Source organism: Polypterus senegalus, chromosome 17 (assembly GCF_016835505.1).
Source record: "Polypterus senegalus isolate Bchr_013 chromosome 17, ASM1683550v1, whole genome shotgun sequence".
Classification (NCBI taxonomy): Eukaryota; Metazoa; Chordata; class Cladistia; order Polypteriformes; family Polypteridae; genus Polypterus; species Polypterus senegalus.
In genome coordinates, this window is record NC_053170.1 from 1,946,365 (window position 1) to 2,058,857 (window position 112,493).

General features: G+C 43.2%; 2 protein-coding genes across 5 annotated transcripts; one reads left to right on the top strand and one right to left on the bottom strand.

Moving 5' to 3' along the window:
• Positions 1-7,217: 7,217 nt before the first annotated feature.
• psme3 (proteasome activator subunit 3) lies at positions 7,218-34,396 on the bottom strand. The gene is made up of 11 exons (XM_039739489.1): positions 34,226-34,396; positions 31,691-31,723; positions 23,396-23,458; positions 20,305-20,409; positions 19,825-19,876; positions 17,211-17,323; positions 14,390-14,458; positions 13,471-13,538; positions 12,155-12,209; positions 9,743-9,829; positions 7,218-9,597 (listed from the first exon to the last, which is right to left on the bottom strand). Exons 1-11 carry the CDS (start codon positions 34,265-34,267, stop codon positions 9,517-9,519), a joined length of 768 nt encoding a protein of 255 aa, XP_039595423.1. The 5' UTR covers positions 34,268-34,396; the 3' UTR covers positions 7,218-9,516.
• An 8,388-nt stretch (positions 34,397-42,784) lies between these two features.
• Positions 42,785-100,732, top strand: nbr1a (NBR1 autophagy cargo receptor a). Of its 4 annotated transcripts, none has more exons than XM_039740682.1 (22): positions 42,785-43,073; positions 54,112-54,174; positions 55,414-55,432; positions 56,117-56,139; positions 56,567-56,764; positions 58,312-58,386; positions 61,597-61,805; positions 61,916-62,077; positions 63,941-64,144; positions 68,133-68,292; positions 73,558-73,845; positions 74,587-74,736; positions 74,965-75,040; positions 77,418-77,528; positions 78,854-79,009; positions 81,458-81,580; positions 84,325-84,721; positions 87,679-87,785; positions 95,243-95,321; positions 96,065-96,097; positions 97,662-97,752; positions 97,975-100,732. In XM_039740682.1, the coding sequence occupies exons 1-22, from the start codon at positions 42,966-42,968 to the stop codon at positions 98,146-98,148; spliced, it is 3,006 nt and encodes a 1,001-aa protein (XP_039596616.1). In that variant the 5' UTR covers positions 42,785-42,965; the 3' UTR covers positions 98,149-100,732. The 4 variants fall into 4 exon arrangements, with proteins under 4 accessions (XP_039596616.1, XP_039596618.1, XP_039596615.1 ...); XM_039740681.1 differs by having other exon boundaries at positions 42,786-43,073; positions 97,972-100,732; XM_039740684.1 differs by lacking the exon at positions 74,587-74,736 and having other exon boundaries at positions 97,972-100,732.
• Positions 100,733-112,493: the final 11,761 nt, after the last annotated feature.

The following is a 112,493-nucleotide window of genomic DNA, read 5'->3' on the forward strand; positions in this document are numbered from 1 at the left end:
ATCAGCCAAATCTTAGTCACTTTGATGACACGTCTATGTGACAAACGAAGCAGCAGCTCCATTAGATTAACACTGAACCGCAATTGGGGGTAGCTGCTCAGGAGGAATCAGATGAAAGAAGCGCACTGGTGGTCCCATGATAGGGTCTCTTATTTGATGAGAGGCAGGTGAATAAATCGAGACGACCACCCAGAGTCCACCTCTCGGACTTTATATGGCGCCTTTCAGAGCCAACCGCACCACGACGCAACTCACAAGCCAATTCATCAGTTTGTAATACAATTTGGGGGCAGGACTGAGAATGAGGGTCTTCACTCCAAATTCTTAGTTGGGCAATCAGACCTCATTATTTATAAGGAATGGAGGAATATTTCGAATTACTTACTTAGCCAATCAGATTGCGTTTCTGTTTCCGTGACTCGTCCTTTACTTTATACAATACAATTTATTACGTGTCGCAATGGGCTTTAACAGACCCTGCCTCTTGACAGCCCCCCAGCCTTGACTCTCTAAGAAGACAAGGAAAACCCCCAAAAAACACAGTAGGGAAAAAAATGGAAGAAACCTCAAGAAAGGCAATTCAAAGAGAGACCCCCTACCAGGTAGGGTGGGCGTTCAGTGGGTGTCAAAAACAAGGGGCTCAATACAATACAATACACAGAACAAATCCTCAATACAGTATAAAAATAAAGATTGTACAAGTATGGAGCAGAATTTAACAGCAGATGATATCCCATAATAGGATGTGTTCAGAGTCCTGGAGACGTCGGCCATCAAGCTGCCTCCCCCAATCGGCCATTCAGCAGCTGAAACAGCCAATCCGATGAACGGAGCCCCTCAGCCTGACGATTCCTGCGATCCTCCATCAGAGATGACTTTACTTTGGGCAGGCAGGACAACTTGGCAGGTGGGCGGTGGCACAGAGTGGCACATTTGAGTACCGAGAAGAGAGCACTTTCTAATGTTAATGTTCATTTTGCATTTCTTAATGAGCTCGTTGTTTCTTTCTCTGGCTCCTTCTTTATGAGCTCATCTGACTTGTTTGTGTGACTCGCTTCACTTTCTGAATTACTTAACAAAATGCATTTATTGGGGCGGCTCAGGATTTAATTGGCTCAATAATTCATTATTTGTGTGACTTTTTATGAATAACGGATTTCTTGTCTACAAACAACGAGTTATTACTAAACCTTTTTTACAATAATTCTATTATAAATTCTTTCATAAGGGCGCCAGAACCCTGCACACAGTATATTAGTTTCTGTATTGACGCAGCTACATTCGATTTTAAAGAGAAGCTACAGCCAGTGTCATCTTTTTATTTTTTGTTTCGCTAGGGAAGACTACATTAGGGCGGCACGGTGGCGCAGTGGGTAGGAGACCCGAGTTCACTTCCCGGGTCCTCCGCGTGTCTGCGTGGGTTTCCTCCCACAGTCCAAAGACATGCAGGTGAGGTGCATTGGCCATCTTAAATTGTCCCTAATGTGCGCTTGGTGTGGGTGTGTGTGTGTGTGTCCTGCGGTGGGCTGGCGCCTCTGCCCGGGGTTTGTTTCCTAACTTGCGCCCTGTGCTGGCTGGGATTGGCTGCAGCAGATCCCCGTGACCCTGTAGTTAGGATATAGCGGGTTTAGTAATAATTTAACAGTAACTTGTCGTATTTAATTCCAGCCTATGACACTTCTGTTCACTAATATTCGACTGCACTCCGTCCTGACATTGCCTACTGCTTACCGCTTTACCATCGCAAGTTGTGAAAGATCATTTTCAAAATTGAAATTAATAAAGACTCCTGTGTCACGTGTCACAAGAGCGTCTGACCAACCAGACTTCAATCAGCACTGAAAAAGAATTCCTCACCGATGATGTACAAGACGAAGTAGTACAGCTGTTTTCGGAGAGGAGATCTAATTTGGGGAAACGACCTTAAACGGCTTACTTAATTTGAATAAAGCGTTGATTTCTTACTTAATTTGCCTTTCTTTATCGTGTTCATAAGCCTTCTTTACCATTCACTTTGACAGAACCTCACTTTACAATCAAGGAGTTTGTCCCCTGGACATCTTCTAGCCTCCGCTCGCCACTCTGTGTGTGTAAACACGATAACCTGAGTCCGCTTTCGCTTCGGTCAACCAAATTTTGCATACAAGTATTAGGCACAAAATGTAGACTTCGATCAACTTTTGGGCTAGTTCCGTTAACCGGAAGTGGTACTTTACCCTTTATTTCTATTCGTATTCCGCACCTTTTCCTTGCGCCTGCGTGGGTTACCTTGCCACGCCCCCAAGCACGCGCGCGTCGGGCTGATTCGCGGCCTCTGCGGCTGCTGCGTGTGCGTGAACGCGCTCGTGATGGACCGGCGCTCCTGTCGAAGCGGCCGCGATGCTCACCGGCTGCCCCTTCAGCAGATCGCGGGTTTGAGAAGTTTGTTTCTGTCGTCGTCACGTATAAAAGCCACCTGCTGAAATCAGAAGGTCTCCCTTTGTCCATTCATTTTCTTAAACGGCTTAACCAGGGTGGTGTCACACAGGCAGCTGGAGCCCGTCCCAGAAGTCACAATATCTGGACAGGGAAACAGCCCATAATATTCTCAAACCTGATTAAATCTAATTCAGGGTCGTGGAGTACTGGAGTCTCACACACACACACACACACACACACACACACACACACACACAGAGTGGAGCCAAAGCAGCGTCACTGATGGTCATCAGAGTGTTGGAGGGAGCCCACGGCGACACGGGGAGAACATACAAACTGCACACAGCGAACTCTCAGATCTCGAACCCGAGTCTCCTTACAATGAAGCAGCAGCACTAGCACTGTGCCACCGTGTGCCCCTGCCATACACACCGCTCTGAAGCCTGATAGGTGGAGTGGTCCTGATGTCTCCCGGCCCGTGGCCTATCTGCTTATGGATCTGGATAGACAGTCACAGTGGGGTCCCACAGCATCTGTTTAAATTCTTTAGCTCCCCCACCGGGGGGCCGCTCTTGCGCGTATACCAAGCTGCCAAGTGTCTGATGTTTTCCAGATGTTTTCAGGAAATGTCAGGCTCGGCTGCCTCTGGGAACACAAGCCAGTCGGAGTTACGTGCCGAGCTTGAGGGGGTCATGTATGGGGCAGGGGGCTGCGGGTGTGTGTCAGAGTCTCCTACGGGAAGAAGCGCAGGTTACGCCTTTGGTTACCATGTGAGCGTCCTTGGGAGTGCGGGACCACAGCATGGCTCCACCCCCCGGCCTAGGGTGGTCAGGGTGGTCTGTCACTATATATTTCAGGAAGTTTACAAAGACCTCGGCTACACACATCTGGAGTCTCTGGGATAATCGGAGTACACGGAATAAAGGAAGACGCGACACAGCGAGACGGCCGGGGTCCTGACCGAACACCAGGACCTGCAGATTCATTGGCGGGCTCATCGTAGCTGGATCAGTTACAAACCAGTGACCACCCTGAGCACTGATTTGGGGGCACGTGTGGGAGGAGAACATGTGACATGAAGGAGGTGCAAACTCCACACCGGCGACCGAGTGAAGGACGAACACTGCGCCACCGTGCTCCCCGCGGGCCGCTGCGGCGCCATCTGTGGAAAATGTTTTATTTATAGAGCGCCTTTCTGAATTCGTCACCTGTCCTGCTCCCTTTGTCACAGCATGTCTGGGTGGAACGGCAGTGTGCCAATCCTCACCTACGGGCAGCTCTGAATCACCAGTGGTGTCTGGGCGCGCAGAAACTGAAGAGAACAAACTGACTCCAGAATATCAAGGCCAACACTAACAATGAAAGGCACTATATAATAATAGATAGATAGAGTGAAAGGCACTATAAAATAATAATAAGGTAGATGGAGTGAAAGGCACTATAATGATACATATGAAAGGCACTACATAAAGATATACAGAAATAGATAGATAGATAGATAAGGCACTATATATAATAATAAAGACCGACTGAGTGAAAGGCACCACCTCTACCCTACCCCACAGACCCGAGACAAGACCCCTGACTGACTGCCCGCCTCGCCCAAACCGAAGCCAGTAAGGTGGTCCGTGCCAAGTGCAGGGCTCATAATTTAAAACGTGAACTTTGGAGGAACTCCAGGGAGGCCGAGATGAGAACACAACAACGATTTAGGACGGAACTGGGAATTCATTAGGCTTCGGTCTGAAGGCCCTCGGCCAACAAAAGGGAGTTTGCGGTGCCTGACTGGCGCGGGGTCAGACATGACACAACTCGACTTGGCGCTCGGTGGGGATTTGTGACCCTTCAGCCAGAAATGGGATGGACTGGGCCCTGGAGCCCCAGAAGGAGGAGATGGCGACACGCCTGCCTCAGCTGTGCGGTCACCAAAAGCCTTAATTGTGAAAAACAAAGCTGGAGTTGAACCTGGACGGGGCCACACTGTCACAATCGCCTGGTCAGTTGGACAGCTGCCACCCCCCTTGGCTGCGAACGAGAAGCCAAGCGATAAGCACCGTGATGGGAGAAAAGAAAAATACGCGCAGCGCCATCTGCTAAGGGTCAAGAAAATCGTAGAAGACAATTATGTGATGAAGAACAACATAACAGGAAGAAGAGCAGAGACATCAGCTGAGCGTCACGCACACTGTAGTGGCGGAGAGTGAGGATGAGTGAGGCGACGAGAAGCTGAATCGCATGGACCTAAAGCTGACCGTGGAGCAACGGAGGAGACAAGAGCGAGAACGACACGGCGACAGTCGAGAAGATCGACAAACAGCTGACACTTGCCACACTGTCACATCGCTGTGCCCCTGAAGACCATCACCCGGTACAGGACCACCAGTGATGTGTTCAACGTCAGCGTTGAGATCTGAAGGTGCAGCCACCTGTGTGAGACGATGAGCCACCACAGCCAAGAAAACCCAAAGCTGCTGAGAGAAGGCAGACGTGTCGACGGCTCCTTATCGTTCGTTTATTTGAGGTCGGCGTGTTTCGTTCTCATCCGAGTTATAATCGGTGCGTTTGTGCCCTCGTTCAGTTTGCTCTTTTGTGTTTAATGGAGGCCTGCGCGCTGGTTTTTTGGGCTTACAGTGACAGCTCACTTGAGCCATTACACACCACAGCACCCGTAATCGGAGCCGGTGGCGCCCTGGCGAGCGTGCCAAGCAGCGTCACTCACACGTCCGACATTCCTTGGACTGGGCTGGGAAACTGTAGCTGCGTTCACACGCTGTGAGCCAGACAGGAAATACGAGGGGAAAAAAAAACATAAAAAGTCACGTGAGGGTCTCTGGAAGTGGGAGCCGTCAGTGGGACAAGCTGGGAAAGAAATGCGACCCAAACGAGCCAAGTTATGACGCGACGCGACGCGCTCAGCTCATTTAGCGAGTTCAAAGGAATCCGCAAATCCAACAGGTGGTGCCATTTAGTGGTCAGGCTGTACTTGCACGTGGGAAAGGCGCTATATAACTAAAATGTGCCATTACTATTATTATTAGGAGCGATGATTCACCTCAGCATTCTTTGCTTACCAAAAAAAACAGCACTAAACAGCCAATCAACGACGACCTTGCATTTGGCGGCAAAAGCCAAGCAGAAATCTAGGAGTGTGAAGGCAAAACATCACAAAGCGAGGACTTGGGAAACTCCCTCATCGTTCATGGAGGTGGGCGCTCAGCTACGAGCACAAGTCAGCTGGAACCAAAGCTGCAGCCACAAGAAGGGGGTCCATGCTGCCGGATTGGGGGGGCATATGGCATTGGATGTCTGAATGTTGGCATTTAGTGGTCACACCAGCCTCTGACCTCCGCTTCCATCCAAAAAGTGCACAGACGTCCTGGAGCTGCAGCTCTGCAGATATTGGACACGGCTGCACTTGGGTTCAACTGCGGACGCCGTTTACCTTCAAACAGACAATCGAATGAATAAAGAAGAACATTTCTAGGAAATTGGTGTTGGACATACAGCCAGCAGACCCCGCCCCTTCCTGTGTCCCGCCCCATCCAATATGAGGAGAGGATTATTAAATATGGGAGGGTGTGAATATCAGACTCCACCCACATCACTCCCGGACCCTCCTTTCATCCCACACCAGACTCCACCCCTTCCAGTACTCACAAGAGGAGAATCACTGAATAAGAGGGTGTGGCCATCAGACTCCACCCACATCCCTCCTCACCACTTGATGCATCCCACACCAGACCCCACCCCTCATTTCTGGCAGGCCATAAGGGACCCCTCGGGACCCCTCGGGACCCCTCAGGCCTGATCATTGACATCCCTGTTTTGAAGGGTTAATGCCAGTCATCCTGCCATGCAGAGACCCACCCTGCCCAGATACGACTCCACTGAACGCTCTACACGCCTTGACAAACCCCAGTGAGGAGATGCTCACTTGAGATAAAAGTCTGCTCCACAAGGTGAGGGTCCCGATTTTTCGGATGCCGCGTTCACGTGGATCGGTCAGACAGGAGACCCGAGTTTCCCCACTCGAACTCCACGGTGAATGACCTTGGAAGTGGGAGCTCCGAGCTGGCCGATTTGTAGACGAAAACGCCACCTGAATTCTCCGATACCCTTCACTCGGTACCCCTGCTCGTGCAGGATCTGGACATTTTGTGGTGGACCCCCACGCTCTGTTAACATGTTTGGTTTGCACAGAACAGTCACGGCGTGTTGTTAGCAAATCAACAGCAACCTCGCACTTCTCCCAGGGCATTGTGGGAAGGTGAAAGGCCACATGTGGGAACTCCAAAAACTCAGAGGCCGCCCTTTGTGACTCGCACATTTGAGGTCCCACCCTGCTTCACACCAATGCCCACCCATTGACAAGGCATGACAAGGCACCATGACACCCAGTCACAGTCCTGGGGTGTCACCATTAAACAGAAGAGGTGCCAGCAGCAGTCATCCCAATGGCAACGCCCGCATAAACGATGCCCAGAAAGCTGCAGGAGAATACAGTCCAGAGATGCCAATTGATAGGAATGCATACACTAGAGGTGTCAGAAATGGAGCCAGGCAGGAGTAACACGGTGGGCACCCCATCAGGTAGTACTGAATTCACGGGCACGATGTCATGGCGCTATGAAAACAGACGGACACTTCGTCCCAAAGACCCGCCTTTAGACCCAAACACTCAGAAGGCGACCCTGACAGGGCGAGCTGTGCTGGTTTACACAGAGGTGCCCACCGAGTCTGCTTGACAAACCGACACGAGGAGGAGGAGGAATGACAAGAACTTGAGGCAGCTTACAAGGTACAGAGTTAGAATTGTTTTTTATTTTCATTGCCTTGAATTTTTATCGCATATAAAAAAAAGTTTCACACCCAACTTGTGTTTGAAGGCAGTGATGCGCAATTGAATCAGAATTGAACAGACGCCCAGGCACTGACTGACCTGGCAACAACTGGCTCACAGTTAATAGAACAAGAGAAATGTAAAGTTTGTGTTTCAGAAGAGAAGGGGGTCCGAGTACCCACACTGTGCCCTCCGCACCCACTGCCAGCTGTATACTATGTACACATAATTAAACTTCCATACAAAGGAGAACTGGGAAAGCCGAGAAGCACCTTCTCTAGCAGGCCTTACATGAAATGGTGCCAACGGTGCACAGGCCACGATTTACAGACGGACTGTGGAGAAACGTAAAGACGCCACTCTAGTTAGAGAACGGCAAACAGACGGAAGTGGAGATGAGCCAACGTGCTTTTTAGAGGGCAAAACCTCCAACATAAGATTACCCAAAAAACCAATCCAAATAAAAAGAAGACGCCTTTCCACAGCGGGAAGAGGGCTGCAGATCACAGATAAAAATAAGAATAAAATCCAATTGTGGCTTCCAAACTTACAAACAGAAGAATAAAATCACTCTGAAGGACAGCAAGGCACCAAGGAAGCGATCAGGAAATGCTCAGCAGCACCGTGTCTAGACTTTAATGGGCCTCCCGCTCATCAGCAAGCACTCTGAGGGTCCTGAAATGCCACTCGAAGATGTGCACTCCAATTATCTCGAGAGGAAGTCGTCTGTCAGAGAGAAGACTCGGCTCGGGCCGCTCATCTGCTACTCGGAAGTGGACAGCGAGAGGGCCATTTACAGGCCACCGGCGGGACACAAAACCGACGGCCACCCGGCTCTCTGCCAAACGGCACATCTGCTGCTTTTCTATCGGATGTTCTGGAATGTCTGTGGAGAAGCTTTAGGAAGAAAAAAAAAGAAAATGGCTGCTCCCTGACTAAACTCTCACGTGAAGTGGCAAGAACACGGCACCGATGGCGAGCCATCAACCCAAGCACAGCCGGCAAGTGACCGTCCATAGCAGGTGGAGGCGAGTCAGTCCCGAGCTCTAATGGAGACCCCGTCTCTCCAAATGCTTTCCCAGCACCACCAGAACACGCAAATGGAAAACAGCTAATGGGGGGACACGTGAGACGTGGAGGGCAGGCCTGAAGAGGACAGCGAGTGACACCTCGTCTGAAGTGCTGTCCCTCCAGGAGGAAGTCTTCAGTTTGTGCTCGAAGCTGAACTGTCGGGCCTTTCACTAACAGGAGCCGCACCAGTCTGGGGCTCACTGGTTTACAACTTAATGGTGGGCAGCAATGGAAGGCAGGAGGAGACCTTCCTGCTGATAGGCCGTTAGAGCCCGCGGCGCGACAAGACAGCAGCACAACAAACGCAAGACGTGTAACAGGAGGTTGGAGCGAAGTGCCAAGCACGATTCCGCTCCGTTCAGTCGTTTCATTTCACCTTCATAGAAAGTCTGAACTCCGAACCAAAGTGGACTTGTGACGGTCTGACTGGTGACGGTGACTGTCGAGTGTCCTTTTAGAGACGTTAAAAAAAGACACAAAAGTGTAACAGGAGGAAAGAAAAACAACAAACCGGCACAAAAAAAAATTTAAAAAAAAAGGCAAACCAAAAAGCCTCTCCTTAAAACACAAACCCAAACGAGAAGGACTTTAAGGTCAAACGCGAGAGCGCGCACTGCAAAGCCAATTCTGACGACTCAAGTCGTGGACGATGAAGCTTCGTTTTTACATTTTTTCGGTTTGGAGCTGCAGCCCCCTTAATACTGTGAGCATACATTCGACACGAGACGCCAGCCTTCTGTACAAAATTCGAATCTCGTGCGCCGTGAGTGTACATCAAGCGCTGCTGCTGCTGCCGAAAAGAATCACTCGGCTAAATTACAACAAAACTGGACAAGCTGCAGACGAAAAAAAAAATGAAATAAAAAAATGAAAAGGTCGGGTTTTGCTTCCCCAGTGCAACATGGTAAATTATTCAGAAACCGAACATTTACCGTAATGAAATAAATGGTCTCAGGATAAACCTCCTGAGGTTTAAAACTTTTAATACACCATCAAAAAAAAAATATATCTATTTTTTCAATTTTTTTTGGACTTTATCATAAAACTTGACACAGGGCATGTGCTTCACAGTTCCAGCCAGGCAACTTCATCTTGGTGAGTCACTTGCTCAAAAATGAACCAAGGCAATCACGGTCTTTAGTTCTGCTTACAGTACTGCTGCTGTTTTACACAGACTGGCCTCTCCTTTAGTAAAGGGTCTCCGCGTTGCTGCTTCGGGGCCTCTTGATTTTTTCAATGTTTTTCAGAATCATGTCATGCAGTGTAACCTGCAAAAAAAAAAAAAAACCAAACACAAAGCATAAGATGGCACTTCAATTAAATCTGACAAGAAACAGGAGCGACACTGCAAAGCTCATTACTAGGAATAACAGCGACAGGCCGCCATTACTGCAAGACCATCTCTCAACTTACATACTGGTTCCTTAGCTCGGAGACAATAATCTTCAGGCTGATGTATTCCTTCTCATCGATTTCCGTCACAGTTCGACGATAGTCCTCCTGGTGAGGGGAATGGAAGGGCAGGCGTCGTTACCAAAAAGCATCACGGACTTGTCCAGCAGTCTAACTCACATACAGTGAAAAAGGAAGAGAAGCCCCCCTTCGAAATATTCCCATTTTTTTTGTGAAAGAAATCACAGCTACAGTTGAGAAGAATTTTAAAAAGTTAGAATACAGCGGGTTGGAGAATAACGGACTAAAAAACAAGAAATCCTGAGATTAATAAAAGATCAGCCCCCTCCTAAACTCACTCAGGTGTCCATGCCCACCATTCCCATTGCGGTTACTGGTTTCCTCCCACCTGTGCTCATTGTAATGAGTGTGATTAGTGAAGCTGTTCCTGGTCCATTCATTCCCCTGACAGCAAACAACTGACTACGGGCGGCAGGCCACCTTCAAAAGATCTCAGGGACAGAGTTGTGGACGGACAGAAGGCAGGAGATCTCAAAGGCTTTATCAGTCCCAAGGAGCTCAGTAAAGTCCATCATAAACAAGAGTTTGGTAAATAATAATAATAATAATAATAATACATTTTATTCAAAAAACTCAAGGTCACTGTACAATCAGATAAAAATTAAACATTCAATAACTTAAAAATTTAAAATCCAAATAAAACACCACCAGTAACAATTACAGTGAAGAAGCCATTTTGAACAGATGAGTTGTAAGATTAGCCTGAAATTGGTGAACGGTAGTCGTGTTCCTAAGGTAGGCAGGTAATGAGCTCCATAAGCAGGGTGCCGATCTGCTAAACACGGGATATCCCATCGTGACAAGACGTGCTGCTGGACTATTTGAGTTGATGGAAGAAGAGGATCTGAGCATACAAGAGGGTTTAGTGACTTGTAGGAGCTGTGAGAGATATGCAGGGGCAAGATTACGAATAGCCTGATACTGTATGTAAGGACTAAAATGTTATAGTAGACCCTAAACGTTACTGGCAGCCAATGAAGCCTCTGAATAACAGGTGTAACGTGATCAGAGTCGGGTGTTTTAGTAATTATACGAGCAGCCGAATTCTGAACAAGTTGAAGTTTATGTAGTCACTTTTGGGGCAGACCAAAGAGAAGTGAGTTGCAATAGTCCAGGCAGGAGGTGACAAACTGTTGGCTAAAATAGCAGTAGAGTGATTTGACAAAGATGGACGCAGGCGATTATTGTTACGCAGGTGAAAGTAAGCTGCTCAGGTAACAGTACTAATGGTACTACTAGGACCCTCCAAAATGGATGGAAGATCAAGGAGGACACTGGTAAGAGAGGCCACAGAGAGGCCAATGGCCACTTTGAAGGAGTTACAGGATTTGATAGCACAGAGTGGTCATTATTGGTGTGCAGGTGACAACAATTTTTTCTCAAGCGCTCCACCACTGTGGCTTGTTCAGGAGGGTCACACTTCTCAAGAAAGGCCACATGAAGGCTCATTTGAGCTTTCTCAGAATGCACCTTGAAGATTCGGATGCCAAGTGGAAAAAGGTCTTCTGGTCAGATGAGACCAAAATCAAACTCTTTGGCCTCAACAGCAAACGGTACACCAATGCAGCTCACCACCCACAACACACCATACCTACAGTACAGCATGGAGGGGGCAGCATCCTGTTGTGGGGGGCCTGGGGCTCTCGTTAGGGTAGAAGGAAAAATGGAATGGGGCAAAATACCATCAAATTCTAGAGGAAAACCTGCTACCCTCTGCCAGAAAGGTGAAGATGGGCAGAAAGTTTACCGTTCAACACGACGACGACCCGAAGCACACCGCAAAACTGATCATACGGTGACTGAAGGAGAAAAAAGTGAATCCCCCTGGTGTGGCCTGGCAGAGCCCAGACCTAAATCTGTGGAAAGATCTGAAGATAGCAGACCACCAACGCTCACCGTCCAACGTGACCGAACTTGAACAGTTAAAGTGTAATTGGGCAGATATTACACAATCTAGGTGTGCAAAGCTGAGAGAGAAGAACCAACAGAGTCAAGGCTGTCATTAAAGCAAAATGGGGACAACAAAATGACATGGGGGGGGCTGATCCTTTATTAATCTCAGTAGGTCTTGGTTTGATTTTTTATAGAATTTTTCTGAACTGTAGCTGTGATGTCTTTCACTTGGATGTTAGAGGTGGCACTGAGAAAGTCAAGGCTGGGAAGAAATATTAAGTTTCTGTGTTGTAAAGCAAAAAAAAAAAAAAAAAAGGGAATATTTCTGCCAATTAAAGAACATGAAATCGGTATCGGCCTTAAAAAACCATCCCTAGTAAGTGACCCAGTACTGTGTAGGTCGCTTAGCCTGGCTTTCCAAGACCCGCTTACCAAGTTTCACTAATTATTAGTGCTTACCACATGAGGGTATTTTGCGATTTTAGACACGAGCTTGGCTCTCGTAATGTAGTATCTGCAAAAAAGTAAAATAATGGCTGGTTACTTGGGGAGAAAAACAAATTACATTGAAGGAGAACAAACAAAACGAATTGACCCCCAAAAAATAACAGTATTAAATAATCCAAATCATCACAGAAGTAAAGCAATGAAGTAAATCTAGAACTGAAAGGCTGATTCAAAGCAGAGCAGAGGTAACGAAGCAGTTGCATATTTTAAAGCACACAAATTGTTTTTTTTTTTTTTAAATGTTGATCACTCTGATAGCGTCGAGTTTAAACTTCATTTCTCAAATTGACAGATTAAACAATCAAGTCACCATGAAAAGGTTCCTCCATACCTTGCGGTTTTTACATTTTGTAAACCAATTAATAAAACAGACATTTCATACATTTGTGTGCAACTGAAAAGTAAGAATTAAAAAAAAAGAATGTCCTCTACTCTCTTAGACTTAAACTGTGCACCACATCTCTTGTAGATCATCACACACAGGCGGTGCATTTATCCTGACGCACTCTACCTAATGGCGCTTAACAAATGGCAGACATCCATCCATTATCCACCCCGCTATATCCTAACTACAGGGTCAAGGGGGTCTGCTGGAGCCAATCCCAGCCAGCACAGGGCGCACAGCAGAGATACTCGTGACTATTATCATCCAATCAGATTTTTAGGAGTCAAGATTACCAGAAGAGTCCACGTTCTGCTGCTGTCTTGTCAAGATACAGAAACTGTTCGTAATTAAATTAGATAAACTTTATTAATCCCATGCAGAAGTTCAGATGCATGCAGCAGCAGCAGGATATTTCTTTAACTCCAATGAACATTTTGTGCATAGTCTCTGCTGTCTAATAAACTGGAGTTTGTCCCATAATGCACACAAAATAGGAGAAACTACCAAATAAACATTTTTGTTATAAATGCATGGAAGCAAAAAGAATCAAATATCTGAATCGTCAAATGTGGGATGTAAGTCGTTACTTGGTGTTTTTGTGCAGACCTTACTGATGAAACACCACATTTTTTTGAAAGCAATGCCTAAATTTTAAAATGTGACGCTGGTATTGCTGATGCATTTCAGGTGCTGACAATACACTTACTAAAGGTCCATGGTGTGTATTTGTGAAATAAGAAGCTTATGCGCTACCCAGATGTTTTACTATTCTACTCAGTGTAATCAGTCCATGATTTGCTTTAACATGCGACTTACTAGTGCAATCACATGCGTCCCTCGGCCAAAAAGTGAAAGATCTGAGAGCTAACAGTTTGGCACACACCTTGAAATTTGGTCCAGGTAAGAAGCTGCTTCCCCTTCTACTGTTCGAAGTTCTGCCACTGTTTCCTCCTGTTAATTTCAGAGTATCAAGTTATTCATGAGATTCTTTTGTATCAGTGTATCAAATCTCTGTCACTCACTGACAAAAGACTCGCCCATCAAAACAGCTGCCCACATTTATGTCTTTCACACTCCACTTCTAAAAGCAACTCCTTAGTGCACAAAAACCATCCATGCATTTTCTGAACCTGTTTTTAAGTAAAAGAATCTTGAAGCAAAATGTATGGCATTAGAGAAAACTCACACAGACACCAAATTAAGTTGCCTATTAGCTAATGTGTACAGTCTGCTATTGGCATGTGGGAAGACAATGGAGCGTCAGAAGAAAGTCCACACAAACGGTGAGTGGGACCAGCCTGGAAATCAAACCCAGAATGCCTCCTTTCATGGAAACATCTGCATATGAGGAGTACATCTAAACAACAGCACATGTCACAGAGAGCACTGTCGCCAGGTATTTTCACAAAATGATATATCAAGATTACAAATGTACCAGTTGCCAACTGTAAAGAATTTCCAAAAGGAAAGAATCTAAATATACTCTCTGAAACCTCCAATAGAAAGGAAAACCGTATACCATCTACGTTAAGTTCAGTTCAAAGCTCCAGAAAATGTTCTTACTTCATGAATTAAAAAACATGGCTCTACTGTCCTACCACTGTGTTGTATGCTTTAAAACTATTAGGGTCTTTATTAGTACGTGGCATTAAACTCTGCAGGGTCACATCTCTCTGTAGAGCTTCACAATAAGCACCTTACATGCTGTTATAATGTGTGCACATGCTGTGCTCCCTTCGAAGGAATCAACCAAACCACAAAGCTGACCTGATTGGGTTTACTGGACTGGAAGGATCGCTTACCTGAATAGACACCCCAAAGTTGTTTCCATCTTCTATTCTGGGAATCAACAGCTGAACCCACATTTTAACCTGTTTTAAAAGAAAAAGTTGGAAGCCACTGCACATGAAATGTATTTGACGCTGACTGAATGACAATTCAAGAAATGTCATCATCTGCATGGTATGACAAAACAGAGACAACTCGTTTCAGATATCATGCTCAGGATTGAGGAGGATGTAAAATTCAACAGGATGTTCATTTCTGAAATTCTTTGAGTTCAAGAGTTACAGTTCTAACTCTTGAGGTAATTGGCTGTTATCACTTTATTTCAAAGCATGGATAAAATATTTAGCTATTATTACTTTATTTATCTTATATATAAAGCAGACTGTAACAATCTTGCAGTCTTGTAAGTATGTTATCATCCAGTTGACACTTGGAACGCTTACTAAAGAACTGTCAGCCGATTAGAAACTATTGAAATGATTGCAAACACCTGGAAGCAAGTTAAAGAAAGGACACTAGTGACAAATACAGAATCTCATTACAATAACATTTGTGTTACAATGAAATACTTTTTAGGTCCCTGGGAGTTTGTTGTAACAGAATTTTACTTGTAATCAGTATTGAGCAGTGACAGGCATTCAAATCAGCAAAATAACAAGAGGACCCACATTTTTGCACAGCCAGTTTTTCACATTTGATTTAATTTCAAATACCTAAATACTGTGTCACTAAAAATCTTTGTTCGGAAAACACCGCAGTACTGCCAGGAAATGAAAGACATGCCACTGTTATCTTTTTTTTTTTTGTTGAAAGGAGAGTCAATTATTATGCAGGCTGAGAGGAGGTCCCGAACTTATATACACATACTGTACATTACACACACACACACATATATACACACATATAAACACACACACATATTTATATAAAACACACATACATACATACACATATATACTGTATACACACACATATAAACACACACACACACACATACACATACAGTGGGGTACAGAAAGTATTCAGACCCCCTTCAATTTTTCACTCTTTGTTATATTGCAGCCATTTGCTAAAATCATTTAAATTCATTTTTTTCCTCATTAATGTACACACAGCACCCCATATTGACAGACAAAAAAAAAAGAAATTTTTGAAATTGTTGCAGATTTATTAAAAAAGAAACACTGAAATATCACCTGGTCCTAAGTATTCAGACCCTTTGAACCCTCAGTATTTAGTAGAAGCCCCCTTTTGAGTTCATACAGCCAGGAGTCTTCTTGGGAAAGATGCAACAAGTTTTTCACACCTGGATTTGGGGGTCCTCTGCCATTCCTCCTTGCAGATCCTCTCCAGTTCTGTCAGGTTGGATGGTAAACGTTGGTGGACGGCCATTTTGAGGTCTCTCCAGAGATGCTCCATTGGGGGGCTCTGGCTGGGCCATTCAAGAACAGTCACAGAGTTGTTGTGAAGCCACTCCTTCGTTCTTTTAGCTGTGTGCTTAGGGTCATCGTCTTGTTGGAAGGTCCCAGTCTGAGGTCCTTAGCACTCTGGAGAAGGTTTTTGTTGCATCTTTCCCAAGACGACTCCTGGCTGTATTACCTCAAAAGAGGGCTTCTACTAAATACTGAGGGTTCAAAGGGTCTGAATACTTAGGACCATGGGATATTTCAGTTTTTTTTTTTTAATAAATCTGCAACAATTTCAAAAATTCTTTTTTTTTGTCAATATGGGGTGCTGTGTACATTAATGAGGAAAAAAATTAATTTAAATGATTTGAGCAAATGGCTGCAATATAACAAAGAGTGACAAACTGAAGGGGGTCTGAATACTTTCCGTACCCACTGTGTGTGTATACAGTATATATATATATATATATAAATAAATAACCCTGAAAATGCAATGATTTTGTGTGACTTATTTTAAAACCTACATACAGTGTATACGTTTGGAGTCATTCTTGATGGTGGGCACACCTTAGACTAATGGACGTTAGCAGCGGAGAAGCATTTGTGAAGTGCTTGCGATTTGGACGGGGTGTCTTTCCAAGCCCCCTCTTTCACATTGTGCAGTGGCTGTTTTCCCGGCCAGGTGCCACCCCCAATTATTCCGCAACACAGCGCTGCTTTTCTCCAACGTCTACCCACTTCATAATCTGCATTTTAGTTTCTAAAGATACTTTGTGTTGCTTTTCATTTTAATACTGGGTAAATTATATTTGTTAGTTTACAAATATTTACACTTACTTATTTGGCTGATGCCTTTATTCAAGGTGACTTACTACATTTATGATACAATTGGTTCCATTTCTTTAGGTTTTCAAACTGGAGCACAGGCAGGTCACGTGACTTGCTCAGGGTCACACAGTGTCAGTAATGGGAGTTGAACACACAACCTCAGGGACTGAAGTCCAAAGCCTTAACCAGTACACCACACTGCCTGTGCAGTTTATAAAAATAATAACTACAGTACACATGAAATATCTGACTACTCAAAAATAATAACTCTGCATTCTACAGCACATACAATAACAATGACAAATGACAACTACTGTATGTAAGGAGGTGACACAATGACCGATCTCCAGCAGACTGGTACCTGAATTTGCACCTTCCATCACAGCTCTTGTTACATGGACTTTGGCATAAAGCAGCAGAGTTTTCAGAAGATTCATTAGAGAAGGGCATTCGTGTAGAATAGGAAGACTATGCAGTACCTTTCATTAATTTCTCTTTTAAGCTCTTTTTGCTGATATACTGCCTAGGGCTCCCATTACCCCTTTCCAATAAGCTGAAAATTTAAAACCACAATTTATTAACAACAACAAAAATAACTCACTGTGTTGCACTTTTCTATGAGGGTTCTGATCTCAGGCTTCACTTTCTCAATGAGTTCCACCAACTTGTTGTTACTCTTCATCATCCCACCAGGCATCACAAAGACTTTAGTACCTGAAGCAGTAAAAGACACCACTGCCTTACTTAAATGAATGTAAATGAGCAGCAATAAAAGCAAAAAGAGGAGAGTTAAGGCTGCTGTGCACCTCAAACAGCAGATAACGTGAGCAGGAAGAAAACCTGGAGAGAAACCATTTACAAAAGCTAAAAAGGAGTAACACATGAAGACAACCTCATTATTGGGGAACGTGTTTTAGTTGTGACCTTCATTCGGAATAGCAGGGTTTCCAAACTTTTTTTTTTTTATTTATTTTTAGTGCAACTAATTTCTTTACTGGAAGAAAACTACTGCGATTAAAAGTCAATTTAAATTATGTCACATCTATACAAACCCTCTTCAATAATTGTTGTGCCTTTTAACAGAGGAAATTAGATAATATGAAAATTTTCTACAACATAAAAAACATCTCAAAATACTGCAATCACATTTGGGGGGGTTTGGGTGCAGTATCGGGCACAAGGGAGGAAAGCAGTTCAGGACGGTGCGCCAGCCTATCACTGGTTCTTTTACGCACACACCCACCCTGAGTCAGGTAACTTAATGTGCATTTCTAAAATAAGCCTTAAAGTTTGCTTAGAAGAAAAAAAGGCTCTGGCACTTAATTCAAACAAAAAAACAACTAAACCAAAAAAAATTTGAGGATCTACGGAGGGACTATGTTCAGGATATCTTGCTATTTCACACAATTGTCTGCATTTAAATTAAATTATGTACAATTAAAAATGTAAATCCTTAAGAAAAGAAGATGACCAAGATAAAAAATATGTATGAAAAGCACAAGCAGATCTCTGAATACTAATAGGAGTCATAGTGGACTCTAAGCTATCAACTTCCCATCAGTGTGCAGAAGCCATTAAGAAGGCTAACAGAGTGTCAGGTTATATAGCGCCTTGATGTGTGGAGTACAAGTCACAGGAGGTGACACTCAGGCTTTATATCACACTGGTGAGGCCTCATCTGGAGTACTGAGTGCAGCTTTGGTCTCCAGGCTACAAAAAGAACAAATCAGCACAAGAGAAGGTCCAGAGAAGAGCGACAAGGCTGATTCAGGACTACAGGGGTTGAGTGATGAGGAAAGATTAAAAGAGCTGAGCCTTCACAGTTTAAGCAAAAGAAGATTAAGAGGTGACATGACTGAAGTGTTTAAAATGATGAAGGGAATTAGTCCAGTGGATCGAGACTTGAATTTTAAAATGAGCTCATCAAGAACACGGGGACACAGTTGGAAACTTGTGAAGGGGAAATTTCGCACAAACATTAGGAAGTTTTTCTTTACACAAAGAACGACAGACACTTGGAATAAGCGACCAAGTAGTGTGGTAGACAGTAAGACGTTAGGGACTTTCAAAACTCGACTTGATGTTTTCTTGGAAGAAATAAGTGGAGAGGACTGGCGAGCTTTGTTGAGCTGAATGGCCTGCTGTCGTCCAGAGTGTTCTGATGTTCTAATACTACCATTTTGGTTTGTTTTTTTTTTTGTTTTTTTTTTTTTAAAACGTCAAACTAAACCAAAATTACTTTACGCCAGCAGGGACAGGTTAAGCAAATGACACAAGCTTAAGGAGTCAATGACTGGAACAAGAAACCAGCAACCAGTGTGCCAAAGCCTAAGGAACAATAGCTTTTTTAAAAAAAACACAAGGATCTGAACGTCAGAAAGCTCTCCTGTTAAAACAAATAATGGTAACAAACTGCAACAGTCCAGATCAGGGGACACCAGCTTCAGTCCTGGAGGACCACCGTGGCTGCAGGTTTTCATTCTAACCCTTTTCTGAATGAGTGACCCGTTTTTGCTGCCAATTAACTTTTTTTGAACTAATTGTAATTGATTTGCTCTTGAAGACTCAGAACCTTTTAATTGTTTTTTCCTTAATTAGCAGCCAAAAAAATAATGAGATATCATATAATATCTGAACATAAAGAAAGGTGAAGGTCTCAGGAATGTGGATCTGCTCAGGACCCCAAAACATTTTAACAGAGCTCTTACAAAGAGAAAATTAACAATTTCCGAAATGTCTGCTATTGCACAATGAGAGCAGCAACAAGCCATGGAACTAAAGAACAGGTTTAATTAATAAGAAGACTCGGCGCCTCATTAAGCAGCTGGTTGGAGTTTGCAGCCCTGACTTAGTTGATCTTCGGTTGGCTCACTCCTTGTTTCATTTGTGTTTGGGTGCCATTTAAAGAAAGCAATGAAACAATTCAGAGGAACAATGAAGAAATTCAGGAGAACAAATCTTAAAAAAGCAATTTAATTAAAATGAATTCACAAGAAGTTAATTAGCAGCACAAGCAGGGCACTCATTAAATAAAGGGTTAGAATGAAAATCTGCAGCCACAGTGGTCCTCCGGGACTGGACTTGGCAACCCCTGGTCTAGATGGCACTGCAAGAATAATTTGACAAATCTTTACAGGAAAGCATCTGAGCTGGCAGACCAGTTTTACACGGGCGCCGTAAGGAAATCTACTCTGAGGCGTTCAGCTTATACTTGCCTTGGCAGTTTTCTTCAATATCTTCCTGCTTCCTCTTTTTTGCATTCTGTGGCTATTAAAGACAGACAGACACACAAAGAAAAATGCATTGAAATAAGGAGGCACATAAAGAACACAATAAAGCAAAGCTGAATACGCTTCACACAGCATACTAATAAAACTGATTTTTAATGCTTTCATAAATAAGCTTATACAGAATCATTTTCAAATATGTCTTAAAATTAGTATGCTCATTAAACATCCTACTTCCTCAGGAAGGTAAAACAAAATCTACTTCACTATTCTTCTCTCTTGCTGTATTTAAAGTATAACCTCCTTAACCTGACAGACTAAAACTCAAGAGTACGTCGCCCTTTGCTCTTACAGTGAAATGTGATTTGGGGACCTGGCTGTCCTCTGTAAATATAACTGTCAGTTTTAAGAACTCTTAAATTTAAAAAATAGAAATAACAACAAAAAAAGTATGTAGATTCCACTTACGCCTTCTAGTCCATCATGGCTGTTTGTGAGCAAAATTGGGTCAGGCACACTCAGATTAATTTCTGAATGGATTTCATTCAAATCGAGAACATTTATCAGAGGATCCTTGAAAGAAAAAAAAGTACACAATTAAATTCAAGCCAATAAACATAACAGAAATATAAAATTCAACGTCTGTCGGTCTGCTTTTCACGAAAGAACTATTTAACGGATTTAGATCTTTTTTTTATCTACAGGTGCTGGTCATAAAACTAGAATATCGTGACAAAGTTGATTTATTTCAATAATTCCATTCAAAAAGTGAAACTTGTATTTTAGATTCATTCATTACACACAGACTGATGTATTTCAAATGTTTATTTCTTTTAATTTTGATGATTATAACTGACAACTAATGAAAGTCCCAAATTCAGTATCTCAGAAAATTAGAATATAAATTAAGACCAATGCAAAAAAAAGGATTTTTAGAAATGTCGGCCAACTGAAAGGTATGAACATGACAAGTATGAGCGGGTACAGCACTCAGTATTTAGTTGGCCTGGATTACTGCAGCAATGCGGCGTGGCATGGAGTCGATAAGTCTGTGGCACTGCTCAGGTGTTATGAGAGCCCATGTTGCTCTGATTGTGGCCTTCAGCTCTTCTGAATTGTTGGCTCTGGCGTATTGCATCTTCCTCTTCACAATACCCCATAGATTTTTTATGGGGTTAAGGTCAGGCGAATTTGCTGGCCAATCAAGAACAGGGATACCATGGTCCTTAAACCAGGTACTGTTAGTTTTAGCACTGTGTGCAGGTGCCAGGTCCTGTTGGAAAATGAAATCTGCATCTCCATAAAGTTCATCAGAAGCAGGAAGCATGAAGTGCTCTAAAACTTCCTGGTAGACGGCTGCGTTGACCTTGGACCTCAGAAAACACAATGGACCAACACCAGCAGATGACATGGCACCCCAAACCATCACTGACTGTGGAAACTTTACACTGGACCTCAAGCAACGTGGATTCTGTGCCTCTTCCTCTCTTCCTCCAGACTCTGGGACCTTGATTTCCAAAGGTTTCATCAGAGAACATAACTTTGGACCACTCAGCAGCAGTCCAGTCGAGACGTTTCTGACGCGGTCTCTTGTTCAAGAGTGGCTGACACAAGGAATACGGCAGCTGAAGCCCATGTCTTGCATACGTCTGTGCCTGGTGGTTCTTGAAGCACTGACTCCAGCTGCAGGCCACTCTTTGTGAATCTCCCCCACAGTTTTGTTTCACAATCCTCTCCAGGGTACAAGCGGTTATCCCTATTGCTTGTCCACTTTTTTCTACCACATCTTGTCCTTCCCTTCGCCTCTCTATTAATGTGCTTGGACACAGAGTTCTGTGAACAGCCAGCCTCTTTAGCGATGACCTTTTGTGTCTTGCCATCCTTGTGCGAGGTGTCAATGGTCGTCTTTTGGACAACTGTCAAGTCAGCAGTCTTCCTCATGATTGTGTAGCCTACAGAACTCGACTGAGAGACCATTTAAAGGCTTTGGAGTTAATTAGCTGATGAGAGTGAGTGCGGCACCAGGTGTCTTCAATATTGAACCTTTCACAATATTTGAATTTTCCGAGATACTGAATTTGGGACTTTCATTAGTTGTCCGTTGTAATCATCAAAATTAAAAGAAATAAACATTTGAAATACATCAGTTTGTGTGTAATGAATGAATCTAATGTACAAGTTTCAACTTTGTCATGATATTCTAATTTTATGACCGGCACCTGTATAATTTTCTTCAACATTCCAGTTGATTCTGTGACTTCTCTCATAACGCTAAGTAACATAGTTCGCTTGCGGTACCAATTTATTTGTGCGAATCCGAGAGAGACGCATCGGGCCAAGGGGAGGGAGGTGGGGCCCTCCTCACTCACGTGCCAGCCCTCAGGGTGTGTACCTTACCTCTGCTTAGCTAGCAAACGAGAGAACGACTTAACAGATTTTGATCAGGTTTTTTTCCTGGAATTTGCTTGACCATTCTGGTTGATTTTGCGACTTCGCTCATCACTCCAAGAATCATAGTTTGCTTGCAGGAGCGATATATTTGCGTTAATCCGAGACAGAGGCTGCAGGCCGAGGGGAGGGGGAAGCGGGACGTCAGGAGTTGGGAGCTAGGCAGGGCCCTGTCACCACGTGTTGAAGTGTACCTTACCTCCACTTAGCTGTTTGTTTATTGATATTTAAAGTTTCTCCTGCTTCACTACTACACAGGTGAAGCCATAGGTGATGGCTAGTAATAGATAAAAAATAGTTTTCTTGATTGATATATTGGGAATTAGAACATAAAATGCAAAAAAAAAAAAAAAAGGTTATGTTGAAAAAACCAAACTTTGAGTGTCTCAAGAGGAATGGATACATAGGGAGAACATAATAAAAAGCTGCACAACAGCAGGTCGCTGCTCCCAGCATTGCTTGTCAATTTGTATTATTGGAATGTTTTCAAAATAACATCCAAGTGGCATGTAGAGACCTTCAAAGTACTACTGTGTGCCATACTACTTAGTAACTTATTCCATTCACTTCTGGCCCTCTGTGTAAAGTATAACCTTATCAAGTTGGCTAGCGGTAAATATTTACACCAAGTCCCTTGTTCCTGTCCAAGAGCTACTGTACATTTTAAAGTAACACCCGCCATCTACACCATTAACTGCCTGCAGACAGATTAACACTCGGTTATGTGACCCCTTAATCTGCTTTGGCTTAAACTGTAAAGATTCAGCCACCTCAGTCTTTCCCCAGTGCACAGTCTCGACAGTTTTGGACTACGTCTCGTTATGCCCAGTTACTCTCTCCTGGGTTGTTTAATTTTCTAACTGCTGATAGGCGTTTTTTTGTAATGCAGTAAGTGGTCTGGTTCACTATAAAAGGGCCGGAGTTAGGCAAGTGATTCAAAGAAACCTTAACGTTAGGCGTCATTGTCATATTGAGACCATCACACTTATCACAAACAATTCTATTTTTCAAAAAAAAAAAAAAAGACACAGTAAGTCAGTCTGCGACATGTTGGGAACAGTGGAAGACAGACAGACCTGCACATCACCATAAAGCATCACAGTATACTAACCTTGAGAAAATGGTCAAGCTCCAGTAACTTTTTGGGAAAGAAGTTTGCAACTAAGTCTTCTGCCTAAGGAAAAATAAGAATATAAATACCAGAGCTTAAAAAAAATAAATAAATAATTTTCCATTTGATCACCAAAACATGTTGGCTACATTGTACTTCAGGAAGATCATCACAAGAAAAGTGAAACACGTTAAAGGGCATGGAGTATAACTTACTGCTTTCCTATCGATTGCATTCACCTTTCACAAGTTTCCAGACTTTAAAATTAAATGAAACGTCAGTACTTACAATTCAGGCAAAGTGGAAACGTTCACGTTCAACGTCCCTACAGATTTTATTTTATTTTTTTCTCCAGCTGTCTGGAGTTTATTTTGTTTTTTCTGTCCCCCCTGGCCATTGAACCTTACTCTTATTCGATGTTAATGTTGATTTATTTTGTTTTATAATTGTGTCTTTCATTTTTCTATTCTTTAATATGTAAAGCACTTTGAGCTACTGTTTGTATGAAAATGTGCGACAGAAATAAATGTTGTTGTTGTTGTTGGAATTCAGGAATTGTCATGACAACCCATGGCTGCAGGGACTTTTATTCAAACTAAATTTTTTAATCTACATCAAGGGAGTAAAACTCCCTCCGGTCCTGGTGGGCCGCAGTGGCTGCAGGTTTTCATTCTAACCATCTTCTTAATCAGTGAGCCGTTTTTGCTGCTGATTCACTTGTTTGGCCTTCATTTTAACTGACGTGACTCGGACCCCTTTAGTTGTTTCTTTTTACTTAATGAGAAGCCAAACAATAATGAGACACGAAATAAGATGCCACCTGATCAGCTAACCTGAAAATAAAGAAAGGTGAAGGTCTTGGTCACATTGGTCTGCTCAGGTCACCTAAACATCTTGATGGGGGTCTTAGAAAAAAACAGGAAATCAACAGAGTGCTGTGGCAGAACGAAAGCAGCGACAAGTCCTGATATTCAATGACGGCTTTAATTACAGTAGCAGCAAGAATCGGCTTCTCGTTAACAGACTGGTTGGAGTGAAACTGGCTGGAGTTTGACGTTCCAGTTTAGCTGGTCATCTGTCGGCTCGTTTCGCGTATGAAAATGAAGGGGTAAGGAGTGAAATAGCAGTGAAAACTGATTAGGAAAAGGGTCAGAATGAAAACCTGCAGCCACTGCGGCCCACCAGACCCGGAGCTGGACACCCCGAATCAAAATACAGTGGTACCTTGGTATACGTTCGCTTTGGAATAAGTCCAACTTGGTATACGTCCTATTTGGATGTGAAAAATTTTGCTTGGTATATGACCTTTGTTTGGAATACGACTCGCGTGCTACCCTTGTTTACCTCTCTCGAGACGAAGCCACGACTGCCCACGAGCGTCAGTACGCACTATAACTCTCTGTGAATTTTCACATGATTGTTGAAAAGTATGAAGATGGCATGCATATCTGGGACTTGGCTACTGCATACTGTATGCCAAGAATGACAGTATCTACGATTGTGAAAAACAAAGATGTTATTAAAAAGTAAGGTGAGGTTAAATGTATTTATTTCATCTAATTGCTTTTGTATTTATGTATTTTAGTATTAAGCAGGGTTTATTTTATACAACCCCATCAATGTATATGCCAATAACAATAGGATTTTTTTTCATGGGAATGGATTAATCATTTTCCCTTTATTTATTATGGGAAAAATTCGTTTGGTATACATCAAAGGATCTGGCACAGATTAAGGACGTATACCGAGGTACCACTGTAGTTCCTCAGGACCATTTTAAATGCAACATGACCTGTTAAATTAAACACAAGACAGTATTCCCCGTTGTTCAAGACAACATCTTCCACTCTCATCAGACCACTAGATTTTCTGCCACATCTTTGCAGGATCTTCCAATTTTGTTCCTTACAGACAAGGACATTTTTTTTTCAGCCACAGCTTCTTCCTTCAAGGCACTTTAAAGTGCAATGCCTTGAAAATTGTTGAGCTGTGAACATCCTCACTAATTACAGTCACTGACTTCTCCAACTCAGTCACAGAGGTCTCTCTGACAAATACCATTCTTGTTCTGCAAAGACGTTTAGAGGGGTCACCTGGCTGTCATTTCATAATTCTTCCACTGATCTGAGCACTGAGGTCTGTTCACTGCCTTAGTGGTGGTCTTGTACCCTACGCCAGAAATGTGCTTCTCAGAATCTTATAACTAGGGGGCTTACCCCCTGCTTGCTTCACTCACCAACACCCCCAGCCTGCGCTACGCGTCAGCCACTTGGCTTCTCTGCCACTCGTGTTATGAAGAGGGGGGCTGAACGCACCCCAAGGAGTCACAGTTGCTCCTCCGAAACCCCCTCTTAAACGGTGATACAATGGGAAACCAATGCAGGATTTTTTTTTTTTTCTCTTCTTTGCCCGATCAGCTGCTGGCTTGCTGCTGCTGCCGTGCGGCGTGATCTTCATCTCGTGCAGCGCTTCAAACTTTTAAAAGCCTGTACAGCAGTTGTCCTACTCTTTGTCTTATTTCCAGCCCCAGGCATAGTTGAATCTTTTGGCACAAAGTTTCCCCTTGCAGGACGCGAGTTCTTGATATTTTTTAGTTTATAATTTAAAAATGGAATAAGAATCTGAAAACCTCACAACACATTAAAGTTGATACATTCTGAAAAGAATGATGCCAAACATACACAGTGGGTATGCAAAGTATTCAGACCCCCTTCAATTCTTCACTCTGTTATATTGCAGCCATTTGCTAAAATCATTTAAATTATTTTTTCCCCTCATTAATGTACACACAGCACCCCATATTGACAGACAAAAAAAAGAATTTTTGAAATTGTTGCAGATTTATTAAAAAAGAAAAACTGAAATCTCACCTGGTCCCAAGTATTCAGACCCTTTGCTCAGTATTTAGTAGAAGCCCCCTTTTGAGTTCATACAGCCAGGAGTCTTCTTGGGAAAGATGCAACAAGTTTTTCACACCTGGATTTGGGGGTCCTCTGCCATTCCTCCTTGCAGATCCTCTCCAGTTCTGTCAGGTTGGATGGTAAACGTTGGTGGACGGCCATTTTTAGGTCTCTCCAGAGATGCTCAATTGGGTTTAAGTCAGGGCTCTGGCTGGGCCATTCAAGAACAGTCAGAGTTGTTGTGAAGCCACTCCTTCGTTAGTTTAGCTGTGTGCTTAGGGTCATCGTCTTGTTGGAAGGTCCCAGTCTGAGGTCCTTAGCACTCTGGAGAAGGTTTTTGTCCAGGATATCCCTGTACTTGGCCGCATTCATCTTTCCCTCGATTGCAACCAGTCGTCCTGTCCCTGGAGCTGAAAAACACCCCCACAGCATGATGCTGCCACCGCCATGCTTCACTGTGGGGACTGTATTGGACAAGTGATGAGCAGTGCCTGGTTGTCTCCACACACTGAGGAGAGGCAAGACACATGACAGCCCGCATGGAGTTTGCTAAAAGACACCTGAAGGACTCTGAGATGGTGAGAAATAAGATTCTCTGGTCTGATGAGAACAAGATAGAACTTTTTGGCCTTAATTCTAAGCGGTATGTGTGGAGACAACCAGGCACCTAAAAATGGCTGTCCACCAACGTTTACCATCCAACCTGACAGAACTGGAGAGGATCTGCAAGGAGGAATGGCAGAGGATCCCCAAATCCGGGCGTGAAAAACTTGTTGCATCTTTCATAAGAAGACTCCTGGCTGTATGAACTCAAAAGGGGGCTTCTACTAAATACGGAGCAAAGGGTCTGAATACTTAGGACCATGGGATATTTCAGTGTTTCTTTTTTAATAAATCTGCAACAATTTCAAAATTTCTTTTTTTTTGTCTGTCAATATGGGGTGCTGTGTGTACATTAATGAGGAAAAAAATTAATTTAAATGATTTTAGCAAATGGCTGCAATATAACAAAGAGTGAAAAACTGAAGGGGGTTTGAATACTTTCCGTACCCACTGTATACGTAGGTTTTAAAATAAGCCCGATTTAAAAGCGTGACAAAAAAGTGACATAAAAATGTCACATAAAATCGTTGCACTGTCATGCTTAGAGAGAGAGATAGATGTAAGGCACTAGATGGAGAGATATTTGCACGAGTGCTCTTTTGCTTTCATTTTGGTGTACTTTTGGAAACTCTCTACCATTCTGTTGGACCTCACTGGAGAGAGAACTTTTATCCTCACTGATTAACTGCAAACAGACAATCCTCTCATTCCCTACACTGGTGAAGACCACCAATACATTGGATGAGTTGGTAATGTAGCACACTGCACCCAAGCAAAAGTAGCCTCAAGTTAACAAAGGGTATGAAAACTCTACATTAAATTTATACATTTTTGATAGATTTTCAGTTTGTTTCTTTGACTTGGTGAGATGTACAGAGTTGTGTAGATAAAATATATTACAGTAAGGCTTTTTTAAGGTTAAGTTCAGAGAGTCTCAGAAAGTAAAATCTAAAAACAGCTGAACACTTTTTCACGACACTGGAAATTCTCAGATGTGGAAGCACATGGGCACACAGTGTGTGAATAGTAAACAGTGAGTCTCTTTATTTAAACAGGTCAATGCACTGCTCATTTCAACAAGAATAACACAGCAAATACATGGTTTTCTTTAATTTTAGGCAGTACTGCCAACAAATGTGTGGGGTGGGAGGTCACTCTTTACTTTGTTTGTCACCCACCTCTGCTCCAACAGCAGGACCACGAATTTTATGGATTTGGAATTTAGTCTGGAAATAAACCATCAGCTAAGTAAATGTATATGTAACCCTATTTCTTTACTTAATGTTTAAGTCATTTCTTTGCTCATGACTGAAACCATCTTCTTTCAAGACCCCCTAAGGGTTCTCTAAAATAAACATTTCAGCCTCTGAAAAACACAAGCAAAACTCTGCCAAAGCTAAAATGCTGCATCTGGAAGGAAACTAGAGACCTCTAGTGGTGATTATACGCCACTGCTGTGTGCTCAATGGAAAACACTCAGATAGGGATCGAAATGACAAAAATGACTGAAACTGGAGTTGTTAACTTAAGTTCAAATTAGAATCATTTTATTCTGATGGAAAAGGAAGGCAAAAGTGAATTTGTGAAAACTAATTACATCTGCATGAAAACTGCATAGTAATTCTTTCTAATACTGAAAATTTCCCTGTATGTAATTTGTATTTTCACTTCATGTAACAAGGAATTTATACTAAAAAAAAAAAAATAATCCAGTGTCATCCACATGGACCGTAATTATCAAAATGTAACCTTTACTTAATATAGCCACCTCACATTTTTGCAACTACACAGATCTACCTACAACCACACGCTCATTCAGGAAGTGGTCCCCTGAGGCAGAGCAGGCTCTGAGAGACTGGAACTACGGACTGGGATATCCTGCTGGGGTCACATAGTGAGAACATTGAGGAGGTTGTTGACTGCACTACTGATTACATCAACTTCTGGATGGACATTGTAGTTCCAGTAAGAACAGTACGCTGCTATGCTAGCAACACGTCATGGATTACAAGTGACATCAAGGGCCTTTTGAAGCAGAGGAAAAGGGGCTTTTAAAGGCGGTCATCAGCATGAGCTCAAACGCATGCAGAAGGAACTCCGAGTCCAGCTCAGCAGTATAGGAGAAAGCTGGAGCAAAAGTTGCAGAATAACAGCATGAAGGAAGTGTGGGATGGGATGAAGATCATCACTGGCTGCAGCTTGAAGCGGGGTGCCACCATCGAGAAAGACGTGGAGAGAGCAAACTTGATGAACAACTTCTTTAACGGGTTTGACCACCCTAACCCACTCTCACCTCAGGGTCCTCCACCCATCCTTTTGCTGACACCAGCATAGGTGAGACATCTCCACCCACAATTACAGCAGCCTATGTGAGCAGAGAGCTGAGGAGACTTCGTGCCAGCAAAGCAGCAGGTCCAGATGGAGTATCACCACGACTGCTGAAGGCCTGTGTGCTGGAGCTGGGGAGTCCTCTACAGCACATCTTCAACCTGAGCCTGGAACAGGGGAAGAGTCCCGAGGCTTTGGAAAGCATCTTGCATCACTCCAGTCCCAAAGGTATCAGTGAGTATCTAGTGAGCTGAATGACTTCCGGCCTGTCGCTCGGACGTCACATCTGATGAAGACCATGGAGTGGCTGCTGCTTCACCACCTGAGGTCACAGGTCCACCATGCCCTCGACCCTCTGCAGTTCGCATACTAGGAGAAGGTTGCAGCGGAGGATGCCATCATCTACATGCTACACCGATCCCTCTCCCACTTGGACAGAGGCAGTGGTGCTGTAAGAATTATGTTTCTGGACTTCTCTAGCGCCTTCAACACCATCCAACCTCTGCTCCTTAGGGACAAGCTGACAGAGATGGGAGTAGATTCATACCTGGTGCCATGGATCGTGGACTATCTTACAGACGGACCTCAGTATGTGCATCTCGGGAACTGCAGGTCTGACATTGTGGTCAGCAGCACAGGAGCGCCGCAGTGGACTGGACTTTCTCTGGTCCTGTTCAGCCAACATACATCAGACTTCTAATACAACTCAGAGTCCTGTCACGTGCAAAGTTTCACTGACGACACTGCTATTGTGGGCTGCATCAGGAGTGGGCAGGAGTAGTACAGGAACCTAATCAAGGACTTTGTTAAATGGTGCGACTCAAACCACTTACACCTGAACACCAGCAAACTAAGGAGCTGGTGGTGGACTTTAGGAGGCTCAGGCCCCTCATGGACCTCGTGATCATCAGAGGTGACAGTGCAGAGGGTGCAGACCTATAAATACCTGGGAGTGCAGCTGAATGATAAACTGGACTGGACTGCCAATACTGATGCTCTCTGTAAGAGAGGACAGAGCCGACTATACTTCATTAGAAGGCTGGCGTCCTTCAACATCTGCAATAAGATGCTGCAGATGTTCTACCAGATGGTTGTGGCGAGCGCCCTCTTCTACGCGGTGGTGTGCTGGGGAGGCAGCATAAAGAAGAGGGACAAACTGGTGAGGAAGGCAGGCTTTATTGTAGGCACGGAGCTGGACAGTTTGACATCCGTGGCAGAGCGACGGGCGCTGGGCAGACTCCTGTCAATCATGAAGAATCCACTGAACAGGATCATCTCCAGACAGAGGAGCAGCTTCAGAGAGAGACTGCTGTCACCATCCTGCTGCACTGACAGACTGAGGAGACCCCACACTATGCGACTCGGGGGGGTAAACGTTAACATTACATAAAGTTATTGTCTGTCTGTTAGACCTGCCTGGCACTCTCCACCTTGCACTGCATTTTTATCACTCTTTAATTAATATTGTTTTTATAGTTTTTATCAGTATGCTGCTGCTGGAGTATGTAAATTTCCCCTTGGGGATTAATAAAGTATCTATCTGTTACAATGGAGTACTACTAGGTAATGTGAACACAGTGCCTTCAAATCAGATGGTACACTCTCTCTCTGTATACGGGTCTTCATCGAAGGAGTGACATAACGAGTCACCAACCAGACACAACTGAAAGTACACTTGCTTGAAATTTATATCTGAGGTTTCACTCCTCAGGACCTACCTCTATTATATATATATATATACACATATATATATATATAAAATGCAACAAGAGAACGGATTTAGATCTGGATTTCTTCTATAATTTGCTTGAACATTCCGGTTGATTCTCTCAGCATGCGAAGTATCACAGTCTGCTTGTGATTTCCAATTTATTTGCGTGAATCCAAGAGACATGCAGCGGGCCGAGGTTTTTGGGCCTCCTCACTCACACGCCAGCCTCAGGGCGTACCTTACCTATGCTTAGCTAGTGAGCGAGAGAACTACTTAACGGATTAAGATCGTTTTTTTTTTTTTTAGAACTTTCTTGAACATTCTGGTTGATTTTGCGACTTCTCTCATTGCGAATCGTAGTTTGCTTTGCAGGAGCGCTATATTCACGCTAATCCAAGACACAGGCTGTGGGCCAGGGGGTGGTTAACGCGTGATGTCAGAAGTGGGGAGCCAAGGGGGGACCTCCTCACTGTCGTTTTTCACTAACACACCGGCGGAGCCGCGGGGGACGGCTAGTAATAATAATAATTTAAAAACTCTTAATCAGAAATATCATTTTAACCTGATTTATCTTGGCTGCCTTATAACAAAAAACAGGTTATGCCTTCTTCTAATTTTCCTTAAAATGCTCCTAAGGAAAAATTCTTTTTAAAAATATGAAAACTTAATATTCACATTTGTAAAAGTACATAAAATAAGAACAGTTAAATAGATAATTAGCATAGCAAATAGAGAATGAACAAGTTTACTTACTTCACTGAAGATCCGTTCTCTGAATGCAGAAACCTGGAGGGTGGTAGTTAGAATAAAACAAACAAAACAAAAGAAGTTAAAGACTCTCTCATATGATGCAACACTGTATATACTCAAAATGCAATTGGCATTTATTTCTGCTCTGTAAACCCGGACTACTCAGAATGGAGAAGGACCTCACAAAGTGATTGAGTCTGAAATCTGACAAAGCTTCATGCAGGTTACCAAACATGCAGTTACAGTTTTTGAGGCAAACTTCGATGATCTGGAAAGTGTGTGTCACAGGGTGACGTTAAAGAAACTGTAAATACTCATCTCAGCTGATGACACACACACACACACAGGACTTAACTTCAGTGAATCGGGGAGGATGGTTGCTTTAAATACCCACACATATTACCCTAGAAATCCCTTTCTTCCCAGTGCCATGTGTCTTTTTAATAAGATAATACATTTCAAGAAGCTTAAGAGTTATTCCTATGAATAATGTAACCATTTTACATAAAATGCACTTCTAAAACTGCAAGGAGTCCTTAGGAAAGAATCCATTTTCAAATGATGGAAATACTTTAGATGTACGTCTGTGTACATGCTGGCCTGCCTTGTCTCTTATCGGATGGTTTCATTTTATTTCTGTCTGAGAAGGCAAGTTACTTGTGTAAACACGACTAAATAGAAACCTTGACGATATGGCTGCCGATTCTCTATTGTACAATGTAGGGGAAACCTGCCGGGATCCCCTCACTGGACTACACTGCACTGCTAATTCATTCTTCTATTTTAAGAACACCATCCATCCATCCATCCATCCTCTTCCACTTATCCGAGGTCGGGTCGCGGGGGCAGCAGCTTAAGCAGAGAGGCCCAGACTTCCCTCTCCCCGGCCACTTCTTCCAGCTCTTCCGGGAGAATCCCAAGGCGTTCCCAGGCCAGCCGGGAGACATAGTCCCTCCAGCGTGTCCTGGGTCTTCCCCGGGGCCTCCTCCCGGTTGGACGTGCCCGGAACACCTCACCAGGGAGGCGTCCTGATCAGATGCCCGAGCCACCTCATCTGACTCGTCTCGATGCGGAGGAGCAGCGGCTCTACTCTGAGCCCCTCCCGGATGACTGAGCTTCTCACCCTATTTTAAGAACACGTTGCAACAAACAGGGGGCTCTTCCAATTATAGGTCTATGAATGATCAAAAACTCTTTGACTTCTGAATAAAATAAACCACAAACATTTTGGAAAAGATACACAGCGACCATACCGTAATGAGACTTGGTTCATAACTGCTGGAAAGCACAATTTCAACATAACATTCTAAAATCACGAGTTCCGTTGGGTTTCAAAACCCATCTCAGTAAATCTGGTGCAAGGCAGGAGCCAACCCTGAATTTCACAAGCTGCACTCACACTGAGCTCCTTTGAACTTCATACCTTTGTGACAAGACACCACACTGCCGTGGTGACACAACACAAAAGCTACAGACACAAACTCAGCACGGGATTCAAGATGCTGGACCCCAGTTATAATACAGGGCGAGTCGAAATTCTGTTAACATTTGAATGGTGGAAACAATTTATTCACAAAACATACTTCATATGTGCAAGATGATTTACAGGAACGTCTCAACCTGTTCGCCATCATATGTGGCACGTAAATTGTCCACAAAAATTACATATAAGTATACACATAGCAGTACCATTAGTGTTAACATAATTTTGACTCGCCCTGTATATACTTTAATACTTAAATGAATAAGCATACCGTTTTCTGGCTATGAGACAATATAAATAAATGATAACAGTGAGCAATGTTACAATTAATAAAAAGCTATATAATTACATAATTGAGGATTCCTGGTGAGGTGTACAGCTCACTGAAATAAAGTACCAGTGCTGGGACCCAGATGAGCAGAAGGGTGACATTGGGGACAAGTTTACAGTACATTGCTGCTGTCCACTCCCGTTATGTTTATTACTGATGGACACACTCAGCTTGACCCCACTAAGCACCTGCTAAACTCTACACGCTTCACCACTGGTGCCAAGCTGTTAAACGGGCACTCTGTAGATTGCTTTGCTACCAGGGGGTCCAGACGTCCAGTTTTCAGGCGGCCAAAACTCAAAGGGGGACAAGGACTTCGGTTCATTGTGTGTTTTTATAAGGCGCCCGGTACTCCATGGGGGTCCTTCTAAAATACAGTGTCCTCAGTGTCTGAAAACACCGCCGGCGTTAATTCGCTTAGTGGTAAGATGGGCACACTTGATGTCCACCTAAACACAAGCTGCCTGTACCCGAGTGTGTATGCTCAGCGAGACAACGGCGTCCTTACGAGAGGCTAACACTCAATGGAACAAGCAAAGAGACAAAGCAGTCACAGCACCCCAAGTGTTCACTTCAAAGCCCGACACAGTGAATACCAAGAACGCCGCGAGTGAGACGCGGCCCTCAATGGACGGCATAATACAAGAATAGCCGGCTCAACTGGGCCTCGGAACATCGACGGCTACCAGTCTACCCTCCCGTGTGGTCGCGGCTCTTTGTTTACCTTGGATTTCATTTCATTGTCCACTTTGAGAAGAGAAGCCATCCTACCACTGGATAACTGTGGTCAAGTCACAGCGCGGAGCGGAACGCTGACAGTAGAAGAGCCCGAAAGCGCGAAGAGGCCACAAGGAGCCAATGTGGGAACAAGAGATGACGCGTAAAGACTGCGCCGGACACGTGCACCAGAGCTGCGCGCGCGCGCCCCAGTTGGATGGAGTGGCTAGAAGTACGCGCGCGCGGGAACTTCCGTTCAACTTGTGCTCTGTCATCCTGAAAACTGCCAGCGAAACTTCGGAACAAACATCGATACGTCCTGACATGTAATCTGCAATAAATGAGGCGCTTAGCTCAAAACATCGAGAATTCGAACAAAGAATAAGACATATCAAAGAAATCAGACGAGGTGGAAAGAGCAGAGTTAACAGGCTAGCAGTCCAGTAATGATGACAGAACGTTATTTGTCACCAGGGGGATATTTGGCATAGCCAGAAGCTAGGATCCTAAAGCCTGTATGTCATAATGTAACCCGAGAGTTGCATGGCAGTGCTTTTTCCATATATTTAAATGAGGATTTAGGAATTTGAGAAAAACTGAAATCGGTGATGGAACCAGCAGAGGAGTCCCACTTGAATAGGGACCCCCTGTTCCCCTCCCAGTTAGCCAATAAAAGGTGTCATTTTACATGACTGGTCGCTGCCTCCCAGTTCAAAACTCTTGCTCTATGTTTAAGATGTTTACATTTTTAAATGTATAATTTGTCCAGAAACGTCAAAACATTTACTAGAAAGTTACCCTTTTTTTTTTGGTCACCCTTCATGTAGCACCGGAAATCAGAATAATGTCGACAGCTTGCCAGGGTCACTTTGTCAAGTCCAACAGTGTGTACTGTGAGTTGGAAACATCTGACTAAAAATACATTAAGAGGACATTTTGGGGCAGAATCTCAAAGTACAGCCGAGGGTCAAAGAGCCAGGAGAGCATAAAATAAAAGCAAATATCAGAGCCCAATACATAATTGAAAATGAAAGTCAAAGAGGAAGGTTTCAGAAGTCTTAATACTCTGGAGGTCTTTTGGGGGGCTCACACGCTTGATTGTTTTAGACTTTATGTAGAAATTTGGATGACAATGTTTTAGAGTGGCGAGTCTGTGACATCACAAATCAACACTTCAGTAGCCAGCAATGATACCCCCGTGGCCATCTGAACAAAGTGCAAATTGTGGGTGACTATTAGAAAACACCCAAGACAACATGGCAGCACGGTTTATAGAACATAAGAACTCCAAAATGGAACACTTAAAAAATGGCAGCATGGTGTTTAAGAAATAAGACACACCATGATTAGCATTATTTTAGCTCTTAGTAAAAATGCAAAGACACAGAAATGGATCTGTGTGGTAAAATGTATTTCTTTATCAAGAAGACTGACTGTGCTTTGATAGTAATTCCTTAGATGTACAGTCGTAGCCAAAAGTCTGCAGAATGACACAAGTGTTGGTTTTCACAAAGTCTGCTGCTTCACTGTTTTTAGATCTTTGTGTGAGATGTTTCTCTGGTGTACTGAAGTAGAATTACAAGCCGTTCTGAAGCAGGCTCTTCTTATTTTTTCCAAGACCTCTGCAATTCACCCTGGCAGCCTGGCAATCAACGTCTGGGCCCAATCCTGACTGTTGGCTGCCACCCATTCTTGCATTAGAACATTAGAACAATCAAGACGGGAGCAGGCCGTTTGGCCCAACAGAGCTCGCCAGTCCTGTCCACTTATTTCTTCCAAAAAAAACATCAAGTCGAGTTCTGAAAGTCCCTAAAGTCCTCCTGTCCACCACACTACTTGGTCGCTTATTCCAAGTGTCTGTCATTCTTTGTGTAAAGAAAAACTTCCTGATGTTTGTGTGAAATTTCCCCTTCACAAGTTTCCAGCTGTGTCCCCGTGATCTTGATGAACTCATTTTAAAGTCACCGTCTGATCCATTGCACTGATTCTCTTCATCATTTTAAACACTTCAGTCAGGTCTCCTCTTCATATCCTGTGAAGGCTCAGCTCTTTTAATCTTTCCTCATCACTCATCCCCTGTAGCCCCCCATAATCAGCCCAGTCGCTCTTCTCTGAACTTTTTCTTGTGCTGTTATGTCCTTATGGAGACCCAAACTGCACACAGGACTCCAGATGAGGCCTCACCAGTGTGTTATAAAGCTTGAGCAGAACCTCCTGTGACTTGTACTCCACACATCAAGGCGCTATATAACCTGACAGTCTGTTAGCCTCCTTAATGGCTTCTGAACACTGTCTGGAAGGTGATAGCTTAGAGTCCACTATGGCTCCTAAATCCTTTTCATAAGGTGGTCCCTCGATTTTCTGACTGCCCATTGTGCTTTCAAAATCAATATCAGTGCTTGGAGTTGGTTGGAATTTGGGGGTTTTTTGTTTGTCCACACGCCCCTTTGAGGATTGACCGTAATTGACCTCTGGGGAGTTTCCTGGCCATGGACCGAAAATTTCGATGTTTTGTTCCCCAAGCCATTCAGTTCTCACTTTTGCTTTATGGCCCAGTGATCTGTTAGCAGAGCAGACTGGTTATGTACTCCATGAAATAAGCGGGACACTGGCATTGAAAATGAATTTAAATCTATGACGCCATTCATACCTCAGATCATTTGGTGCAGACTGCTACGATACACGTCACGAGGAATGTGGCAGCGGCGACTTGATCCCCTTCATCAGCGTCTTTGGTAAGGAAGTCCCCAGATAGACACTGACTGGTCCGTCAACGATGTCATTTCCGTTTATGTCTGATGGCCTCCTCAAGTAGAAATACCACTGCATTTAACCTGTTAAAGCCCATTGCAGCACTCCTGGTGGGATTTTAGGCCACACAAGGACTAAATAACAGGAAAGGAAAAAAGAAAAGTATTCCCCATTTTGCCGACACTGAATCATTTGGATCTTTGGCAGTCGATGTCTGTGTTATGGGCACATGGGTGTTCATGGATTGTTGTGAGCAAAAAGAGTCTTGGGTTTCAACTATAAAAACTCAGATGTGGAAATATTCATACATTCAAAATAAATCCTATTTATAAAGCCTGGCATACACACCTTTCAATGCAATTCACTTTTATAAATCACAACAATCTTGGAAATGTGCGTTTGTGAAGGCGCCTCAATCCCAGCCCGATGGCCGCCCTGAGACTACCATATATGGGCTATGCTAATCGACCTCATGCATATGCAGTCACGGCGTGGCAGCCCTTCACTGGCTAGCTGAGCAGCCTCCCACCTGCCACATCGAGACACCACCACCGGCATTTGAGGAGTTGTGTGGTGCGCTCCACGCTCTGAATTCTGAGGATCTGGGAAAGGTGTAAGGTGTCAGCACTGGAACAGGTAGCCACCGTCCTCTGCCACATAGAATGACATGATTGGACCAGGCTCTATGAAACACTGAGGGCTATGCCAGTTACCTCACCAACAAGGCAGCAACATCATATCTGCTACAGCTACTCAAAGCAAATGAGTCACGGGCTGACCCAGGCCACCAATACATGATGTTTGTCAGTGTCATCTTGGCATCACAGGTGACTTGTGCCTCAATGGAATGCAACGTCTACATTTAACGAAAGCAGCGTCGCTCTCACTGGGTGCTCTTATTTCAAAACTAGCTGTGTAAGGCCGTGCTGTAAGAAGCTCGGGGTCCTAGAAACTATTGAAATCGCCAGGATAAAAAAATTGAAATGTCGAGATGTCAGGTAATTGAAAGGAACGACTCTGGCTGTCTCTCTGCTAGGAGGTTTTGTTTTGCCAACGTGCTGGCATTGCTTGTGTATTAGCAGCTGAGAGAGTTTCTGTTTCCTCTTAGGTGAAGCGTTTACCCCGACTCTGGGCTGGACAGACAGACACACACACACTTCCACGCGTAGATGTTTATATATAAGGTGAGAGCAGTCGGTTACATTAGGAAAACCAAACAATGCTGCAAATTGTCTCTCTATGTTGGCATCTATGGAAAGTTGATGTAGCGCCAAGTCATTCGATTTACGGCTTCCAGTGCAGCTGGCATGATGGAGATGAAGCTTGGCTGAGGTACTCCTGACCAGTCGGCCAGGTGCCTGTGCCCAGAATGCTAACCGCTGTTAAGCGATGCACTTGTCGCCGGTGCTACGATGGTGTCAGAAGTGAGGTGAGAGTAAGACCCACCATGTAGTCTGCAGTGTGCCGACCACAAAGGACCTGCATGGCTCTTCTGAGGAGTAGCTGGGGAGTCTCAAGGCTGAGATCTCAGATCTCAGCACTGTTGACGGCTGAGAGACTGCTACCTCTGCAGCTTCACCATCTCCATACGCCCATTGGCCTGGATGTGCAGAAGCTGACAGGACTGGAAGAGCAATTTGAGAGATTGTGATCCCCAGGCGAGGCGAGTGAAGAAGAGCCGGTGGTAGAAGTGTGTAGTCAAAGGATGAGGCACATCACAGAGGCAGCAATGGAGGGAGAGAATCGAAGCCGATGTCCATACCTGGAATGAGTGTGCAGCATCAGTTCAGAGAATGAAAACAAGCCAAGAGACTGGCACATCTGCAGCTCCACACAAGGGGGGTCGAGTGCTCACTTCCAGCTGACAGACCACCACACGGACGAGCAGAGTTTAACACACAGACCGCTCAACATCCCTGCTGTGCCACCTGACAGCAAAGGAGATGATTATGGAATTTGGGCAGACTGGCACTCTCCCTCCTCTCCCCCCTTTACGTCAACGGAGAAGTGGCTGAAATTGAAATACCTGGGGGTGCATATTACAAATGACATCTCCCGGGGCTACAACGGGGCCAGTCTGGTAAAGAAAGCCCACCAACGCCTCTGCTTCTTCAGGAGGCTGAAGCGGGCTGATCTGCGCCCCTCCATTCTGACCTCCTTCTACAAGTGTGTGGCAGAGAGCATCCTCACCCCCGCCCCGTATAATGGGGTGGTATAGCAGCTGCTCGGCCACAGACAACAGAGCACTGCAGCGGGTGGATCATCGGCAGCAGCCCACCCACCATCGAGGACATTTACACCGGCAGGGGCAAAAGTAAGGCCTCCTCCATTCTGGAAGATGTCACTCATCCTGCACGTGGAGTTGTGTCCCCCCTTTCAAGTCAGGCAGGAGATTGTGCAGCTTACCGGTTGGCACTGCCAGGTTGAGGAGCGGCTTCTTCTTGGATGCCATCACACTAATGAATACGAAATCACTAAATCTGACTGGGACCTCGACTGCACTTTGCATTTTGTTTCAGTAGCCTCATGAACTCAACTATCTGCTGCTGCCTTTTTTTACTTGCTGCGAATTATGGCACATGCTGCAATGGTATTTCTTTTAGCCACGGTTATCTTACTTTACTTATGTGTCAATGGGATTTTGTTGTATTCTATTGTGTTGATCTGTGACACCTTTATCATGAAGCATTGGGTACTTATGGGGTACTTTTTATTATGGAGTCGTGGGCACTGTTGAATTACCGGGACTTGAGTACTGTATTGCATTTCTGCATATGGATGTTGGGATGACGATAAAAGATCCTTCATCCTTGATCCTTGAATGGAGTGAAGACGAAGACCACCCTGCCATTTCAAAGAGTCGTGTGCCGTTTTAAAAACACATTAAAGGGAGGGCTTTGCAATGACGTTGACAAGTGGCATCAGCCAGGGAGGAGTCACCCACAGTATGAGCTGCCATTCCATAATCTAAACCAGCAGCTTCAGAGCCAGCAGCAGGGGTGCCTCTGGAAAAGGCAAGCTTGCAATGTCGCAAACAGAATTCCATCTAGTGTGGCAACGGCGCCCAGTATTTATAAGGATAGCAAGTCATATGAAAAGAATCCACACTGGCCCTCGGTGCTACAATATAACGGTTAACCTCTCACTATTGAAAAGATCCACGATGAAATGGTGATTGAGAACTGCGCAAGAATACCGCATACAGTCCACACAGACCGGATGTTGGATTCTGACCCCATCTCGTCAAGTTGTGAGGCACAGACACTCATCACTTAACCATTTCTCTTCGACTCCAGGAGAGAGAGAGAGAGAGAGAGGGGTTAGGAGCCCACCCTGACACATCACATTGCCGCACCAACACGGGATCCCAGATTAGGACCAAAGTGCAGCCATGTAATGGGTGACACCTCAGCACCACACTAGTTCAGATGGAGTGGAACAGTGTGAGGTTTTTTTATGGTGGCTGGAATGCCAATTGTGTCACCAACACCCAGGTTTTTCCCTGCAGGTTGGACGGCCTACATGCAGGGCTGGATGCAGATTAATGTCATGCCCAAGACGGAACTCCAACTGCTAGAAATCAGTTATCAATTTTAATAATACTTAAAAGATCTATTTGAATCAAGTCAAGTTGGGGAACGTTGCACTGGTACATTGCGTTGCTGCACCCACTACATGTCAAAACAGCTCAGGATCCCGGTTGGCAACCCAGCAGGCAGACACGCGGTCCAGTCCCATCCTCTGGAAATGACCCTCCATCTGCCACAGCCAGGTGTTACGTGGGCGACCCCTTGGCCTGGTCCAGCCACTCGGGTCCAATGAGGATCTTATGAGCCGGATCACCCTCGGGGAAACGTGCCACATGGCCGTAGTGCCTTAACGGACGCTCCCTCACAATGCAGGTAATGTGCCTCATTCAGGACTCCATGAGCAACACAAAGTCACACCAACGGTACCCAAGGATTAGAGACACAGTACCAAAGGAGTCCAGTCTTCGTCTCAGGTCACTGGATAGCGTCCATGTCTCACAACCATATAGCAAGACAGGAAGCACCAGGACTCTAAAGACTTGGACCGGAGATAAAGGGAGCGTCACACACCCCTTTCCAGCGACCTCATGACCGCCATGCTCTTCCCATCCATCTACTGACTTCACAGGAAAAGTCACCAGAGACATGAATGTCACTAACGAGGTCAGTAAACCTCTCAACAAGGTCGACACTCTCTCCACAGACAGACACCCTGCTGATGGCTGTGCCCAAGAGGTCATTAAAGGCCTGGATCTATGGTTTTTATCAGGACACTCGCAAGCCCAGATACTTAGACTCCTCACTCAGTGTCTTGAGCGCCCTCGATCAGAGCCTCCATTGACTCCAAGAAGATCGCAGCATCGTCAGCGAAGTTAAGATCCGTGAATCTTTCTTCACCAACGGATGCCCCACAGCCGCTGGACTCCACAACTTTGCCCAACACCCAGTCCATGTCAGCATTGAACAGAGTACGAGCAGAACACAACCCTGATGAACCCCACAATCAACTGGGAAAAAACACACAGGTCCTGCCTCCACTCTGCACAGCACTCACAGTGCTAGTGTACAGGCCAGCCATGATATCCAGCAACCTTGAGGGGATCCCGTGAACCCTCAGGATGTCCCAAAAGGGGGCTCGATCAACTGAGTCAAACGTGTTGCGAAAATCGACAAAGGCTGCAAAAAAACTCTGCCAATATTCGTGTTTGCGCTCTATGAGAACCCTCAGTGCCAGGATGCGGCTGATGGTAGACCTCTTAGGCGTAAAACCAGACTGTTCCTGCCACTGGAAGGTGAGCAAGTGATCACGGATCCTATTGAGGATGACCCTGGCAAGGACCTTACCCGGCACCGAGAGTAGAGGTATCCCCCTGTAGTTGTGCAATCCAGGCGATCAGCCCTCCCTTTCCAGATAGGGACGATAAGTCCCGTTTTCCAGTCAGTTGGGATGATGCCAGTCTCCAAAATGGAAGCAAAGATTGCTGGCAATGCCAGGGGGACAGCCTTACCACCAACCTGGAGAAGTCTACCCCGGATACCACAGATCCCTGCAGCCACCCCCAACCAGCTGGTTCACCACCTGTGCCATCTCAGTGAGATTGGGGGGTTCACAGCTAATTGGAGGATCAGCCTCAAGAACCGCGGACCAGAGATATCCAACGTCCTAGCCGGAGGATCAACTTTGAACAGCTGCTCAAAGTAGCCAGCCCAGCGGGTCACAACTGCAGTGTCATCCGTAAGGACCGTCCCATTAGCTGCCCTGACTGCGACTCTCCGAGGAACAGATTCAGATGTGCGTAATGCTTCGATTCCTCTGTAAGCAGGACGTGGGTCGCTAGACCACAGATGGCGAGTCACCTGCTCACAGATTCCTCATCAGTTCCCGGTACAGACCAGAGTTGCCATTGAGCCGTGCACTGCGACTCCTTTCGATGATATCCAGGGTGCCCTGCGAGATGAAACACCGGTAACACCAACACAACCCTCAGCAACCTTCAGGGTCTTGTCACGGAAGGTCTCCCACATCACATTAGGATCGGCAATCGATCTGTTTGAATGCACCATTTATATTTTTGTGATACGTCTAGATAAATAATTAAGCAGCTATGTAATCGATGTATAAACAGCTGATTATTTACGTATTTAATAGGAGATTCGCGTCTGCGGGTTTTAAGGCACATGAAGTTTCTGTAACTTTGTTTCTTGTTTACGTATGAATAAAGTTCATTTAAAGATTCCACCGCGCTCGGACACGCACGTCCGGAGATACTGCGGCTGCGCACTGCGGGTCCGGTCACGTGGGCTGGTGTTTACAGCTGATGTCACAGCATAGACGACGTTTCGCTCGGTAGAGGAAAAAAAAAATAAACAAACAACAAACGCCATCAAGGAAACGGCGTTAGTGGCATCGGAAGGCATAGACTTGTCCAAAAAGTCTGAATGGTGCTCTCTCTCGTCGTGTAAACCATGGCGAGCACGGTGTTCCCGGTGAAACTGAAGGTGAATTTTAAAGGAGAGACGGCGACTTTACTCCTGGGCGATGCGGAAAAGAGTTGGAAAGACATCGAGGCCATGGTGAGCACTACGCGGAGGGCCGAGTTGGAGAGACCTGGCGTCCCCTGGGGTTTCTTTTTGAAGATCCTGACATGGTTAGACTTTTCGGTGACACCCGACGAAAGTGCTTGGCGAGCCGAAGCGGGGGTCACTTACATAAGTCGGGGCGGAGCTCCTCACCTCGGAATCGAGCGGAGACCAAACGGCCAACTTGGGAGACTTTAACAATCCCGAGAGCTCCGTGTTAGGCCGAGAATGTTGTCTTCGGTGCCAGGTCGTTAACGTGCGACACCGTCTGGGCTGTGAATTTACTGTTTGCGTCTGAAGTCAGAAGTGAACACCAGAATGTGCGCTGTTCCGGTTTGTGTGTTTTCATATGAACTCGTGTCCATGGTGGTATTTTTTTCCAGGTACCATTGACTGTAAGACGATCGTTTGGCGTGAGGGGACCTTTAGAGTGACAGGCACCTTGAAAAAGCCACGTCGATTTACTTTTTTTTCGTTGTGTCCTAAAAAAGGGTCGTGCTGCGTCAACTCTCTCATTTTCTTATTCCTATCGGACGCGTTGTTGTTGCCGGAAAATGTAATATTTTGATTAATTATGATGTAGTAATCAATAGTCTTTGAGAAGAATCGCGCAGTCTCTTGTAACTTTAGTATATCACGTCATGGCGCAACGCAGGTAAACATAAGAGAAATAAGGGACAAAAAAAGACATACAAAGGTCACGGGCGTGCTGTCGTGAAAGTGCACGTTAATAAAAACCCGACCGGAATCTGCACAGGCCCAGATGCGATGATCCGGGAATCGTGGCTGAACTATCGGAGGTCGAGCCGACTACACACCTTCACCATCTCGAGGGGCGCTTGTTAGGGGCATAGAAAAGCCTCTAGGATGAGGACTGGCTTAACAGTGAGTCGGCAATAAAGTGACGGAACAAGAAGTAATTTTAATAAAAAATAACAACAGCAGACCAAGGAAGCGAAGTTCTCAAGTGTTGAAGAGCAGAGCGAAAGGTGCAGGTGGAGGCTTACGAAGAGAAAAAATGGGTGGCTCTGAAAACTGCTCATAAATGAACAATTTAGGAGTTCCTGAAGACAGGATCGGGAGTCGTCCATCTTTTGTTTGCAGATGTCAGAAAAGAAAGGAACATGCAATTCTACACTGTACTGTATACTCTTTGGTTTAAGCAATGTGTGACACAATTGCAATTTAAGAGTCACAGCAATAACACCAAACGGCAAGACATTCCCCGCTCTTTTTTGGTAGTTTAAGCCAGATGAACCGATTATTGGCCAGGTTTTATTCATATTATTTTGCCAGCACTCACATTTGAACTCTGCTTATATTTTTGACATATTGTGTTGAGTGTTCATAAGAATTACATCTGAACACTTTGGAATCACTTTATGTCCAGAACCTCCTGACTCCCTGGTATGAAACCCCCCATATGTGATATACAGCAGCTCCGGTCATGAAGGGCCCCAGTGGCTGCAGGTTTTCATTCTAACCCTTTTCTTAATTAGTGACCTATTTTTCCTTCTAATTAACTTCTTTTGAATTCATTTTATTTGACTCGCTCTTGAAGACTCTGACCCACTTATTGTTTCTTTTTCCTTAATTAGCAGCCAAACAATACGGAGATACAAAAGGAACCAAAACACGACCAGCCAGCTGTGACCATCATACAATATCTGAAAATACAAAGGCTGGCGGTCTCAGGAATGTTGGTTTCCTCAGGTCCCCAAAACATTGGAACAGAGCTCTTCGAAAAGTAAAGAAAAAAATCAACAATTTTGAAAATATTTTGCTGCTAATTAACTTCTTTTGAATTAATTTTAATTGACATTGAGATTTGTTCCCCTGAATTGCTTCATTGTTCCTCTGAATTGTTTCCTTAAATGGCACAGAAACAGAAATGATATGTGAAGTGAGGGAGCCAACAGGAGACCACCTAATTCAGGGACACAAACTCCAATCAATTTCTTAATGAGGCGCTGATTCTTGTTGTTAATTAAACCCGTTTCTTTTTTAACTCCATGGTTTATCGATGCTCTCGTTATGCAATAGCAGACATTGTGGATTTTCTCTTTTCTAAGAGCAATGGGGACCTGAGCAGATCAGCATTCCTGAGACCTTCTCCTTTCTTTATTTTCAGGTATTGTGTGATCAGCAATGTTGGTCATGTTTTGGTTCATTTAATCTCTCATTATTGTTTGGCCGCTAATTAAGGAAAAAGAAACAATTAAGGGGTCCAAGTCTTCAAGAGCAAGTCGATTATAATTAATTTAAAAAAAAATAATTAGTAGCAAAAACGGGACACTAATTAAGAAAAGGGTTAGAATGAAAATCTGCAGCTACTGGGGCTCTCCAGGACTGGAGTTGGGGAATCCTGCTATACAGTTTGACTCGTCTTGATGTTAAGTTATGCAAGACATGAAGCTTTTGCCCCCCAATCTGTGGCCCTATAGACCCAAGAAAATCCTCATTTTGTAGGCCACATCTTGTGCAGAAAATGATACCCTTGTGATACAGAGTAAACCAGAAGGTGTCTTCAGCAAAAGTGATGAGTAGGTCTCAAACGTTGTGCAGACCACATTAACGGACCTAAGGGGCTCACCGCCTAATTGGGTATGAGGGGTCAAAGGTATTCCTTTTCACAAAACATTGACAGAATGGCCATCTGTAATATTGGCAAATACTCTTTCAAGTTTGCTGATCAAAAAAATTATATTTTTAACATTTTGTTTGTTTACTGGTGGTCTCTGCCCTCGAAAGAGCCACTCATAGAAGGCCGAAAATGAGAGATTTTAAACATATGCATGTTGGGTATCGTCATAGACCAGTGCTCCCCAGACTCGGTCCTCAGGGGCCCACCGTGCTGCAGACTTTTATTCCAACCAGATTCATAATCAGTGACAACACCTGATAGCCCTCATCTCGTTTGATTAGCTGGGATGTTTTTCCCTCTTATTCTACATTCAAAAAAGCAACATTGTGATTTTTTTTCCATTTTTAAGACATTAACAAATATTTCTGCTTTTGCTATAGATTTAAATGCTTAATTCTGTTTTGTTGATTTCATTCTATTTTGCCCTTTCTCTGTGCAGTTTTTTCCCTTTGTTGTATCTTATTAATGACAATTAAAAACGAGCAGAGCAAACAACACGGAATAATCAAAGGCTGCAAGTACTTTAGTGTCTGACCCACAAATTAGGATTAATTAAACAATTAGAACACCTAGAAAAGTAGAATGAAAATCAAGATGAAAATATTGTTAAAACGAAAAAAAATTTGGTACATTTTAATATATATATATATATATATATATATATATATACACAGTGGGTATGGAAAGTATTCAGACCCCCTTCAATTTGTCACTCTTTGTTATATTGCAACCATTTGCTAAAATCATTTAAATTAATTTTTCCCTCATTAATGTACACATAGCACCCCAAATTGACAGACAAAAAAAAGAATTGTTGCAGATTTATTAAAAAAGAAAAACTGAAATCTCACCTGGTCCTAAGTATTCAGCCCCTTTGCTGTGACACTCGTGATATATTTAACTCGGTGCTTTCCATTTCTTCTGCTCATCCTTGAGCTCACCTTCATTTGAGTCCAGCTGTGTTTGATTCTACTGACTGGACTGATTAGGAAAGCCACCCACCTGTCTGTCTATATAAGACCTCACAGCTCACAATGCACGTCAGAGCAAATGAGAATCAGGAGGTCAAAGGAACTGCCTGAAGAGCTCAGAGACAGAATTGTGGCAAGGCACAGATCTGGCCAAGTTACAAAAAAATTTCTCCTGCGCTTAAGGTTCCCAAGAGCACAGTGGCCTCCATAATCCTTAAATGGAAGACGTTTGGGACAACCAGAACCCTTCCTAGAGCTGGCTGTCCGGCCAAGCTGAGCTACCGGGGGAGAAGAGCCTTGGTGGAGAGGTAAAGAAGAACCCAAAGATCACTTTGGCTGAGCTCCAGAGATGCAGTCAGGAGATGGGAGAAAGTTGTAGAAAGTCAACCATCACTGCAGCCCTCCACCAGTCAGGGCTTTATGGCAGAGTGGCCTGTCGGAAGCCTCTCCTCAGTGCCGGACACAAGACAGCCAGCATGGAGTTTGCTAAAAGACACCTGAAGGACTCGGAGATGGTGAGAAATAAGATTCTCTGGTCTGATGAGACCAACATAGAACTTTTTGGCCTTAATTCTAAGCGGTATGTGTGGAGACAACCAGGCACTGCTCATCACTTGTCCAATACAGTCCCCACAGTGAAGCATGGCGGTGGCAGCATCATGCTGTGGGGGTGTTTTTCAGCTGCAGGGACAGGATGACTAATTGCAATCGAGGGGAAGATGAATGCGGCCGGCCAAGTACAGGGATATCCTGGACAGAAACCTTCTCCAGAGTGCTAAGGACCTCAGACTGGGACCTTCCAACAAGACAATGACCCTAAGCACACAGCTAAAAGAACGAAGGAGTGGCTTCACAACAACTCTGTGACTGTTCTTGAATGGCCCAGCCAGAGCCCTGACTTAAACCCAATGGAGAATCTCCGGAGAGACCTAAAAATGGCTGTCCACCAACGTTTACCATCCAACCTGACAGAACTGGAGAGGATCTGCAAGGAGGAATGGCAGAGGACCCCCAAATCCAGGTGTGAAAAACTTGTTGCATCTTTCATAAGAAGACTCCTGGCTGTATGAGCTCAAAAGGGGGCTTCTACTAAATACTGAGGGTTCAAAGGGTCTGAATACTTAGGACCAGGTGAGATTTCAGTTTTTCTTTTTTAATAAATCTGCAACAATTTCAATAATTCTTTTTTTTGTCTGTCAATATGGGGTGCTGTGTGTACATTAATGAGGAAAAAAATGAATTTAAATGATTTTAGCAAATGGCTGCAATATAACAGAGTGAAAAATTGAAGGGGGTCTGAGAGAGAGAGAGAGACATATAGATGGATATAGAGAGAGATAGATAGATAGATACCAGGGAGTCAGGAGGTTCTGGACATAAAGTGATTCCAAAGTGTTCAGATGTAATTCTTATGAACACTCAACACAATATGTCAAAAATATAAGCAGAGTTTAAATGTGAGTGCTGGCAAAATAATATGAATAAAACCTGGCCAATAATCGGTTCATCTGGCTTAAACTACCAAAAAAGAGCGGGGAATGTCTTGCCGTTTGGTGTTATTGCTGTGACTCTTAAATTGCAATTGTGTCACACATTGCTTAAACCAAAGAGTATACAGTACAGTGTAGAATTGCATTTTCCTTTCTTTTCTGACATCTGCAAACAAAAGATGGACGACTCCTGATCCTGTCTTCAGGAACTCCTAAATTGTTCATTTATGAGCAGTTTTCAGAGCCGCCTTGGGCAATAACAGTTCACTGAATGAGCCCAGGAGTTCAATTAAAAACAGAAGCTGTTGGAACAAAACCAGCAGCCACAGGGGGTCCCCAGGACCGAGTTTGGGAAGCCCTGTTTTAGGCTGTTTCAAGGTCTGTGATTACACACATGATATTTTTGGCCCTATATGGACCTCTCTCAGAGGGTGACAAATGACACATTTCTATTACATTTGAGAAGATGTAGACCTTAAAGCTTACATTTTAATATCTCCAATATTTGACAGAACTATTCTGGTTTATTATGTACTTCTACATCACTGAACACCCTGAATTCGAGTGTCTTACACTAATTTAGACTTTTTGTTTTCAAGGTCACTTGCCACTTGTGAGAGATATTATCGGTGCCATTTCTTTTGTTTTTCCAATTGCAGCACAAGCAGGTGAAGGGACTTGCTGAGGGTCACACAGTGTTAGTAGTGGGATTTGAACCCACACCCTTAATGTTTGAAGACCAAATGCTTGCCCACTGTGCCACGCTGCCTGCTTGCCAATATGCCACACTGCCTGCCAGCTTTTCACAATTCATAGTACTTAAGGATACAAACTGCCTCCAGATCTGCTGGTCTGAGATGTCTGCCAGCTTGTCGAGGTGACCATAGTTTGTGCCTGCAATGTGTGGATTCCCCTATTAATGTGCAGACAATACTCCAGTAATGTCTATTGTGCATCTGGACAGCAAACCCAGTGTCACGTTACAGAACTTCTAGTCGTTGTGTATGTCAGACTTGTCGACTCCAATTGCTGATCTCATCATTGGACAATGTCAATGGCTAAAAGTAATTTGACCGGCACAATTACATGACTGTGATGATTTTTCAGCACTGTTACGCTGCTGCGGTGCCTGATGGAGCCAGTGGTGTACAAAGGGTAAACCGTTACTGTGAGTTCATCCATAATCTCGGCCCCTTTTTCTTTTTTTGCTGTGGTATGTAAAACATCAGACAGTTGAGCTTCTTTTCTCTTGATGTGGTTCAAAACACCTGCATTTCTTATTTCTGTTTGCTCCATCATATGCATTGAACTTCCAGAAGAGCATTCATTGGTTGTAAGCTGTCACGCACTGAGAGCCCACCTCATGCGACTAAAGACAACGTTAAACGTGTTGGAGGGGTGAGTCACTGAGTGTGTCAGACTAGACGACTGGCCTTCTGCTGGTGATCACCAAGTTTATATCAATGAAGGCTATGACATCAAATGTGACACGGCCTAAAGTCAGATTGTGTTACGCTTTTCTGAGACATGGACCCTTTAGGTGGCCTTTCATATCTTGTGCGTGGACAGAGCTCTTGTTTTGTTTAAAGCCAGGACAAAACAGCTGTTCTTCAGTCGGGTGATGGCCTTTTGGGCACCTGGGAATCGAGTACCTGGACGTTTTTGGTTCCATTCTCTCCCCGCAATCCTCATGAGCGTTTGTTTCTCCTTCCCGAGGACCTGCTGAATCTCTTGGGAAGCTTCTGATGGGTCGTGATTTCACTCGCCATATTGCTTAACCTATTTAAAATTCTCTTTGCCTCCAGAATTCATTCATACATACATACATGCATGCATTTCTTGTACTGTATATGTGTGATATTTCTTATCCCATAATAGAAAAACCTAGGACTCCTAATGGACTCTCTGTCCAGTTGAAGGAATGTGTGTGGCGTGTAAGTGAAGAGAGCTTATACTCTTAACACCCTGGTGAGGCCTCATCTTGAGCACCGTGTACAGTTTTGGTACAGAGGAGCAGCACTAGAGAAAGTCCAGACAAGAGCGACGTGGCTAATGCTATGTGGGAATTAGCTGTGAGGGAACACTGAGGAGATTAACATTTTCAGCTTTCTGGACATAATTTCTTTCCCCTGGCTATGGGACAACGAAACAGACTCCTGCTTCCAAATTCAATTCAGACTACACTGAATCACTCCACGGCCTCTGTTAGTGCGCATGGCTTCTGATTAACAACTACTGACTGCCTTTGACGGTTTAAACATCTCGTGATACACAAACTGCATGTTTGGCACTCGCCCATCTTCTGTTTCCTCATGTCCAGCGTACTTGAGGCTTCACAAATGTCCCGGCAAAGTGAAGTGTATGTTACACTGGTCTATGAACTGCACTGTGAAAGCTCCTTCTGTGTCTGTCTTGCACATATTTCTCTCTCTCATCCTCCTTGTAGGTAAACGGTATCCAGGTAGAACTTGCTTTATGTTGCTCCATGGGCCTGGGGAACGACACTTTGTGTCACCGTACTGCTCGTGTATGGACGATATGACAGTAAAGTCCACTTGAACTTTAAAATTAGTGGCAAATAATAAAAATGAAAATATGAAGGGAACAATATGTATTTCTGAAGCACATTTTCATACACAGGATGTGCTACAAGTGCTTTTACAGCATGCTAAAGAAAAACAAATGAAATAATAGATAAACATAGTAATGAATAAGTGTTATACAGAAGATAATAAATAATACACACTGTTTACCAAGAGATGCAGAGCCCTTCAATGTTGAATTGTGTTAGTAGAGTGGATCCTGAAAGGAGTTACTCAGCAAAGGCACAGAGACACAGTTGAACGCTTAAGAGTACAAATGACACACACGTTAGGAAGAATTACAGATGCGTGGAACAAGTTACTAAGTAGGTAATGTGAAAGGGTATTATGATACGGGTGGGGCATAAAGATCTCCCACATTTTGAAAGGGTACAACAAAATGAACGAAGCCATCTAAAAAAGAAAATTGCACACAATTCTGAAAAGTACATAAACAGTTTTGTTTTAAAAATCGTCCATCGTTGGCAATGCATTGCTGAAGACATTCCCAGAAGTTCTCCATCACTCTCTGGGTCATCTCAGGTGGAATGGCGTTGGTCCAGAATGCTGCCACTCGCTTCTTTACACTGGCTGCGGCCTGTCAGTTTTCAAATTGATTTTAAAATCTTGTTGCTAGTTTTTAAATCTTTACATGGACTCCATCCATCCATCCATTTTCTAACCCGCTGAATCCGAATACAGGGTCACGGGGGTCCGCTGGAGCCAATCCCAGCCAACACAGGGCACAAGGCAGGAACCAATCCTGGGCAGGGTGCCAACCCACCGCAGGACACACACAAACACACCCACACACCAAGCACACACTAGGGCCAATTTAGAATCGCCAATCCACCTAACCTGCATGTCTTTGGATTGTGGGAGGAAACCCACGCAGACACGGGGAGAACATGCAAACTCCACGCAGGGAGGACCGGAAGCGAACCGGGTCTCCTAACTGCGAGGCAGCAGCGCTACCACTGTGCCACCATTACATGGACTCGCTTCTGCCTATTTATCTGAATTATGTGTTTTACACCAGCCATCCAGAGTGCTTAGATCTTCTGGTCAGTTGTCTCCTTTTGAAAGGGTACAACAAAATGAACGAAGCCATCTAAAAAAGAAAATTGCACACAATTCTGAAAAGTACATAAACAGTTTTGTTTTAAAAATCGTCCGTCGTTGGCAATGCATTGCTGAAGACATTCCCAAAAGTTTTCCATCACTCTCTGGGTCATCTCAGGTGGAATGGCGTTGATTTCCTGTCTGATCCTTTCCTTCAAATCCTCAAGAGCTCGAGGACAATGTTTGAAAGCCTTTAGGTAAAGGAAAAGAAAGTCACATGGGCTTAAATCTGGCGACACGGCTGACCACCCCACGTCTCTCCTTAAAGAGATCAAATGCCCAGGGAACGTTTCCCTCAACACTCCGAGCAAACGCCGTGCTGTTGAAGCCACACATGTTCTGTCCTCGCTCTGCCGGGTGATTTTCTTTGCAGTCCCCCAAAGGTTAGAAATCCATAGCAAAATCCTTTTCTGATCTGGTACAGATACATTAGCGTGTACGGAATGCTCTCTGCGTCGCTATCTCAGAACGGTTGTACTCATAATGCACTTGAACAACAAACAAAGCCCTGATGCTCAGCGGTCCAACTCATGATGGGCACTAGAAACCTACCGAATGAGACCTACCCCCACTACAGCCCCCACAGTTCTCCCTCGAAATGTGGTTTGAACTTTATATCCCACCCAGTAGAAGGAATTCTCTGGGGTACTCTGGTATCACCCTGTTGTCCCGAGGCCTACAGTCAGGGCAGTGGGGGTCTCTAAATTGGTGCCTGGTATGAGTGAGTGTGTCCTGCCCTCTCATATGGGGTTACCTTCAAAAACTGACAGTTGGGGCTCCATTGTTGGTTCAGAAAATCATGGCGGGCATAGCAAGACGCTGATTGAACGAGAAGAAGCTGCTATAGAACCGCTTAGTAAGAACAATGAAACGCCAGCACAGTCACTGGAGACGATGGCAAAGGTCATAACTTATGTGTTCTTTTACTGTCCCCTCTGTGCATATGGACAGTTCAGAACAAGCAGTAGCGCCATTGAATATACTTGGGGGAAATGCTAGCAATTTAAAAAGTGCATTTTAAACTGTGACATTTTAAACCATCAGGTACTGCTGTTGGGCTTCAAGGGGCTGCTCTTAACTGGTTCAGGTCACATCTAACTGGTAGACACTTTTCAGTGACTTTAAATTCCTCTTTTTCGTCTACTGCACCTCTTAAATGTGGTGGTCCTCAGGGATCCATTTTGGGTCCTGTTTTATTCTCTACATACCTTCATTTCTTTCCACTGCTATGCTGATGACACTCAGGTTTATATTCCCGTCTGCAACTCTGCAATGAATCAACTCCACGACTGTCTTTCTGAACTAAGATCCTGGATGGCTAATAATTTTCTTGATCTGAATCAACATAAAATGGAGGTGCTTATCGTGGGTCCATCAGCTGAAGCCCACATTGGTCTTGGACTTCTCGGCTCTTTCTCAGTCTATTGCAAACCTCAAGTCCGCAATCTTGGTGTTATCTTTGACAGTAACCTCTCTTTTGAGAAACAAGTCAGTTCTCTAGTCAACTGTTGCTTTTTCCAGCTTTGTCTGTTAGGTAAGATCAAACCTTATTTTTTTAGAAAGCAACTCCTGCTTTTATCTTCTCTCGCCTTGATTACTGCAACTCGCTGTATTCTGGGATTAGCAAATCTCTGATACGCAGGTCACAGTTGGTCCAGAATGCTGCCACTCGCTTCCTGGTTGGGGCAAGAAAGTCCGATTCTGCTTCTCCAGTATGAGCTTCTTTACACTGGCTGCGGCCTGTCAGTTTTCAAATTGATTTTAAAATCTTGTTGCTAGTTTTTAAATCTTTACATGGACTCTATTTATCTGAATTGTGTGCTTTACACCAGCCGTCCAGAGTGCCTAGATCTTCTGGTCAGTTGTCTCTTGTTGTCCCTCGTACTGAGTGTCACACTAAGAGGGACAGCTGCTGTGCCTCGCCTGTGGAACTCTTTACCTCGTCACATAAAGGAGTCGCCTACAACTCAAAACGAGATTAAAGACTCATTTTTATTCACTTGCATTCTGTGACCTTCAGTAATACTGATGGGTTCCTCATTGTGATTATGTAACATTACTTCTATTTATTATTTATTTTATTTATGTTCATATATTTTATTTCTATGTATGTTTTCTTTTATTCTGTTATTGTAAAGCACTTTGGTCACAGCATCCCTATGTTGTTTTAAATGTGCTATATAAATAAATTGACACGTGACATTTATGTCTCTCGTTTCATAGGTGAAGAAGTCTTTTAATTTAAGAAGTGTGCAAGTGAAATACATTGATGAAGACAATGAGGAGGTAAGAAAATCAGTTAGTAGTTGATAACATTTACTGTTGACATTTGCTGTCTTGTTTGCTCAGTGAGGTTGATTTTTTTTTTGTTTTTTCAAATCCTAAGACGTCATATTAATTTTGGTCAGCGGTTTTCAGGTTCAGCAATGGAGGAAGCCCTTGACTGCAGGTTTTTATTCCAACCAGTTTCACAATCAGTGTGTCATTCTTACTTTTAACTGATCTCATTCTTTAGTTATCTGGCTTAGCAAGAAATTCAGAAATATTTGCATTCTTTTTCCTAGCTTTAAATGCATACATTTCTCTTTTAAATGGACCCATTTCTGTAGAATGCACTCCTTTAGTTGTATCCAAACGCTGATGATAACCATTGTGGAGTTGGGTGCAAACATCATTGAATGCTAAAGGGAAGCAAACGACTTCAGTGCCATTTCCACTTGTCAGCTCATCAAGAAGCATTTCATAGAAATGAGCAGACCAGCCAATATGGCACTCGAATTATTGTTTTCCTTTAGAAGTCTGTGTTGTCAGCTTTAGGTCCAGTTAAGGGGAAAAAAAAAGGTATAGATAAATACTCAAGAAAAATGGCAAATATATATGTATGTTTCATAATTTATTAGTAATAAGCAAACTGAAAAAGGATTGCAAACTAAACAGTGAGGTCAGTTCAGTAATGCACTAATTGTGACAACTCGATAGCCTCAGAATTAAACACGTTGACATCTCACTTGGGCCAAAAGAAGCAGCAAATGATTGTGGTCAGAACTTCCATCCGTCCATTATCCAACCTGTTATATCCTGACTACAGGGTCACGGGGGGGCAGCTGGAGCCAATCTCAGCCAACACAGGGCACAAGGCAGGAAACAAAACTCCGGGCAGGGCGCCAGCCCACCGCAGGGCACAAACACGCACACACCAAGCACACAGTAGGGACAATTTAGGATCGCAAATGCACCTTAACTGCATGTCTTTGGACTGTGGGAGGAAACCCACGCAGACACGGGGAGAACATACAAACTCCACACACGGAGGACCCGTGAGGCAAACCCAGGTCTCCTAACTGCGAGGCAGCAGCACAAACCACTGCGTCACTGTGCTGCATGGTCAGAACATATTTGTCGTTAATGAGATTTTAAATGAGTTAAATTTCAGTTTGAAATCAAATATGTTCTGTCCTGTTTATGTCCTTTGGCGAATTGTTAAATGAGGTTAACATTCTCATTTTTTTTTGTTTCTTTTTTTAGGTGTCAGTTAATACAGAAGGTATGTGATTTGGTTATTCTCTTTAATTAGATTTCTTTACGTATTGGAGTAGCACAGCCACGTCACAGCCCACAGTCCTCTGGTTCATTTCTTTGCTTGGGTGCCTTTTCTATGCAGTTGACATGATCTGCTCGTGTTAATTTGCTTCTCCTTCCCCATCCAAATGACTGATTGATGTCCTTATTGTGTCTGAATACGTCAGCTTATGTAGTGTTTCCTGTAGAAAACTTTTATTAGTAGTTGACATTGTCTCTTGATGGGGGGATGCAAGGGGGATACCCCTCTTAAAAGGTGGGGTGCCGATACATAATAGTGGCATTAAATAATGCAAAGAATGTCTTTTTCAAATAGTGAACCACCAACTGGCACAAAGCCACCTCATGGTATGTTACCAGAAAAAGATATGTACCCCCCAGCACAAAAAAACTGCAAGTGCAAATGAATACTTCTGGTAGTAAAGCACATTTCCTGCACTACCAAGAGGCAGCCCCCCAATGTTGTGTCTGCACGGGACCCTCCAAAAAACAAAGGTCCCGGAACATTCTCTGGAGTCGGCCTTTTCTATTACTCTTTGTGTGTTTTGAGGCTAACTCATATTCAACTAACTCTACAATATTTGGAAGTAAATAACAATGTCATGTTAAGTTGTGGGGCTAATGGTATGTTCTTGTCCTTTTGTTGTAGAAGAATACAAGGAGGGCCTGAAGGTAAGTTTTACTTCATTTCATTCTTCTTTGCAGAATGACCCTTTACTCATTGCAGTGTTAATGACGTTTGGAGAATGTTCTTCTCGTTTTGTAATTTCAAGCTTACTTTATTCAGAGTTTCTACTTATATTGTGTCTTTTTTTTTTTAAAAATTATTATCGAACTATGTTGTTTTGTGTATACTCATTGCCAGAATCATCTAAGAATATACTGTCAGATTAGATGGGTGCCATGTCATGTGTTTTAATATTTATACAGTGCCACACTACTGTAATTCAGTGGTTCTCAAACTGCAGCCACATTGGGGTCCCCAGGACCTCCTCGAGAGCTGCTGTTATGTTTCGTTTGTGTATTCTCTAAGGCTGCCATAGCACTACCCTTCTGAACAACGGACTCAATATTCAATATCTCCTTCTGGCCTTTTTAGTGTGCTGCTAAACAAGGAAGTCAACTCAGTCTCAATGTTTATGCGCTCGAAGAATCAGAACCCGGCACATCATTCCAGAGTGGACCAGTAAAACCCACGTGCAAAGCAAAGGAGGATGGGAAGAATCCAGTCCAGCATTATACCAAATTGGCTAAGATGGTTGGCCAGGAGATGTTGAGTAGAAAAGCTCAAGAGGAGGTAAGACAGGGCTAATGTTTGTTGTGAATACTTTTGATTATTCACTTGTACAGCATTAGCTGGAGGCTTTCTCTTTGAAATTCTCGTTTCCTTTCTCAAGGTCCTCGGGCCTTGTTTGCAGAGGTACAACTTGATTCAGACTTTTTTCACATATCTGACACGTATCAGATTTTGGTGTATGTAAATACTAAACAACAACAACATTTATTTCTATAGCACATTTTCATACAAATGATGTAGATGCTTTACAGGATGAAGAAAGAGAAAAACAACCAAATATAAAAAATAAAATGAGGCAATACTAATTGACATAGAATAAAAGTAAGGTCAGATGGCCAGGGAGGACAGAAAAAAAAAAAAAAAAAACCCAGACAGCTGGAGGAAAAAAAACAAAAAAACAAAATCTGCAGAGGTTCCGAGGCCACGAGACCACCCGGCCCCCTCTAGGCATTCAACCTGACATAAATGACCTTAATCAGTCCTCATGGTATTCAGGCATCACATGGAAGAACTTGATGATGATGGTCATGTGGACTTCTGGCCTTCAGTCCATCAATGTAGGGACATCACGGTGCTTTCTTTGATCAGGTTGTGGTGGTGGCACAGATCGCCATCACAGAAAACCGGAAAAAGAACAGCAGAGAAAGTAGGGGGTTAGTACGGATTTTGCAGCCGCCATGAATTATAATGATAATGATAATTAAATGCATATACAGAGTATCAGGATTACACTAAAAAGAAGCTAAGAGAAAGCCATGATACAATAATGTGTTTTTAGAAGTTTTTTGAAGTGCTCCACCATATTAGCCTGGCGATTTTCTATTGGTAAGCTATTATTAAAGACCCACATGCTATTCAGTTACCTGAGACTAGCTGTGCTATTCATCTTAAAATCTAAATAATCAATGTAGACCTCAGCGGTAACATTGGCAGTGCACCGGTAAATTCATACGTCTCTGCTATATGCCATTTTGTGTTGGATTTGTAATAGCAGTGTCAATGCGCCATCTATTGGAAAGAGAGCTGCAATGCATTTTATTACTAAAAGTTCTTGGGACTCGGCCATGGTTTGGACTGACAGAGACATAGCAACCAGACAGACAGACACACAGACAGACCCTTATCCTTTTATTAGACAGACCCTTATCCTTTTATTAGGGTGCTGCTTTCTTATTGGTACTTAATTCTGTTTTAGTCTGGTAGTGTAGACATGACCTTAGAGTTCAGTGTTTTAGGTTTTACAGTTTGTAACCAGTGGTTAGGCTGAAATGTAAATTTTCTTGTTTGAACATATCTAATGTCAATATTTGCCCCTTTTTAGTGATAATTTTAAAATTTCAATCTATTTTATATAATACAGTCATTTTTAATTTGATACAGTTATAATGTAAGACAAAAGGTAAAAGGTAAAAGTAGATACACAGATATTTATTTGATATATTACAACATATGACTGAATTTAATATCATATATCAGGTATTTGAGAGTAAGTAGATACATCCAGTACAATATGTTTAACATCAAAAGAATATATTCTCTTTTTATAGAAAATTAAGAATGAAGTTATCAAAAAAGATGCAGATCAGACGCCTCCTCAATGGTTTCTTACATACATGGAGCAGGTATGTATGCAGTCTTTGCTCTCTGTCTATCCCAGGAGCTTAACACATCTTGCTTGTTCATGCCTTCATTCAGTTGTTGCACATGTGTTTGCTTTTCTTTACTAAACAAAAATCTGTTGAGTAGGTATTTGTCTTGGCTTGATGAGCGAATTGCAGATCAAGCGAGCTAATCGAGAAAAGAGGAGTTAAAAATTTTTTTATTTGTTTCCCATTGTGTCACCATTTAAGAGGGGTTTCGGAGAGTCGGTTGTTGGCAGGGTGGGAAAGGAGTGGGTGAGTGAAGCGAGGAGGGGCAAAGCCCCCAGTAATTAATAATAATATAATTATTAATTGTACCCAAATGCTGGTAATTAGCAATGAGCATTGCATGCCAAAGAGGTGCAGTGACTTCAGCATCCTTATCAGCTGTCACTTAGAAGCGTGTCTTCCAAATGATCAGCCCAGTTGATGTGGCACTCGGTCATTGCTCTTTAGATTTCGGTGTTCTCAGAATTTGGATGCATTATGCAAATTCTATTGAAAAGTGTCAATTGAACAAGTTATGAAATATTTGGGCGGCATGGTGGCACAGTGGGTAGCGCTGCTGCCTCACAGTTAGGAGACCCTTCTGGGTTCGCTTCCCGGGTCCTCCCTGCGTGGCATTTGCTTGTTCTCCCCGTGTCTGCGTCGGTTTCCTCCCACAGTCCACAGACATGCAGGTTATGTGCATTCGCGAACCTAAATTGTCCCTAGTGTGTGTGTGTGCACCCTGCGGTGGGCTGGCGCCCTGCCTGGGGTTTGTTTCCTGCCTTGCGCCCTGTGTTAGCTGAGATTGGCTCCAGCAGACCCCCGTGATCCTGTAGTTAGGATATAGCGGGCTGGATGAATGAAATATTTGTATTTTTGTCCTAACTTGAAATGCTGAAATTTCCTTTGCCGTTTTCCGTTAATCCTCCTTTTTAGATAGATAGATAGATACTTTATTAATCCCAAGGGGAAATTCACAGTTTACTCCTTTAGTTGTATCCAAATGTTAAAAACACAGAGAGCTGCAGGTAGCAGTGACTTGAATGCCATATTCACTGGTCTCCTCCGTTCACTACTCATCAAGAAACATCTCAGTAAAGTCCTTGCATCTCCTTTAGCTTTCCGTGCTGCCTGCTCTGCTCATTACTATTTATCTGTATTTGGATACAACTAAGATAGCAAAGTTTACAGGAAATGGTAAATTTAAAATGACAACCGCATAGGAAGTTTAAGCATTTATATTTTTGACAAAAAGATATTTTTTGCAATAAGCAAATTAAAAATGACAGCTTACTAAACACTGAGATTAGTCTGACCTGAGGTTATGTGGAAAGAATATTTCCCTTAAGGATTAATAAATTATTTCAAATCAAATTAAAAGTCAGAATGATGCAGTCATTATGAAACTAGCTTGTGTAAAATCCTGCAGTCACAGGCACCGAAGACAGAGCCGTCTTTAACATGGACGAAGAGGTGGTTGCCCTGAGCACCATGCTGGCCTAGTCACCCTGCCACCGCTCTTCTCATTGCCGTTATGTCATTTTTGTTGTCAATTTACTGCCACCATGGACCCTGAAACCAACCAGCCATCCTGCTCTTATGCCTGTCTCGCCCGTCGTCTCTGTTAGTCTAAACAACTACCATAGAAACCAGTCTGGCAAGGGCTTTGCTGTAGGCAAATGGCTTAATTTGGGAACCACTCTTCTAACACGCTGTAACTGTAAAAGGTGCTGCCTGTGCTGACCTCTGCTATATTAGATGGTAGCCATTTTGATCACTTTAATCTTTTGAAGCTTCAAGTCTTTTTAAGTCAGCTATGCATTTTTATTGGATTCATTTCTGACGTCACGTTAATTATGAAAAGTGTAATAGAAATGCCTGCCTATGGTAAAGTCATCCCTGATGGAAGATCGCAGGAATCATGGGAAAGAGGGCTGCTTCCATTGGATTGGCTGGCCCAGCACTGTTTTAGCCGTGGAATGGCCAAATGGGGGAGGCAGCTTGATGGATGAGGTCTCCAGGACTCTAAAAATATCCAAATCTTATTATGTGATATCATCTACTGTTAAATTCTGCTCCGTACTTCTAAAATTTTTATTTTTATGCTGTATTGAGGATTTGTTCTGTTCTGTGTAGATAGATAGATAGATAGATAGATACTTTATTAATCCCAAGGGGAAAATTTACAAGTTTACATTTCCCAGGATCACAGAAGGCACCGACGGTTTATAACGCCATTTTCTCTCAAGTTGTCTCGATTTAATCTTATCTTTTATCTTTGCGCCGGCTTGGCTGCCCCGATTATCGTCTTCTTACCTCCTCAGGTAAATAAGGAACCACATCGGCATATGCATTTCTTTCTAATTAAATAGGCGATTCTCGGAGTGTAAAAATTAAAATTCCATGTCAAATAGTAAAATAGTAAAAAGTGTCCAGGGAGCAATTCCACATAAAAGAAAGTGGTAGAAGTGATCAGTGAAATAGAGAAAAATAGAGGTAAAAAGATAAAGTCATATACGGAGCTGCTGGAAAGGCTGCCACTCGGATGCGGCGCCGGAAATGTAATGTATTGTATTGTATTGACCCCCTTTTCTTTTGACACCCACTGCACTCCCAAACCTACCTGGAAAGGGGTCTGTCTTTGAATTGCCTTTCCTGAGGTTTCTTCCATTTTTCCCTACAAGGTTTTTTTTGGGAGTTTTTCCCTTGTCTTCTCAGAGAGTCAAGACTGGGGGGCTATCAAGAGGCAGGGCCTGTTAAAGCCCATTGCAGCACTTCCTGTGTGATTTTGGCTATACAAAAATAAACTGTATTGTAAATGAAGTTGCTCTGTTTGTGTGCTGTGTACAGAGAATGTCTAAATCCGTGAGAATGGACACTCGCTCTATTTGTTGCTGTTGAAGTTTTCAAACGCCTTGGAAAATTCATATTGCAATGCTTCACGGCCCACATGAAACAGAAAAGCGTAAAGAGTAAATCTTCTTACAAGCCTCGGGAGCCCACACTATTAAAGAGCTCAGCCAGAAAGGGTTTCTTTGGGAAAGTTGAATGTTTCAAGTGGTGTGTTTTCTTTTTTTAATATCTTTTGCGTGCTTCACTTTGAGATTGCGCTCTGAAATAGAAATGTGGGAGTTATTTTGGGCGCAGCTTTGCTGCATTCCTCACATGTTCACTTTTGCCATGAATCATCTAATCTTGTTGTAGTTCAAGCATCAATTTGTCGAAGAAGCAGTGGAAACGATTTCCCAGCAGCTCTGTGAAAAGCTCAACATTCTGCTTCCACGGTCGAGTATGTCTCCTGGGGTGGGAGTTCAAGTACCAGAAATAAGTTCCACTTCAGGAAACCTGGGTGACGAGCTGACAGTCTGCAGTGCCTGCCATGGCAGAATTACAGGAATGTGCTACCAGTGCAGGTCAGCATTCTCCCTTAATTACAGCGCCTTTGACTTTATCCTTGATTGTGCTCAGTTTGAAAAAGGCACTAAACGTGTCGTACTAAAACCGTTTGTTCATCTCTTTTCAGTGTCTGCTCCTCGTTTGTTCTCTGCGAGTCCTGTGAGTTATGGAGTTTTGACCATGATTCCAGCCACACTTTCATAAAAGTTAAAAAGCCTGTCATTTTTGGGACGACTGGACATGCTCATGCAGCTGAAAATAAAGTCATGGGTTTTGGTGAACTGGCAAGGTAGAATAAAATGATTTTAAAATTCATGCACTATGACTGTATGACTATTTATAATCTCTTAAATCAGTGGCTCCCAAACTCGGTCCTGAGGACCCACTGTGGTCCAACCAGATTCACAATCGGTGATATTAATTGATGATAACTGATCTCATTTAATTAGCTGGTCTTTTTACTCATCTCTTATACTGCGTTCAGAAAAACACAGCAATGTTTTTTTACATTCATAAGACATTTAGAAATATTTGTTTTTCTCTAAAGCTATAAATAATTAACACTCTTTTTTTTTTTTTTTATTATTTTCTCCTTTTCCTGTGTAGTTTTCTCCCTACCTTTAATCCTAATAGTGACAATTAACAACCAGCACAGCAGATACCCAGGATGATGAAAGCAGCAACGACTTCAGTCTCAGACTCGCTAACTATTAAATAATCAATTAAATAACCAGAACACCTGGAAAAGCAGAATGAAAATCCGGTTGAAAATACTGCTAACAACTTAAAAAAATACATATTCCCATATAACTGCTTATTACATTTTATTAAAAATCAACAAAACTTAGTCCATAATTTTGGCATTGACTCCAAAACCCAGAAACTGGGAAATAATGACTCACTTAATTAGGCTTAAAGTCCAATGAGAAACGGAAGTTGGTTGGAACAAAAACCTGCAGCCACATTGTGTCCTCAGGACCGAGTTTGGGAATCACTGTCTTAAATAGTCAGTTGAGTAAAATATTCCAAACTATTTGAAGGCTTATGCACATTTAACATATCTTATGTACTGACTAAAGTGGGAACTATCTCACTGTGCTTATAGTATATTTATTACGTTTTTCTCATCCTTGTGCTACTAATTTTCAAAGTTGGTTTATACAGGGCTATTTAAAATGGCAGAGCAGATTTCAGACCAACTTGTATAAGACAGAAACTCATTCCTCACTCACTGGATAGAGGAAAGTTCACAGTTTAAAAGCCCACCTAAAAGTCCCAGTGAATGCCACCGAGCGCGGCTTCTCGTTTATAGTATAGCAACATTTCCAATTGGAGGTCCGGCGTTACTTGAATGACACCATTCCAGGACGATGGATTGGAAGAGGTGGACAACAAGATCTTGTTCATCTATTCACTTTATACCCCCTGTGATTTTTGTCTGTGGGGGCACGTTAAAGAAAGAGTGTGTGTTCCACCTATGCCTGATAATCTTCAAGATTTGTGACATGGAATTGAGGAAGCTCATTGAGTTGAATTGACTTGTGTGTGGCAAGAAATGGCCTACCGTTTTGATGTTTGCCACCCTACACATGGTGCTCATGTTGAGTGCATGCAACCTCAAGGACCACAGGACCAAACTCTGAACTTTCCTCTATCCAGATGTGCAGAATGTCTTATACAGTTGGTTTGAAATAACATTTTGTAATCTGCTCTTTCATTTTGAATAGCCCTGTATAATCTACACATACAGATTAAAAATGTCTAAACATTTTAATTTCTCTAATATTTCTGTTTGAAATGTATTGCTTATTTTAAAGAATATGCTGAGCTCTTTGATTCCATTTAGAATGTATATACATTACAGTGATGCTAATCCTAGTGTTGGCTAACCATCCTACTTTGGTATTCTTTTTTTAATAATAATAAGTTTTATTTATGTAGCGCCTTTCATACACTTAAGGAAACTTTACAGTTCAATAAACACATTAACAAAACAATAGAAATCACATACAAGATTAAAAGGAGTTTGAAATTTATAATAGAATTTATTTTAGATTTTTATTTTAAGTTCACTAATTTCAAATAGAATTTACTTCATAAACTGCAATACTCTTCCAATTTTGAGATTTCCAATTATTTATTTCACTTGCAGGCCTCAAGCCCGTGTAGACAGAATTTTTAGGAAAGCCGAAAAGCAGAGACTGAAAGCAGAGAAACGTCAGTTAAAGGCCGAAGTGAAGGAGATCAAGAAGCAGCTGAAACTGGAGAGAAGAGGCCTTCATTTGAGCACAGCAGCTGGTGTGGCCTGTGAGCCGCCAATCCTCAAGTCAAGGGGAGCACCTGCTACCTCGCCAGTGTGAGTGACAATTGTACTGTGTCAGTAATAACTGCTTGTTATTGAGGTCATGTGGAACCTCTGCAGCAATCACTGATAGTCTGTAGCATTACTGAGTTTTCTCACCTCTAAGAACAACAAACAGAGTCAATCCTTGCTAAATTCCAGAAGTAAACTACACCAGTAAATTCTGTTAGGGGACATTTTGCAAGGTGGCACTCAGATGCTGGCTCACCTGTCTTTTAAGTTTATATTTCCAACCTGTATGTTGCCGTCAGAATGTCCAACCGATCACCCACAGCTGTGACTGCACTCTGTTTTCATCCAAGTTAACTCTGGTATCAACCACCAAATTTATTTCGGCTAGCCTTTCTGGGCAGAGTGGTGGTTCCAAGGCTAGGGATCTGCACGATTGCCAGTTTAAATCCTGTAAATGCCAGAAGTGACTCTATTCCATTGGGCCCTTGAGCGAGGCCCTTAACCTGCAATTGCTCTGTTAATCTGCATCCAGCCCTGCATGTAGGCACGCCAACCTGCAGGGAAAAACCTTGGGGGTTAGTGGCAGAATTGGCAAGCCAGCCACCTGTAAAAAACCTTGCACTGCTCCACTCCATCTGAACTAGTGTGGTGCTGAGGGGTCACCCGTCGCATGGCTGCACTCGGGTCCTAATCTAGGATTCTGAGTTGGTTTGTCACGTGCGGCAATGCGCTGTATCAGCGTGGGCTCCTAAACTCTCTCCTCTAGCCTCTCTGACTTTTCAAAATGTATTTCCTTCTTTATAGCTATTGTCACTCAGGTATGCACTGGAGACTTTACACATAATTACCTGCTTCAAATATATATGTCTTCACCAGCCTATGCATTGGTGTTTTTGGCATGAAAATTCTGGAGGGGCCATACTAGAAGGTGGTCCCAAAGGTAATTGCTACAGCAATTCTTATATACAATGTACTCTTTCATGAGGGCTGTATGGAACAATCGGAACAACCTTTAACCCTCCAACTACAAGCGTACTAAAGCCCTTTACTTTAGTAGCTGTATTCCGTCCACCTTTTATTTTGGTCATGATTTGCTGTAAATGGTTAACACAAGTGCACACATTCGTATTATATCAATTTTAGAGGTAGGAAAAATTTGCAAGCAGAATATTGCAGTTGTAAACGTATTTATCATTGTGGTAGGAAAGTGAAATACCAGGAGACAGAAAGGGTAGCATTCATTAAAGGTGTAAAAATCTGTCTGATACGGGTAAGTAAAAAGGCTGAAAGCTTCAGGCAATTCAGGACTCCGCACAGGTAATCAGTCAAATCCCATTACAATGTACAGTGGTACTGCTTAAAGCTTTGCTTGTTTAAGAGAGTTGAGGCAGACAGAGTGATAGGGTGCCGGATGAATGGTCGTTCAAAGTGCTTCAAAGTACATCCACCAGTTATGGCTTCAAACACCATTAGGGATTTACTTTTCAATCAATCAATCAACATTTATTTATATAGCACATATTTATACAAAAAATGTAGCTCAAAGTGCTTTACAAAATGAATAGAAAAATAGAAGACACAATAAAAAATAAACATAAGTCAACATTAATTAACATAGAATAAGAGTAAGGTCCGATGGCCAGGGTGGACAGAAAAAAAAAAAACTCCAAAAACTGGAGAAAAAAAATAAAATCTGTGGGGGTTCCAGACCACGAGACCGCCCAGTCCCCTCTGGGCAATCTACCTAACATAAGTCAAACAGTCCTCTTTGTATTCAGGGTTTTCATGGAAGGACCTGATGATGATGGTCACGTAGACTTCTGGCTTTCAGTCCATCAATGTTGGTGCATCAGGATGCTTTGAGTAGGTGGTGGTGGCGCAGGCCGCCACCACAAAGAAACCGGAAAACGAAACAGAAGAGAGAGTTGGGGTCAGTACGGATTTTAGAGCCACTATGAATAGTTATTGTGATGAGTTTTGTGTAAGTAACATTTTAAAAACAAATGGCTGAAATGCCTCTCAAGTTCAGGCTTAGGAATACAGCATACTGAGGTGAACTTCAGAAGGTCTGGTCTAAGTCAGACTCCACATCACCAAATGAAAACCTGACATAAGTAATGCGCTCAGAATACCAACAACAACAACATTTATTTATATAGCACATTTTCATACAAACAGTAGCTCAAAGTGCTACGGGACATGTCTTCTGGTACGGTATGCAAAGATGAATGGCAGCCATTTGCTATATTCTCACTTTTTTTGTTTATCTTGTCACAAACAACAGCCAGTGTGGTGTAGTGGTTAAAGCCAATGCAGCTACTGACACTGTGTGACCCTGAGCAAGTCACTTGACCTGCCTGTGGTCCAACTGGAAAACCAAAAGAAATGGAACCAATTGTATCATAAATGTTGTAAGTTGCCTTGGATAATAATTAATAATAATAATAATAATTTATTACATTTATATAGCGCTTTTCAAGGCACTCAAAGCGCTTTACATACAAGGGGGGGATCTCCTCAACCACCACCAGTGTGCAGCATCCACCTGGATGATGCGACGGCAGCCATAGTGCGCCAGAACGCCCACCACACACCAGCTTACTGGTGGAGAGGAGACAGAGTGATGAAGCCAATCAGTGTATGGGGATGATTAGGAGGCCATGACGGTCAGAGGCCAATGGGCAAATCTGGCCAGGATGCCGGGGTAACACCCCTACTCTTTCCGAAAGACATCCTGGGATTTTTAATGACCACAGAGAGTCAGGACCTCGGTTTAACGTCTCATCCGAAAGACGGTGCTTTTTTACAGTATAGCGTCCCCATCACTATACTGGGGCATTAGGACCCACACAGACCACAGGGTGAGCACCCCCTGCTGGCCTCACTAACACCTCTTCCAGCAGCAACCTAGTTTTTCCCAGAAGGTCTCCCATTCAGGTACTGACCAGGCTCAACCCTGCTTAGCTTCCGTGGGCAACCAGTCTAGGGCTACAGGAAACGGCCAAATAAGAACATGTGATGTAATGACATGAGATGTATGAGGTGGATTTGTGGAGTTTCACAGAGGGAGACACAAATGAGTTCAGAGTTGAGAAGAACAATTTGTATGGAGTCAAGGTGTTTTTGGGTACAGTATGTAGAGCAAAAGAATGATTGGGACAAAAAGCTTTATAACCAAGCTTTATAATGGACTGTTGAGGCCTCATCTGGAGCACTGTGTGCAGTTTTGGTCTCCAGGCTAAAAGCAAAAGTCCAGAGAAGAGCGAATCGGCTGATTCAGGGCTACACAGGATGAGTGATGAGGAAAAATTACAAGAGCTGAGCCTTTACAGTTTAAGTAAAAGAAGATTAAGAGGTGACCTGACTGAAGTGTTTAAAATGATGAAGGGAATCAGTCCAGTGGATCGAGACGGTGACTTTAAAATTAGTTCATTAAGAACATGGGGACACAGTTGGAAACTGTAAGTTTTTCTTTACACAAAGAAAGGCAGACACTTGGAACAAGAGACCAAGTAGTGTGGTAGACAAGTAACACTGTAGGGAGGTCTTCAAAACTTGATGATTTTTTTTTTGGAAGAAATAAGTGGACAGGACTGGTGAGCTTTGTTGGGCTGAATGGCATGTTCTCGTCCAGAGTGTTCTAATGTTCTACTATGTGTTCAAATGATGCTGAAGAAGAACGTCTAATTAGAAGTTTAATTATGTGGCATAAGTGAGAGCAAAAGAAAAATTAGGCTTGATAATCCTAGTGAGTCTCTGTATAAAAGATCAGTTTGAAAACCTCACAGACCAAAGTCTGCTTTTCAAGATGTAGAACTGAATAAGCAGATTTCAAAATGGTTGGATGAACAAAAACATTTCAGCACATTTATTTTACCAAAGTTTGCTTTTCTTTTCCAGTGGTTCTGTATTACACAAAACAAATTTGTCACAGAAAATTAATGAGTTTAGCAATTTATTTTTTATGTATAATTAAGAGACACGCTAAAGGAACATTGATTGATAAGGTCCTTGTCCTGCTTCTTGCTAGGAACTCCCAGCTGGCTTGCAGTCCTGTTAGGTCCAACTTTTCTGCTGTGTTTCTGGATGAAAATTTGCCTGATGGGACTCACCTCCAGCCTGGCACAAAATTTATCAAACACTGGAGAATGAATAACACGGGCAATGTGAGCTGGACATCAGACACAAAGGTACGCAAGTGTAACATTTTATTTAAAAGATTTACTGTAGACCAGGGCTTCTCAAACTCTCAAACTGTGGCTGCGGGTTTTTGTTCCAAGCAGCTTCTGTTTTTAATTGGACTCCTGGGCTGATTACGTGGACTGTTATTTCCCAGGTTATGTGTTTTTGGGAACAGTATAGAAATTAGAAAACTAAGTTTGGTAAAAAATAAATAAATAAAGCAATATCGCAGCGGAGAAGTACTGTGTTAAAGAAGTTATGAAAAAGAAAAGGAAACATTTTAAAAATAACGTAACATGATTGTCAATGTAATTGTTTTGTCACTGTTATGAGTGTTGCTGTCATATTTATATACATACACACACTCACATAAACATATACAGTATACATATCTACATATACACATCTACACATACACATCTATGTATATATATATATATATATATATATATATATATATATATATATATATATATATATATATATATATATATATATATACACACATACATATATATCAACATATATATATATACATACATACACACACACATATACATACAGATAAATATACATATATATACACACACATAAAGGATTATTAGGAACACCTGTTCAATTTCTCATTAATGCAATTATCTAATCCACCAATCACATGGCAGTTGCTTCAGTGCATTTAGGGCTGTGGTCCTGGTGAAGACAATCTCCTGAACTCCAAACTGAATGTCAGAATGGCAAAGAAAGGTGATTTAAGCAATTTTGAACGTGTCATGGTTGTTGGTGCCACACGGGCCGGTCTGAGTATTTCACAATCTGCTCAGTTACTGGGATTTTCATGCACAACCATTTCTAGGGCTTACAAAGAATGGAGTGAAAAGGGAAAAACATCCAGTATGCGGCAGTCCTGTGGGCGAAAATGCCTTGTTGATGCTAGAGGTCAGAGGAGAATGAATGGGCCGACTGATTCAAGCTGATAGAAGAGCAACTTTGACTGAAATAACCACTCGTTACAACCGAGGTATGCAGCAAAGCATTTGTGAAGCCACAACACGCACAACCTTGAGGCGGAGGGGCTACAACAGCAGAAGACCCCACCGGGTACCACTCATCTCCACTACAAATAGGAAAAAGAGGCTACAATTTGCACGAGCTCACCAAAATTTGACAGTTGAAGACTGGAAAAAATGTTGCCTGGTCTGATGAGTCTCGATTTCTGTTGAGACATTCAAATGGTAGAGTCAGAATTTGGCGCAAACAGAATGAGAACATGGATCCATCATGCCTTGTTACCATTGTGCAGGCTGGTGGTGGGGGTGTAATGGTGTGGGGGATGTTTTCTTGGCACACTTTAGGCCCCTTAGTGCCAATTGGCCATGGTTTAAATGCCACGGGCTACCTGAGCATTGTTTCTGACCATGTCCATCCCTTCATGACCACCATGTACCCAACCTCTGATGGCTACTTCCAGCAGGATAATCACAAAGCTCGAATCATTTCAAATTGGTTTCTTGAACATGACAATGAGTTCACTGTACTAAAATGGCCCCCACAGTCACCAGATCTCAACCCAATAGAGCATCTTTGGGATGTGGTGGAACGGAGCTTCGTGCCCTGGATGTGCATCCCACAAATGTCCATCAACTGCAAGATGCTATCCTATCAATACGGGCCAACATTTCTAAAGAATGCTTTCAGCACCTTGTTGAGTCAATGCCACGTAGAATTAAGGCAGTTCTGAAGGCGAAAGGGGGTCAAACACCGTATTAGTATGGTGATCCTAATAATCCTTTAGGTGAGTGTATATCTACATATATATATACTGAACAATATATAACAAAGCTCGCCAGTCCTATCCACTTGCTTCCTCCAAGAAAACATCAAGTCGAGTTTTGAAAGAACTGCTTTTAAATTTTTATTAAGAAGAAAAGAAAACCTTTTTAAACTGATGAGGAAAATATCGATCCAATAACTATTTGTTAAGGATCTCTTTGTATATCTTTCCTCATAATTCAACCCCGTTGTCAGTTCAGCACTCTGGTTGTAACATGACCAAGCTGTGCACTGAGATTACTTTTGAGAATGCGCATGACGTCTTTTAAATTTTTATTAGTTTTGAAAATATACCAATAACAGGAGGAAAGCAATGTTGCCTCAAATCAATGGCAACCTTTTGTAGTGTCTGTCCCTGAGACTTATTAATTGTCATCGCGAAGCAGAGCCTTACTGGAAATTGGAGGCATTTGAATTGAAATGGGAGATCAGAGGGTATAACGGGCGAGGAATACATTCAGAGTGTGGCGCTCTGCTGTTTTTTTGTGTAGCTGCCTTCACACAGCTTCTCCGCTGCTTTATAAACAAATGCCATATAAGGCCGTCGTTTCTCCTTGCTTTGCGGTTCTGTACTGTTTTATTGCTCATTTATTACGATTCTTATAGTTATTAAGTAGCTATTCGAGACTTACTTTACTGTTCAGGTACCCATTTCCTTTATTTAATCCGCGGCTTGTACGCTATTTTTTGTTTGTTTATTACGATTATAGATATTTATTGATTCCCTTCTTTAGCTAACTGCCTGCTCATATAAGGCGCTCTGCTGTTTTTTTGTGAAGCAGCCTTTACACGGCTTCTCCGCTGTTTTATAAATGAACGACATATAAAGCCATCCTTTTTCCTTGCTTTGCCAAGAAAGCTGCCTTTTTATTTAATCCACGGGTTCTCCGCTGTTTTATTGTTCATTTATTATGATTATTAAAGTTCTCTTTATATATCACGTTGTCAGTTCAGCACTCCGGTTGTAATATGACCAAGCTGTGCGCTGAGCTCACTCTTGAGAATGCGACGTATAGTTTTGTCCAGGAGAAAAGCAATCTTCCCTGAAATCAATGGCATCCTTTTGTAGGGTCTGTCCCTGAGACTTTTTAATTGTCATCGCGCAGCAGAGCCTTACTGGAAATTGGAGGCATCTGAATTGAAATGGGAGATCAGAGGGTATAAAGGGATGCGAGGAATACATTGAGTGTGGAGAAACTCTAGAGACAGCGTGTGTATTAACTTGTGGATTTTTCTGTGAGTATTTGGTGGCAGCGTGACGAAGTTGCTTCTGCAAGACCGCGTTAGCTGTGGAGCTCAGCTCGGAGCATATTCTTTTCCCACCTTGTCAATTGTGTAATGCGTTTTTTGAACAGGTTTGATGCATGGAAGTGATCACTCGTACTGCGGTCAGTCAGTTCACGTGAGCTGCTCTCTTGTGTGATGTTGCAATGTCCACGGCTTTATTTAATGTTAGCTTAGACCCGGCTCTTAAAAGTTTCTCGCTACAGCAATTTTAACTCCGTTACAAAGTCTCGTTTATACCTCGTGTCTTCTCATTAAACTTGTATCTCGTGAATAAAGTATTCGGCGTTTTTCTTCAGCGATTTTTGGGAGCTCTTCCTTCTTTTCTACATACTGCGGTCACAGTCAGTTCACGTGATTACGTGGAAGGCGTGATGATGTCACACGCAGCTCCGCCCCCCCACGGCCGTCGAGCTAACGTCCATTACAGTATATGGAGAAAAATAGCTTCCATTTATGACCATTACGTGTAGAATTTCGAAATGAAACATGCCCAACTTTTGTAAGTAAGCTGTAAGGAATGAGCTGCCAAATTTCAGCCTTCTACCCACACGGGAAGTTGGACAATTAGTGATGAGTCAGTGAGTCAGTCAGTGAGGGCTTTGCCTTTTATTAGTATAGATTTTTTTTTTCTTTTTAACAATATTTTCATTTTAATTTTCCAGCCGTTCTAATTGTTTAATCCATTAATTACTAATTCATGGGTCAGACGCTAAAGTAGTTGCAGCCTTTCATGATTTCGCGTTGTTTGCCTGGGTGTCTGCTCTGCTTGTTTTTTAATTATCATCATTAAGATACATTGAAGGGAGAAAACATCACAGGGAAAGAGTAAAATAGAATGAAATCAACAAAAGAGAGTTAAGCATTTAAATCTGCAGCAAAAATAGGAATACTGTATTACTAAATGTCTTATAAATGTAAAAACCATGCTGCTGTGCTTTTCTGAATGTAAAATAAGAGAAGAGAGAAAAAATTGCAACTAATTAGATGAGATGAGTGCTGCCAGTTGTGAATCTGGCTGGAGCAAAAACCTGAAGCCACAATGGACCCCCAGGACCGACTTTGAGACCCCCTGCTGTTGACTGTTATGTTCACTAGTCTAAGAGAATTGGCCGATAACATAAAACAGAATCCTTGCAGATGACTTGGATAGAGTATTGAGTTAGGCAATTATGGGGCACATGATTACCCAAACATAGCGATTAACATATAGGAAATAAAAACATAGATATTATTACCCCTTATAGGGTGTGAATATACAGGACTTTGGTGTCATTGCAAGCTCTCCCTTCACTTTCAACATCCATGCAGCTTACAGAAGTGATTAAGAAGGCTAATAGGTTGCTGGCATACCCAGCACACACCACAAATTAGGGAAGAATTTTTTTTAACTATATTGCGAACTAATGTAGCCTCATATAACAAATTGTGCAACTTTGGCCTCCATATTACAAAAAGGTATTTGTTTTAGAGCAACTCAAGAGACAAATGGCTGGTCAGAAATGTGAGGTGTTAACTGTGATGAAGGATTGAAGGAGCTGAGCCTTTTTAGTTTGATCAATAGGAGACGTGACCGATATGTTTAAGATTATGAAGAAAATGTACAGAAAGATGTCGGCTGTTACCTTAAAATAAAGACAGGAGGGCATAGGTGAAAGATGGCTAAGGGGGCACTTTGCTCCAAAATAGCTTCACACAGAAAACAGCAGGTACACAGAATATGTTCCCAAAGCGGTTTTGTACTGTCATGTGTAGATTGTTGGGTGCGTTCAAATCGTGACATTGACATTTGTTCTGAAAGAGTAAGGTGACTAGAGACTGACAAACTGGTTTTGGAATGGCCTTTTCTTGTCAAATTGTTTTTACAAATGTTGGCATCAATTACTCTGAATGTATCTTTATAGTTCCCAGTACCTGCTTTATTCATTTTTCAGTTTTTTTAAGCATGGATGGTGAAAAATATGTATATTAAGGTAGTGATATTTTTAAGAAGGAAAGAATTCTCTTTTAATAAACTATGTAGGCAAATTAGTCAGTAAGGCTCTTTGTTAACTTCATGATACTCATGGTCTTTTCTATTGTGTAACAAATGTTTGAAAAAACTGTTATTTATCCCCAAATGTATTGTTTCATTAATTCATGTGTTTGCCGTTTTGCAGCTGAAATTTATGTGGGGCAATTTGTCTTTGGCCTCAATGGACAAAAAGGAAGTCTCTGTGCCGTTCCTTCAGCCTGGGCAAGTGGGCGTTGTGTCGGTGGTGTTTGTGGCTCCAAATGTGGAAGGCACCTACACTTCTCACTGGCGCCTTGCTCACAAAGGGGAGCAGTTTGGGCCCAGAGTCTGGTGCAGTATTGTTGTGGATCCTCAGCCATCCGGACACAGTCCTGAGTTAAGTGAGAGTGCCCTCTTCAGTAGCCCCGGTCTGACGGGCCCTTCCACCAGTAAGGTGTGTATAAAGCTAGAATTGAAGTGAAGCCAACAACACTTGCAAATAAGCTACACTGTGAGTGTCTACATAAATAATAAATGTGTATCTTTTACAAAGTAGGAAGATGTTTAGTGAATTCGTATTACTTTGTATGTTTGGATTTTACAAGCAGATGGGCGGATGAGGTGCATTGGGTTTGGAGGAAGTTGCACATTCAGTTGTGGAGAGTTTGCAGAGAGATGGCTTAACCAATTCCTCTACCTGAATCTGAATAGATAACTATGTACTGTATGTGCTCCTGGTTTGGAACAAGCCGTTTCAGATAGTAGTAATAAAAGTGATTAATCTATAACTATATGTAAATATGTGAAGTGAGACAGAAATGTGTTTGCATATCCTGAAATGACTTTTATCAGTAGCAAATGTCTCTTACTGTAACCTGGTGGCTGACCGTATGAAGCAGATTAATGATAGACACAAACTTGACGTGTATTACTTTTCAATTAATAACTGGCTGCACAAACAGTGTAGACATCAAAATTTTTGCCAGTCTATTTACATTTGTCGCCACAGCTTTTTTTTTTTTTAAGAAGCTGACCTTAATAATGTTTTTGTGCTGTGTGAGAGTACCTGCCATGAAAGATATCAAATAAATAAGGCAGCGTTTGAATGTTGTAGACATTGTGACACTCCTTTCAAGTAAATGACCACTTGCCAAGCATAAAACCAGATTTGAGGCTTCTTCATTTATCCTTTCAGGTAAGCAACTCTTCAGTAGAGGCAGAAAAATTAGGTCACTGTGGTAGTGAAGAAATCCCATGCTCCCCTGCTCCTACTACAAAAAAGAATAAGTCAGTGGATTGTGAGAGAGAGTATTATATTCCATCAGTGGATCTGCTGACAGCACAGGTAACAGCAAAAGGCAAATCTCAGCTTTCAGTGAATCCAATTGTATGCTGGCTTGTTTGGGGCTCTGTGCCTCGCTCACCTTTAGCTTTGAAATTTAAGATTCCAGATCTTAGTGAAAACCCCTTTAGTATTTTTTCTTTTCTAATGTACTTCTGAAGCAAGTTTTTTACATTTGGCTCCTCACGTTCCATTGAAAACCTAAATAACAAGCGGTGCTTTATGTTTTAGGACCTGCTTTCATTTGAACTCCTGGACATCAACATCGTCCAAGAGCTGGAGAGAGTACCACACAATACCCCTGTTGGTGAGTCCATTTTGGGAAAGTGCATAGTAGGAACGTACGAAGTTCATAGTTACACTGTTGTTCCAAACACTGATGAAAATGAAAAGTCTAACAAAACCAAAGGTGGTTGTTAGCTGATAAGATCAGGAGAGAAAAGAACAGGAGTGGAGACTCTGGGGGTCCCCAAACTGCTTTATTCTCCGTCTCTGTTAGAAATTCCTTGTTCAAGTTAAACATGGTTCATTTTCTTCAAGTTGTTCTTTTTAGTCTCGATAATTTTTAAATATCATTTTAAATTGCTTTATGTAGGAAAGGAATTCTCCTTAACAAAGCTTTGGTTAGAAATTAAACACGTTTGTCTTTGTAAAATGAAATCCCATTCAAGCAATGTACATAGATAGAATCCTTCCAAATTTTACTATTGAAATGACTAGAGCCCAAGGTTTTTAAGGGTTAAATTTGTGAAATCTGTTCTTTCTTTCTGTCCGTCTTAAAGAGTTCCTATAATTGTTTTTGAATTACATTTGCTTGTACAGTATTAAAGCAAATTAAAATTGCTTCCCACCATCTCCTGGCTCCTTAAAACCTCAACATAGTACTGAGGGAGTCGTAGTTGAAATTAGTTCATTCCATTTGAGTGTAGTGAGAAGTCAAGGAAATTGACACCTTTTCTTCTTCTTCTTTCGACTGCTCCCGTTAGGGGTTGCCATAGAAGATCATCTTTTTCCATCTCTTCCTGTCCTCGTCATCTTGTTCTGTCACACCCATCACCTGCATGTCCTCTCTCACCACACCCATAAACCTCCTCATAGGCCTTTCCCTTTTCCTCTTACATGGCAGCTCTGTCCTTAACATCCTTGTCCAGGTATACCCAGCAACTCTCCTCTGCACATGTCCAAACTAATGCAATCTCGCCTCTGACTTTGAGCTGACCCTCTAATGTCCTCATTTCTAATCCTGTCCATCCTTGTCACACCCAGTTCAAATCTTAGCATCTTTAGTTCTGCCACCTCCAGCTCTGTCTCATGCTTTCTGGTCAGTGCCACCGTCTCCAACCCATATAACACAGCTGGTCTCACTAATGTCCTGTAGATCTTCCCTTTCACTCTTGCTGAGAACTGTCTGTCACAAATCACTCCTGACACTTCTCCACCCATTCCACTCTGCCCGCACTTTCTTTTTCTCTTCTCTTGCACATTCTCCATTACTCTGTACTGTTGATCCCAAGCATTTAAAACTCATCCACCTTAGCCAACTGTACTCCCTCAATATCACCATTCCACTGACCTTCCTCTCATTCACACACATGTTTCTGTTGTGGTGGTCCTACTGACCTTCATTCCTATCCTCTCCAGGGTCTCCTCAAGCTGCTCCCTACTCTCGCTACAGATCACAATGTCATCAGCAAACATCATAGTCCACGGGGACTCCTGTCTAATCTCATCTGTCAACCTGTTCCTCACCAATTCCAATAAGAAAGGGCTGACAGCTGATCCCTGGTGTAATCCCACCTTCGTCACTCCTACCTCAGTCCTCACCACTGTTGCATTCCCCTCATTAATATCCTGTACCACTCTTATGTACTTCTCTACCATCCCAACTTTCTCGTACAATACCACAGCTCCTCTCTTGTCACCCTGTCATTTGCTTTCTCCAAGTCCACAAAGACGCAGTGCAACTCCTTCTGGCCTTCGCTTTACTTCTCCATCAACACCCTCAGAGCAAACATGGCGTCTGTGGTGCTCTTTCTTGGCATGAGACGGTCCTGCTGCTCACTAATCATCACCTTCCTTCTTAGCTGAGCTTCCACTACTCTTTCCTGTAACTTCATGCCGTGGCTTTCCAAGATTACATTAAACAATCTGTTTAAAAAACTCCACTGCCATCTCTCCTTAACACTTCCATACTTCCACAGGTATGTCAGCTGGACCAACGGCCTTTCCATTTTTTGGGCTAACTAAAATGATTACAATATGCAAATTTTTGAGGCAACTCAGACCCCTTCTTCAGGCAAGATGTTATCTTTTTGTTAGCCAATAAAAGGTGTCATTTTTGCTTGACTTCTCCCTACATTCATAATGCCTAACATAGTACAACACCCCATTTGAGTTAATTTATTGGTGTGTCTTGTTACTGCTGTACTGGCTGCATATCCAATTTTTTGTATTTTAATTTTAAAATAACGACTAATGGAGTGTGTCTGTGTTTGCAAGCATTTTTTCAATTGTGGTGTGACCATCATGAGGGCACAGTTTCCTGCTAGGTGGTGTTGAGATTGTTGCCGTCGACTTGCTGGACTTGTGCTGCATTTTTTAACAGTTGAGCATTTCATACTTTAAAATGAGATACATTTTCCAATAGCTTGAATGATAACCAGACATCTTTTATTTTGCTCCAGACATGACCCCATGCATGTCTCCACTGCCTCTTGATGGTTCCCTTGTAGAGAAACCAGGGCTGGGACAGATCGAGGAGGAGACGGAGGGAGTTGGATTCAAGGCTATACTTGGTAAAAGCAAAGCTGATGTGACGATGATAATCTGAAACTGTTTGCTGCTGTTTCACAGTGAAATACCATACTGTACAAAGTAACATCAAACGAGTTTCACTGTTTCTAAGTTAAATGTCTGCTACTGCACGCGAACCCTCAAAATCTGACCCGAATGAAATGCTTAATCCAGATGGGATCATAATATGAAAATGTGATCAAGATCAGAATATTCATTCTAACAAGGTGACACAAATTCACATTCCATCTCAGATGGTAGGGCAGACCCATCCCTAAATTGTGCTCCAGTATGCCCAGCAGATTCCCAGAGCCTCCCCGTTTTCACATCATGTCATCATAACGTGAGTGTGCAGAAATTCTTATAGCCTCTGGCACTGTCAAGTTGTGCTAATTAGTTTGTGCTGCTTATGTGTTTAGTCTTTTTTTTTTTTTAGATAGATTGTATGAAAGGCACTATATAATAGATAGATAGATACTTTATTAATCCCAAGGGGAAATTCACATACTCCAGCAATTAAATTAAAGAGTGATACCAATGCAGGTATAACAGACAATAACTTTGCATAATGTTAACGTTTACCCCCCAGGGTGGAATTGAAGAATCGCATAGTGTGGGGTCTCCTCAGTCTGTCAGTGGAGCAGGATGGTGACAGCAGTCTGTCGCTGAAGCTGCTCCTCTGTCTGGAGATGATCCTGTTTAAAGTAGGATTATCTCTACACTATGAGAAAGTACTGCCCAGATGTACTGTACTGTACCCCTAGCTGTCCTTTATTTGAACGGAGTCAAAAGTGTTTTTTTTTTTTCTTTCTTTCACTAGTTCCCTTGGGGGGAAAAAAAATTCTCTTATCTACCATTTGAGTTATGGAGTATCTGGTCAATGTAATCTAAGATTACAGACTAGATAAAAATGAATGAAAATATACAAAGTACATAAAATGGAAGCCATGTTTCTCAAAGTGCCGAGGTTTAACAGCACTGCTTTGTGTCCCGAGAGCTCATTCACAGGTCATTGCAGCCTGTCTGAGCACAAACTTGAAAACGGAGGTCAGTTGCCGCTTGCTTTTAATTTAATGCCTGCAGTCCAAAATGATTTGTTTTCCTCTCCATAACAGACATGCACTCTTCTCCAGGTTGACGTTCACGTCCTATTTGTGTGTATGTGACGGAAATTTATAAACCGTCAACAAAATATTGTCAGCGTTGTATGATTTATTCAGATTGAATGATGAATGATGCAGCCATTTTGAGAACGTTTTGGGACTTGAGGAGCTCAATGCTTTGATTCCTCTTTCTCTAACTTTACGTTGTGCAAACTTTAACGTAGAAAATAGTGGCAGTCACAACACTTCTGCTATGGAAGATGGAGAAGACGACATCAGCAGCACTCAGTTTGTTTGTGAAACCGTGATACGCTCGCTCACTTTGGAGGAGGCACCTGACCACAAGCCACCACGGATAGGCAAGCCAAGCTCTGTAAAGTGTAAGTGTGGCAATCATTCAGCTTTTATATATCATCTGACTTAAGCAGGACTGTTATTATAGAAACAAGGTTATTCAAAAAGAACATCACGATTTTATAGGATTTTAATGCTGGTAGTTCTCAACTTCCTAATACAGTACAGTGGGGGAAATGATTATTTGATCCCCTGCTAAGTTTGAAAGTTTGCTCACTTACAATGAAATGAATAGTCTCAAATGTTTATGGTAATTTCATTTTAATGGAGAGAGACAGAATATCAACCAAAAATCCAGAAAAAACACATTACATAAAAGTTATAAATTGATTTGCATGTCATTGAGTGAAATAAGGATTTGATCCCCTACAACCCAGTCAGAATTCAGATTGGCACACAGATTACAATGAATCAATCAATCCCAGATACTCCTGATCTGAACTCGTAATGTGTATGAAGCCCACCTGTCCACAGAATCAATTTCTTCCATTCCAACCTCTCCACCACCATGGGCAACACCAGAGAGATGGCGGAGGATGTCAGGGACAAGGATGGAAAGGGCTATGAGACCACCAGCAAGAAGCTTGGTGAGAAGGTGACAATTGTTGGTGCACTTTATTCGGAAATGGAAGAAATATAAAATGACCATCAGTCGCACTCAGTCTGAAGCTCCATGCAAGATCTTGCCTCAAAGGGTGAGGATAGTCGTGAGAAAGGTGAGGGATCAGCCCAAAACTACATGGGCAGTTAGGAACACAGTCCCCAAAGAACACCATTGATAACACACTGCGGTGTAATGGATTGAAACCTGGCAGTGCCCGCAAAGTCCCCCTGCTCAAGAAGGCACACATACAGGCCTGTGATGATTCAGAGGTTTACTGGCAAACTTAAGACGGGCCTGTACATTTGCCTTCTTGAGTAGGGGGACCTTGCGGGCGCTGCCAGGTTTCAGTCCATTGGTGACTGTGGTCCCAACTACATTCAGGTCATTAACAAGCTTCTCCTGTGTAGTTTTGGGCTAATCTCTCACCTTTCTCATGACCATCCTCACCCCGTGAGGCAAGGTCTTGCATGGAGCTCCAGACCGAGGGCGATTGATGGTCACCAAGCTTCTTGCTGGTGGTCTTGTAGCCCATTCTAGCTTTGTGAAGGTCTTGTCCCTGACATCCTTTGACATCTCTTTGGCCTTCACCATAATGGTGGAGAGGTTGGAATGGAAGAAATTGATTCTGTGGACAGGTGGGCTTCATACACATCACCAGTTGAGATCAGGAGTATCTGGAATTGATTGATTGATTGTAATCTGTGTGCCAATCTGTGGAAGCTAGAATTCTGACTGGGTTGTAGGGGATCAAATCCTTATTTCACTCAATGACATGCAAATCAATTTATAACTTTTATGTAATGTGTTTTTTTTTCCTGGATTTTTGGTTGATATTCTGTCTCTGTCAATTACAATGAAACTAGCATAAAAATTAGAGACTGTTCATTGTATTGTAAGTGAGCAAACGTACAAATTCAGCACAGGATGAAATAATTATTTCCTCCACTGTATTTGGTTTACACCCACTGATGGGAATATTGTCCAAGTGTAATATCCAGCATTAGAAGCCCGCAATGTGTGCCCCTTGTTCATCCATCTCTTAAAATCAGCCAGAGTGAAGATGCATCATCTTCCATTTGCCTTTGCATTTCTGTGCACAAGTCAGACCTTTTTACCTTGTCCTCCGAGTCTGCAGCAGCTGCGTCATGCGGGTAAGAATACTCTGTGCATGTGGCAGTAGTGACCCTGTAAGCTATCTTGTATCCTTTCATTCTCACTTGCGTTTATAAAATGCTGTGGAAGTTTCCCAGCTTAGCAGGTCATTATTGTCCCATATACAGCGTACAGTGAAATTCTTAGATGAATGCACCAATCTGCATGCCACGGGGCTCCCGTAGAAAGCCAGTCTAATTCTCTGCTCCTTCTCTTTGGACACTCGTGGTCGTGCGGAACTTTTCCCTCTATAGAGGCACCGGTAAATGCTTTTATAACATGGAAGATCACTATTGGAATTTCTTTGAAACTCACATTGCACTGTGATTTACTGGACATGACTTCTTGAACTCCAGGACACCAGATGCCTTCTGCTGTGCCTTTGTCATTTTGGTCACAGCATTGTTTGGTAGCAGTAAAGAAAAACATGTTTCCATCCGCATAAAAGGTCAAACTCTGGCAGCTTTACTTTCCTTTGGAGTAAGAAATATTCCTGAAAACTACCGGAATGAAAGTAAATTAAATTCTGGCCATTCCCTTTGAATAACCCTGTGTTAAATAAAATTGCTCAGCTTGAATTTTTGCCCTGCATGCGGTTTTCTTATGATGGTGCCATGTAAATCCACTTGCAGTCTCAAATGAGGCAAAGACAGTTTGAAAATGAATGCACAAACAATAGACTGGCATTCTGATACATTTTTTGATGTTTTTTTATTAGCTTGTCTTTTAGGGCAAGATCAGCTTTGCTCCAGAGATAAGAAGTGTGATGAAACCATTGAAGTGGCTGAAGTCCTATCAACTGAAATGGAAGAAGTTAATGCCAGTGAAATGACATGGCCAGGTATGACAGCAGTCTTGTTCTCAACCTGAGTTATAATTTTTTTTCCTTAAGTAGGTCTGTTACTTACAGACTTTAATTTGTTCTACTGGTTTTCATTTTTTTAGTAACATTTTGGAGTATATTGTTTTGTGTGTGTGTGTGTCTGTGTGTATACTGTATAATATATATATAATATAACTAACTGTCCTATATAATATATATATAATATAACTAACTGTCCCCCACAGCTCCGCTCACATAGTAGTGAAACAGGAGAAATTTAAAAAATCATTGAGAAGAATTTCTGTTGATAGCTTTTGTATCTGAAGAACTCTTGATATCCAATGTTTTTGGTTTTGCTATCAGGGGTGAGAATGTAGCTGTGATCTCTTTGCCAAAAATGTTAAAAGTTGGCAAGGTATCGCTGGCTAAGCGGATGGTAGGCACACTCCTTCGCCAAATGTTGCCACTGTGTCTGATCGTGTCCAGGACTGACGGACGAGCATCCCCCTCATGGGGAGAAGAGCATGTGGCCGTGATATCACTGCCAATGAGCAGCTACCCCTTTAACACACCCGTCCCATACTTCTATATAAAAGCGGTCGGGATTGTCCCGTGAGTGCTACGCAGGCGCGGTGTTTCACACACACATTTGCAATGCACAATGGGATTTGTAGTTTTGTTTTTCCAGGTAAAAGATGATTTTCTACTCCAGACTGTGCGATATCTTCTTCTTCTTCTTCTTTCTTACTATATAAAAGCGGTCAGGATTGTCCTTCTGTCCCGTGAGTGGAAAGCGTAGCGGTATTCCGCTTATCACAGACTTACTACTTGCAGCTTGCGGTACGAAGTGACATGATGTGAGCAGAGTTCTGGTGCTCCCATCGTTCCCTTGCTTTTGTGCGCGATGTGCTGGAAAAATAGACACAATTATGTCTCTGGAAATAATTAATGTTGATGGAGTACAAATGCCTCACTGCGCAGTAAATATCAGGGGGGTTCCAAAGGGCGACCTCAATATAGAAAAAAAGTTTAAATTTCATCACAAAAATAACAGAAACTACGAGTATTAAAGTAATACCGCTCAAATGCAATATAACCAAATGAATGAGTTTGTATAAAATATCAAATTGATCTACATATTGAAGTGCCTTAAGAAGTGGTCACCTTAAAAGGCAGGTCAGCCTAGTGAAGCATCAAATGCTGCAAAGACCTGCTGCAGTGCTTACACAACATGTGGGGGTTGACCCGTGGGTTTTCAGTAGCCATGGGGGTATCGCCAAAGGGTGAAAGGTGAGGTAACAGCCGAGTGGCTGTTCCAAAGTGCTGCACAGGATGGGGAGTAAGAGGTGAGATAATAGCTACATGGCAGTTTAATGTGCACCCTGAAAAAGGTGAGTGACCACGCACCCTTGAAAGTTAAAAGGAATGTGGCAAATTAAAGTGTATTTTTGAAATGAAATGGATAAATGCAACTGTGATGGACTGGCACCCTCTCCAGGGTTTGTTTCTGCTTTGTGCCTCATGGTAGCTGGGAGAGGCACTGACACCCCAAACCCTGTTTAAGGACTAAACGGGTTAGGAAAGGACTGACTTTAAATTCAATTCAGAATATGTACAGTCCTCCAACATTTTGTTTTGCAGTTACCATCACCAAAAGCCAAATCTCTAGGAAAAGCAGAAATGTTTTGCTTATGGACAACTGTGTGTAGCATTTTCAAGAGTCAGCAGCTCCTATAACCTAATAATACAGTTAGAACATGACTGACACCTTTATCCAAGTCGTCTTTCAACAAATGAGAGATGATTGGTTACATTTCTTTTGGTTTTTCCAGTTCTGGAGACAGGCAGGTGGCATGACACGCTCAGGGTCACACAGTGTCAGTTACGGGACTTGAACCCACAGCCTCATGGTTTGAAGTCTGAAGTCTAAATAAAGCCTTAACCACTGCACCACAGTGCCTGCCAATAACAAAAGAAAACAACAGACGTTGCGTACAGAGAGGCCCTTAGACCAGGGGTCCTCAATCCCGGTCCTAGAGAGCCACAGTGGCTGCAGGTTTTTGCTCCAACCCAGTTGCTTAATAAAAAGCACTTATTGCTAAAGTAACACTTCTGCTTCACTTTAGTGATTTTGAGCCCTTATTGCTTCATTTTGTCTTAAACAGCTATTTGAATTGCTCCTTATTATCAATAACATGCAAATGACAAGAGAGAGCAGCATTTCTCCATTTAGCTTCTTTACATTGACACCTGTGTGTATTTATCTGCACTATTGGGTTTAATTAAATACTTGGAAGAAAAATGAAGAGAAAAAAGTGAAGGACTGAGAATTACTCGTCCATTTTAGCCTTCAAATCATTTGCATGATAGAAAGGGAAAGAAAATCTAGGATATGAGAATGAGCTGACATAGCAGAGTTAATTTAATTTCATAGCTTGTTAGTGCTGTATTGGCAAGAATTGCTTTCTAATTAAGCAACCAGGTCAGAACAAAAACCTGCAGCCACTGCGGCTCTCCAGGACTGGGATTGAGGACCCCTGCCTTAGACCGTCACGTAGTACAGTACTTCTGATCCTCCCAATTAACAAGTGGCACTATAATGAAGGCCCATTGTCTGACGAAATTGAACACAGATAGTACAGTATATATTTTGAAAGTTTAAACATGTTCACACATTTTATGTTTGTCAATACAGGAAGAGTGTTTTTCTGTCATGGCTTCAGTGTTTGTGCTTTTGGCCTAATTTGTAGGTTTCTTTTTAGGACCCGATGAACCGGAATCCCGTTTGGAGAATATGTGCACAGAAGAATCAGTTATGATGGATGAAAGGCAACAGCCTGAAGAAGACACAGATGACGTGCAGAGCCAAGGCTCATCATCTTCATCTGAGGATTACATTATCATCCTGCCCGAATGCTTTGATACAAGCCGCCCCATAGGTGAATCCATGTACAGCTCAGCCCTTTCCCAGCCTGGAACAGAGAGGGGCATTGAAAGTGACTCTGATGCTGAGGAGTTGGAGGTCCAGACCCCTGAAGAAACAAGTGGCTCTACCATCCTGGGAAACTGTGTTAATGACATGCTGTGCACTTCACAGACACTGGACACCGTGCCATTAACTCCTGAAGTTGTCTCTGTACCCCCTCCACGGATGCAGTGGTAAGTGTTTTGGAGGGACATCCGTTATAAATAACTTTTGAAACTAACAACTGTTCACAGGCTTCCCTTTCCTATTGCACAAGTAAGCAGACGTCGCTCAGGCTTATTTTATTTTTGTAGCTGCTGCATTTTGCTGTGTCTTTTTTCCTGATACAGTGATGAAGAAGTAGAAGTCCACAGTTTTGCCAGTTACATTTACAGATTCATGAACGCATGACTTCATTGCAGGCAGTTTGCTGAGTACTTATGAGCTTGGGATAAAGTCTTTTCTTATCCGGGCCAGATGTAATTCTCAAAACAAGAATACGCGTCTGGTGACCGCCAGCTAAAATCTTAGCAGTGGGAAGGCGTTTTAATCTGCTGCTGAAAAGGCTACACACTCATTAGGGTGTCATTCGAAACCCCCAAACCTGAACCCCTAATTTCCTCTGTCCATGCACTTTAAACATGCAGAGCTGCTGTGCCCTTTTTCTCTCGTGCATTCAACAAATATGTAAATTATTGTTATGCACAGTTAGGGCAAGCCACAGCGAGAGGAGGAAGCGTAGTAAAAGATTTGAGACACAAATAAAATAAAACGTTAAAATTCAAGCACTCGCCAACACAAGTTACCTGAAGTTTAATGGTTACTTTGTAGATCTTGCAGTAATGTTGAGTAATGCATCACAACCTAACGATAACAAATAGCGTCGTTCATATGTGCTGCACTGGAATGCTGCAACGACTATATGTTCTGGTACAGCATGATTGGCATTTACAATTAAGCCGTCATTTCACGTACTTCAGTTGATTGTTTAGACATACAGTCAGAGATTGGATGCTGTGGAGCTCCGACTGTGGTAGGTGGCTTTGCTGGATGGCTTTTGCGTGTACAGCTGTGGCCAAAAGTTTGGAGAATGATACAAATACTAATTTTCACAAAGTTTGCTGCTTCAGTGTTTTTAGATCTTTGTGTCAGATGTTACTATGGGATACTCAAGTAGAATTACAAGCAGTTCAGAAGTTTCAAAGCCTTTGATTGACAAAGACATGAAGTTTATGCAAAGAGTCAAGATTTGCAGTGTTGGCCCTCCTTTCTTTTTCAAGACCTCTGCAATTCACCCTGGCCTGCTGGCTGGCAATCAACTTCTGGGCCCAATCCTGACTGATGGCCGCCCCCCATTCTTGCATAATCAGAATTGGTGGGTTTTTGTTTGTCCACCCACCTCTTGACCACAAGTTCTCAATGGGATTAACGTCTGGGGAGTTTCTTGGCCATGGACCCCAAATGTCGATGTTTTGTTCCCCCAGCCACTCAGTAGTCACATTTGCCTTATGGCCCGAGGCTCCATCATGTTGGTCACCAAACTGTTATTGGGTGGTTGGCAGCAGTTGCTTTCAGTGGATGATTTGGTCCCATTCTTTATTCATGGCAGTGTTCTTAGGCCACATTGTGAGCCCACTGCCTTGGCTGACATGAATGGTCTCAGGCTGCTTTACTATTGGCCTGACACAGGACTGATGGGAGTGCCACTAACCTTTTCTTTTTTCCGGATGCCCCAAACCATCGGAAAGGGGATTCATCATGGAAAATGACTTTAGCTCAGCAGTCCAATCCCAGAATATCAGTCTGTCTCTGATGGTTTTTCTTGGCTTCTTTGCTGCTCTTCTTGACACCCACCAGGCCGTCCTCCAGAAGTCTTTGCCTCACTCGCACTCACACCTGCCTGCCACCATTCCTGAATAAGCTCTGCACTGGTGGTGCCCCGATCTCGTGCCAGGAATAAAGAATGGGACCTAAACATCCTCTGAGAGCATCTTCTGCCAACCATCCAAGAACAGTTTGATGACCAACATGATGGAGCACCGGGCCATAAGGCAAACGTGACAGCTAAGTTGCTTGGGGAATAAAACATAGAAATTTGGGGTCCATGGCCAGGAAACTCCCCAGACCTTAATCCCATTGAGGAAGCGGGTGGAAAAACAAAAACCTATCAATTCTGACAAACTCCAAGCATTGATTATGCAATAATGGACAGCTGTCATGAGTCAGGATTGGGCCCAGAAGTTGATTGACAGCATGTCAGGGCGAATTGCAGAGGTCTGGAAAAAGAAAGGGGCCAACACTGCAAATAAGGACTCTTTGCATAAACTTCATGTCATTGTCAATCAAAGGCTTTGAAACTTCTGAACTGCTTGTAATTCTACTTGAGTACAGCAGAGAAACATCTGACAGAAAGATCTAAAATCACTGAAGCAGCAGACTCTGTGAACACCAACACTTTGGGCCACGACTGTATTGTCTCCAGAAGTCTGTATCTGCTGCTGTTCTTTGGTATCAACAGCAACAAAACCTCTTTTAATAGGAGTAACGGTGCGACTCAAATGCACGCTTTAGAGTTCATCTTTTCATGAATGTAGCTGCCAGTTCTTTCAGCCTCACGTTTACATTGACTGTATTGTCGTATCTGAGAATGACAGACACCACATACGCCAACGTATGGCGTTTCCGCTAATCCAGTGATGTCTTCAAATGCCAAAGTATAAGCTGGTATAACAGATGGATTTTTCCTTACAATAAGTAATGTTTGTTTTTAACCCACTTTCTCTGAATATGGTGCACACATCTAACTGACGTCTTTTTGGGAATCTTTTCAGTCGTAGATAGTTTATCCATCATAACTACAGTATAAGCTTTCTGTCAGTTGGGCAACATTACTGCTTAAAATCACAAGGCCTTGGATTGGTTTAGAAGTTTCACAATGAGTGAATCACCTAGTTGTGTCCATAATTTTAATATATATCTATAGCCCTTTGCAACTAGGGGTGACGTTTCAAAATTGAGAGCTCCTCTCTTCCTAACCTTTCAGCTCTCATTGCCAGGCTCCAGCTGGCATCTCCACAACTGAAGTTAAGAATTTACTTTTGTTAAGCAATCAAATAATAGAAATTGCTTTCTCTCTCTCTTTTGTTTTTAGTGAGAAAGTATATTTTATAAATCAAGAGTCTGTGAGACCAGAGTTAGCAGAGGAGGCTTCCTCTTCAGATGTCCTGGCTCAGCCTTTCCCTTCGGATATAAAAGAAGGTAATGCATTTCTAGTGATTTTACACTCTTTATAACTTGCTGTTGAGCGGTGAAGCCGTGTCACTCAGGTTTGGATGTCCTGCAGTGGTGTCCTTTTCAGCCTGTCGACCACTGACAGGGAGAGTGGAATCAAATGTATACAGAATCTGAATGACGGTGAATCAAGCTGAAACTCTAGTGGGAGTTAAGACTGCCTGACGTTTAGATTGACCAGCCCGGAGACATTGGCTTTTAAAATGTTGCTCTATATGCATATAGTGTGATATGGAAACATTTTGAAACCTGTTACTGGTGTGTTTTATATGTGAAAGTAATATTCAGCTTATAAATATCATCAAGAGACTTGCACTCCAAAGTTCTTACATGTTTTGAGTTGCTTGTAGCTAATGGTGTCGTCTGGTTAACACACTTGTTTGATTTTAGAAGATCAAGCATGAAGGAAGGAAGAAAGCTGTCCAATATATTTTTATAAAGGCTTACAGTGCTGTAACAAATTATAAAACACAATTACAAACTTGACAAATTGCGTAATACATGCACACAAAAATGCAAATTATTTTACACATTCAGCAAAAGGAAGTAATTTCAAACTGACAGAATGAAATTGTGATCCTAACAGTATATGTCTACTTGTGTTATTGAGTTATGGGTCGTTGAGAATGGAGGAGAGGAAAATAAACATCTGGGGGATCCACATTCAGTTATAATGCAAAGTCCTTAATAAAGTCAGACACAGTTCAGAAGACCCCATTCAGCTCGCGGCCCACCCCCTCCTGGGCATTTTGCACTATGGGTATGTGCTGTCAGTCTTCTAAGAAGACAAAATACAGGGTGGGCCATTTATATGGATACACCTTAATAAAATGAGAATGGTTGGTGATATTAACTTCCTGCTTGTGGCACATTAGTATATGTGAGGGGGGGGAACTTTTCAAGATGGGTGGTGACCATGGTGGCCATTTTGAAGTCGGCCATTTTGGATCCAACTTTTGTTTTTTCAATAGGAAGAGGGTCATGTGACACATCAAACGTATTGGGAATTTCACAAGAAAAACATCACTGAGCAAAATCTGGAAGCCTGTGCTAGCATTTCTCCTGCGGTGTTGCTATCAGTGTGTGAAGAGTGGGAGAAGAGGGTTGCATTGACAATCCAACACAATGGGCAGCACATTGAACACATTTTATAAGTGGTCAGAAACTTGTAAATATCTCATGAAGGAATAAAGTTACGTTAAAACCGAGCACATCATTGTTTTTCTTGTGAAATTCCCAATAAGTTTGATGTGTCACATGACCCTCTTCCTATTGAAAAAACAAAAGTTGGATCCAAAATGGCCGACTTCAAAATGGCCACCATGGTCACCACCCATCTTGAAAAGTTTTCCCCCTCACATATACTAATGTGCCACAAACAGGAAGTTAATATCACCAACCATTCCCATTTTATTAGGTGTATCCGTATAAACGGCCCACCCTGTATATTCCAAGGCTCCAAATATCTCTGTTGTCTCTCACCTGATCAGGAAACGGTTTGAAAGTAGAGTGGTGGCAGAAAGTGTCACAGCAGACGAGACGATGGTCAGTGACCATTTGTACTTATGGTAGCAGTGATATTTTTTGTATGAACGACTGACAGGCAGAAATCCAATAAGCACAGCTAATCGGCCGTTCCTATTGGAGTGTGCCAGACTAAATTTGTGAGTCAACATCCTGGATATAAATGCGCTGACTGAAGGAGCATCTCTTATACTAGCAAGAGCAAGAGTCCACTGCTTTTTGGGCCTTGTAGCTAAAGGCTGGACTATTGCTATTATTTTATTAATCTTCAGTAGGATAGCATCTTGATATCTGAGTAGGGCCTCAGCCATTTAAGGCCTTGTATATAAGAAGGAGAATTTCAAAATCAGCCCTGAACTTAACTAGAAGCCAGAGTGAAGACTTGAGGACAGCGGTTATGTGGTCACACTTTCTAGTTCTAGTAAGATTTCTTGAAACAGCATTTTGAGTCCACTGGCAACCTGTGAATGAGGCAGTCTGGTCGTCTATCATCCTTGAAATAAATGCATACATTTTTCTGTGTTCTCCATATTTAGAACCCATCTTAATTTTCCAATATTTTTAATCTGGGGAAGATAATATTGTTTGAAAAGGCAGATTGCTGTCCAAGATGTGATGTTTAGACCTACTATGCTAAAAAGTGATATTATTGCTGTCTGTGTCATTCCCCCATTTAATAACCTTTCTGTTTTTTCTGTATTCAGAGACGAGTGGTTATCGTCTGTCCACTCTAAAGTCACTGATGTAGCTAATTAAGGGCACTATAGGAGAAAGAATGTTGGGTTTAGTGATTTATCCTGATCAGGTTGTGAATGTCTGCTGGCGCCTATCTCAGCTATCATAGGGTGCAAGGCAGGAACAAACCCTGGACAGGACACCAGTCCATCGTAGACCCAGCAACATATTTAATTGATACTTTGATTATCTCTGAGGACCTTTAATGAAGGTTGTGGTACGAGACCAGCATCTTCATGTGGTCACAATTATAGGTACAGAGCTCTGGGCCCTTTTCAATTTATGGTACATTTTTGAGCTCAGCAGGAAGTCAGTCAGTTGCTAATAAACGCATGGAGTGCTTGGTGGCATGAGGAAGGTTAGGAGAAATCACATATCTATATATATATATAATTCACTAAGGCAAGACAACCATGGAAAGCACGCCGGAAGGGGCGTGGATTCACTAAGCCGCCGACAAGTGAGACGCCCATGGCGCACGCAGGAAGGAGCCACGCCCACCAACTCTAAGACCATTGGATACGACGACAACTCGCAGAACCACGCCCACCAACTCGGACGCGACGACACAGGAAAAACGGCGTCATTTATGTTCGTCTGTCATAGAGGCCACATGCACCTCTGAGCCACGTTGACTGTTCATAGAAGCATGTTTCTCGTGGAAGTGAATCGCTATATGCGGCGTGTAAAACAGTTTGCGAGGGGTCCTTAAAACAATCCTTTAAAACACAATGAAGGAAGCAGTCTTTAAAAACCAATAACCCTGTGCCTCTGTTTCATTACCGTCTCACCTGCTTCACCAATGTAGGCCCTGCAACAGTCGAGACGCTCTCTCAGCAGCTGACCTTCTCTGTGCCTGACCGGTTCACACAGAGGCACCACACGACGCGGCAGGACTATCTAAGAGGAGGCATGTTTGTCACGGATGTAAATCGCTGTATGCGGCGTGTAAAACAGTTTCCGAGGGGTTTCCCATGGTCTTAGACTCAGTGGCCGGGTCTCTGTCTGTTGCTCTTGCGAGCGGGCACATGACCAGGCAGTGTGTATGCTTCGAGTGCGAGGGTGGACGCGACAGGACCATCTAAGAAAAATCATGTTGTGGCTGTGAATCGCTGTATGCAGTGTGTAAAACAGTTTGTTTGTCGCAGATGTGAATCGCTGTATGCGGTGTATAGAGCAGTTTGCGAGGGGTAACCCATGGTCTTACAGTTGGTGGGCGAGTCTCTGTTAGTTGCTCTTGCGAGCGGGCACATGACCTGGCAGTGTGTGTGCTTCGAGAGCGTGGGTGGACACGACAGCACCATCTAAGAAGATTCATATTTGTCGCGGATGTAAATCGCTGTATGCAGCATGTAAAGCGCTGTATTGTATTTTGCCCCCTCCAGAGTCACATCTTTTCATTCACCTACAGTCGTATACACAATGAAGTAACCAGTCTTTAAAAACCAAGTTTTCATTTACAATGCACAATCGCGTGCACCATAGCAAACTGTTTTACACGCTACATACAGCAATTCACATCCGCGACAAACATGCGTCTTCTTAGATGCTCCTGCACTTTGTACACACCGCCCTCGCTACTACCGTGGTCGGGTGTCTTGGTTGATTATATATAAAAAGGCAGCCAAAACCGCACAGAGCAATGAAAAGTCTACGAGAGTCACAGGTGCATCTGGACTGTGCACAGACGACAACGACTCGAGTGACGAGTTGAAGGTGGGCACATGAGCAGGCAATGCATATTGGACGACAAATCAGCAGACTAGCATGACATGACGGAGGCAGCGGAGTGGACGTCCTTCTCCTCTCCTGCCGTTCCACCCTCTGCGCCTGAGCGCCGCACGGACGATTGTGTGTCGGTTTGTTCCGTGCATTGTTACAATGTTGCGTTTCTTGCTGATTTATTACATTTCTGATTTTTCAAATGTTAATTTTCTCCCTGTGCTTAAAAATCATTAAAAAACCGGCCTGATTATGTGACATATTGTATACCGCGGGTTGACTAGTAAGCAATAAACCTATAAGGGAAATACAATCTTTTCTTGCTGTTTTAATCTGAAGTTTAAAATAATGTCAATAATAGTCAACCCTCCATAGTAATGATTTCCAATCAAAATGTAAGATACAGAAGGTAAGATTTTTCACAGAAGACTCATCATACAGAATTTCCAGTTTATAACAATTAAATGTCTTTTAGACCCTTAGTTTAACTTGAGCTAAGCATATTTTAAAATGAATGCGTATCAAGCCAACAGTTGATTTGGAGATCATTTGTGATTGTGTCATAGATAGATAGATAGATACTTCACATAATCCAACAGCAGTATACTGATACAAAGAAACAATATTAAATTAAATAGTAATAAAAATGAAAAAAATTAAAAACAAATTAATGTTAGCATTTACTCCCCCGGGTGGAATTGAAGAGTCGCATAGTGTGGGGTCTCCTCAGTCTGTCAGTGGAGCTGCTCCTCTGCCTGGAGATGACACTGTTCAGTGGATGCAGTGGATTCTTCATGTATTGACAGGAGTTTGCTTAACAGCATACATGTGACAGTTCAATCCTAAACGCTTTTTAACTCCCTCAAAGAAACCCATAAATAGCAGGTGACTAAGCACAAAACCTGCAGAAACTCCCTGAAGGACTTCATGGATGGCTGGTCGTGTATCCAGACCAACAGCCCTCCATTAGATCAGTAAGATTAGAGCTGACCAAGTGGTGTTCTGCTAACTCACAGCTTACACACGTGACATAAGAGACTAAAGTGGCACATATCGTCACATGAGGAACAGGCATCAAATGGGCTCAGTACATTTCTAATAAGTAGCAAGTGAAGGCTAACAAATTTTTAACAAACTCATATTGAATGAAGCCTTCAGCTTTTGACCGTCATGTAGCTGACAGGAGATGCAAAACTTGAGCAGCTGTCTGTTGACTTCACTTGTGTGCCATGTGTTTACATCCTTCATCCATGGCCTAGTCTCCAATGCATATCCTTCCCTTATTCCTTCATTATTTCTTTCAAATAATTAATAAGAGCATTCTTCCTTCCTGTACTGCTTGTTGGGAGCTGAAGGAGTCTGAAATAAATGGGCTGCTCATGTGGTGAAGAACTGAAATTTAAAACCACAGGCTTGCTGGTCAAATGTCTGCCTTCAACTCAGTGCATCACTCTGAGCAAGTCACTGGTCCAAAGTATTCTACAGGTGCAAAGAATATATGTATAATTGTATTTTGTTCTATTATTATTATAAAGTAATAATTGTGAAAAAAGCTCTTGGTTGCACTGAAGCCTATTTAAAGTCAGGAGGACAGAAGCTCCCAAGCTAAGGTAGCTGAACACACTAATCATGGCACCAGAGTGTGGCGACTGCATCGCAGCAACACATGTGAGGGAGAATTTCACTGGACTATGTGCACAGGACACTAAGGACCCCTTAAGCCTATAAACCTCACCAGGTTGTGAACAACAATATTTATTTCTATAGCACATTTTCATACAAATAATGTAGCTCAAAGTGCTTTACATGATGAAGTGCAGATGGATGGGTGTCCCACTGGTTAGTTGCTCTTCTCTTTCCCCATCTGGCAAAACTCCATTAGCACTGGGAACAAGTCCACCACGAGGCAGACTCTCACACACAATCCACAGTTACATACATGGCCGTTAAATCAACCTGCACTTCTTCAGGATGTGGGGGAAAATACCAGGAGACATGGAGGGAAACTGCACACCGAGAAGGACCAGGGATTGGCTTCTGTGAGTCGGCAGCAGCACTAACTAATGCACCAATGTGTCGACCAATAAAGGATAAAGGGAAAAAAATAAACTGTTAAAAACTGTCTCAGTTCCTGTAATTGTAAATCTTATAAACATATAAGCCCCAACTGCTATCTGATGAAAAGAAATGTTCAGTTAACAGCAAGATTTACCTGAACAAGGATCGCTGGTGTTAAATCAGTCTGCCCCAACAGAGAACACCGAATAAAGACATCGCTTTACTGTGGCAGTGGCGTTTTTCTGTGTCTTCAATTCAGCATTGACCTGCTCTGTCTGTTCATCACAACATCAGCGCTACAGACAAACCAAAAACATGTGCAGAGAATTGGAGTGCAGCAACTGCGTGCCGCTTGCCTTGGATAAGGACGAGGTGCCATTCCAATATAACTTAAACAAGTGTTTAGTAATTAGGTTTAAAGTTTACTGAGTTAGAGTTTACTGTATTAGCATTGACCTTGTAATTTTAATGTGAAACCGCCTTTAGCCTCTTACCAGAAGTTTCTTGGCTTGGAATAATATAACATGCAAAACACGGGCACAAAAATAAAAGGGGAAAACCAGAACCGCCACTAGGAACGCACTGGCGGGTCATTCAAGAGGCTTTGCAGGCATTGCTGGAGACGACTGCTTCATTTGACGTTTCTACAGCATAAAGTAGTTTTGTGTTTTCAGGGAATTCTTTACAAAGCCATGTGTAAAGTAGGGCGGCATGGTGGCGCAGTGGGTAGCGCTGTTGCCTCTCAGTTAGCAGACCCAACTTCGTTTTCTGCGTGGAGTCTGCATGTTCTCCCCGTGTCTACGTGGGTTTCCTCCCACAGTCCAAAGACATGCAGGTCAGGTGCACTGGCGATTCTAAATTGGCCCTAATGTGTGCTTGGTGTGTGTGTGTGTGTGTGTGTGGGTGTGGGTGTGTGCGTGCCCTGCCCAGATCCAGCTGAGCTGCTTTGAGGTTAACATTCCAGTCCGCGTCATCCTGCTGAGTGACCCGGTGGGCTGGTAAAGAGATTGTCTGTCTGTCTTTTTTTTTTTTTTTATTTTGTTTGTCTTTCTGTCTCTTGGACACAGAATTGTAGAAACCAATTGTTTGAATCTGTTTTTCATAGACTGTGGTGGGCTGGCGCCCTGCCCGGGGTTTGTTTCCTGCCTTGCACCCTGTGTTGGCTGGGATTGGCTCCAGCAGACCCCCGTGACCCTGTAGTTAGGATATAGCGGGTTGGATAATGGATGGTTGTGTAAAGTAGTGAACATTTTGGGATGAGAATTTCCTTTTTGTTTTTATTTTATTCATAAGTGTTACGTTTTGTGGAGGTATATACCCTGTTAGTATTTATATATTTGTTAAATTCAGTGATTAGGATGGTCAGAGTTTTTTCTGTATTACAGGCTCTGCCAGTGTTCATCAGTACCATGCAGAGTTCTCGGGACATGGAGACCCCAGGCAAGAATGGGACCAGCAAAACAGGTACTGGCTGTGCTGCAGTTAGCATTGTCTTCAAGCTCAAGTGTCCTGTTGAGGTTATACTTAAGAGAAAATAACATTCTTACTGCCTAAAAAATATATGATAATAAAAAAATATATATAATCTGTATATGTATGAGTATATATGTATACATGTGTGTATGTTTATATAATATATATATACACAAGTATATACAGGGTGTCCCAAAAGTCACTGTACACTTCCTTTTTCCTGTTTCGTTCCTCGAATGGGCTCCGCACTTCTCTGACTGTACACTTTGTAACTTTTTTTTTGTGGGGCTAAATCAAAAGCAAGGTGTATGCCACTAAGCCCCTTAACCTGTCACAGCTTGAGCAAAGAATCCGCACGGCCTGCAGCGAGGGTGGGGAAGATATGCTGCAAAACGTCGGAGAGGCTTGCGTCCGAAGGTGGATGAAAGTTGTCGAAAATGGAGGCGCTCACGTGGGGGTATACAACTAGTCTTTAAGGTGTGGGAACGTGATGGCAAGCCTAGCAAGTAAAACTGCAACGACTCCTTTGATGATGCTAGAAATATTAATAAACTCAGTTTCTTGTGTAATTTTTAGGAATTTATTAAAAGTGTATAGTGACTTTTGGGACACCTTGTATGTATATATACGCTAGGTGGCACTGATGCCCCTTTAAACCCAACACGCAGACAGACACTCAGGACACTGGGTAAAAGCACTCAGAAGTATTTTAATTCTTTTTTCCTCCTTTTCAGTGCCTCCAAGCACCACAGCCACAATAGACACAAGTAAGTCAACAATAATCACAATTGTCTGTCTCCTCCACACCTCACCGCAAGCGTTGTCCACCTCCTCCCAACTCCGGCTCGCTTGCTGGGTTTACAGCAGTCCTTTATATAGTCCTTGACCCGGAAGTGATTCTGTTCTTCCTCCCACATGACTTGCCAGCACTTCTGGGTCAGATGGAGGACTTGAGTTTTCTTCAGCCCGGAAGTACTTTGGAGATTCCGTCCTCGTGACTTGGGAGTATTTCCGGGCTATGGATGAAATACAACTCCTCCGATCCTCTTGCAGAGTCCCCACAGCAGGGCTGTGGTATTACACTACATATCCTATAGTGCCCTGTGGACTCTGGGGCACCGCTGCAGTCCAGGGGAGCTGCCATCTAGTGTTTTGGGGGAGGCAGTTGAAAAGCTGCATTCCCCCTTTCCTTCCATTGCAGGGGTGTCCCATCTCTTGCTATATATTATTTATATACTGTACATATGTGAATAAATATAATATTGTGTATTTGGTATTTGCATAAGATGTATATAATATATAATATTATATGTATATATATATTTTCACACACACACCAACCAGCCAGGATCTTAATGAAGTCCAATATAATGGTGTGGGTTAAAAAGATCAGTGAGTGAAAGATGCCAGCCCACAAAGAGCTTTGCTCCTGGCTTCCCACACATGGTCTTTGCTCCTGACGTTTGCCAGAAGTTTTTGCAGGCTTCCTTCTCTTTCTCCTGGTCTGAGCTTTCCAGGGCTGTGGACGCAGTTCTGTTTATTGTTGTGGACCCCAGAATCTTATCATGGCCAGGCTGTCTGTGATTCTGCTCTGATTGGATGATCCATCTGATGATCGGATTTAGCTGGTTGGCTAGTAATTGATGTTCAGGAGGGTAATAAGACGACAGCTTTTTTTAAATTGTATCTTTTTTGTACAAGACTGCGATCATCCCTTTGCTCTGCCTCCATCTCCCTGTACAGCTGAGGGGATCTGGCTTAATAACGTCCTGTGGTGCTATTTAGTGCTTGGCTCAGACACCATCACCGCCTGCCTAATAAAGGCTCTGGTGGTGGAATGTGGCCCCTGCATCGTCGGGGGGGGGGCATCCCTTGATTTATCTTCTGGGTCTACAGTGTTAGGGACCACCTCAGTGGTCTTTGTGGAAAAAGAAGGCTTCTCTGGAGCACTCTTAACCTCCTCCTTCCCCTTCCTGGCGATACTTTAAGCTTAACATCAGAAAACATTCCATTCACTTTGGGAGGAGAAGTTTGAAATTTCTTGTATCTGGCAGACATTAATATGCTGCCCTCAATAAATCGAACATGCCAAAGCATCACCACTCAATATCTGACCGATTACTTCTTACCAAATCTTGTTACTCCTGGCTCTCTAATTGGGTAGAGGAGGGGAGTTCTGATCTGAGTTGGAAAAGTTGTAGTTGTGCACGTCTTACTGGTTCATAATGTGTTCATGGTAACAGAATCCAAAAAATAAATTATTTAAAGAAAGTATGATCTGTTTTTTCTTTTTTTTTTATTGTATCTTCTTTTTTCCAATTTTTCTAACAGGGGGATTGCAGGGGGGCTGGTAAAAGGTGCTTTGTCTGTTGCTGCCTCAGCTTACAAGGCTCTTTTTACGGGTCAGCAAATTCCAGCTCAGGTAGGTTACCATTTGGCAGCCTTTGAGACGATTCTAAGACGTAGTTGGCTTTATGAGCAGATTGATTTGGCTCCAAAGTGTTGTAGGCTCCACTTGAGTGGGAGGCTGTCCATAAAACAAGCACTTCATAGGCGGCCACCCCAGCACTCAACAGGATAGTGATGTGATGCTGCGTTTCTGTTCAGAGGTTTATTGTGCTTTGTTCTTCCTCTCCTTCAGCAGGCTGTGAACAGTCCAAGCCAGGACAGAGCCATGATGGCGGTGTTGTTAGAGATGGGGTTTGGAGATCGACAATTAAACCAGCGGCTTCTGAAGAAGCATAATTATAACATCATGGATGTGGTCAATGAACTGGTTCAGATGAGTGATGGTGACTGGTATTCCAATAGGTACTGACCCCACTGCAAAGCTGCTAACTCGTAATCAGCTTGCCATATCCTACTATACAGTAACTGGACTTAATATAAAGGAAATAAACAATAGGATAAATAGCGGAGGCACTTTCTTGAATTTGCAGAAGTACATGTTTGTTAGCGTGAGTGTGTCTGTGTCTGTGTCTACCCACCTGATAATGTATAACACCCCCCAATACACCAACAGCGCACAGCACTCTGAGGCTGGAGGAGAACCTGGGGATTTACTCGTAGATGAGAGCGCGGCTCTGCCTTTACAGTGGCACTCACGAGCTGCTTTGAGGTTAACATTCCAGCCCGCGTCGTCCTGCTGAGTGACCCGGTGGGCTGGTAAAGAGATTGTCTGTCTGTCTTTTTTTTTTGTTCCTCTTTCTGTCTCTGGGACACAGAATTGTAGAAACCCAATTGTTTGAATCTGTTTTTCATAGACTGTGGTGGGCTGGCACCCTGCCCGGGGTTTGTTTCCTGCCTTGCACCCTGTGTTGGCTGGGATTGGCTCCAGCAGACCCCCGTGACCCAGTAGTTAGGATATGACCCTGACGTTGGATAATGGATGGATGGATGTTTTTCATAGATGCCACAGGCCTTTTTTCTTTTTAAGCGACAGCTCTAGATAAGTGACACGTTACTATGCACGTTAAATTCATCCTGGTACTCCGTCTTTTGTTGGGTACATTACTTGACAAATTCAGTTTGAATATATAATGGGTGTTATTCAAGTATAATTGATTATTGCACATTGGGATCCAAAATGTTAAATTTGCCAGTTGGCATTTTGCTGGGTGGATCACTGGAGTTTTCGACACATTCCGACTTTCTCATTGGAGAGCTAAAAGCGGCGGAGCGCCAGGCGTGCAGCATTCAGAAGCCTTATTCACTGACGTCTGTGCGAGCGTTTGTGTTGGGAGACAGGGCTGGATGTCGGGTCTTTCTTTCACGTCAGGAAGCCTGTTTTTGTGTCATGTTAGGTTTTGGGCTTCACGTTCCTTCCCAGCACTCTTCTGCTTTCTGCCCATCATTTGACCTCCTGTGGTTTGCTCCCCTGACCGTCCATGTGCTGCCTTTGAGTACTTCACTAAATGAATGCTGTTTCATTAGATGGCTGCACCTGTGGGTCTTTTTTCTTGTATTCATTGCCCTTGAACTGGAATCGTGTGTGTGTGTGTGTGTGTGATTGATTTCTCACGTTACCCCGGTACTCAGTAAGACACAGAAGTAGAGAATCACTTGATTTGGTTTTTTTAACTTTTGAAGGTTAACATCCATTATGGAAGGATATGAGCATATTAAATGTCTCGTTAGACCTCAGCGTCCGGACTGTTAAAACACACGGGGGCATGAAGACCCTAAATGCGCAGTCCTTGAAAGTGAACGTGGCTTTGAGCACAGCACTCTTGACTCCTGATTTCTCTTTTTCGTTTCTTTTCCTCGCCTCACTTCAGTCATAATATGGTGGTAACCAAAGCTTGCAGTGCAGCCTGTGATGTTCGGGCCCCGTTTGTCTCTTCCCTTTTTTTTTTTTGTTGTTCAAGTCAAATTTTAGACAGAGTCGTCCCATCACCTCTCGCGTCTCAGTACAGGGCCTGTCATCCTCTTTGGGGCCCTCGAGCAGATTTCTTCTTGTAGTTGGCGAACACAAGAAACTCAAACCGTGCTTTTTATTTTTTAGACAGCAGACGTGCTTTCAAATGATGACTGCGGGTTTACGTTACACGCCGGAGGAGAGCTTGTGGTGAGGCTGTCCCGTTGATCCCACTTCGGTGCCTCTTTGTGCTTTTGGGTGAAGGTGCAGCTGTGTTCCATATTTCCAGTTTTTATTTCGTTTTCTCTGGGCCTGCGTGTGTTTTGATGCTGGCTCTTTGTTTTCCCTTTTCCTTCCTTCCTGTATTTTGTGGTTGAGTTGTGGCCCTTATGTTTCTAAAGGCACCCCAAACTCTTCGTGTTCAGAAACGTTTTACTTTCTGCTTACTCAGAGACGATATGGTTCACCAATCGACTGTCCAGGGACAACCCAGCCTTACCAACACTGGGGAAATCGTCACCGTTCTACCAGATAGGAAGACGAGCCTTTATCAGCCTTGGTGGGTGTTGATGACCGTAAACAGGGTGGCATCCTGTAAACGAGGACGGGGACCCAAAACCATTTGGTTAGGAAAAGTACCAATTCATCCAAAATGTCAAAAGGTGGTCAACTTCACTTCCTCTTGGTTACGTCAATGTGTGTGTGTGTGTGTGTGTGTGTGTGTGTGTGTTTGCTGTTTCAGGTCTGTCATTTTTTAATGGCAATGTATTCTCTCCTGATAGGGAGGCCGAAGACGTTAAATTTTGGGATGCCTTTTTTTGTCAGTGAGCACAGATTTCAACTTTGTTTCATATAAAGATGCAGAGTGCTTGTTTTAGCAATATCTGTTTAGAAATGTCTTCTTTTGCATGGAATAATCAACATATTGCATTAAATACGAAGCATTTTCTTTGTATGTCATATAGGAAAAGCACTTTATAGATACAACACATGTGAGAGAAGAATGGTTGTTACTTAAATGATTTAATAAAAAGTGATTATTTGAGTTTTCTGTTGAGTTTTTGTGTTTGTTTTTACAGAGCTGAGCTCGTATTGCCGAGTCGAACAGTGAGGTCAATCAGGCGGGTGGCAGACGATGAGGTGTATGGTAGGTACAGTACAGCGGGCGCAGTGCTCATCCTCGACCTGCTCTGCCAACGCTCTTTCTTTTTCATATTTTTTATTGAGAGCGCCATACAAATAAATAAACTCCATTGACATTCACTGGGAACACAGACACAGCATTGGGCTCAAGACCAGAGCCCACCCAGGCTCCCATGGGCAGCTGAATACAAATGTGCATGTAATCTGAAAGCCATACGAGGCCCTGCATCGGGAAGACGCTAACAACACGTGAGGACCAGAGCAGCGTTTACATAAAATAAACTGCTCAGAAAATGAAAGGCACCCTTTAACGAGAGTACAGCATCAAGTCAGTGACACTTGGGGGCTGTTGATGTGGTCAGTGAAGTAGCAGGGGGGCTCGTTCATCAGTTTCAGCCGCTCTGGGGCACTAGAAGGGCAACACTGAGACGACCCCCCAAAACAGGAATGAACGGTTTAACAGCTGGTGGGAGGCCACGGGCATTTTTCCCTCCTCATCTGTTTTGTCACTCGTTTTGCATTTGTCTACGGTCAGTGTCACTACTGGTGGCGTGGGGCCATACCAGGATCCTACAGAGCTGGCACAGGTAGTCCAACTTCTCCAGGATGGCACATCAATACCACGTGGCATTGCCAGAAGGTCTGCTGTGTCTCAAGGGCATGGAGGAGATTTCCAGGAGACAGGCAGGCAGTTCCTCTAGGAGAGCTGGACAGGACCCTCATAGAAGGTCCTCAACCCGTCAGCAGGACCCACCGGTATCTGCTCCTTTGGGTAACGAGGAACCAGGATGAGCACTGGCAGAGCCTACGAAATGACCTCCAGCAGGCAGGCCGGCCACTGGTGTGAATGTCTCTGACATCTCAAATAATCAGAAAAACAGACTTCATGAGGGGGGCCTGAGGGCCCGATGTCCTCTAGTGGGCACCGTGGAGCTCGACTGGCATTTGCCATTGAAAAGCCCTGACGCTTTTCACAGATGAGAGCAGGTTCACCCTGAGCACATGTGACAGACGTGAAGGGTCTGGAGAAGCCGTGGAGAACGTTAGGGTGCCTGTGACATTGTTCAGCATGACCGGTCTGGTGGGGGGTCAGTGATGGTCAGTCTGGGGAGGCACATCCATGGAGGGACACACAGACCTCTACAGGCGAGACAACGGTGGGCACCACAGGACTGCCATTAGGCATCAGGATGAAATCTTTGGACCCATTGTTAGACCCTGTGCTGGTTCCTCCTGGTGCCCGGCCTCATGTGGTGAGAGGGTGAAGGACTTGATCCCATTGACTGCCCCCTCTACCACCCCCACATGCTCACTCACCTGGCACCTCTGGGTGGGAAATTATGTTTCGGTCCATCTGACACCTCAGCCTGTCCAGCAGCTCAGTGATGCCCTGGTCCAGATCTGGGAGGAGTACATCGGGCTACAAACTGCAGAATACGATTTGGAGTTTCTGCTAAATGGACTCACCGGTCTGCCTGCCTGCCTGCCTGCCCCACCGTTTCTTCACTTTATGTTGGAATTCAGCCCTCTCTCTGTCGCTTGGTCATTTCATTTCCATCAGATGATGTGCTGCCATCCTTCTGTTCCTCACACATCGCCATATCAGTCCATTGCAGCAGAGATGGCCAGCAGGATTTTTTTCCCATTGAGATCTGATGAGTTTTCAAATTGTTCCTGCTACCGTCAGACGAGATCAACAGGTAGGCAGAGACATTTTTTGAATCGCGGGCTGCCTTTGCATCGCATTCTCGTTTTTCAAAGTGTAAACCCACAACAAGAGACGAGATGAAGCGTGCTGTGGTATTACAAATAGAGATGGGACAGAACTGGTGATCTAACATCAGGGAGCATTGCTCCAAACGTGCTTTGCCCCCTGGTGGCTTTGCACAGGTTAAGCAGCGTGGTGAGAGGTACGTGCTGCGCTGCTGCAAAGTTTGGTTCACTTCTGTAATAAACAGAAGCAAATCCCATGGGGTGAGCCAGGCTATAATGCCATGCATAAAGTTCAGAAAGTTTCAGAAAAGAGGTGACAATACGGCTTTCATGCGGGCAGAAAACTTGGTGGCAGTGGAATGGCACGATGGCAAAAGGGTGACTTGTCTCTCTACAGAACACACTAACAATACATGTGAGAAAGAGCAGCAACAGACAATTGAAAAGTGGGCACCAAAGCAACACGTATTGTAAGAAGTGCAATGTGGCAGTGACTGAGATTGGCTGCTCTGAGCGACATCAGACTTGGCAGGACTGTGCTGTGTAAAATGTACGTGAAGTCATCGAGTATGCAGGCTCATACAACATGCAAGACAGGAACATTTGTCAAAAGTAAATCTGTTTTGTTGAGTTGATATGTTAAACAATTGCTTTGTGTTCTTTTTTAAAAAATGTTAGTTTCTGAAAAAATATTCAGCCCTGGGAGATAAGAAACAAAAAAAAAACCAATTCGCCCTAAAAGAGTTTATTTTTCATGCTAGAAGTTCATCTATAAGTTCACGCTTGGATCTGGACGTTTCAAACGGGTCTGCTTAACATTCTCAGTGTAGGCTCCAAGAGCCTGTCCTGTTAGCACTGGGTACGTAGTGGGAACCAACTGGCAAGGAAGGCAGAAAACACACACACACCTACACAGGGCCAGTTTGGAACTCCCAGTCAACCCAACATGCTTATCTTGGGCAAGTGGCAGTGCCAAGTAATTTAAGAAGATTCAGAGCCCCAAAGTGACAAGCCAGTTGATTAACAAACTCTGTACTGCCACGTGGGCAAAGCTTAACCCACTGGACTTGAATCCAGTGTGACGTGTGCCCAGAAGTGCCAGCTCATGCTTCTTCTTTCTTTTTCATGCTGCCCAACTGCCAGTGACTTGTCGTGCGTCTCAAAGCCCTTCACTCATTCGTTCACCCGCACGGCCTCGGGTTCCATTCAGATCTTTGGCCCGCACGGTAGACACAATGAAGACACTTGGAGGCTCTGGACAGGCGGCAGGACTGAGCGTTACTGTACGGCGATGGCAGGACGGGTCTACATTGATTACAGTTCGGACCATTTCAGCCATTACTCTTCTTCCTCATCTGACTCCTAACAAGCCATTGCTCCAGTCCTGCCTCTAAATAATTCTACCAACAAGTCTTAGTCTGAGGCCACAGGTCCTCCACGCCCTCGACCCTCTGCAGTTCGCATACCAGGAGAAGGTGGCAGCGGAGGATGCCATCATCTACATGCTCCACCGATCCCTCTCCACTTGGACAGAGGCAGTGGGGCAGTAAGATGTTTCTGGACTTCTCAACACCATCCAACCTCAGCTCCTTAGGGACAAGCTGACAGAGATGGCAGTAGATTCACACCTGGTGCCATCGGTGGATCGTGGACTATCTTACAGACAGACCTCAGTATGTGCATCTCGGGCCCTGCAGGTCTGACATTGTGGTCAGCAGCACAGGAGCGCCACAGTGGACTGGACTTTCTCTGGTCCTGTTCAGCCAACATACATCAGACTAACAATACAACTCAGAGTCCTGCCACGTGCAAAAGTCCGCTGACGACACTGCTATGGTTTGCTGCATCAGGAGTGGGCAGGAAGAGGAGTATAGGAACCTAATCAAGGACTTTGTTAAATGGTGCGACTCAAACCACTTACACCTGAACACCAGCAAGACCAAGGAGCTGGTGGTGGATTTTAGGAGGCCCAGGCCCCTCATGGACCCCGTGATCATCAGAGGTGACTGTGCAGAGGGTACAGACCTATAAATACCTGGGAGTGCAGCTGGATGATAAACTGGACTGGACTGCCAATACTGATGATCTGAGAGGACAGAGCCGACTATACTGACTTAGAAGACTGGCATCCTTCAACATCTGCAATAAGATCAGACGGTTGTGGCGAGCGCCTTTTTCTACGGGGTGGTGTGCTGGGGAGGCAGCATAAAGGAAGAGGGACAAACTGGTGAGGAAGGCAGGCTCTATTGTAGGCACGGAGCTGGACAGTTTGACATCCGTGGCAGAGCGACGGGCGCTGAGCAGACTCCTGTCAATCATGGAGAATCCACTGAACAGGATCATCTCCAGACAGAGGAGCAGCTTCAGAGACAGACTGCTGTCACCATCCTGCTCCACTGACAGACTGAGGAGACCCCACACTTTGCGACTCGGGGGGGTAAACGTTAACATTACATAAAGTTATTGTCTGTTATACCTGCATTGTTACCACTCTGATATTTAATATTGTTCTTTATCAGTATGCTGCTGCTGGAGTGTGTGAATTTCCCCTTTGGATTACTAAAGTATCTACCGTCTTACCTTCCTTAAGTCGCACTTTAGTCCCAGTTTGCAGGAGTTCAGTTTTGTTGCAGTTTCATTTTAACGAGTTCTGCTCCATCCACCGAGGCAGGCTGTGAGCTGAGAGAGCTCTGATGAAGTTTCACTTTTAACACTGAAGTAGAGTTGAGTGTCGTCTGCATAAAAATGATAACCCGGTCCATAGCTACGAATAAAATGGCCGAGGAGAAGAGCAGAGGGCCGAGGACAGAGCCCTGAGGAGCTCCTTGTGAGGTTGGCGCTGAGCTGGACCTGCTGTTGCCAGTCAGTCAGGTAGGACTTGAGCCACTGGAGGGCAGTGCCAGTGATACCCAGCATGTTGTCCATTCTGGACAGTAGACTGTCATGTCTGACCCGAGTGTCGAGTGCTGTGCTGAGGGCTAACAGAACTGATATGCTGGTCTGCTGCCAGAAGGAGATCATCGGTCACCCGTAGCAGAGCAGTTCACAGACGTGCTGCGCCCTCACACCCGACTGAAAGGGTGCCATCAAATGATTAGACGTTAAGGAGTTGGTGAGCTGCGAGGCTACAACACGCTCAAGAACTTTTGACAGGAAAGGTAAGTGGAAATGGACTGAAAATTGTTAAGATCGTCAGCCTGAAGACCATTGGGGTTAGAGAAGTGATGTTCAAAGTGAGCGGCACAGAGCCGGTGAGGGTCGAGGGATGAGTTTATTATTGTCGGGACAGTCGGGATTATGGCATGAAGGCAGGATTGAAGTGGTGGGCTGGGGATGGGGTCCAGTAGACAAGTAGTCGGCCTCATCTTACAGAGCACATGTGACTGGTGAGAACGTAGAGGAGGAGCTGGATGGAGTGGGAGAACTGGGAGAGATAGAAACAAACAGATGATGTCTTTATGTTAGTTGAATTATCCCTCCATTATCCAACCCGCTATATCCTAACACGGAGTCACGGGGGTCTGGTGGAGCCAATCCCAGCCAACACGGGGCACAAGGCAGGAAACAAACCCCGGGCAGGGCGCCAGCCCACCACAGGGCACACGCACACTAAGGACAATTTAGGATCGCCAATGTACCTCACTGGCATGTCTTTGGATTGTGAGAGGAAACCCATACGGACACGGGGAGAACATGCCAACTCCACGCAGGGAGGACCAAGTTGAATTATTTAGATCTTTAATTTTGTTACAGAAAAAGTGGAGGAAATCCTCAGACTTCAGTAGAGGAGGTAGTTGGGCGAGATGCGGGTTCGAGTGGATTATTAACTACAGAAAACAAAGCCCTTGGGTTGTCATGGCCACTTTCTATTATTCTGCCATAGTGGGTGTTGTTGGCAGCAGTTTGTGCTTCTCTGTAGGCTCTTTGGTGGTCCGAGAAAGCCTGGATGTGCAGGTGAGGCCAGACTTACGTGACATCCTCTCAAGACGTCGGCCAGCTGCTCTCATAGATCCCAGCTCTGAGTTACACCGAGGAGATGAACGCTTACAGGAAACCTCCTGATGTTCTTTTATCGAGGGCTGAGTTACAGTGGACACCAAGACTATCTAGTGGTGATGGAGTAGGTGAAGACAGAGAACGATCAGGAAGGACCGAGGGACAGATGTGTTTAAGGTTTCTGTTTACAGGTAAGAGGAGGGAGAGATGATGAGAAGTGAAAGTACAGCTTTATGGTCAGAGAGTCCCAAATCAGTGCTGGTGACAGATGAGCAGATCAGGTCCAGTATGTGACCACCAGAGTCAACACAGTCCAGTAAGGATAGGAAGTCATGTCTCAGTTTGATGTTGAAATCACCGAGAAAAAGGACGCTCTGGGAAGAAGACCTTAAGTGGGCTAAGAGTTCAGTCAGATCAGATAAGAAGGATGCGTTGAAAACAGACCACCATTAGGCTGAGCCAACCACACAAACCCACCAGGGCGAGATTAGAAACACGTGAGGCCTCCTGCATAACGCAGAACTCGCACTAAAACGTGGAAATGTGCACATGCACAAAAAAAAAAAAAAATCCAGATCCATACGTCCATGTTGCTCTGCTCAGTAAATCGCGGTCGGCGTGAAATGTGACACTCGTACACGCGCCCGCCGCCCCACCCTGACTCCTCCCAGAATTAGGCCTCTTTGAATATGCAAATCAATATAAATGGGAGCAAAACATCCTCTGAGAGCAACTTCTGCCAAGCATCCAAGAACAGTTTGGTGACCAACATGATGGAGCACCGGGCCACAAGGACAAAGGGAGAACTGAGGGGCTTGGAGAACTTCTCCTTCCTGCTGCTCCTGTTAGGGGTCACCACAGCAGATCATCTTCTTCCATCTCTTCCTGTCCTCGTCATCTTGTTCTGTCACCCCCATCACCTGCATGTCCTCTCTCACCACATCCATAAACCTCCTCTTAGGCCTTCCTCTTCTCCTCTTGCCTGGCAGCTCTATCCTTAGCATCCTTCTCTCTCTCCTCTGCACATGTCCACACCAACACCATCTCACCTCTCTGACTTTGTCTCCCAACCATCCCACCTGAGCTGACCCTCTAATGTCCTCATTTCTAATCCTGTCCATCCTCGTCACCCCCAATGCCAATCTTACCATCTTTAACTCTGCCGTCTCCAGCTCTGTCTCCTGTGCCACCGTCTCCAGCCCATATGACACAGCTGGTGTCACTACCGTCCTGTTGATCTTCCCTGTCACTCTCACTGATACCTGTCTGTCACCAATCACTCCTGTCACTCTTCTCCACTTCTCTTCCTCAATCCCCATTACTCTGTGCTGTTGATCCCAAGTATTTCAACTCCTCCACCTTCACCAACTCCACTCCCCTCATCCTCTCATTCACACGCATGTATTCTGTCTTGGTGGTCCTACTGACCTTCATTCCTCTCCGGGGTCTCCTCCACCTGCAGATCACAATGTCATCAGCAGACATCGCAGTCCACGGGGACTCCTGTCTCATCTCGCCTGTCCGTCACCATTGGAGATAAGAAGGGGCTCAGAGCCGATCCCTGATGTAATCCCCCCTTCGTCACTCCCACCTCAGACCTCACCACAGTCACACTCCCCTCGTTCATATCCTGTGCCACTCTTATGTACTTCTCTGCCACTCCCGACTTCCTCGCCACTTCAATGCCACCCTTGAACGTGCCACATGAAGTTGTCCACGCCAGTCCGGCTTTGCAACTGCAACACTTGATCTTTGGGAGGCACGTCTGGCTTCTCTTCCAATTGAAATTGGTTTTACAGGAGGCGTATTTCAATAAAAACTTCAATATTTGACCTAATTAGTGTTCGGATTATCAACGTATTAACTGACTTAATCGATGTCAGCATACATTTATGTCAATAAGCGCTCAAATCCATACATATGTAATTGAAATTCTTTTACAATCAATTAAAGGTTAAATAAATATTTTAAGTCAAACATCATAGATATATTTAGTCTATACCTTCAATTTTAATAACTTAAATTTGATTTTTGATTATGAACGTATTAAATAAAGTCCTATTACTATTTTACACCAACATGTTAGCTACGATGTTGTGAAACAAATGACGTTTCATTAATTAACGAATTAACAAAAATCGCAAAGAGAGCCGCTGAATTACAAAATAAATAGAGGATGTTTACGTTAGATACAAAATGAAACTGCTTACTTGTCTTATATATAATATAATAGATATTCATTAAAATATAATCGTGGAATACCTTCGCAGTGGTGTACAAACAACAGGAAAAGCGAAGCCTTTTGTTAAAGTTTTCTCACAGATTCATTTTTGTTGTTTGACTTTTTGACGACGGAAATGAAAATAATTAAATTGATTTAATCCTGGGCGGCACGGTGGCGCAGTGGGTAGCGCTGCGTGGAGTCTGCATGTTCTCCCAGTGTCGGCGTGGGTTTCCTCCCACAGCCCAAAGTCATGCACGTTAGGTGTAATGGCGATCCTAAATTGTGCTTGGTGTGTGTGCCCTGCTGTGGGCTGGCGCCCTGCCCGGGGTTTGTTTCCTGCCTTGTGCCCTGTGCTCCAGCAGACCCCTGTCACCCTGTGTTAGGCGGGTTGGATGATGGATGGATGGATGGATGATTTACTTCATTGCTACTGAGCCCTCCAGCCACCATAAACAAAGCTCGCACTGAACTGAACTAGCGTGGCGCTGAGGTGTCATCTGTCGCAGGGCTGTGCCCGGGTCCTAATCTGGGATCCTCAGGTGGTTTGTCAGGTGCGACAATGCGCTGAATCAGCGCCCGCTCCTAACCTCCTCCTCCTCCTCCTCCTACAATATTGTTACGATGAGAATAATCCAAAATGAAAGTGGAGTTAACAAAAACAAACTAATAATACAATGGATTTTCTATAATAAAACTGTCAGTTGCTTTTACGGAGCACAGCAGAAACGTTCCGAGCGTCAACTGGATGATAACAGACACACAAGACCGCTAGACTGTGACAGTCCGCTTTATATATAAGATTGTGGCTAATTGTTGGAGAGGAGTTCATGGGAAGGTCGTTTGTGGAATAAAACCTCTTCGTTTATTGTCTTTAGATTCTCATATTGTGGAGTGTATCGCTCTGTCTGGCGCCCCCCTGTGGTTACCAAGCGTCAACTGGATGTTAACAGACACACACGAGCGCAGGATTGTTACAGTCTGCTTTATGTAAGACCAGTAACGGCGCACTCCACACACTTGACTTGTAGTTTTCCTCCTCTTTCTTTCTTTCTCTGTCTCTGTTTATCATTCGTTTGCTCAGAGGTTCATGCGCCTGCTGCTTCCTGAGCAACTCTTATGTTCTGCACCCTAAGCGGCCAGCTTCTTCTCTTCTTCCGTCGGCATCTTTTCATATTAAAACTGATTAAGGCAGTGTTTGTGTTGCAATTACTTAGTACGTTTTCTTTACATTTTCACTTAAGTCTTCATTCTGCCTTCAGAATGATTTAAGATATGAAGAGGCAGAGGAAGTGGTGGGAAATGAGAACGGCGCCCGTACGCATGCGCCACACGGCGCCCTGCTGGCTGCTGCCGAAAGTTAATTCTACAATAAAATAAAATAAAAAGAGGAATAACCTTGGAGGTCAATCACCACCCCGAAAGCGGATAAGTAGAGGGCACGTAGTATATGTGTGCCATATTTCAGGTCAATAATTCAAGTGGTTTGCGAGTGACTGGTGATTTAAAATCCTGGACTGCCAAACGAACAGCCACGGTAGCGTATTATATAAGGGGACTAGCTGAACACGATAGCAACCGGAAAAATGTGTTCTAAAATATACAGAGTGACAGTATACTATGGAGGAATATTTCGGACAAAATGAAATAAATAAATGCGTAAATAAATAAAAGTACTGTGAAATGTGAGCATAAATAAATAAATGTGTCACGAAATATGTTTTTCGTTGCTTATTTATTTATTTCATTTTGTCCGTAACATTCCTGCAAACATACGACTTGAAATAAAACTGTCACTTTCACTCGTCAAAGTTGAGAGGGTGGGCTCTAACACGCCCTCTAGTTACTGATTGGTGAATCGATAGCACAACATTGTCATTTCTTCCGATAAATCTTCAATTCTCTCTCTGAAATACGTAATATCTTCGGCAGAATCCATTTCATCGGCAGTAGTAAGCATTTTTCTAATTAATTCTTGTGCTATCGATTCACCAATCAGTAACTAGAGGGCGTGTTAGAGCCCGCCCTCTCAACTTTGACGAGTGAAAGTGACAGTTTTATTTCAAGTCGTATTTCATGACGGTTTGCAGGAATGTTACGGACAAAATGAAATAAATAAATAAGCAACGAAAAACATATTTCGTGACACATTTATTTATTTATGCTCTCATTTCATGACATATTTATTTATTTATGCTCACATTTGACAGTACTTTTATTTATTTACGCATTTATTTATTTATTTCATTTTGTCCGAAATATTCCTCCATATTATACGTCTTGTAAAGGTCATAAGGCAAGATTTAGCGCATAAAAGAAGCAAAATAGGTTACTAATTATTTCTTGAAATGGTTGACTCAAATATAAGCTGTTTCAAGTACTGTATTTGGACTAAAGCCCCGGCGATCCCATCACCACCCCTGGTAGTATTTAGTAACGAGACCGCGTACGTTTTAAGTGTTACATTTATTGTTAATAAAAACAGATGAAGGTAAATTTTACAATATTAATTATTTAAAAAATATATTTTCGAGGGGTTTTTAAGATCACAAAAAATTACGAATCCTACGCAATCTAACAATGTCAACGCGCTTCTGAGCGGCCAGTGAGGCGGTGCCGCGCACAAGGTAGGCCAGCGAGGAGAACGGGCACGCGCAGTCACTGCTCATGCGCACCACGCGGTGAGGGACCATTACTTCGTCAAAACAAATCCTTACATCCTCGGTCATAGTTTTACGGGTTTATTTAACGAGGTATAAATTTAATAGAATTTGTGAAGAAAGTATGGAAAAGAACTAAATAAAAAAGTATGAAAATCAAAATCCTCAAAAAAAATTGATTTAATATACCTTGGAATATCCATTCGGATTCAGCGGGTTAGAAAATGGATGGATGGATGGAATATCCATCCATTTTCCAACCCTCTGAATCTGAACACAGGGGTCTGCTGGAGCCAATCCCAGCCAACACTGGGCACAAGGCAGGAACCAATCCCGGGCAGGGTGCCAACCCACCACAGGACACACACAAACACCAAGGCCAATTTAGAATCGCCAATGCACCTAACCTGCATGTCTTTGGGAGGAAACCGGAGCACCTGGAGGAAACTCCACGCAGGGAGGACCAGGGAAGTGAACCTGGGTCTCCTAACTGCGAGGCAGCAGCGCTACCACTGCGCCACTGTGCCACCCTACCTTGGAATAACCTAACTAAATAATTAAAAAAAAATAAAATAAATGGCAAGTTATAAATGCTTTGTGGAAACTTGAAAATATCAAAACAAAACTTGTTCCCTTCAGAAAAATGAAGGTATTTTTAATTTATTTTTAAGAAATTTATTTTAGAAAGAAATGGAGTAAATGGGTCTAAAAATAGAAATTATAAGAAATTTCACGCTTTGACCACAAAAGTTTTAAAACCGTTTCTTAGCGAGCACCTATGGGCCAAGGGTAACCTACAATCCAAATTTCAAGTCCCAAGTCCTCAAGGCTCGAGAGGTTTCGTGACGAGGGAGTCAGTGGTGTTTGACTTTTATATATAGAGATAATAAAATTGCAGAAGAGTTTACTAAACCAGTGTTAAACTATGTAAGAATTAATTATTAAGGGCCTGACCTTTTATTTCAAGTAGTCAAGAGACACCACGCCAGGCTGTCTGCAGCTCAGCCCATATCAGTGAAGCTGTCCATGCCACCTAACTGGCACAGCTGCCTATTACGTCAGCCTTAAGAGAT

Excerpts from the sequence above, each read along its gene's own strand:
- psme3 (XM_039739489.1), bottom strand. The coding sequence starts at position 34,267 with ATGGCTTCTCTTCTCAAAGTGGACAATGAAATGAAATCCAAG. Across the intron at positions 20,410-23,395 it reads AGCTTGACCATTTTCTCAAG|GATCCTCTGATAAATGTTCT; the intron begins GTTAGTATACTG and ends TTTTCTTTCAAG. Across the intron at positions 9,830-12,154 it reads TCGCAAAATACCCTCATGTG|GAGGACTATCGTCGAACTGT; the intron begins GTAAGCACTAAT and ends TCCCCTCACCAG.
- nbr1a (XM_039740681.1), top strand. The coding sequence starts at position 42,966 with ATGGCGAGCACGGTGTTCCCGGTGAAACTGAAGGTGAATTTTAAAGGA. Across the intron at positions 56,140-56,566 it reads AATACAAGGAGGGCCTGAAG|TGTGCTGCTAAACAAGGAAG; the intron begins GTAAGTTTTACT and ends TGGCCTTTTTAG. Across the intron at positions 56,765-58,311 it reads GTAGAAAAGCTCAAGAGGAG|AAAATTAAGAATGAAGTTAT; the intron begins GTAAGACAGGGC and ends CTCTTTTTATAG.